Source organism: Monodelphis domestica, chromosome 2, assembly GCF_027887165.1.
Source record: "Monodelphis domestica isolate mMonDom1 chromosome 2, mMonDom1.pri, whole genome shotgun sequence".
Taxonomy (NCBI): Eukaryota; Metazoa; Chordata; class Mammalia; order Didelphimorphia; family Didelphidae; genus Monodelphis; species Monodelphis domestica.
The window spans coordinates 192,759,959-192,904,137 of record NC_077228.1 but is presented as its reverse complement, the minus strand read 5'-3'; the positions used below and the strand labels follow the sequence as shown (position 1 = coordinate 192,904,137).

Below are 144,179 nucleotides of genomic sequence, written 5' to 3'. Positions count from 1 at the left end.
TGGAAAAAATAATAATATATACTCACCCCCCACATACACATGTGTATATGTGTATTCAGACATTTATAGACATAGATACCAACACACATACGTATCAGGGCATTTTTCTCTTGTTGAAATCTATGGTACCTCCCCTCCTCTCCATGATGGTTCAACATCACCAGCAATCAATGTTTTCGGTATCCTTGGTTAGTTGGGTTATATAGCTCATTTGGGCTGCATAATTTTAAGGGTAGCCGGACCCTCTCTTACTACCTCCCATTTTACCTGGTGTCAGCTTCCTTAGAGCCATTTTTGTTCTGTCCTTTTTCTGTCCAAAGATCATTGTCTGTGGTGGAGAGAGCAAAGGTAGATACCATCTTTGTTCAGATTTTTCCCCAATTCTCTGACATTGAACTTGACTTCTCTTTGGTTCCACCTGAGAGTAATAGATTTGGTGTTAGAGGATCCATGTGACCTTGGACGAGATATTTAATCTCTCTGAGACCCTGTTTCTGCTCTGGGAAATGAGAGAACGGGACACCATGGCCAGTCAGGATTCTTCTAGGTCTAAACTAATGATCCTGTGACCTTCATTTCCGAGTGCTTATATTTGCACCTGGATTTCTCACCATCACCTCAAATTTGACATCCCAAACTGAGCTCTTCATCTTCCCCTCAAATCGACTCTTTCTGACCATCATTTTGGACCACATTTATTAAGAAAATCCTTGCTCACATTCAAACATCTTGCTTGGGAGAGCAGCGTATGTGAAAACCTTAACACCCTCTAGCAGTTGATCATGGATCATCAGACTGTCTCTTGACACATAGTAATGTAGGGAATGAGAGTGAGGGAATGGGACTTCTCTCCATCCTCCCAAAGCTCCAAGTCCTTCAGAGGTGAGGATATTCCCCTGGAAGTGGATAGGACCCAGGCTCAGTGCTACATTGGATATGTTCTACCTAGAACATGCATGAGTTACTTAACTTCTCAGTTGCCTCTATTTCTTCATTTGTAAAATAGGGATAATCATACTTGTAATATTTGTAATATCTGCCCTACAGGGTTATTGTGAGACTCAAATGAGATCATGTTCTTTAGGAAACATTAAAACACAAAGTAATTGTCAGTTGTCAGCCTGCATGTGTGTGTGTGAGATGGATTGCAGAGTAGGTTTAATTTAGAGTTCGTAGGGACCTTAGTGATCATCTCAGGACCACCTCTGTTTTGGGAAGGTCTATAGCAGAGGTGCCAAACAAGGCCAGCTTGCAACACTCCTGAGGGTATCACAAACCACATTAAAAAGTGAGTAGAGTGAGGGACAGCTAGGTGACTCTGGATTGGGAGCCAGGCTCAGAGATGGGAAATTCTGGGTTCAACTCCAGCCTTAGACATTTCCTTCCTCTGTGACCCTGGGCAAGTCACTTAAACCCCATTGCCTAGCTCTTACTGTTCTGCCTTGGAACCAATACACAGTTTTATTGAGTCTAAGATGTAAGGTAAGAGTTTAAAAAAGAGAGAGAGAAAAGAGAAAAAAAGAAATTGAGAAATATTGAACAAAACAAGAACATTAGAATATAGATAATGTTAATATGTATTTTCTGTCAATATGTGGCCAGCAGGGATCCTTATATTTGGTTTAGTGGTCCCCATTACTCTTTGATATAATATCTATACTTCACCTCAATCATGCCAGGACTCTCTCTCCAAACTGTTCTTCCTTGAATTATTCCCTGTGTAGGTATCCCTCCTTTTCCTCCTACCCCATTTTTAATAGCCCTAATATGTTATCTTTTCCTGCTAGAATATGAAGCTTCTTGGGGTCAGGGACTGTTTTACCTGCTTATTATTTGTATCTCCCAGTGCCTGGCACTTAATAAATGTTTCTTCTTTCTACTTATCTTTCCAACCATCCATTCATCCATCCATGATTCTCTCCCACCATCCTTCTCTTCCTGTCTGTCTTTCTGTCTCTCTTCTCCTCCATCTAGTTCCAGCTGTTATTTTAGAGATGTAAATGACTTATTCCAGGTTGCATAGGCAGAAGAATTCAAAAGCAAGTCCTGTGATTTCACACTCATTGCTCTTTCTACTCTATCACACAATCAAATCGCTTGCCCATGGCCACATAACTAATAAATGTCAAAGATGGAATTTGAACCCAGTTCTCTTCTGACTCCAAGCCAACTGTAAAGGTCAGGAGGGGAGAGGGACAAGAGTTCCAGGTCAGAAGAGTGAAAGGGAATCCAAACATCTGTGGCAAGTAACAAGGGTCTTCACATTGGGGCACTTTTCTCTTGCTGTCACTTTCTTTTCAGGTCCACCAAGGAGAGGCGTGGGCTGACAAGGCTGGGGAAGGCTCTCTTTGTGCAGAGCCACCAGGGACCCAACCTTCTGGGCCCAGTGGTTCTTCTGCAGGAATTCTCTGCCTGTGTTTTCCAAACCATTTGCCTGGGAGCCAACAGTGGACCTATTTGGGAAAGTGGCCTAACAAGATAGGACAGGAACTGGCAACCCAGGGATTTATGTGGTGTGGGAATGGCTCACATTTCCGTCACTGTTTACACGGCAGTATTTTTAAAAAAGAAATAAATGCTAGTGAAAACCACAGCTGTGAATTACTTATAAGGGGCTATGAAAGGGGGTGGGGAGGTAGGAGTATTCCCTATAGAGTAGAGTTCCCTTTTCACCAATCTGAATGCCTCCCCTCAAATTCCCCCCTTTGCCCCTTCTGGGTGGCCGCCCCAGATTTTGTCATTGTCAGCCTTTGGTCCTGGGTGGGTGGGTGGGGCATAAAAGGGAAGGGGAGAGAGAGAGTACCTGAGGGCATTGCTTAGGAGGACCAGTATTACGTAAGAGAGGGCAATGAGCCTTTGGGACAATTAGGTGGGACTTAGTGGAGAATAATGGGAGACGAGATATGAGGAACTATGATGACACTAATTTGCCATTGCCTACCATTTGTAAGATTAAAATTAATATTCAATAACTCCAAGTATTATATTTTATAAGATTTATTAATAATCACTTGAAGTAGAAAAAATACAAGAACAAAAGTAAAAACCTGAGTAAAGAAAGCTTTCCCAGCTGTGTTTGTGAGAAAAGAGAGAGCGAGGGCGGACCTACACAAAACTTATACCCTCCCTATGTATCCTCCCTATGTTAGCCCGGAATGTAAGAAGGAACATGGGAAGCTGGGAAAGAAAGTTCTGGGGTTCAAATCCTAATTATACACACTACTAGGTCTACATCCCAAAGAGATTTACAAAAGAAAAGGAAGAAAAGGACCTCTATATACAAAAATATTTATAGTTGTTCTTTTTGTGGTAGGAAAGAATTTAAAATTGAGGGGATGCCCATCAGTCCAGGAATGACTGATCAGGTTGTGGCATAATGTAAACTCCCTGAGGGAAGGGATGGTTTAATGTTTGACTTTGTATCTTCAGAGTCTAGTACAGTGCCTGGAACATAACAGGCACTTATTAAGTCCTTCTTTGATTGATTGCTAGGCATCAAATGGTAGCACATTAAACCTAGAGGAACCTTTAGAGATCACTTAGTTTGCACCTTTCATTTTTTTAGTGGGAGAAACTAAAGCCTTAAGATTAATTTGTTCATTCATTCATTCAAATTCGGCAACTATTTAGTTAAGATATGTAATTTTGGTTCTAGAGTCAGAAGGCCAGGATGCAAATCCTATCTCTCTTACTTATAACTTGTATCATCTAGGACAAATCTCTTTAGCTCCTTGGACTTCAATTTCTTCATCTGTAAAATGGGAGGTTTGGACCAGAATGGTCTGTTAGGTCCCTTATAGCTCTATGATCTAATGATCTGATGTTCCCTCTGAGAGAGTCTGAACTCTCCCGCCTCATTGTTGCATGATGGTAACTCTTTGGAATCATGTTAGTTGAATGTAAGTAGAAGTAAAAAGACCTATGGCTCTGTGGTTCCATAGCTCTCCAGGAGCATCTGCTACATCCGATGAGACATACCTGTAAGAGGCTTCTTAGGAAAGATAGAAAGGGCTATCCTTGACCCCCTAGAGCAGGGTTCTGAACCTTTCTTGAGTCCTGGGCCCTCTTGGCCATTTAGAGAAGCCTATGAATCACTACTTAGAATAATGTTTATTGCTGACATTTGTGATGGAAGGAAATGCTAAATTTCAGCTTGAGGTTAGTGAAAATAAAACAGTAATGCTTTTTCCTATTCAAATTCTTGGACCTCAGATTAAGAACAAATATTTGCATGGGACAGTAAGGTGGTAAGGTGGTTAGGGTGCCAGTCCTGGAGTTGGGAGGACTTGGGTTCAAATGTGACCTCAGACGCTTCCTAGCTCTGTGATTCTGGGCAAATCTGTTAACTCCAATTGCCTAGACCTTGTTCTTCAGTCTTAAAGTTATTACTATAACAGAAAAACAAAATAAATTTAAAAACAGAATAGAACTGACCCTTACTCTAGAGCAGTGTCTCTCAGATTTTTTGGTCTCAGGACTCCTTTTATATTCTCAGAAATTGAGGAACCCTAAGAGAGTTATTGTTTATGTGGATTACATCTATGGAAATTTACTAATTATGAATTAAAATTATATTATTAAATTAATATAATTTATATGATTATCAAATTAAAATATCTTAGTGTTATTATGAAGATAGTTCTGTCCTTGTGGACCACCTCCCCGTCTGAAAGGGTATTAGGGATTTCAAAATTGACAATATAGGTTATGCTTTTGATTTTCAGATATAAAGAATTACTCTCAAATACACAATTTACATAAAATATTTGAAATTCTATCTCCAAAATATTAGGGATCCCCCATAGTTCTGAAGAGCTAACCCTGAGCAGTAGGAACCACATACTGGGAAAGTGCTTGGGGGAGGCAGCTAGGTTGCTCAGTGGTTAGAGAGCCACACTTGGGGAAGGAAAGACCTGGGCTCAGATCTGATCTCAGACACTTCCTACTTGTGAGACCCTAGGCAAGTTCACATAACACCATTTGCCAACCCTTTACTGCTCTTCTGGCTTAGAATCAATACTATTAACTCTTAAAAAATTTTTTTTCTTTATTTTATTTTTATAATGAATTTCCACATAAGTTTTCCAAAGTTATATGATCCATATTGTCTCCCTCCTTTCTTCACTCTTCCCTCCTGGACTTGACAAGCAATTCAATACTATCGATTCTATGACTGAAGGGAAGGTTTAATTTTTCTTTAAATGCTTTGGGGCAGTGACATCATAACTCTCTAGGATCATTTAGCAGACCAGTGACAGGGCCAACTCCTCTGATAAAGAGGCCGGCAGAAAATCTTCCACAGGGACAGTTGGAAGTGGTGTCCGTTAGAGAGAGAGAGAGAGAGAGAGAGAGAGAGAGAGAGAGAGAGAGAGAGAGAGAGAGAGAGAGAGAGAGAGAGGAGAGCCTCAGGGGCAGTTAAAAATGCTGCTGCTACTGCCCTTCCCACTGTGTTTATGACTTTGAAAATGCTGCAGCTTTTTAAAAAGTGTGTTAATTTCTTAGAGTTCTGCCCCAGCAATTCCCAGGGTTTCTTTTTCTTTAATTGAATAAATAAATAATACATGAGGCCTACTGGCCAAGGAGAAAATTCAGGTGCTGAGCTTCCTGTAAAGGCAGCCATTGGGGATGAAGGGAAGATGCCATTCTAACTCCCAGGAAAAGGAGGAAAACTTGAGAAATCAGCTGAGGGTTTACTGGTTACCTAGCTGGGGCATTGTGGCATAGGCACACACAGACACAAAAACTCTTTAAGCCATTGATATGTGAATGAACAACTGGGCACAGATTTAGAGTTGGACAGGGACCATAGAGGTCAGGCAAATGCACACACAGGTCTGGACAGAAAGCCCGGCATCAAGGATATTAATTAGCATGTAGATATACACAGAGATCTGGATGCAAATATCCTCATGCACCAAGGCACATCTTGATCATTCTCAGAGACATCAGTAGTAGGGTGTTCAGTGGACTGGGAGTCAGGAGGACCTGGCTTCAAATCTGGCCTCAGACACTTACTGAGTGACCCTGGATAAGTCACTTAACAGCTCCAGTTGCCTTAATCCCCTGGAAAAGGGAATGGTTTGCCATTCCAGTATCTTTGCCAAGAAAATCCCATGGACAAACATTGGCATGCTATGGTCCACAGGGTTCTAGAGTCAGATGCAATGAATGAGGTCAAATCTCATCTCAGATGCTTAATAGCTGAGTGACCCTGGATGAGTCATTTAACAGCTCTGTTTGCCTTATTCCACTGGAGAAGAAAATGGCAAACCATTCTAGTATATTTGCCAAGAAAATCCCATGGACAAGCATTGGTGTGCTATGGCTCACCGGTTTCCAAAGAATTGGACATGACTGAATGAGTTTGAATCTTGCTTCAGACACTTACTAGCTCGGTGATTCTGGGCAAGTCACTCTCTTTCAACCAGTTTTCCTCATCTATAAAATAGGGACACTAATAGCCCGTACCAAGGATCAGATGTGATAAGCTATATGAAGTGCTTTAGAGCCCTCTATAAATGCCAATGCCTGTCCATGGGATTTTCTTGGCAAAGTCACTGGAATGGCAAACCATTCCCTTTTCCAGTGGATTAAGGGAACCAGAGCTGCTTAGTGACTCCTCCAGGGTCACTCAGCTACTAAGGGTCATGCATATACATCCACTTGGAACTCCCTGCAAGGTTCTCCTCATTCCCAGAGACACCAGTACACACACAGACCCCGGCACCTAGAACTAGATTCAGATAATCAGACACACATCAGTGTGCTGGGCCAATCCAGCTATTCATGTCCACACCTGGACGGCCACACATTCTCAGCGACGAGAGCCCCCCAGACACGTGGAAAAACTTGGAGACACCAAGATCTTGGGGGGCACATTCCCATTCCCACGCAGGACTCCCCCCTTCTATTTTTCTTGGAAAGCTAGACTTGTGGCTAATTTCCCTCGGCAGGATTTTTACAGATTCCGCCAGTGTTGGAGCTGGAAGGGTCCAAAGAGACCGTTGAGTTCAAGCCTCTCATTTTTCAGAGCAGGAGACTGAGGCTCAGGGAGGATTGGCTTGACCAAGGTCGGTCAGTTTAATTAGTGGTAGAGCCAAAGTCTTCCAACTCTGTCAGAGGACCTTTTTGTTACGTGGCGCCTCCCTATGTCTCCCTTCCTTCTCCTTGACACGCAACGGGGATCCAGCATTTTAGCACCCAAAGATAATACTGTAGGACCGCTTGAGGCCCTTTAAGGTGCATCTGGCTGCCTTTCCAAAGGGGTTTGCCCTTGGGGCTCCTGAGTCAGCTCCCTCCTCCACTGAATGGGAACTTGTGGAGGAAGCCAGTTTCCATGTTTGAAGCAAATGCTTTCAGGCAGAAATGACTTTAGCATAAGGGGAGCCAGGAGGGCTCAGCACCAGGAGGCACCAGGAGGGACATCCTGTGGTAGGAAGCGGAATTGCGGGACGGGCTCTCCCGTGGGCCCGTGTGGCCTGGAGTGGGGCCAACAGTGAGCCCTCCACCCAGCCCCTCGCTTAGGCTCTAGAAGCTTCTTTCCTTGGAAAGCGGGGGGTTGGGGGTGGGGTGGGGCACCACATTCCAGAGCATGCTGGGGCTCCCCTAGGAGGCAGAGCAAGGCAGGGCAGCATCTGGGAGTCATCTCTGTGCCTCCATTTCCCCCATTAAAAAAAAAAAACAACCAAAAAACCTTACCTTCTGTCTCAAAATCAATACTAAGTATTGATTCCAAGGCAGAAGAAGGGTAAGGACTGGGCAATGGGGGTTAAGTGACTTGCCCAGGGTCACACAGCTAGGAAGTATCTGAGGTCAGATTTCTTTTAATACTAAGTATTGGTTCCAAGGCAGAAGAACAGTAAAGTCTGGGCAAATTGGGGTTAAGTGGCTTGCTAAGATCTTTATTTGAACCCAGGACCTCTTAGCTCAAGGTCTCTCTCTGTCCAATGAGCCATCCCTCCCCATTCTTAAGACAGATACACTTGAACTTTCTTAGGCCAGGCACTGGACCATGGACCAGGCTTATGATAAGCTCCTTCTAGTAAGAACTTGAACCCTGATAAAACTTGAAAGATCATTTGCCTACCACTCTCTTTTTACAGATGGGGAAACTGAAAGAATAAGAGACATGTCCAAAGTTATAGTCAAGGAATCTAAGAGCTAGAACCTGGATCTCCTGACTCTCATTTTAGTGCTTTCTTTATTATAATACACTTCTTTTTAAAATTAATTTTTCAATTATTATTAATGAATTAATAACAATTATTTTTTTCCTCTCACCTCCCCCTCCCTCAGTGAAAAAAAAAAGAAAGAAAAAGAAGTAACTACCCAAAGAACTAATAACTCATAGACATTTACATCTACTTTTCCCTTTTTGTTCTGTGGAGAAGAATAATAGCTCACATTTATATTGTGCTAAACCCTAACAATATACCTGTGACTGAGAGTTAAAAAGAGGAAAAAGGGGGCAGCTGGGTGACTCAGTGGATTCAGAGCCAGGCATAGAGGCAGGAAGTCTTGGGTTTAAATCTGACCTCAGACACTTCCTCGTTGTGTGACCCTGGGCAAGTCACTTCACTCCCATTGCCTAGCTCATTGATTCTAAGATGGAAGGTAAGTGTTTGGGAAAAAAAAGGGGGGGGGGAGGAACTGCTTAAGAAAACTAGCTGATATAGCAATAGTGTATACAATATTTCACATCCATAGTTCTCCACCTCCGCAATGAAAAGAGGATGATACATTTTCTCAACTCTTCTTCTAGATCAAGCTTGAACATCATAATTATGCCAGCGAGTCTATTTCTTTCTTCTTGTTGTTTTGTTTAATGTAACCCTTTATAGAGTCCTAGTCCAAATTTTTATCTTAACTGAACCAGTAAAGTCCCTCCCAGTGTTAAGACTTAATCATTCATCTTTGATGAGGTGTAAATGGATCAATAAGAAGTACTCAGAGGAGGGGAGAGACCCTACTATCCATTCCCTATCAAGGAGTAATCCGTAGTCTTCCCACTATGATATTATTGTTATGTCCATATCTTTTATAGAGACATGGAATCAACCTCTGTAACAAAACCTCAGTTTTCTGCTTTATTTGCTTCAGCTCACACATTCTATCATTTTATATATTTCTGTCATGTCCCCCCACCCCACCCAATTTGGGATTTTCTTGGCAAAGATACTAGAGTAGATTGTCCTTTCTTCTCTGGTTCATTTGACAGATGAGGAAATGGAGGGAAATAGAATTAAGTGATTTGCTCAGGGTTACATAACTATTAAATGTTTGAGACCAGACTTGAGCCCAGGAAAATGAGTCTTCCAGACTCCAGGCCTGGAGCTCTAGCCACTGTGCCACCTAGCTGTCCACCCATTCTATACCAATGTTTAAACACACTCTATTTTTTTCTACACATTAGTACCAATTCTGTTAAGCTCAGCTGTGAGGATGCAAGTGGCAAGCAGCACTTGGGGCTCAGCGAAATCTACTATAATTTCACCTCTTTTACCTCTTTCTTGTTTATTTTTTGGTTTGATTTATCTAAATTTGATAGTGGTTGGTTCAAGTCTCCCACTAATATGGTTTTACTGTCTATTTCCTCCTTCAATTCTCCTAGTTTCTCTATTAAAAATTTGGATGCTATACCATTTGGTGCATACATGTTGATCAGTGATATTTCCTCATTGTCTATACTCCCTTTTAACAGAATATATTTACCTTCCCTATCCCTTTTGATCAGGTCTATTTTTGCGTTGGCTTTGTCAGATATCATGATCTATCTTCTTTCTATCAGTTGAGGCCCAAAAGGTCTTACTCCAACCTTTAATTCTAACTTTGTGAGTGTCAACCCGCCTCATATGTGTTTCTTGAAGACAACAAATGATAGGGTTTTGGGTTCTAATCCAATCTGCTATTTGTCTACATTTTATGGGTGAATTCATCCCATTCACGTTCAAAGTTATGATTGTCATTTGTGGATTTGCTGGCATTTTGATATCTTCCCCTAGTTCTGACCTTTATTCTTTAGCTATCTCCATTTGAACCAGTGATTTACTTTAGGTCAGTCCCCCTAGTTCCCTCCCTTGAGATGCTTCCCTTTCTAGCCCTTCCCTTTTTATACTCCCTCCCCCCTTCCCCTCCTTAATTTTCCTTTCTTTCTTGCCCTGTTGGATAAGATAGAATTCAGGATCCCACTGGATCTAGATGTTCTTCCCTCTCAGATTTGATTTCACTGAGAGTAAGGTTTAAGTAATTCCACTTCACACTCTCTTCCACTCCTTCTCATATGAGAGTTTTTCCCCTCCCCTTCCCATGTGTATCTTTATATGGGAAAGATTATTCTATTAAGTCCCTCCCTATTTCTTGAAGTAAATCTTAGTGTTATCGACGGTTCCCCCCCCCTCCCCTTTCCTTTCTTTGCCCCCACTTTCCCCAAATCTTCTTAATGCCCCAATCTTTCCCTATGCATGTTTTTCTAACTACTCTTATGATGCTACAATTTTTGAGAGTCACACAAAACATTTTCCCCACATATTAATATATATAATTTTATGTAAATGTAGTCCTTATAGAAGAGAGTTTGACTTAAAGAAAAAGATAAGATTTGTCTCCTTTTCCCTTTCTTTCATATTTACCTTTTCATGTTTCTCTTGCTTTCTGTGCTTGGATATCAAATTTTCCACTAAGTTCTGGTCTTTTCTTAGCAAATGCTTGGAAATCTTCTATTTTGTTGAATGCCCATACTTTCCCCTGGAAGTATATAATCAGTTTTGCTGGGTAGTTGATTCTTGGTTGGAGACCCAGCTCTCTTGCCTTTCTAAATATCGTGCTCCATGCTTTGCAGTCTCTTAGTGTGTTAGCCGCTAAGTCATGTGTGATCCTTATGGGAGCCCCCCTATATCTGAAGCTCCTCTTCTTGGCTTCTTGTAGGATTTTCTCCTTTTCTTGGAAGCTCTTGAATTTGGCAATTACATTCCTAGGGGGTTGTCTTTTGGGGATTTAGTATAGAGGGCATTCTATGAACCCTTTCTATTTCTATTTTGCCCCCTTGCTCCAGAACGTGTGGGCAATTTTCTTTTATAATCTCCTGTAGAATAATATCGAGTTTATTGTTTATCTCTGGTTTTTCTGGGAGACTGATAATTTGGAGGTTGTCTCTTCTCCCTCTGTTTTCCAAATCTGTGACCTTCTCAGTGAGATATTTTATGTTTTCTTCTAATTCATTAATTTTTTGGCTTTGCTTTATTGATTCTTGCTGTTTTATGATCTCACTTTCTTCGAGATGCTTAATTCTGGTCGTTAGGGACTGGTTTTGCTTTTCAGCTTTGTCTGCCCTTCTATCGGATGCTCCCAGCTCTTTTTCCAATTGAGCAGTCTTATCTGTCAGACTGCTGATCTCTTTCTCCCATTTTTCTTTCCAGGTTTCCATCTTTTGGGTAAGTTCCAGTTTGAGATCTTCCAGAGCTTGTTGATAATTTCCATTTTGGGAGGCATGTTCTGATTTTTTTTTTATTTCCTCCTCATTCTCTTCTTTTCCTTGGCTACTTCCACCATAAAAGTTTTCAATAGTCATCTTTTTCCTTTTCTTCCTGGAGGCTTGATTTTGGGCCATGTGAGGCATCCCTTTGGTGGTTTTATTCTCCTTTCCTTTTTGGTCTGGGGTCTGGGTGATATGGGTGATATGATATTCTGTGAATATCTGTGAATTCTGTGAATTTAGGTTGCCTCAGACTAGTTCTTCCCAGCCTCTGAGGTTTCTTAGAGTGCTGGGGCCCTGATCACAGCCAAACTGCCCAGGTGTTCAGCTCCGCCCAGATAATCAGTGCGTGGTCCGCCCCTGGTGTTTAGCTCTGCCCAGATGCTCAGCGCAACCGCCCTGAGTACAGCTCCCTGGGTCCCCTGTGATCAGTGCAGGATTCTCCCATGAAACCGCCCTGAGATGTTTTTTTCTTGGCAGTCCCCAGATCCCAAGGACCCTGGAGTGCCCCTCCCCCCCCCAAGACAGAGACGTTCCCCACTCACTCGCTGTCCCAGTGAGCGCTTCGGTAGCTCACTCTGGTTTGGTGGGGGAGGTGTGTGTGTGTGGGAAGGGCGACTCAGTTCACGTTTCTGTGCAAGCTTTACCTCCTTCTTATTATAGTGTGGAAATGTTCAAACCCCACGTACCTTCACCTCTGTGGGGTACTGGGGAGTACTGGGGAGTCCTTCTGTTCCTCCAAAGGTGATTTTTATGCTCCTTTGATGTAGTCTATTTCATTTGGTGCCGGGGAGAGGAAGCGTGTGGCATCTAGATTGCAGCCATGATTACCCGGAAGTCTGAAACCTACTATAATTTAAAATGATTCTGATGGGGTCTTTGTTCAGTCATTTTTCAGTCATATCTGATTCTTTAAATCTCATTTGGGGTTTTCTTGGCAAAGATACTGGAGTGGTTTGCCATCTTCTTCTCCAGTTCATTTTACAGATGAGGAAACCGAGGCAAACAAGATTAAGTGATTTGTCCAGAGTCAAACAGCTAGGAAGTGCCCAAGGTCAGATTTGAACTCAGGTTACCCAGCATTTAATCTATTGAATCACCTAGGAACTGCAGGTGCGATAGTCAATAATTGACTTAATCACTGTGCAAATGGCAACGAAGGTGGATGCTCTCAGGCACAAGTAGCCATCTGGAGGGGAAGGGCTTCTCTGAGGAATTTATAAGAGATTCTCTGTCCCCTGAGAGCTCCTCAATCCTGAGAGATCAATTATGGGAGTTGTTGCCATCTGGAGTCACTGAATGGGCTTGGGAAGGCTCTATATGTACATTTGTGCTTTAGTAAAAGTAACAACTCCTAATATTCTATTTGTTCCAGATCATATCAAATTTGGGCAAGACAAATTGGTGTAGCGGATAGGATATAGCACAATGACCTTGTAGCTCAGAAAGGGCTGTCGTTCAGTCTTTTGAGTCTTGTCTAACTCTGTGATTCCATTTTGTGGTTTTCTTGGCAGAGATACTGGAATAGTTGGCCATTTTCTTCTCCAGCTTGTTGTTAATGGACTTATCCAGGGTCACACAGCTAGTAAGTATCTGAGGCCAAATGTGAACTTATGAAGATGAGTCTTCCTGATTCCAAACCCAGTGATCTCTCCACTGAGCTCTACCTAGCTGCCTGAAAGAGCAATAGTTAGAAATAAGAATTCCTGCTAAAAAGTTGAAGAATGTCTTTTCCAGTTTTTAACAATTCAAAGTGATTCAAAGGGACAAAGATAATGAAAAATGTGAGACTTGAACATAAAACACTTTTAACTGAATCCCACGTAGACACTATTTACTGAAGGCAAAAAGTGTATCAGTACTTTGTTTCCCATTTACTCCTTTGCACATATTTTGTGATTATTGGAAAAATGTATATTGACCAATTATGGTTTGGCTTACAGATAAGGTTTTAATCAATGTATTGGGCAGCCAAACTGAGCAGGAAAGTGACTACTCAAACACAGATGCCATGTCCATCAGTGAATATATATGGGGATAATCCTTTAGAAAAAGAAAGGATGAATGAGGCAGCTGGGTAGCTCAGTGGCTTGAGTGCCAGGCCCAGAGATGGGAGTTCCTGGGGTCAAATCTGGTCTCCGATACTTCCTAGCTATGTGACCCTGGGCAAGTCACTTCATCCCCATTGCCTAGCCCTTACTTCTCTTCTGCCATGGAACTAATACATAGTATTGATTCTAAGGTGGAAGGTAAGGGTTTAAAAAAAAAGTTACCATGGCCATGTGGCAACAATGTGTATGTGTTCCTTAAATCTGTGTGCTATGCTATTTGAATTTTGCATACACTCTCCCTGACGGATACTCTGTCCATTGGTAGCAGAGTACACTCTAGGTTTATGAGCGGAATGTCGTTCAATGATTGTTTTTGGTTTGCTTTTTATGTCAATTCTTTTGTTAAGACTCAATTAAATCAGCTGGCTAATTTGTTACTGGGTGGCACTAATGGGGGTTTAGGAGCTCCAATAATAAGAGTGTAACCATCTGCCATGGTTCCTTCTAGAACCCTGAGCACAGTAGCAGCCGTCACCCCCTCTGGAGAGCCGTAACCATAGGGAAACAGAGAAAGAGAAGAGGGCTGGGAAGGAGAGAGGGAAGAGGAGGATGTAAGAAGACGAGGTGACTAGTTTTTTAATCAAAGCAGTTAACCCAGAAACTCAGTTAACCTCAGGCATCCATGCCAGCACCAGTGTGGGACGGCAGTACAGGCAGGAGCATCATAGGCTTTTGCTTAATGTAAACTGGATCGGATAAAGAAAGACGTCTCCACTTAAATACCAGCATGCTGTCCTGGGGATAGATAAAGCCAGTGAAATCTGGTGAGAATATTCCAAGGTGGAGGATGGGAGAAGAGGGACTGCGGAGGAACATCTGCTTTGGGGAGGGGAAACTGAACACCAAGGGGGCAGCGATTTCTGGTCATACGGGTGCCGGCTCCCAGAACCTAGCTACCAGGTGTACTGGCCCTCGCCAGGTCACCAGGAATCAGCGTTCAAGGAGTGGAGAGCGTTGAGGGATACCTGACTTAATCACTGTGAAACTGGCAGCCCAGGAGGATGATCTGGGCACAGGTAAATGAGCAACCACCTGGAGGGCAGGAGCTTCTCCGAGGAGCCTCTAGGGAGGGGACGCTCTCATTGCTACTGAGTCCTGACAGAACAACCCTGCAGGATGCCTCCACCTGGCATTAGATGACAGAACCAAACTCAACATGCATTTTTGTCTTCAAAAAGTAACTGATTTAAATCAGAGATAGCTCTGAGTGGTCCACCCGGGATAAAGAAGATTGAACTCAGACCAGTTGAAAAGGAATGGTAGCTTCACTGGGTAGAGAAGGAGAAGGGATATATTATATAACATAGGATATATTATTAATAATAATCTATATTAATATAATAATAAAGATCCTATCTTCTATCTTAGACTCAATACTGTGTATTGGTTCCAAGGTAGAAGAGTGATAAGGGTTAGCAATGGGGGTTAAATGACTTGTTCAGTGTCACACAGTAAGGAAGTGGCTGAGGTCAGATTTGAACCCAGGACCTCCCATATCTTGGTCTGGCTCTCTATCTACTGCACCACCTACCTGCCCCCCTTTTAAATATTATCTGCTCCATAAGAAGACTAGGCAATGAATGTTTTAGCAAAAGCAATTAACCCAGACTCTAACTCCTCAGGCATCCATGTCAGCACCAGTGTGGGACCTGTTAAAGATTGAGGGTATACCCTAGGGTATTTTAAAAATATGATATAAAAACAAAAAGTGCAGGAGGAGTCAGATGATCTTTCAGAAAGAAATCCAGAGAGAATTCATCATAGACCAAATCTTGGTCCCTGGAAGGTGATAAAGCTTGTCCTCTTATAAAGGAATTTTCTGTTCATCCTCACCCTCAACCATTTCTCCCTTAGTCAAGAGCCTCTTGACCTGAGAGATGATGAGAAGAGAAGTCCACGTCCAGTTGGTGAGAACTTCTGAAAGTCCAGCTTTCCACAGGAGTGGTGAGTTTCCAGGCCATCTCAGTGTGGACGCCAATGCCTAGGAATCGACTCTCTCCTTGGCCCCTTCTCTCAGAACCCTTTCAGAGTCATCTCCTTTGCCACCTTCTATGTAAATCCTTTCCTGATATCCCAATTGCTAGTGAATTCCCTTCCTCCAACACTCTGTATTAGTTTTTAATATATAAATATTTATGAATTCCAGTGACAAACATGTTATTTCTGGATTATTTTCTGGATAGGGCCTTTTCCTTTTGTGTTTCGGGAAGCTAAATGGTCCAATGGATAGAGAGGTAGGCTTGCATTCAGGAAAACTCCTTTTCCTGAGTTCAAGGTTGGCCTCAGATACTTACTAGCTGTGTCACCTTACACAAGTCACTTTGATGTGGGTGGCCATGCAGATGGGTTGCCGTGAGGATGTAGGTGGGGAGGTTCTGCAGCAAAAGCCAATCATCATGGACGCAATAAACCAGGGACTTTCCAATTTGGGAGCGAGAGAGCGAACAGGTGCAGTCCCCAGAATTCAGGACATCTGGGTTGCTTGAGACCTGTAATCATGAGAAAACTCCTCACACCAATATTTGGATCTGCTCAACATAACCCAGGTCCCTGGGTAAGGGCCTCTAAACAATAAGTACAAGTGGTTCAAGAATCCCAGCCACATGGGCTAGGCTCAAACAAAGCACAGTTTCCACAATTGCTGTAACCGCTCCAAAAATCAAATCCTCGGATAACCAAGCAAGACAAAAAGCAATCTTGAAATCTCCTGGGTCTTTCCATCACTATAGCCACTCCATCTCCTTGGCCTTTCTGTCTCCATGGCCAGACCAACTCCACCCCTCCCTAAAAACAATAATATTTGCTCAATATGAAGATTGCCCGAGTTAATAATTCTTTGGACAAGAACCTGAACTCTCTGCCCACATCAGCTTCACCCTGTTTGCCTCAGTTTCCTCATCTGTCTAATGAGCTGGAGAAGGAAGTGGTAATCCACTCCAGTATCCTTGCCAAGAAAATCCTAAAAAAGGGGGTCACAAAAAGTTGGACACAACTTGACAACAACAAATCTTGTATTTCTGCCACTGAAACTGTCCTTGTTGTCTTTGTTTATACTAGTTTCAGCTACTCTAGTGGATTTTTTCTTCAAATTGGTTAGGTGTTTATGCAGCAAAAGGGATACTTCACTTTTTAAAAAAAGAAAGGAATAATAACAAATTTAGGACAATTAAATTCAATTGTTGATTATCTAAAACAACTATAACTATTCTCTAGTTAGACCTATTTATAAAAAATTGGCATTGTTTCTGGAACCCAGCTTACATGTTCTGTTGTGCTTCCAAAATGAGCAATAATGATGAATATGAGAGATATTGTGGTACCTTTAACTTCCTTGAAAAAATTGTACAACTTTGAGTTTGCATAGTCTGTATTCAGAAGCATCAAATATGGAGTTATGAACTGATCCAGCCATTCTGGAGAACAATTTGGAACTATGTCCAAAGGGCTATAAAACTGTGTATATTCTTTGACGTAGAAATACCACTATAAGTTCTGGATTCCAGAGAAATTTTTTTAAAAAAGGAAAAGGACATATATGTACAAAAATATTTATAGCTTCTCTTTTGGTGGCAAAGAATTAGAAATTGAGGAGATTTCCAGCAATTGGGGAATGGCTGAACAAGTTGTGTTTTATTATTTTGATGGAATACTATTGTTCTCTAAGAAATGATAAGCAGGATGATTTCAGAAAAGCCTGGGAAGACTTACATGAATTAAGGAGAAGGGAAGTGAATAGAATCAGGAGAATATTATACATGGTAACAGCAATAATGTACAATGCTCGACTGGGAATGATTTGGCTATTCTCAGCAATACAATGATCCAAGACAATTCTGAAGGACTCATATGAAAAATGCTTTCCATTTTCAGAGAAAGAGTTAATGGAGTCTGAATGCGGATTGAAGCATACTTTTTTTTAACTTTGCATATTTTGCTTTTTTTTTTTTTGGTTTGTGTCTTCTTTCAAAACATGACTAATATGGAAATATGTTTGCATGACTGCACATGGGTAACCTTTATCAAATTGTTTGCTTTCTTAATGAGGGGAGAGAGAAGGGAGAGTGGGAGAAAATTTGGAACTCAAAATAGTAAAAATCAGAGATGAAAATTGTTTTTACATGTATTTGGAAAAAATAAAATTTAAATTTAAAGAAGCATCAAGTAGAAATAAAACCCACAATTCATCACTGTCAGGAGCCTACAACAACAGTGATGGTGGCAGATGGCTCCTCCATGGAGATCTGTTGTTCCATGACTAAAATTTGACCTCTTTTGCCGATATCATGTTAAGTAATCCTGCACCATATTCACTGTCAATTGGCTTGAATTCATTGTGTTAATCTCATTTTTGTCATCTGATTCACACTTTGTTTTTGCCACAAAAAAAAAGAGGATTGCATTTGAAAATATTCTGACCATTGCTTTTGTTTCTCTTGTGTCAGTTTAAAATTAAAAGGTGGCACTAGGTGATACCTAAAATCCCTTCAATCACTAAAAGACAGTTTCAAGAATTCTATTTCTAGGTAGAATTAAGACATTGAAATTTAGCAGAGAAATTTAGATTTAATTCTAAGGATGGAGGTGAACCAATGGAAGATTTTGAGCAAGGGAGTGTTGTCCTGAAAGAGTAACCTGAGAGGGTTAGGTAACCCAGTGGATAGAGAACCAGGTCTGGAGTTAGGAGAACCTGGGTTCAAATCTAGTCTCAGATCCTTTCTAGCTATGTGACCCCAGGCAAATCACTTAACCTCTGTTGCCAACTCTTACCACTCTTCTATCTTGGAATTAATACTTAGTATCAATTGGAAGAGAGAAACAAAGGGAAAAGGAAGCAAGCAAGCAAGGAAGGAGTAGAGGGGAGGGAGGGAGGGAAGGAGGAGAGAGAGAGAGAGAGAGAGAGAGAGAGAGAGAGAGAGAGAGAGAGAGAGAGAGAGAGAGAGAGAGAGTGAGAGAAAGCAAGCAAGCAAGCAAGCTGGAGGATGGCTTATTTCATGATAATGATGTGAGCCCCCAGACTTGGTCATGATTTTTTCCCTTGGATAGTGATGAGGCAATCTCTTAGGGGCAGGAGAAAAGTTGAGTGAGTTTCAAACACATGCAGGGAGAATATTTGTATAAAAAGATTTTCCTGGAATGGAAATTTTGGGAATTTGAGTAAGTGGGAAGGAGGAGATTGACTGATTGAGCTTCCGAGTCAGCCAGATGGAGTATGCCTTCAATGCCAGGGAAAGGAGGAATGAGAAATGAGTCAGTGTTGGATGAATTTGGGCCACAGAAGAGAAAAACTTGGAGAAAACCTTTTTTAAAAAGGGAATCAAGTCCCTCAAAGGGAAAAAAAAACATCGATGAGGACAAAAGAAAGAGCACTGAAAGAGATAAATTCACAGGTCAGGAGCGGGATCTATAATCCCCTGTCTTTCTGTCCTCCAGAAATATTAGAATGCTAAAAGCATAGGCTTGGGATTATTTTTCTTGAAAAGCTGAATGATCTTTCAGACAGCTAAGTGAAAGCCAGTGTGGTTAAAGAGTGAAAGGCATTAGATATTGGGCAAAGTGTCAGGAAACATGAACTCACTTTCTGCTGTAATCCCAGGGGGAGAGCAACCTCTGTTCTAAAGCCTTATATTTACAGCAGAACAACAGGGCAAATGAGATTTTGATGAGTCTGGGATGGAGAAGAGATAAATGTGTATAAAAGATTATAGTCTAGAATCCCCTTTATCCCTCCCATTGCCACAAATATCCTAGAGCCCAAGACTTTAATTCTGTTGTCCTGATGCTCAGGTGAAGCATATCTTAGAGGTACCACAAAAATCCACATGTATCATATGAGAAACCCCCATAGGGTTCCCAAAGCTTAAAATATGGGAACCAGAATGCTAAGGGGACTTAGAGATCATGAAGTCCTACCCCGTCTTTTTATAGATGAGTAAAATGAGGCCCAATGAGGGGAAATGATGCATTAGAAGTTAAAGTATTTGGGTTTATATCCCAGCTCTGTCACTCAGTGTCTGTGTGACCTTGGAATCATGCCATTTCTCTAGATCTCAGAAGCCTCATCTGTAAAATGAAGTATTTATAACCATCAACCCCTTCCAGCTCCAAATCCATGATCCTAAGTGACTTTTGTATATTTTCTCCCTTCATTAGCTCATAAGCTCCTTGAAGTCAGGGACTGAATTTATTTTTCTTATTTGTATCTTCAGTGTTTAGCCCAACGTTTGGCACATAGTAGGTACCTAGTAACTGTTTATTGACGTGCCCAAGATCACATCAATAATGAGGGGGCAAAGTCATGATTCAAACTCAGAATATCTGACTCCAGAGCTAGCATTTGAGGAATGACTTGACATTGCCCCTTCCCGCCTGATCTAGTCATCCCTGGTGATACTTTCAAGTCTTCAGAGGGCAGATGTGTGTTTCATGCAGGAAAAGAAAGACAGAAGATTGTTGAGATTGAGGTTGTAAAGTCTCATTTTCTCTTGGTATGCTTTGGTCAAGCCAAATTTGGTTAGCAAGAAGCCCACTGTATACCTTACCATGGATGGGAGTAACTTCTTTTGACTGACTGCTTTTGGCTTTAAAACTGGAGGGACTGAATAGCACTGCTGAGTCTGTACCCCAAAGAGATAATGGACAAAAAGACTTGTACAAAAATATTCATAGCTGCGCTCTTTGTGGTGGCCAAAAACTGGAAAACGAGGGGATGCCCATCAATTGGGGAATGGCTGAGCAAATTGTGGTATATGTTGGTGATGGAATACTATTTTGCTAAAAGGAATGATAAAGTGGAGGAGTTCCATGGAGACTGGAACAACCTCCAGGAAGTGATGCAGAGCGAGAGGAGCAGAACCAGGAGAACATTGTACACAGAGACTAATACACTGTGGTATAATCGAACGTAATGGACTTCTCCATTGGTGGTGGTGTAATGTCCCTGAACAACTTGCAGGGATCCAGGAGAAAAAAACAGTATTCATAAGCAAAGGATAAACTATGGGAGTGGAAACACCGAGGAAAAGCAACTGCCTGAATACAGCGGTTGAGGGGACATGACAGAGGAGAGACTCTAAATGAACACTCTAATGCAAATATTATCAACAAAGCAATGGGTTCAAATCAAGAAAACATGTAATGCCCAGTGGATTTACACGTCGGCTATGGGGGGTTGGGGGGAGGAAAAGAAAATGATGTATGTCCTTAATGAATAATGCTTGGAAATGATCAAATAAAATATATATAAAAAAAAACTGAAGGGACTGAGCCATTCTATCTCTCTCTTTCCATCATCTTTTGGGCTGTTCTCTCTTCAGTGATTCTTATTTGCTATGCTTAACATAGACACTATGAACTAAAACAGTGAGAGGCAAAAGACTCATTTTCCCCTGCTTGTCTTTACCTGAGCTCTGAGAAATGGGTCTCATGCTATTTGTGTCTGTTCTGTGTTGTTTGTTCCCTTAGTTTCAGGTGTGGGAGATGATCCTTCTGTTTGAGAATTGATCATTTTGAGCCATGATAATCCTGGAGCCAAGAATGCAAGTGAGGTGATGTAACCAGACAGCTCAGCAGGGAAGTCTTGAACCATTAGGATGCCTCACACTGGAGCATGAGGGAAAGGTATGGGGTTTGGAACTGGGACTGTGCTCTATGTCTGAGCAAAGCCATGAACCTAACTCCCCTTCCCCTCCCCAGACACTGAGGTGGGATGTAAGGAGCATTCAAAGGACTTTAAGAAAGAAGTCTTTGTTTCTGGGACACCATTATTTGTCATAGTTCTCTCTTTCCTGAGAATCTAGGGACTATTTCTCTTTACCCAGTAGCTGTTCTAGAAAGGAGAATATATGAAACTGGGAGGGATAATGGAGGTAATGACTGGGAGTTAGGAGATATTTAGTACTGACTCTAATGAAAGATCTGTGTGACCTTGAGCAAATTGCTTCTGTTCTCTGGACCTCAGCTTCCTCTTTGACAAAATGAGGGAGGAGGTTGATTTAGATCAGCGGTTCTTAACATGGAGGTCATTGATAGAATGGGTCCCTGAACTAGGATGGGGAAAAATGACATCTTCATTTTAATATAATTAGTTTCCTTTGTAATCATGTGTACTTATTTTATGCATTTAAAAACATTCTTTTGAGAAGGGTTTCATAGGCTTACCTGGACATTCAAAGGGATGTAAGGTACAAAACATTTTTGAAACTCTTGGTCAAGAGAAACTCTAAGGACTCTCTCCAGTTCTACTATATCCTGGTTCAAGTAAAATGCTTGATGTGAGAGGCAGCAATTATAGTAAATAGAGGATTGGCTTTCTGATCAGAAAGACTGAGGTTCAAATTCTTCCAATGTCCAGCACATTGTTCTCTACACCAGAGGTGTCAAACTCATCTTAGTGGGTCAGAAGGGGACTGCAAAACTCTCTAGTGCAGCCCGAATCAGAGGAAAATGTAATTGAAAAATATTTAGCAAATGAAATAAAATATAACATAGATAACATTGTGGTTTTCCCAAGTCAATAAAGAACCTGTAGATATCCATTTCTATTTGAATTTGGCAACCACTGCTGACTGGGTACATACTACATAGGCTATTTTCAGGGACTTCACTTAACTTCTCAGTGCTCCAAGCAACTCCCCAAGACACCAGATTGTAAATGAGCTGCTGACCTGCATCAACTGAGGAAGTTTCTAAGCCAGGGAGCTAGTGCAGAAGAGGTTTCTGGGTTGTACAGGTTCTGATAAACTCTCTGTTGATCAGCTTGGTTTCCACCTGCTTGATTGACTTTATAAGCTCTGAATACTGAGGACGCTGTCCTCAGTGCTGATGCCACATTAGGTAGTCAGGCAGCTAGTTGGCTCATGGGATAGGGTGCCTAGCCTGGAGTCAGGAAGACACCCTCCTGAGTTCAAATATGACTGCAGACACTTACTAGCCATGTGATCCAGGGCAAGTCACTTACCCATGTTTGCCTCAGTTTCCTTATCTGTCAAATGAGTTAGAGAAGGAAATGGTAAACATTCCAGTATCTTGGCCAAGGAAATCCCAGATGAGATCATGAAGAGTTGGATATAACAGAAATGACTGAACAACAACAAACCTGATAGTTCCTCTGAGCATCTGAGTCAATCTAGTGGGGTCTACATCCCAGAGCCAGAGGGCCGAAGTATTTGCCTTAGGTTCAATAAATAGAAGCACAAAGAAGTATAAAACCTATGAGTCTACTCTACTAAGAATACTTAGCAGTGGTTGCCACACTCAGAAAGAAATGGATCCCTACAGGCAGTATAATGACTTAGGAAAACCACAATATTATCTATGTCGTATTTTTACTTAGTTTGCTAAACATTTTCCAGTTACATTTTAATCTTATTCAGGCTGCACTAGAGAGTTTCACAGTCCCCTTCTGGCCTACTAAGATGAGTTTGACACCTCTGGGGTAGAGAATAGAATGCTGGACTTGGAGTAAGGAAAACCTGGTTCAAATTTTGCATTTATCAGTTTCTATCTATATGATGTTGAGTCATTTTTCAGTTGTGTGAGATGAGGAAACTGAGGCAAGCAAGGTTAAGTGACTTGCCCAGAGTCATATAGCTAGTAAGTGTCTGAGGCCAGATTTGAACTCTGGGAGATGAGTCTTCCTGACTTTAGGCCAGGCACTCTATCCACTACTTTTTCAGTCATGATCAATTCTTCATGACCCCATTTGAGGTTTTCTTGGCAAAGATAGTGAAGTTATTTGCCATTTCCTTCTCCAACTCATTTGGCAGATAAGGAAATTGAGGCAAACAGGGTTAAGTGACTTACCCAGGGTTACATGGCCAATGTCTGAGGCTGGATTTGAGCTCATGAAGATGAGTCTATCTGATTCCAAGCCTAATGCTCTAAGCACTGTTCCATCTAGCTGCGCCATCCCCCTCCCACCTCCACACCTGTGTACCTATGAGCAAATTGCTTCAATTCTTCAATCTACTCCAAGTGAGGTCACAAAGAGTTGGACGTGACTGAACAGCAACCACAGCATGAGAACAAACAGGTACATAAGAGACGCATGCCAAGGATGGAAGGTAACCTTAAGAGGGCAAGGCTAGAACGACAGGGAAAACCCTCCTGGAGAAGGTGGCATTTGAGTAAAGAAACAGAGATTCTGAGGGCCAGAGGTGAGGAGAGTGAACAGCATTCTAGGGATGGGAGGGGCAGCTGGTGCAAATGTACTGAGATAGGAAATGGAGGGTTTTGTTTAAGAAATAAGCAATTAGATCAGTTTTGTTGGGTTGGAGAATGCAGGGAAGGGAGCAGGGAGTAAGAAAACTGGAAAACTAGGAAGGAGGCAACTGGGAAGCTCCTTAAATGCCAAACAACACACTTTATTTTTGATCCTGAAGGCAATAGGGAGCTATTGCATTTCATTGCATTAAATTTCTTTTATAGGCTATACAACTCTAGTTCCTTCAACTGATCCTCATATAACGTGTTTGATTCAGGACTCATTAACTTCTGGTTGCCTTCCTCTGGAAACTGGTTTATCAAAATCCTTTTAAATTGTGGTGCTCTGAAATGAACATAATACTCTGGGTATGGTCTGACCAAAGCAGTATATGAAAGGACTCTGATAGTAATCCTTGCAAGCTGTGACTCTCTTAAAGAAGCTAAAGATCAAATTAGTTGTTTGTTTTATTGGTTGCTCCATTGCATAATTGACTGAATTTATCTTGCAGTTGACTAACCCTCAGATCTTTCTCAGACGAGTCATTTTTAGTTTTTAAATCCCTCGCTTTCTGTCTTAGTAACAACTCTAAGACAGAAGGACAAGGGGCCAAGTAACTTGCCCATGTGCACATGGCTAGGAAGTGTCTGGGGCCAGATTTGAATCTAGGTCCTACTGACTTCAGGCTCTTTATCCACTATGCCCTCAGACAAGCCCTGTATAAAGTCTTTCTTGGTCATTCAGTAAGCATCCCCAAAGCAAGAGACTCATCCCCATTATCTCTGAACCCTAGTTCCCTAATAAATGAACAACTACAGAGGCTGCAGACCTCAACATCCAATCATCCAATGATACTCCAGTTTGCCAGTATTCATGAATTCCTCAAATAAAGCTTTCCATGTTTGTTAAGTGGTTCTAATTGGTATAAACTTCTGTCATTATATATATATATATATATATATATATATATATATATATATATACATATATATATACATAAGTATATATATATATTAAGATCTTCAGAGGCAGCTAATAACTCCATAGATAAGAATGATGGGCCTGGAGTCAAGAATGACTCATGCATCCTTAGATAATTACTGGCTGTGTGACCCTAGGCAAGTCACATAATAGCTCTGTTTGCCTCAATCCATTAGAGAAGGAAATGGTAAACAGCTCCCGTGTCAAGAAAACCCCATGGCTAAGCATCCGTGTGCTATGTCCATGGGGTCATGAAGAGCTGGACACTACTAAAAGACTGAACAACAAATTAAGACCTTCTGCATTTCCCTACTAGTGTAAAACTTCTTAGGATAAACATTTATACTTCAGAATCTCAGGAGTTCCTAAATAAATTTCCACAATTATGACCTACATTTAACTCATCTTTGGATTCACATGTATTGGGGCTGAAATCACAGGGGGAAGGGATATTTTCAATGCTAATTTTACCTCACCTAGCTCATTTCCCCTCCAACCCCATTGAAAATGTGAACTTCTAGAGTTTCTTAGGTCTAGATGTTAAGTTCTCCACCATACTGGACAAAACCCAACACTGAATCAGGAAAACATTTAATTAGAGCCAAAACAAATAGTTAAATAACAGGGAAAAAACCATCATACATTATTCATGAGTACCATTTCCTCCCTACTTTCTCCTAGAGTCATTTTGGAAACAATCTTTTAAGACTTACAGCTTTTTTATGGGGGAAGAGTTTGCATAACAGCCTGCTGATAAATGATTAATAACCAGCTCTCTGAAACATATGCACACACACACACACACACACACACACACACACACACACACACACATGCATTTTTTAAAACTCTTACCTTCTGTCTTAGAATCCATACTCTGCATTGGTTCCAAGGCAGAAGAGTGGTAAGGGCTAGGTAATGGGGGTTAAGTGACTTGCCCAGGATCACACAGCCAGGAAGTATCTGAGGCCAGATTTGAACCCAGGATGACCTGTCTCTAGCCTTGCTCTCAATCTACTGAGCCACCCAGCTGCCCCCACACATGTATTAAAAACAAACAAATCCTTACCTTCTACCTTAGTATCAATTCTTTTTTAAAATTTTAAAAATTTTAAACATTATTTTATTTGGTCATCTCCAAACATTATTCACTGGAAACAAAGATCATTTTCTTTTCCTCCCCACCCCCTCTCCCACCACCTTTCCCTCTCTCATAGCCGATGCACGATTCCACTGGTTATCACATGTGTTCTTGACTCGAACCCATTTCCCTGTTGTTGGTATTTGCATTAGAGTGTTCATTTAGAGTCTCTCCTCAGTCATATCCCCTCAACCCCTGTAGTCAAGCAGTTGCTTTTCATTGGTGTTTTTACTCCCACAGTTTATCCTCTGCTTGTGGATAGTATTTTTTAGATCCCTGCAGATTGTTCAGGGACATTGCATTGCCACTAATGGAGAAGTCCATCACCTTCTATTGTACCACAATATATCAGTCTCTGTGTACAATGTTTTCCTGGTTCTGCTCCTTTCGCTCTGCATCACTTCCTGGAGGTTGTTCCAGTCTCCATGGAATTCCTCCAGTTTATTATTCCTTTATGCACAGCAATATTCCATCAGCAACATATACCACAATTTGTTCAGCCATTCCCCAATTGATGGGCATCCCCTCGTTTTCCAATTTTTGGCCACCACAAAGAGTGCAGCTATGAATATTCTTGTACAAGTCTTTTTCCTTATTATCTCTTTGGGGTACATGTGCTATGTACAGTGCTATGACTGGATCAAAGGGCAGACAGTCTTTTATCACTCTTTGGGCATAGTTCCAAATTGCCCTCCAGAATGGCTGGATCAATTCACAATTCACACCAGCAATGAATTAATGTCCCTACTTTGCCACATCCCCTCCAGCATTCATTACTTTCCATAGCTGTCATGTTAGCCAATCTGCTAGGTGTGAGGTGATACCTCAGAGTTGTTTTGATTTGCATCTCTCTGATTATAAGAGATGTAGAGCACTTTTTCATGTGCTTATTAATAGTTTTGATTTCTTTGGCTGAGAACTGCCTGTTCATGTCCCTTGCCCATTTGTCAATTGGAGAATGGCTTGATTTTTTGTACAATTGATTTAGTTCTTTGTAAATTTGAGTAATTAAACCTTTGTCAGAGGTTTTTATGAAGATTGTTTCCCAATTTGTTGCTACCCTTCTGATTTTGGTTACATTGGTTTTGTTTGTACAAAAACTTTTTAATTTGATGTATTCCAGATTATTTATTTTGCATTTTGTAACTCTTTCTAATTCTTGCTTGGTTTTGAAGTCTTTCCCTTCCCAAAGGTCTGACATATATACTATTCTGTGTTCGCCTAATTTTCTTATAGTTTCCTTCTTTATGTTCAAGTCATTCACCCATTTTGAATTTATCTTGGTGTAGGGTGTGAGGTGTTGATCTAAACCTAATCTTTCCCACACTGTCCTCCAATTTTCCCAGCAGTTTTTATGAAATAGTGGATTTTTGTCCCAAAAGCTGGGATCTTTGGGTTTGTCATATACTGTCTTGCTGAGCTTGCTTGCCCCCAGTCTATTCCATTGATCCTCCTTTCTGTCTCTTAGCCAGTACCAAATTGTTTTGATGACCACTGCTTTATAATATAGTCTGAGATCTGGGACTGCAAGACCCCCTTCCTTTGTATTTTTTTTCATTATTTCCCTGGATATCCTTGATCTTTTGTTTTTCCAAATGAACTTTGTTATGGTTTTAAATCAGTAAAAAATTTTTTTGGAAGTTCCATGGGTATGGCACTAGATAGATGAGTTTGGGTAGGATGTTCATTTTTATTATATTGGCTCGTCCTACCCATGAGCAGTTAATGTTCTTCCAATTGTTCAAGTCTAGTTTTAGTTGTGTGGAAAGTGTTTTGTAGTTGTGTTCATATAGATCCTGTGTTTCTCTCGGGAGATAGATTCCTAAGTATTTTATTTTGTCTAAGGTAATTTTGAATGGGATTTCTCTTTCTAGTTCTTGCTGCTGAGCTGTGTTGGAATTATATAGAAATGCTGATGACTTATGTGGGTTTATTTTGTATCCTGCAACTTTGCTAAAGTTGTTGATTATTTCGATTAGCTTTTTGGTTGAATCTCTAGGATTCTTTAAGTAGACCATCATGTCATCTGCAAAGAGTGATAATTTGGTCTCCTCCTTGCCTATTTTAATGCCTTCAATTTCTTTTTCTTCTCTAATTGCTACTGCTAGTGTTTCTAATACAATGTCAAATAATAGAGGTGATAATGGGCATCCTTGTTTCACTCCTGATCTTAATGGGAATGGATTTAGTTTATCCCCATTGCAGATGATATTAGTTGATGGTTTTAGATATATACTGTTTATTATTTTTAGGAACGACCCTTCTATTCCTATGCTTTCTAGTGTTTTTAGTAGGAATGGGTGTTGTATTTTATCAAAGGCTTTTTCTGCATCTATTGAGATAATCATGTGGTTCTTGTTGGTTTGCTTGTTGATGTGGTCAATTATGTGGGTGGTTTTCCTAATATTGAACCAGCCCTGCATCCCTGGTATAAATCCTACTTGATCATGGTGGATGACCCTTCTGATCACTTGCTGGAGTCTTTTTGCTAGTATCCTATTTAAGATTTTTGCATCTATATTCATTAGGGAGATTGGTCTATAATTTTCTTTCTCTGTTTTTGTCTTGCCTGGCTTTGGAATTAGTACCATGTTTGTGTCATAAAAGGAGTTTGGTAGAACTCCCTCTTTGCTTATTATGTCAAATAGTTTGTATAGTATTGGAGTTAGCTGTTCTTTGAATGTTTGATAGAATTCACTGGTGAATCCATCAGGCCCTGGGGATTTTTTCTTAGGAAGTTCTTTGATGGCCTGTTGGATTTCTTTTTCTGATATGGGATTATTTAAGAAATCTATTTCTTCTTCTGTTAGTCTAGGCAATTTATATTTTTGTAAATATTCATCCATATCACCTAGGTTGGTATATTTATTGCCATATAGTTGGGCAAAGTAGTTTTTAATGATTGCCTTAATTTCCTCTTCATTGGAGGTGAGATCCCCCTTTTCATCCTTGATGCTGTTAATTTGCCTTTCTTCTTTCCTTTTTTTAATTAGATTAACCAGTACTTTGTCTATTTTGTCTGTTTTTTCAAAGTACCAGCTTCTAGTCTTGTTTATTAGCTCAATAGTTCTGTCACTTTCGATTTTATTAATTTCTCCCTTAATTTTTAGGATCTCTAGTTTGGTTTTCTTCTGTGGGTTTTTAATTTGTTCGTTCTCAAGTTTTTTGATTTGCATTTCCAATTCCTTGATCTCTGTCCTCCCTAACTTGTTAATATATGCACTCAGGGATATGAATTTTCCTCTAAGTACTGCCTTGGCTGCATCCCATAAGGTTTGAAAGGATGTTTCGTCGTTGTCATTTTCTTCAACAAAATTATTAATTGTTTCTATGGTTTCTTCTCTAACTATACGATTTTGGAGTATCATATTATTTCATTTCCAATTAATTTTTGATTTTGCTCTCCATGTACCCTTACCGATCAATATTTTTATTGCCTTGTGATCTGAAAAGGCTGCATTTATTATTTCTGCTTTTCTGCATTTGAGTGCCATGTTTCTGTGAACTAGTGTATGATCTATTTTTGTGAATGTGCCATGTGGTGCTGAAAAGAAGTGTATTCCTTTTTGTCCCTATTTATTTTTCCCCATATGTCTATTAACTCTATTTTTTCTAAGATTTCATTCACCTCTTTTACCTCTTTCTTGTTTATTTTTTGGTTTGATTTATCTAAATTTGATAGTGGTTGGTTCAAGTCTCCCACTAATATGGTTTTACTGTCTATTTCCTCCTTCAATTCTCCTAGTTTCTCCATTAAAAATTTGGATGCTATACCATTTGGTGCATACATGTTGATCAGTGATATTTCCTCATTGTCTATACTCCCTTTTAACAGAATATATTTACCTTCCCTATCCCTTTTGATCAGATCTATTTTTGCTTTGGCTTTGTCAGATATCATGATTGCAACTCCTACCTTCTTTCTATCAGCTGAGGCCCAAAAGGTCTTACTCCAACCTTTAATTCTAACCTTGTGAGTGTCAACCCACCTCATATGTGTTGCCTCAGACTAGTTCTTCCCAGCCTCTGAGGTTTCTTAGAGTGCTGGGGCCCTGATCACAGCCAAACTGCCCAGGTGTTCAGCTCCGCCCAGATAATCTGCCTGTGTTCTGCCCCTGGTGTTTAGCTCCGCCCAGATGTTCAGTGCAACCGCCCCAAGTACAGCTCTGTGGACCCCCGTGCTCAGCGCAGGATTCTCCCGTGAAACTGCCCTGAGACGTTTTTTCCTGGCAGTCCCCAGATCCCAAGGACCCTGGAGTGCCCCCCCCCCCCCCCAGACAGATATATTCCCCACTCACTCGCTGTCCCAGTGAGCGCTCCGGTAGCTCACTCTGTTTTGGTGGGGGAGGTGGGGTGGGGGAAGGGCGACTCAGTTCACGTTTCTGTGCAAGCTTTACCTCCTTCTTATTAGAGTGTGGAAATGCTCAAACCCCACGTACCTTCGCCTCTGTGGGGTACTGGCGAGTACTGGGGTGTTCTTCTGTTCCTCCAAAGGTGATTTTTATGCTCCTTTGATGTAGTCTATTTCATTCGGTGCCAGGGAGAGGAAGCTTGTGGTGTCTAGATTGCAGCCATGATTACCCGGAAGTCCTTAGTATCAATTCTAATACAGAAGAACAAAGAAGGGTAGACAATTGGGGCTTAATGACTTGCCATAGCTAGGAAGTGTCTGAGGTGAAACTTGGAACTCAGGTCCTCTCAACTCCCGATCTGACTCTCTATTCACTCTGCTGATCTTTTAAGTTTAATCTGCATTATTAATATTTTTCTTCATCATTATCTTAAGTTTAGACAATCAACAAAACAATAAATCAAGCCCCCAACTTCCAGTGTTTTCCAATTTCCAAATACTGACTCAAGCTGGCTTCTGCACATCCTTGGGTTTGAGTCTTTAGTACACATAGCCTTGTTATCATTGCTCAGAAATGGCTGTCACCAATATCTACAAAGCCTTCTCTTTTTGTGGGTCTCCACACAATTCCCAATATGACTGGTCTCAGACACTACTCTGAGCTCTGGTTATGGTCATCTCTGTGCTGTCCCAGCTCATTTCACTCTTCTCATGGTCGTGAACCTTCAGTAGTGGCCACCATATTTCCTCCTTCTAGATGTTGTTCCCATGACACAATTACCCAATACCATGGATGCATAGCCTCTTGGGAAATGCAGTTCTTTGAAACTGACCTTACCACTTACCCCTCTTCTGCCTTAGAACCAATACAATAGTATTGATTTTAAGATGGAAGGTGAGGGTTTAAAAAAAATCCACCAGGGAAATACAGATGTTGAGATCCTCCTTTGAAGCCTTTCACATTATGACTCAGGGTCAGCTCAATGATCAATTAAAAGGCTTTCCTTTATTATTTTGTAAGTGGACAGAAAACAGTTATAGAACATCTATGCATGCACATGTATGGCAGAGCCCTCCATTAAGCAGAAGCAGGCTGATAGGTAGCACATGTTGTGAAAGCTTAGAAGACTTGATCAGTCTTGTTATATCTTCTACAGTAGTAGTAGAAAAGGAGGGAGAGATCACTGTGGGCTGAGGTGTTAGAGGTGGGGGAGAAACTTAGCATCACAGACCAAGAGCAAGAAGGGACTCCTGAGGTCTTGTAGTCCAGCCCACTCATTTTACAGAAGAGTTAATTGAGACTATAGGGCTACTAGGCGGCACAGTGGATAGTGCACGGAGCTTGGAATCAGGAAGTCTCATCTTCATGAGTTCAAACCTGACTTCAGATATTTACTAGCTGTATGACCCCAGGCAAGTCCTTTAACCCTCTTTGCCTCAGTTTCCTCATCTGTCAAATGAGTTAGAGATGAAAATGACAAACCACTCCAGTATCTTTGCCAAGAAACCCCTAAAAGGGGTCACGAAGAGAAAGACACAATTAAAATGGCTGAAAAACAAAGACTGAGGCCAAGATAGGTCAACTGACTTGACCAACATGACTCAGGAAGGAAGTGGTAGAGCTAAGATTTAAACCCTGTTATGAGCCAGGACATGGGTGGAATTAAGGAGATGTGAGTTAACTCCCTACACTCCTATATACCAGATAGGACTACTTTATGTTATTCAATCATTTCTGTTGTATCTAACTGTGATTCTACTTGGGGTTTTCTTGGCAAAGCTATTGGAGTGGTTTTCTATTTTCTTTTCCAAGTCAATTTATAGATGAGGAAACTGAGGCAGTTACATGATTTGCCCAAGGCTACACAGCTAGTAAGTGTCTGAAGCCAGTTTTGAACTTAGGAAGATGAGTCTTCCTGACTTCAGACCTGACTTTCTATCTGCCACCTACTTGCTACCTGATAGGATTAATGGGGGCAAGGATATTGTGGCTAAACCTGTAACAGTCTAAGTTAAGTTTGCCCCATGGATAGGCTGATTTTGGACAAACTATGGAATAATAACAGTGACAAGCATTTATTAAGTGCCTACTATGTACCAGACTGTGATATGCACAGAGAACTGCCTCCATCTTGTATAGACTCTTACCTTTCTGAATGACTTAAAAACCCCCCCAACCCTTATATTCCATCTTGAAGCTTGTAAGGCAGAAGAGCAATGAGGGCTAGGCAATGGGGGTTAGGTGTCTTTCCCAGGGTCATAGAACTAGGAAGTATCTGAGACCAAATTTGAATCCAGGACCTTCCATCTCTAGCCTCGGCTTTTAATCCGCTGACCCATCCAACTGCCCCTTCTGACCTGCTTTTAACTTTTTAATTTTTAATTTAATTTTTTAAATTAAATTTAATTTAATTTAATTTTAACTTTTTAACTTTTTAATTTCTACCTGGAGGCACCGGAGGATGTTTTTTAGTGAAAGGACCGCTTGTTTGAACTTTTGTGATACATTGTACAGGTCTGGAATCACTAGGAATATAAACCTAAACCTTTCACTATAAATCCTTGCTGGTTAATTAGACATTGTAGTCTAGAGCAGAGGAATTGACTTGCCCAAAGTCATGAAGTGATGGGAACCAAGGACCTCTGATTCTAGACTTGGTGCTTTTTCAACCTGGCACCACATATCCTTCCCCAAGAGTTTTTTTTTTTTAAGAATTCTATGGTTTTATCAATGTACTCTCTCCATAGACCTCTCCATAGACCTCAGCCCTCTACAATTAAGTGGATGATGTTTACCAGTTGTTGTAAGGGAAGTAGTAAACACTCTCTGGATAGTTTGGTGATGAGCCTCTCTGAACCTAGGCTGGTCCTCAAATGATAGATACACAGCCTATTAGTAATCTCCTACTCAGAGCTCTTCCAAAATGGCAGAATCTAAGGGCAGCTGGGTAGCTCAGTGGATTGAGAGCCAGGCCTAGAGATTGGAGATCCTGGTTCAAATCTGAACTCAGACACTTCCCAGCTGTGTGACCCTGGGCAAGTCACTTAACTCCCACTGCCTTGCCTTTACTGCTCTTCTGCCTTGAAACTAGCACACAGTATTGATTCTAAGACGGAAGGTAAGGGTTTTTTAAAAATGGCAGAATCTTCTGGACCTCATGTTTTTTCATAGTTATCACCTTTGAGACTCATGTCAAGCCATCTTGGGACATTGGTGTAGGACTCCAATGGAGGACGAGGTCTCCAGTACTGGTGTACTTGGTCCAGAGAGAGTATCATCTATGCTTTCTAAGCCAATCTTTAACTCAAGTTTTCCAAGCCCAGTTTGGCCCATCATAGTTTCAGCTAGGCAACAACAACCTCTCTAGGTTATGATTTACAGATGAGAACATTTTCTGTCCTAGAACACCCTCTTCAGGAGAAACCAGACCCTGCTTCCATGACCTTACTTTCTAGCCTTATTTCTCATTCCTTTTTTCCAGAAAAACCCTCTGCTCTGGTCAGTCTGCTTTGCCCACTAGTCCCTTGAACATGCTATGGCTCACTTCTTCATGCCAAGAGGGACAGGAGTCACTCATATAGGAGGACTCTGGCTAGGTCTTGGAGGATACATAGAGGATCCAGATAATTAGAGAAGAAGGAGGCAGTGGAAAGAGTTTTGGATTTGGAATGACCTGGATGACCTACAACAGGTTCTTTCGTCTCTCTGACCCTCAGTTTACTCTTACATACAAAGAAGTGGGGAGACAAGGTGGAAAAGGTTTAAAAACTGGCTCTCTGGGGAAAAATACTTATGACACAATTTTTAATTTGATCCACATTCTTGGCAATTTTCTCAATCACTTTCTTAAGTTTCTCTTTTCTTTTGTAATTATGATAAGGGTCTTTAATCAAGGCACAGATTATAATCTGGGAAGCCACACGGAACCCCAGTATGGAACTTCCACTCACCTTCTTAAATTTAGAAGTCAACAAAACAAATCAAGCCCTGATTTGTAGCCACAGCTGAGGTGTGAGTGTTTGTACCAGAAATTTAACAACCAATGAAACAGGCTCCAGGAGTACACACCTCAAAAAATCCATTCCCATAAAGGTCTAAGCCTGAGATCCTATAAGGAGAGCATTCCAAGGAGAAGAAAGTTAGGCAGCTAGGTGGCTAAGTGTATAGAGAGAGAGGCCTGCGGATGGAAGGTCCTAGGTTCAAATCTGACCTCAGACACATCCTAGCTGTGGGACGCTGGGCAAGTCCCTTAATCTCCATTGCCTAGCCCTTGCCACTCTTCTGCTTTGGAAATGATATTTAGTATAGATTCTAAAACAGAAGGTAAAGGTTTAAAGGAATAAAAAATAAATGGAAAGTAGTGAGTCAAAGCTTGAAGAAGGGAGCCATAACATGTTCAGAGACCCTATGAGTAAATCAGGCTGACCAGAGCAAAGGGTCCTTGTGGTTCAGGAGTGAGAGAGAAAGCTGGGAAGGGTTGTTGTGGCAGCAGGACTTTGAATGGCCAGTTAAGGATTGTGGACTTTATTTCAGGCAGTCAATCAACATTTATTAAATGCCTATTATATACTAGTACTGTCCTAATTTGATAAAAGGAAGCCAAAAGACAGTCCCTGCTCTCAAGGAGCACACAGTTTAATGGAGAGTGATTCCATATTAGGAGGATTTATTTTTCATAGACCGCATCAGGGTCCTGGATTATAAAGGCCCCAGATCAGTTTCTATGTGTTAAGGGGAATTCCTGAGCCACCTTTCAGATCTGGCTCCATTCAATCAATAGATTTTTGCATTCTCTTCGTCCTGAGGAATGTGGTCCTTTCACAGACTCAGGCTAACTTGAGAATTCTGCAGCAATACTTTTGAGGTGTATGTGACTTGTCCACTTTCAGGAATGGGGCAGGGTAGAGAGGTTGATGGACCACCTCTTTATTAGCTATCACCAATTAAAAATGTCTTGGGTGGTCAAAGAAGGGGCTGAATAAAGGCACTCCTAAAAACCTATTTATTGGGGGCAACTAGGCAGCTCAGTGGAGTTAGGAGGACCTGGATTCAAATCTAATCTTGGATACATCCTAGCTGTGTGGCCCTGGGAAAGTGGCTTAACCCCCATTGCCTAGCCCTTACCACTCTTCTGCCCTGAAACCAATAATGTTGATTTCAAGATAGAAGGGAAGGGTTTTTAAAAAAATCTCTTTATTAAGTTGCCTGACACAGCTCAGGTCATCTCTGGTCCCGAGAGAGCCATGAAGATCTATATCACTTTATCAGTTATGATGCTGGCCTAACCAATAAATCTGATATAATCGATAAACTTGTATTATTACCCCCAAATCAGTCCCTTGAAATGATTTTATTTATAACAGTACAACCAAATGATATTTAGGATAAATTGGAGATAATAACAGAGAGAACACACTGGAATTGGGGGAGATTAGGAAAGATTTCTTTCTTTCTTTTTTAAACCCTTGCCTTCTGTCTTAGAATGAGTACTGTGTATTGGTTCCAAGGCAGAAGAGCAGTAAAGATTAGGCAGTGGGGGTCAAGTGACTTGCCCAGGGTCACACAGCTGGGAAGTGTCTGAGGTCAAATTTGAACCCAGGACCTCCTGTCTCTAGGTCTGCTCTCAATTCACTGAGCCACCCAGCTGCCCCCAGGAAAGGTTTCTTATGGAAGACAGGCTTTTATCTGGGTTCTGAATGAAGCCAGGGAAGCCAAGAGAAAGAAATGAGGAGGCAGAGCATTCCAGGCATGGGGAAAGAGCCAGTGAAAATGTCCAGAGGTTGAAGATAGAGTATTTTGTTCGAAGAATGGCAGGAAGGCCAGTGTCAATGGATCACAGAATTCTTTGGGTGGTATAAGGAGTAAGAAGACTAGAAAAGCAGGAGGGAGCAAGGTTGTGAAGGGATGTCAATGCCACAAAGATGGTTTTATATTTGATCCTGGAGGTGAGAGGGAGCCACTGTAGTGAACATTTTTAAAAAAGGATTAAAGGAAGATTAATATGGCAGTATTGTATAGAAGAGCTTGGGTAGGAAGAGCATGGAAGCAAGGAGAGCCCTTAGGAGGCTCCTTGCTCTGCCATTTACCACTTGTGGTACTTGACTATGGTCAAGTCAATTCATTCATGTCTAGCTTTCTCATCTGTAAAATGGGAGAGGTACTAGATGCCTCTCAGGTTCCTTCCAGTTACAAATCTATGGTTTTATTATACTTTTGATCCTTTAATCCTGGCATATGGGAACACAAGAAATTAAGGAGAAAAAGTCAATAGAACTTGGCAATTAATTGGTGATGAAAAGTGGGACATGGAGAGAAACCCATAAGCAAAGAATTGTCCCTAATTTCATTTTGGGGTTGGAGAGGCATATTCCATGTCACCAGGATCACAGGAAAAGATCATAGATTTCAAGTATAGAAGGCTTTAAAGCTCATTTATTTCAGTGAAGGAACTCATGGAACTAAAGGCTGGAGTGGGAAAGTGATTTACCTATGATCACACAGGCGGTTAGTTGTTAGGCAGAACCAGGGCTCAGCACTAGATAGAAACAAAAAGGTTGGCCGCTGCCCTTGGAGTTTCCCTTACTGTATTTTCACAAGTCACTGAACAGGCAAATAAAGAGTGCTGTCCTCAGGAGGGCCCCTACTTTTAGGGACTTTCAGTTTTTTCCTTGTGCTGCCAGTCTGGACCAGTGTGCTTGGAGGAGCCTTGAGTACTCACAACACAAGAAGATAGGAAAGAAACATTGCAGTTTCCTGTTAGCCCACTGTCTATGGGTTTCTAATTCAGGCCAGCTTCCTTATTTGTTAGTTTTAGAAATCTTTCTTTTCTCTTGCCCCCCCCCCCCCCATTTCTTCCCCCTTACTCATAGCATTTTTTCTTGCTTTTCTCCTCTTCCTCTCGTCTTTCTGCCTCCTTTCCTCCCTTCTACCAGCCTTCTCCATTTCTTTTCTCCTTCCCTATATCCTCTCTTTTTCTCTTTTCTTTCCTCTTCCAGTCTCTGTCTCTTTGTTTCTCCTGTCTCCTCCCATCATCTCCCTTTGTCTCTTCCTGCTTCCTCCCACCCTCTCTCAGATTCTTCTTTTGTCAATTTCTCCATCTCTCTCTTTCTCATTTCCCTCTTTCTCTCTCTTCCTCTCTTTCTTCTCCCCCTCTGCTTTTCCTCTTTATTCTCTCTCTGCCTCTCTCCCTGTGTGTCTCTTACTGTCCTTCCCTCCTTCCTCTCTCCTGCTTCTTTTCTCTCTCCCCCTCTTTTCTCTCCATGGTTTCTCTCTCTCTCTCTCTCTCTCTCTCTCTCTCTCTCTCTCTCTCTCTCTCTCTCTCTCTCTCTCTCTCTCTCTCTCTCTCTCTCTCTCTCTCTCTCTCTGTCTCTCCTTCCCTCTGCTACTCTTCTCTCTTCCTCTCTTGCTTTGTTTTCTGTTGTCTATCTGTCTGTCTTTTTCTCTTGCATATGGCTCTCTTTCCCTTTCCTTTCTTATATTTGCCTCTTTGCTCCAGTAACTAAGTCACAGAGAGGATGCATCCCAGGAAAGTGGGAGGCTGAGGAGTAGGGGTGGAATTATGGTGGAAAGGAACTGTGGGAGAAGGGGGAGTTTCCAATCTCTAGCTATGAAACAATGAAACTTTAAGAGCATTTTTTCTTACTTTGCCAGAATTTGCTGGGTGGACCCCAAGATGCTTTCCAGAGAGCATCCAGGGATAGGATACTCAGGACAGACAGGTTTGGGCCTGAACTTTCAATGAAAAGGTGCAAATAAAATTATATTCTAATTGTTTTGGGGTGAGGATAGGCATGGTAAGGACTCAGGGGCTTTGTATTCCTCCAGCCATAAAACCTACCTGCTCCTCCTCTCTCTTCCCTGACTCATTCGCTCCATTCTGCAGGTTTGAGCCATGAATTCCCAAAGCAGCCAGTGGAAGTCATTAATGTTCATGGGAGCCTGGCACGTAAATCCTTACATGCAACCCTGAAAGCCCTACACTGTCTTCCTTCCAAAGGCCCACTGGGGACTTCCTGGAGGCGGCATGTGCCTCCCTCTGCTTGCTTCTGCAGCCAGCTCTGAGTCTGGGAGCTCACAGCTCCATTGCAGTCTCTCTTAATGGTTATGTTGCTCTTAGCACACAGTCACTGCTTCCGGTCTTAATTACGCTCTATGGCTTTTGTGGCAGGCAACAAACAAAAACAGTGTAGGCTCTGGGAACTCCCCAACGTGGCAAGCTATCTTTAGGGAAGGAAGAAAAAAGGAGAAACCAGAGAATGAGGAGATGGGATTGTTTTAGATCTGAAAGAAGGGATCATTTGGTCTGATCTTGTTTTAACAAAGGGGAAACAGAGAGGAGGCAATTTCCATAATTATAGGATTTAGAATTGGAAGAGATCTTTAGACAGAACTTTGTCCTCTTTCATTTAATGGAAGAGGGAATTGAGGTCCAGAGAAGAGTAAATTAAATTAAATTAAATGGAGTAAATTACGGAGGCAGAACTGGAACTCAGCTCCCCTAAATCCAGTGCCCCACCAAGCCTGGGTAAGAACCCAAATATCCTTGACTCTTATGGTAGCAGCCTGTGCACTATACTATGCTATTTTTAATTGGATTTATTTTGAAGGGAGCACACATGTATCTCCAGTCATTTCACACCCTCCTATTTTGTGAAATTCAGTATAAAATGGGTCTATTTAGTAACCCCTGGCAGAGAGATTTTTAGTAGAGTGAACATCAGCAGGATGTTGTTATAGCATCAACTATGGTGTCAGACTCATAGCATGATAGAACCCTGGGTATGGAATCAAGAAAACCTGAGTTTGAATTTGACTTCACTCACTTCCCAGCTGTGTGAGCTGGGCAAGTCACTTTATCTGGGTCTGCCTTCATTTGTGGCTCCATTCTATCTATTAGTGACCGACCCCATCTGGAGTTTTCTTAGCAGAGATTCTGGAGTGGTTTGCCATTTCCTTCTCCAGCTCATTTGACAGATGAGGAAACTGAGGCAAACAGAGTTAAATGACCTGCCCAGAGCACCTTCTCATCCTCTGTGATTCTCATTCATGTTCTTTCTTAGCTTAATCCCTGATCACAAGAATACATTAAATTGTACAAAAGTACATAGTAGGGGCAGTTAGGTGGCACAGTGGATAGAGAGCCAGACCTGGAGTCAGGAAGGCTTGGGTTCAAATTTGATGTGTTCTAGCTGTATGACTGTGGGCAAGTCACTTAATCCTATTCCCCTTGCCCTTTTGTCCTAGAGGAAGTAAAGATTTTTAAAAGAGTATCTATATAGTAGGGCTTCCCTCAAAATGACTCTATCTGATAAAAATGTGAATATTATTATTCCTATTAATAATACCACTATTAATATTAATGATATAATTAATATTGCATGAGCATATAAATAATTAATTATTAATAGAACAATGATTAATTTATTATTATTCGAGATGAAGAAACCAAGGCTCAGCAAGGCTAGTGAGCTGCCCAAAGTTCTGTAGCTAATTTAATGGCAGAGCTGAGACTTGGGACTTAGCTGTTGTTTTTCTGCTTCCTCCTTTTTGGTGCTGGAAGAGAAAAGCTCTGCTAGTATTTGCCTCTTGCATTTGCAAAATCACTTCCATCTGGCCCGTCTCTCACGTGCTCAGATGTTTTGCCAGTGTTTGGGGGCCTTAAAGCAATAGCTAGGGTGAAGGCCTTTTATAGAGGTCACTCACTGGCAGTGACCTCCGAAAACCCCGGCACTGCTCCGCTCGGGGCCAGGGTCCCGGACCTCTCCGAGCCTCAGAGAGCCGGCAGCCAGGGACAGCTCCCCATTATAGTGTCACTGTCGCTCTCTGCTGGCCAACCTACAAAAACGCAGCCGGACCAGCCAGAAGATTCAGGGCATAAACCCGGTGTCAGGAGAACAAGAATTCAGGGCTTCAGCTCGTCCCTTTGTTCTTCCTCCAGAAATGGCGCTTCCTTCCCTTTCCCTCTTTCCCCCTTCTCCTAATCCCTCGAGTTCAAGGTCTGAGATAATCTTCCTCTGGAGCTGGTCCTCGGCAAAGCAGATGAAGTCTGTCATCCATGCCTGAACTTTACTTTATTTACCTTTCCCCTTCCAATTTATAGATAACTCAACCATAGAGCTAAGGAGGGTCTTAGAGACCCTCCATTGCAGGAGTTCTTCATCTGCGGTCCCCCTATCCCTACCCGGTCTTAGGGTCCCAGGGTAGGATTCTGGGGATCTGTGCAATTGGATGGGAGTCAGCATGTCTGAATTTCTAGTGTGAGCTCCTCTTCACTTTCTAGCTGTGTGACCTTAGACAAGTCCCCTCATCTCTGTGGATCTTAGTGCCCTACTCTAGAATGTGAAATATTATACATATAATATAGAAATAATCATTTCTACTTAGTCCTTTTTTGCTAAATTTCTGTTTCTCAATACTTCCCATAAAGGCTTGTTTGTAAATTTTTGTTAAGACCAAATAAATGAAATTTTGCTACAGTTTGGAATGGAGTTTTTGACAGGGCTCCCATATCCTCTCTGGAGGATTCATTTTATTCTTCTAAGGACACACAATCTCCTCCCTCCCTCCCTCCCTCCCTCCCTCCCTTCCTTCCTTCCTTCCTTCCTTCCTTCCTTCCTTCCTTCCTCCCTCCCTTCCTTCCTTCCTTCCTTCCTTCCTTCCTTCCTTCCTTCCTTCCTTCCTTCCTTCCTTCCTTCCTTCCTTCCTTCCTTTCTTCCTCCCTTCCTTCCTTCCTTCCTTCCTTCCTTCCTTCCTTCCTTCCTTCCTTCCTTCCTTCCTTCCTTCCTTCCTTCCTTCCTTCCTTCCTTCCTTCCTTCCTTCCTTCCTTCCTTCCTTCCTTCCTTCCTTCCTTCCTTTTCTTGTATTTCAGATCCTTTCCCTTCCACCTTAGAATCAATGCTAAGTATTGGTTCCAAGGCAGCAGATTGGTTAAGAGCTAGGCATTTGGGGTTAAGCAACTTGTTCAGAGTCACATGGCTAGGAAATATCTCAGGTCAAATTTGAACCCAGGACTTCCCATCTCCAGACCTGGCTCTCTATCTACGGAACCACCTAGCTATATTGCTTTATTTGCCTTTCCCCCTTTCAATGTATAGATAACAGAGCTAAGTAGGGTCTGAGAGATCATCCAGTGCAGGAGTTCTTAATCTGAGGTTCCCCCCTCCCATCTTTACCCTCTCTTGAAGTCTATGGGTAGATTTCCAGGGATCCATGAACTTGGATGGGAGTTGCCCTTACAGGCTTCCTTTACAAACTATCTTTGCAGACTGATTTCATGTCATTCCTATTCATACATTCAACTTTCCAGCCCAAATGGCATTTATGCTCTTCCCCTCCATACATCTTCCATCTCTATGCCTCCAGACAGACCGTCCCCTGTGCCTAGGATGCTCCCCCTTTTGTCTCTGATGTTTGCAATCTCCAGCTTCCTTCAAGGCTCAGCTCAAATGTTAACTTCCCACAGGAGGTCATTTCCAATCCATCCCCTTCAAGAATTCATAAAATTCCTTTGCCTGGCATCACTATATATTTCCATAGTCTATACAGCTGAACACATCAGCCCCTGACTCCGACATCATGATGGCATTGATCTCTGAAAACGAAGGATGAGCAATAATCTTTTTGTATTTACTCATCTGTAGAACTATTGTGTCCTCCCCCTAAAGTGTAAGCTCCCTGTTTCTTTTGTGTGTTTCTATCCTTAGCACCTATTACGGTGTCTGGCACATAGTAGGCTCTTAATAAAACACTTATTAAATTAAAATTCTTGAGAAGATAAGCTGTTGGAAGAAGGAGAAAGAAGTCTATAGAATGAAGAAAGATACTAGGTGCCGCATATGGTATTAATATGATTTAAGAGATGTGCAGGTCACTTACATTAAGGCTGTAAGTCATTCTGAAATGAAGATTCAATGTTATTTCTAGGCAAAACAGTCAGATGGGATGAAATACCGAAAGGCAGACCATAAAGACACGGAGGCCACCTCGACGATAAATCACAGTCTCCTTGGCCCTTGCTGCCCCTGGGAAAGGCATTATCCAGCCAGCATCCTGAGCCCTTAGTATATTGGAAAGCTGGCTGACAATCGGCTCCGGGGACTAAACTGGCTTTGGCATCTGTGGCCGAGTGTGGGTATTTGAGGGCTGCATGAACGTTTCCAGGACAAGAGCATCCTTGGCGGCTTATTGTTTCTCTCCATAAGTCGTGATACCTGCCTGCCTGGGATATGGGGGAATCTGGTTATTGCCCAGCAAATTCCCCCGGACAGATGCTCATTTTGTTTAGCCATAATCTAGCTTGATTCAAATGAATTATGATCCTTGTCTGTGGGACTTTGAAATGAAACAGAACATGTGCTCAGCCTCTGGCGGTGTATTGCCAAATGGAAAGAAGCACGTTGATAGGCAAAGTGGGATAGTGGACTATAAGCTGCGGAATAAAAAAACAAACAAACAAAATCCTTACTTCTGTCTTAGGATCAATATTAAGTACCCATTCCAAGGCAGAAGAAGGCTAAGATATAGGTAATTGGGGTTAAATGACTTATCCAGGGTCACACAGCTAGGAAGTATCAGAGACCAGATTTGAACCTTCTAACACCAGCCCTGGTGCTCTATCTACTGTGCCACCTAGTTATCCCTCAGAACAATTGCTAATCTGCATTGGTAGAGGGGTGTTCTTTAATCAATAAAACAACAGGTTTGAGGGGGAAAAAAGAAAAAAAAAGATTTTTGAAACTGGGAGGGCATAAGGAGAGGCTATCAGTATGTAAATTGCCAGATATTTTTATGTAGGAAAACATGGTTTGGGAATTTAGTGGGAATTTCATTCATTCATGCATGCATGCATTCATTCATTGACGTGTTATTGAGTACCTACTACTTTTGTAATGCAACATAGGGAACCTAATAGGATCATAAAAGCACAGAATCTCAGAGTTGGAAGGAGACTCAAAAGTGTTCTACTTTCACCTGAATAAGAACTCCATTTACAATCGCCTCAAAAAGTGGTTATCCACCAGGATAGTGAGTCAGGAGAACCTGGGTTCAAATCTGGTCTCAGATGGTTCCTTGCTCTGTGACCCTGGGCAAGTCACTTACCCCCAATTTCCTAACCCTAAATCTCTTTTGCCTTAATTTCTATATGTATCAGTTCTAGGGTTGCTTTTTTTTTTTTAATGGGTTATCCAGAATCTATTAGAATGTACTCTGCTCTGAGATAGCACACTTTGGAGATCCTCTAACTAGTTAGGAGATTTTTCCTTACAATGGTATAAATTTGCCTTTCTGTAGCTGCTCACTAGGGCCCAATAATAATAACAACAATAATAATTATTATCATTTATACTGTACTTCAAAAATAAAGATTTCTATCTTTCTTATCTATCTTCTATCATCTTATCTTCCCAACAGCCCTGGGAAGTAGGTATTAATATTATCTCCATTTTATAAATGAAGAAACTGAAATCATCAGAAGTTAAGTGACTTGCCTAAGGTCACATAACTAGTAAGTGTTTGAGGCTGGATTTGATCTTAGATCTTCCAGACTCAGCACTCAGCATTCTATCCATTGTACTATCAAAGCAGGAAAAATAGTCTACATCCACTTCCATGTGGGAGTTTTCAAATACTTCAAGATGATCAAAATGACCTACCTCTTCTCCAGGCTAAACTTTCCTACTTCTGCAATTAGTCCTTGGATGACTTAAGTGGTTTTTTTTCCCCTCTTTCATCACCTAAATATCCTTCCTCTAGAGGAAAGCCCTCCAGCTTGTCAGTGCCCTTTCCCTCCTTCCCTTCCTCCCTCCCTCCCTCCCTCTCTCCCTCCCTCCCTCTCTCCCTTCCTTCCTTCCTTCCTTCCTTCCTTCCTTCCTTCCTTCCTTCCTTCCTTCCTTCCTTCCTTCCTTCCTTCCATTCCTCCCTCCCTCCTTCCTCCTTCTCTTTCTTTCTTTCTTTCTTTCTTTCTTTCTTTCTTTCTTTCTTTCTTTCTTTCTTTCTTTCTTTCTTTCTTTCTTTCTTTCTTTCTTTCTTTCTTTCTTTCTTTCTTTCTTTCTTTCTTTCTTTCTTTCTTTCTTTCTTTCTTCTTCCTTCCTTCCTTCCTTCCTTCCTTCTTTCTTTTTCTTTCTTTCTTTCTTTCTTTCTTTCTTTCTTTCTTTCTTTCTTTCTTTCTTTCTTTCTTTCTTTCTTTCTTTCTTTCTTTCTTTCTTTCTTTCTTTCTTTCTTTCTTTCTTTCTTTCTCTTTCTTTCTTTCTTTCTTTCTTTCTTTCTTTCTTTCTTTCTTTCTTTCTTTCTTTCTTTCTTTCTTTCTTTCTTTCTTTCTTTCTTTCTTTCTTTCTTTCTTTCTTTCTTTCTTTCCCAAATATTGGCTTGCCCAGGGGCACATAGCTAGGATATAAATAATGACAGATTTGAACCCAGGAGGCCTGTCTCCAGGCCTAACTCTCTACCCACTGAGTTACCTAGCTGACCCCAATTAATATCCTTTCTAAAATATAATGCCCAGAACAATATACAATACTCTAGATGTGTTCTGACTAGGTCAGATTCAGGAGTCCTGTCACTTCCTCTGCTCTGGAAATCCTACATGTATAAATAAGTTTATAATGATTTTTTTGACTATCATATGGCAATGTTATCTCTTATTAAACTCATAGCAATCTAATTCCCCCATGTTTTTCACTCAAATTTTATTGAGTTAAACCTTCCCCATCCTGGATTTGTGAAGGATTCTTTGAAGCCAAATGGATTTGGACTTGTTCTGTGAGAATTATAATCTAGTTGGAGATTCAAGGCATATAGATGGAAGAGTAGAGTAATAATAATCATAATAAGAGCTTGAGGGATAGTCTTCAAAGTGGAGATGAAGGCTTGACCAGAAGATACTGTGTAACCAACCAATCATCTAGGAAGGTGGGCAAAATCTCCCACTTCCCCTTTTCTTATAGCCAATCATGAGTTGGCATCCAAGATAACTATTCTACTCCCTCCAACATTGCTTAATCCTGTTGTCTCCTTCCTCCTACTACTGTGGTTGCTCTGGGGATACTCATCCCCATCTCTTGGGGGCCTTTCAATCTAACTTGACCTAGGCACTCATAGCAATATACAGGCAATATACAGGCATCCTCGCCCCATCAGCCAAGTGCCCTTGTTCACACCCTGTCCCTTAGTTACCACAGTGATGGGCTCTATACACTGTGACAGCGGCTGTTGAGTAAGCCTTTACCACCATTTCTCTCTCTCTCTCTCTTTTTTAAAATAGAAATGAGTAGGTGGCAATGGAAAACAGAGCTGATTGTTAAATGATCAATGTGGGCCTTTACACCTCAAAAATAAGCAAACATTACAAATCAAGGACTTAAGAAAGTAATGAAGAATGTAATAATATTGCAATTCAAACTAAGAGTATATCCAGGGGCAGTGAGGTAGGCCAGTGGGTAGGGCTCCAGGTCTGGAGTCAAGAGTTCAAATCTAGTCTTAGACACTTCCTAGATGTGTGGCTCTGGGCAAGTCATTTACCCCTCATTGTCTAGTTCTTGCCACCCTTCTGTGTTAGAAATGATTTGGACAGAAGGTAAAGGCTATTTTTTTAAGTGTGTCTAGGGAATGCCCAGAGAGCTGGTTGCTAATCATTTACTAGTAGACACCTGGATACAGCCTACATGAACAGAAACTCTTGGAGGAGGTCCTCGAGAATTTTAGTCCTGAGACTAAAAATGTTGGGAATCATTGTTCTATGCCACACTTCCTCCTGAAGTCCTTGATGTAGGCAATTGATGATTGATATGGGGGATGATGACTGTACTTAATACAGCCAATACTGCCTTTTCCATAAAAATATAACTTTTAACTACTATAAACATTAACTAAGCTATATTTGGTAAGAAATAGATAATAACATGACAGGGTTTTAAATGTGGAATTGGAAGGACCCTTGTAATCTCTTAAATCCAAGCCTCTCATTTAAGAGATGAAGAAACAAAAAGATTAAGTGCCTATCCAGAATAGGTGGTGCAGTGCATAGAATGCAGCACCTGAAGTCAGGAAGACTCATCCAGCTTCCTGAGTTCAAATCTGGCCTCAGAGACTTATTAGCTATGTGGCCTTGAAGAAGTCACTTAACCCTGCTGGCCTCAGTTTCCTCAACTGTAAAATGAGCTGGAGAAGGAAATGGCAAACCACTCCAGAATATTTGCCAAGAAAACCCCAAAATAGGGTCATGAAGAGATGGAAATGAGTCAACAACAACAAAGACATAAGAAACAAAATCACCAACCGATGTTAATCTCAACTATTTCAATTATTGCTCAACTAAATCTAGCTTATTTCTGTTTAAAAAGAGAAAGTTGAGCTAGTTTTATTTTTAGCATTTTAACCAAGATATATCTAGGAATTAAAAGGGTCATTTGACTTGTCTGTCTGATCGCTAAGGTCAGTTGCTTAGTTGAGGCAGCTAGGTAGCTCAGTGTGTTTAGAAGCAGGAGGTCCTAGGGTTCAAATGTGACCTCAGATACTTCCTAGCTGTGTGACCCTGGACAAGTCACTTACCCCATTGCCGAGCACTTATCACTCTTCTCCCTTGGAACCAAGTTGCTTAATTCTGTTGGCTTCATCAGTTTCTATTTGAAGAATCCAACTGCCTCCCTCTATAAATTATTGTTCATCTGTTAATGAAAAACTTGTTTCAGGTAAGATTCTTCACACCCCTCCAGTTTCTTGCTCTTTCTTTTCCTGGGTCAGAAAAAGGGGAAAAAAGATATTGCTCTACTCCTCTCTCGGGATGCTGGCAGAAGCTTTCATTCAATCCTGTGACTGTCTTCTTTCCATTTGAGTAATTTTATCTGGCCTCATCCCTGCTTTCAGCTCTTAGAGGATCAGAGCAAGTCTGAGAGATTTCTTTGCTAACTAAACCCCTTGATTTTCCATTGCTAAAGACTATGCTTACAGCAGATTCTTCAAATTTGCCAAGTTTTATTATTGGGCTTTCTGGTTACATGATACGATTCCAAAGGCAGACAATCTTTCCCCTCCCTTTTCTCTCTTTTTTTCTCACTCTCTCCAAATACTCCCAAACATTTGGAACTGTTTAAAAACAAAATAACAAGATTCCACAGTAGCATTACCACCAAGGGCAACTGCTGCTACATGGCCAGACAAAAGAATTTTTCTTTTACACCCTTGTCTTCTGTCTTAGAATCCACACTAAGTATTGATTCCAAGGCAAAAGAGTGGTGAGGGTTAGGCAATGGGGGGTTAGTGCAGACAAAAGAATTTTGAGGATCCCAGACAAAGCAAGTGACAAAATGAAGAAGGTAGTAAATTATAGTTGTCACTACATTGACAAAGTACTATCTGTGACTATAAGTCATCTGCCGCCTACTATAAGAAGCCAGTGGACAGGGGCAATTAGGTAGCACAGAGGATAGAATGCCAGGGCTGGAGACTGGTGGTCCTGGGTTCAAATGTAACCTCAGACACTTACTAGTTGTGTCACTCCTGTTTGCCTCTTCTGTCTAGGAACCGATGCTTAGTATTGATTCTAAGACAGAAGATAAGGATTTCTGGCTCAGAATTGATACAAAGGTAGAAAGTAGGGGGTTGTTTATTGATTGATTGATTTTTATTTTTTAAAAGAAGTCAGTGGACAGAGTGCTGGGCCTTGAGTCAGGAAGACCCAAATTCAAATCTGACCTCAGATCCTCACTTACTGGCTATGTAACTCTAGGGAAATCATTTAACCTCTATTAACCTCAGTTTCCTCAACTGTAATATGGGGATAATAATAGCATCTACCTTGTAGGGTTTTGGTGAAGATCAAATGAGATATTTGTCAAGAGCTTAGCACAGTTTCTGGACCATAGTGAATGCTATATAAATGTATATTCCCTTTTCTCCCTCTTTATTTCCAACAAACCCTTCCTACATCTTATTTGTAAATAGTTATTTGTACGTCATCTTTTCCATTAGACTGTATGCTTCTTGAAAGGAAAGACTTCTTTTTTTGTTTGGTTGGGTTTTTTTGGATGTGGGGTTGCCTTTTTTTTTTTGAAAAAAGGCTTCCTTCTAGAGGCATTTTGGTGGTGTACTGGATAGAATGCTAGTCTTAGAGCCAGGGGTTCAAATCTAGCCTCATTTATTAGTTGACCTAGGACAGTTCACTTAACTTCAGTTTCTTCTACTGTAAAATGGGCACAATAACAGCATTTATTGAGCAGGGAGCAAGCCATAGACTAAGGATCCTTGTGATTCAGGAGGGATGAGAGTTCTCTGTCCTCCTTGTGGACCACCACCCTGTGTCCTCCCCTTCCTGCTAGTGTCTGTGTGTGTACATGGACCACCCAGTCATTCCCACCCTTGTAACTTCCCATGCAAGGCTAATAAGCAGCTTTGGTGATCAGTATCCCAGATACCTCTCCTTCCTTGCAGAATCCAAACCCTCTGGCTGCTTCAGCCAGTTCCCCCACCTCCCAGGGCTGCTGTGAGGATCAAAGAAGATAATATCTGTAAAGTGTTTAGCACTGAGCCTGGGACATAGTATGTGTTTTTAAAATGCTTATCAAGTGATGGGCGACTTCTTTCACAACATGTTAGATATGGAAACATGCTGCCTCATACAGGGGGAAAAGAGAGAGAGAACATGGATCACAAAATGTCAGGAAATGATGATTAAAAATTGTGTCTATTATATTGTAGGTGAGATATGTGTCTTCTATCATGACATGAATAATATGGAAACATACCGTACATGAAAGTACAGGTATAACCTGCATCAGACTAATCACTGCCTTGGGGAAGGGAGTCAGAGGGGAGAGGTGGGAGAGAAAATCTGAATTCTAAAATGTCAAAAAGCAATTGTCAAACATTGTTTCTACATGTAACTGAAAAAAAAATTAAGTATTGAGAAAAATCGTACACGTGTAATTGGGAAAAACATAATTTAAAAAATGCGTATTGACTGACTGCCTGAGTATGAATTTAATTTCATTCCACAGGACATTGCTTTATAAAGTGTATATCTATCCCTTGGACTTTAGGTCAAAGCTCTGTCCATAATAGACGTGGGATTGTTGTTAGAACCAGAGAATGTCAAAAGTATGTCATCTAAGAGATCTTCTAATACCACCTTCTCATTTTACAGATGTAGAAATTGAGGCACCCAAGGGGAGGAGTTACTTGACCAAGTAAACACAGAAAATTAATGATAGAACTGGGTGTAGGCACTGGATGTTGGATCTTAAGTTCCTTGCACTCAGTGTTTTTTCCACCTTGTTTCTCCAAAGTGATAGTATTGGACTATCTTAGTGTAGCAGTTTCTTTAGACCCATATCACAGAATGACAGAATTTAGAGATAAAAGGGGTTTCCGGGGCTATCTGGTCAGTCAACCAGACAAAAAATATTATGTAAACACCTGCAATGTGCTAAGCACTGAGGGGATACAAAGACAATAAAAGAAAATTTCTTCTATCAAGGAGAGTACATTTTATCTATCATCTATCTATCTATCTATCTATCTATCTATCTATCTATCTATCTATCTATCTATCTATCTATCTATCTATCTATCTCTATCTGTCTGTCTGTCTGTCTGTCTGTCTATCATCTATCAAATATTTATAAAAGAAATCTCTCTATAATATTAAAGAATGGTTATTTACCTTTCCTTAAAGATTGAGAAGAGAAGCTCATTGAGGTAGTTTATTACCGTTTTGGACAGTTCAAATTGATGGTCATTGGTGTTCTTTTTTAGATCATTGTTGAAGCAAAAGTGAGAGAGGAGGGCTTCTGTGTGAGTTTTTGTTTTTTAATACTTGCCTTCTGTTCTAGAATGGATACTAAGTGTTGTTTTTAAGGCAGGAGAACAGTAAGGGTTAGGCAATAGGGGGTAAGTGACTGATCCAAAGTCGCACAGCTAGGAAATGTTTAAGGTCAAACTTAAATCTGGGTCTTCTTTGTGATCTTTCTTGTGGACATCTTAACCAGAAGTTATAATTCCTGTATATTTTGATTAACTTCCAAATAAAACATTTCATATTTCAATCCTTGTGAAACTGTGTATTTATAAAGAGAGTGGATGCTCCCCCTGGGAATACCAGATACCAGCACTGACAGCTCTTCTGGAAAAGAGCAAGAAGCAAAAGGAGTGAAAAGACTCAAAGTCTTTTCAAGGAGAGGAGCTAGAACTATAAGGAAAGTTGAATGCCACAGGTTGAAATCTTTCAAATTGAGGTCCTGGAGAAGACTTCTGAGAATCCCTTGGACAACAAGGAGATCAAATGTCAATACTAAAATGAATTGATTCAGATTATTCACTAGAAGGTCAAATACTAAAACTGAAGATGAAATACTTTGTCCACAATAAAGAGAAGACACTGAAAAGACCCTAATATTGGCAAAGATTGAAGGCAAGGGAAAAGGGATGGACAGAAGGACCTGGTGTGTTATGATCCATAGGAATACAGAGAGCTGGACCTGACTGAACCACTGAACAACATACCTAGGTCTTTCTGTCAGGGAAGAGCTTCAGTCTACAAGGGTAGGAGGTAGTTAAGGTAACCAGTCCTCTCCTGAGGGTTATGATTGAGATACAAAAACTACCTTAAGGCTGTTGGGTAGAGAATTAGAGGAGGAAGGAAAAAGACAATCATTATCTTCGTTAATAAGGGACTTGCTTCTCACACAGTATCTTTATTTCCTTAGATGCAATAAAAATAAATCCTAAATTCTACTTCTTCAATCACCACTTGCTCTAACCTCCCCTCCCACAGTTCTCTGTCTGCAAACCCCATTTCCCACTTTCTATATTTCCTCTAAAGCCTTCCTTCAATCAGCTCCATCTTTCTTAACCTCACCTCTCTTAACTCTCTCATCTGCTACCTCCTACCTCCTTTGAAGATCTCTTCTCCTAATTCCCATTTTGTTTAATTGCCTCACTCACCTCCCCAATCCTTCTCAAATCCCATTTCCCCTTTCTAAATTCTTATCTCCAAAGCAAACACTACTGCAAAGCCCCCAGGGGACATGTCTAAATCTAGCCCTAGTCATCCCCCTGCCTCAGCTGTCTCAGGACCTGACTGAATGAATCCTCACTCCCAGGGGCATTTAAGTCACCTCCCAGAGAAAGTTCTATGATTTCATCTTCTATTTAATCTTTATTTCACCTCATACTTTTTAGAACTTCAAATAATTTCTCGTTTGTAGTAACTAGGAAGCCATAAATCACATCTTTATGTCTGGAGAAAATCAATTGTTATTTGACATTTTACCTTAATATTACCGACTTCCTTCAACTGTAATAAAGCTTCCATCTGCCTTTTATTTTACAGGCAATTAGTAAGTCACCTTTTTAGAATTTCTCCACATTTTCTATCAAATGAAGGCTCGAATGGAAAGGAGAGAGCTGTTTTATGGGATTGAACTCACTGAGTAGAACGGATTTATCTGTAGCCTTCGAGGTACCAACACTCATTAATGGGTTTTATTGATTCGTGAGCTTTCTAACCCTTAGCAATAATACAGGTGTCACATGTCTGAAAATGGGATGGGGGGATTTTTTTGGTGGGGGGAGGCCAGCACACTTCTGAGAACCTAGATAGAGGTGAAAACTTACTAACCAGCTTTGTCTACACTAGCTCAAGAAAAATGGAGATCTGAGGTTTTATCAAGAGAGTCTGATCCTTGTACAGTTATTCTGGGGAATTCAGACCCAAGACCTTTTTTCCTGGAGAACAAGTTTGGTTTTTTTCCTTTCTTCCCTTTATCATGAATTTGTCAGGAAAATGCTGGTGTGAATATCAGTATGGAAGAAGCACAGAAAAGTGGCTAAGGGACTAGATTTGGAGAAACACCTTTGTTTGAATCTGCCTTCTGACATTTATAAACTGGATGATTGTGGGAAAGTCACTTCCCTTTCCAAGACTCTGTTTCCTCATCTGTAAAAATGAGAATAATTATACATATACTACCTATCCCAGGAGTCTTTTAAATTCAAATGAGATCACTAAGGTAAAGAGCTTTGCAAAGTTTAAAAGCACTACTCAGTGACAATCATGATTCTTATATACACTTGTACTCACACCCCCTTTTTTTTTGGTCAGCATAAAAATACAGGGTGCAGGAGCTAGAAGGGACTTTGGGGAAGATCATCTCATTCTTTAGCTGGTGAATATCCAGGCTCAGGAATGGATTAAGGGTGGCCTCAATGCTGTGCTGAGTGGCTTCTGAAGTCATTGTTAGTGGCCTTTGGGGAATATTCATTTTCTAAGTTTTTCTTTTTTCTCCCCCTCCTTTTTTCTCTTCCTTTTTTCCCCTTCCTCCCTTCTTTCACTCCTTTCTTTTTCTCTCCCTTCTCCTTCTTTTTTCACTACCCATACCTTAGGCTTGTCTGTGATATCCAGAGCATTCTCTCTGTTCTGTTGAGCCCAGAATGACTCTGGTGGTCTACACTCTTCTTTAAGATCTATAGCCGTGATGGCGAACCTATGACAGGTGTAGCCATTTTCAATAACAGGCTGCCACATGCAGGCTCAGCACTCCTTAGGACCTGGGAGCCACCTGGGGAACTGCCTGCCTGCAGCTGTAGCTGTGGCCATGGCCCCGCCTGGTGTGGGGGTGGGGGAAGGGCTGCTCCATGCATTGGCCATGCTGGTCAGGCAGCTGGGGTGTGTGTGGCTCCTGCAGGGACAGGGAGGAGGTGCATACACTGGCAAGCAGGCTGGAGTGGGGTGGGGCAAGGCCAGGCCTGTGGAAGACTGGGAGGGGCTCCGGCCCACTTGCAACAGAGGAATGCCTGCAAGTGATTACCAGACACTTTTAGCACCCTGAAAAATATAGCAATGACTTTACTCACAATTTTTCCCTCTATGTACTTTTGTGAGACCTTATTCTCAGTATTAAATAATATCAAAACCAATAAAAGAAACAGATTGACAGATGAAGTTAGTAGTACTTGCTTGGACTTAAAGTGTACAAAATACCAATCTTCATTTAGCCAATGAAATTTAGCAACAAAAAAGTCACCAATAGGCAGGGTTAGTTAAAGAATCCAGCCCCCCCAACCCCCACTTATCTTAGTTCATAGCATCCCACACAAGTTAAAATAATATCAAGACCAACAAAAGAAACCAACTGACAGATGAATTGTCAGATGAAAGAAGTCACCAAACAGGTAAGTTAAATAATTAGTTTTTGGTTTATTAAATACAACTATATGTTACAATTATACATTTTTGTTATTTAAACTAGAAATATCATGAAATTATAGGGTTTTTTTTCTTAAAGTGATACACCACCCAAGGTATGCTCGTTTTTTTTGGGCGAATTTTGACACACCAAGCTCAAAATGTTGCCCATCACTGATCTATAGCAATTTTACTACCTCTGCCAGTTTCCCACATCTCATTTGGAATAGTGCCCTCCATCATCCCCTGTGTGGGTGTCCTGGGCACATCAGAGCAAATATGTTGGGATGTACACAATCCTTTGTTACTCAGGAGAGCATGCTAAAAGAAAATGGCCAGGACAGAATCATCTGCACAACACCAACTCCTTGAGTAGAATTTGGACTGTTTCCACTGTGAAAAGGAAATTTACCCTTCCCCCTTTCCACTACATGTACTTGGGGTGAAGTTGAAACTCAGCCAGGAATCGAGGACTTTGTATGGGAAATCATTGGGTAAATTTAGTCATGAGGGTAGAACAGCAGCCAGAAAAATGGAGCAATGGAATCAAGAATATCGCAAGACAGGGAGTATGGTGATCTTCCCTGCAACACCCCCTGGACTGACCCCCTGGGTGGTTCAGACAAAATAGAGAGCCATGGTTGGCTGTTGAGACATCACGTGTGAGAGTTAGTGGATGGAGAATAGGTTTGATAAACTGAGGCAAGAGTGAATTTTGGTCTCTTGGTTTCCAAGTTTGTTGTCGACTGGACTGCTTTGTGAGTGTGGCTTGGGAGGCCCTCATGGTAGCCATAGATTTAGCAAGCTAAATGTAGCAATAAGGAAAGTATCTTATATATTTCTCTCCTATTTTTCCATTTTTCCCGTACTAATTTTGATTAGTAAAGTGATTAATTTACTGCCAGTCTCATAATTTTAGCTCTCACACACTCAAAAGGAACAAATTGCCCATTGGAAAACTCCAACTCCAACACTGATTACTTCTCGTCTCTTTCAACAGGACAGGTAGGATGGCTTCCTGGAGAGTGTGTAAAATGATTATCACTAACGATAGAGTCAAGACAGAACTTTTCAGTTTTTATTTTGCTTCTCTTATTTCTGCTAAGGAAAATGGCCTTTGCACTGAAACAACAAAATAAAAATGCCAACACAGGGTTGATCTTGAAGATAATGAAGGAAAAAGTAAGAAAATACTTATAATGCATGCAAATCACTTGACCCAGATGAACTGTTGCCTCGTGGAACCAAAGAACTGATGGAAAAGATCATGGAAAATGGGAGAGGAACCCTAGGATTTGACTTGAACTCTGAGGAAGGAAATGGCAAAGCACTCCAATATCTTTGCCAAGCAAATGCTATACAGGGTCATAAAGAGTCAGACATGACTGAAAAATGACACAACAAGAATGGCTTAATCAAGAGATGATCAAGTTAGACTAAATAACCTTATTTCTTTTCTTAACAGAGTTACTAAACTGCTATGATGAATACTCTTTGTTTTCTGGCAATAGGGGTGTTCTAGGGTTCTACTGAGAGAACTGAGATATTCCTTCTAAACTGATAACAGTTTGAGCCCCGACTCAGGATGTGTTCTTCCCATAGTTAGCCACCACCAATTAACTATCAGTTGACATCAGTTGTCCAATTCACATCAATTAGCTTTTACAAAAGAATATTTATGTTAAATCTAGAAAGAATAAGAGTGTAAACATTTCTCCCCTTCCCCCCAATACTTCATGAGCATATTCTGTTCTATATGACTTCAGTCTTTAAGGAAAATGGGCTCGGACTTAATGCAATTTCCAGAATCCTTAAAAACTCACAAGGTCATATTCTCCAAATTTACCTTCTTCACCTAAAACAAAGGAACAAATACCAGGGCAAAGAAGAACCATGCTCATGGATCCACGTGTTGGTTTTAGAGAGGGAGGCCCTGAGGTGTCTTTCGTTACAACATTATTGCTTAGAGAATGAGTCAAGTCAATTGAGTTAGGAGAGCTTTTGAAGGGTCTCTCAGCAAAGCAAAAATACTCTCTCTTACTACATGGTTAATACATGGGAACCAGTTATAGATTTCTATCTTGGGTTCAGTGGCTCTGTTATACTATATACATAGGTATATATGTATATGTATATGTGTATGTATGTTCCAGAAATAAAATGTAAGAAAATAAATAACTTAGAACAGAAAGTAGAAAATAGTATCCAAATAACTGATCCTCTGGAAATCAGAATTAACCAACCAACTTGATTCCAGGAGACAATGAGAAATATTCAAATAAAGTAAAAAGACTGAAAGAAAAGAAAGAAGGAGGTTTTTAATATAAAAAACAACAAACAAGAAATACAAGTCGAGGAGACATAAATTAAGAATAATTGTGTTCCCTAAAAGCCATGAACCCTCCAACAAGCTAGATACCATATTTCAAGAAATCACAATGAAAACTGCTTGGATATATTAGACTAAAGAGCAAAGTGAAAATAGAAAGAAGTCACTAGTCATCTCCTAAAAAAAAAACTTAAAAAATGAAAATTCCTAGAAATGTTGTAGCCAAAATCCAGAGCTACTACGACAAAGGATACACTGAAAAGGGACAGCTAGGTGGCACAGTAGATAGAGAGCCAGGCCTGAAGTCGGGAGAAACTGGGTTCAAATCTGGCCTTAGATACTTTCTAGCTGTGTTAACCCCACTTGCCTTTACCCTTCTGTCTTATTTAGAGTTGTTACTAAGGTAAAAGGTAAGGTTTAAAACGACATAGACAACGACACGACGATGACGACGATGACAACAACAAACCACTGCAAGAATCCAGAATGAAAGAGTTCAAGTATCAAGGAACTACAGTCAGAATCATGCAACATTAGTACAAGTACTATTACAAAGGAGACAATATATAGGATTTTCATCTGAGCCTATAGAAAATAACAATACCTCTCCCATCCTCCCAGCTCTTCCATAGAGAATGATACAGTTTCTTGAGACTTATAGTACTGTCCCAGGTAAGGGTCCATCTATGTTGGTAAGAATTTGTTTCCCCATTAGTGTTCTGCTCAATGGTACAACTGTTTGTACTATTTGCCTCCTGCAGCTTTCTTTCAATTCTAGAAGGAATCATCAATTGCCATTTCCTGTCGATTCCCATCTGCTATGCTCCACTGCTCAGTTTTAATTATTCTCTGATCCAAGCAATCCTTTTCTTATTCCTAAGTCTTCTTAGGAAGACTCCCCAGTCCTAAGCCACACATGGTAAGTTTATAGTGTATAGAGGTGTAGGGAGAACTTTTCTTTCTGTATCTCCAAGAAGGTATGTCTCCCATGCCCTTAGTGACTTAAGATGAGCTGCTGATAACTGCCTTCTCTCTCTCCCACAGTCCAATATGTGTATCTTCCAATCTCATTAAATCACTCTTATTCTCACCTGGGATATCCTTCCATCCCCCATCTTTTCTGAGGGCAACTAGGCTGGGCAATTTAAATTACCTTGAGGTTACATCTTTCTAAACTCTTACCTTCCATCTTAGAATCAATACTGTATATTGGTTATAAGGCAGAAGAGTGGTAAGGGCTAGGCAATGGGGGTCAAGTGACTTGCTCAGGCTTAGACAGCTGGCAAGTGTCTGAGACCAGATTTGAACCCAGGAACTCCCTTCTCCAGGTCTGGCTCTCAATCCACTGAGCAATCCAGCTGCCTACCTTGAGGCTACTTCTTCAAGGATGGTGCCTCTCAACTCTGGTCCTAAGACAGGTAGGTGATTCTTATCATATCCTGTCTAGGTAGATTTGGAAGGCACAGCACCACTCAATAATATTTCCAGCACACATGGCCTTTGGCAAATTATTTAATCTCAGTGAGCTACATAGTCTGATCCAGGGGTCAGTCCTTTGTAGCTGTAACCAAAGAACCCAATTCCCTTTAGCTCCCAGGTTCTTTCTGCCTACCTCTAAATTCCCTCTGCCAGCATCTGTTTTGGTATTCTCTTCTCCAGCCTCATGCAACTCTTTGAGTCCCTCCCTTGACCTGTCCTGTCCTGCCTTTGCAGTTACTAGTTTCTGAAAGTTGATTGTGTCACAGCCCAATTCCCTGCTTTGGGAAGGAGGGAGGAAGGGGATCAATAGGGTGGTAGCTAAGGAGAGATGTGAGAATGATGATAGTTCACATTTTTATACTGATTTTTTAAGGTTTACAAAATGTTCCACAAATAAATCAGGACCTCAATTTATGTGTCCAATGCCTTCAGGACCCTTTGCATGAGTCAAAAATTGGACACAATAACAAGCCTCATTACTGAAGCAATATTTCTTATATGAACATACCTGGGTACTTTATGACTTTTCTGAGACTTATCAGGGCTACCAACATCACTACTCTTGCACACTGGGGCCATTGTTAATAATTAAATAGCATTAATGAAAGAAAGAGAAACACTTCTCTGACAGGGACACAGCTTGTAACAAGTGAGAACTCAGGACAAAGTAGGAGCTAATATTTGATATACACCAATGTAATACTGGCACTTCTCAGAGTGAGAATGGTGTGATTGGGCCAGCCACAATGTGGCTTTACACTGCTTGGGAAAATGGTACAAATTTAGCACATAATCCAACTTTGATTTATGTATTTTTCTGTCTTTAAGTTTTCGATCGCTAATTGCATATACTTGAATTCACATGTGTTGGGTTCAAGCAAAATGTGGTCCTACCAATTTATCTCATTTGAGTCTCATGAGGTGCATGGCATAGAGGACTTGGAGTTAGGATGACCAGGATTCAAATCTTGCCTCAGGTACTTTACTAGCTGTAGGATTCCTAGGCAAGTTTTTTAAAGTCTTTTCTCCTTAATTTCCTCATTGGTAAAATGATGGAGTTGGATAAGATATCTTCTGTCTCTAAATCTATGATCCTATGAACTGAGAGGTAGGTACTATTATTACCCTCATTTTATTTTATTTTTTAAAATTAATTTATTTAGTCAATTTAGAACATTATTCCTTGGTCACAATAATCACATTATTTCCCTTCTTCCCCACCACCCACCCTTCCTGCAGCCAACACACAATTTCATTGGGTATTACTTGTGTCCTTGATCAGAACCTATTTCCATGCTGTTGGTGTTTGCAGCATTAGGATGTTCATTTAGAGTCCACATCCCCAGCCATATCCCCTGGACCCATGGATTCAAGCAGTTGTTTTTCTTCTGTGTTTCTATTACCCTCATTTTATAGATGAGAAAATGGTATGTATTTGGCTTCCCTTCAGTTCTTTTTTACAAGTTGGTACAATTTTTATAATCATTTTCTGCCATTTTGCAATCCATGTTCTCTCCTCCTACCCTCCCTTCCTCCTCCCTCCCTAAGAGGGCAGGTAATAGAATATAATTGTACACATGTTTTCATACAATATAGATTTCATGTTCATCATGTGAAACAAGACACATATTCCTTACACTAGGGAAAAATTCACAGAGAAAATAAAGCAAAGAATGGTTTGTTTCGGTCTGCATTTGATGTCTGTCTATTCGTTCTTTCCTTTCATTTCTGTAAAAATAAAAACCCGTTTCTATGAAACCAGTGCTCTGCTTCATCTCCCCCTAAGGAAGGTTGGATGGGAGATCATTGGGAGGTTTGATTATCCCAGAGAAATGGCTATTTCACTGACCTCAATGGAGATAGTTAAGGAAACTGCTAAGGTGGCAGTGGGTGAAAGCCAAGATAGTCTGCTTGTCGAGTCCAACATTGCTATTGAAATGCCCATTTGTTGTTCTGTTCTTTCAGTCATGTCTGACTCTTCATGACCTCATTTGGGCTTAAAAAAAATAAAACCCTTACCTTCTGACTTGGAGTCAATACTGTGTATTGGTTCCAAGGCAGAAGAATAGTAAGGGCTAGGCAATGGGGGTCAAGTGACTTGCCCAGGGTCACACAGCTGGGAAGTGTCTGAGGCCAGATTTGAACCCAGGACCTCCCGTCTCCAGGCCTGGCTCTCAATCCACTGAGCTACCCAGCTTCCCCCTTCCATTTGGGCTTTTCTTGGCAAAGACACAGGAATGATTTGCCATTTCCTTCTCCAACACATTTTACAGATGAGAAAACTGAGGCAGTGTTGAGTGACTTGCCCAGGGTCATCCAGTTGGTAAATGTCTGAGGCCAGATTTGAGCTTGGGTTTTCTTGACTCAAGAACCAGTGCTCTCTCCATTGTGTCACCTAGCCACCAGTTAGGTAGAGTCAGAGAAGTCAAAAGATGGCAGTTTAGTGGCTGCCAAGGGACAAATTAGGGCATCCAGAATGATGGTGGTTCTAGAATTGGCTAAGACTGTTTGGACCACTAAGCAGAGGTATATTTAGGAATGCTTAAGCTTGGGGTATGCACCACAAGCATGCATTAAGCATTCCCTATGTTGAAGGGGAAGGACCAAGATCCTATCCATGGTCAAGATTCAGACACACCACCAGGGACACTAGTGGTGGGCCGCTACTAGGAAAAAGGATAGGATGATGACAAGAGGAACTTACATCGATCTGGCACGTGGTATCTTTTATTTTAACTAATTATTCAGAGCAGACACAAATCTATGTTATTTTTTTTCTTTTCTTTTCTTTTTTTGCTGCTGTAGGATTGGAACTGTGGCCAGCGCCCACTAAATTTGTCTCCTTAAGACAAAACCCTACTTGTCCTGTCTTAGTTACAGTTCCATCACAAAGGAGAAGTTAGGACAAGCAGTAAGACGGTGGTTCTTGTGGCCACTAAGATGACAGCTGGGTAGCCACTAATGGAAAGTAAAGGTGGCCATTAAGGGGTGATTAATTAGGGAGGTTACCATGAGCAGTTAACACGGTTGGACCTTATTTTATCCTGGATCTCCAGAGGCTGGGATGGCTTCAAACATGGTGCAAAGAGAATCTCCCCTTACATCATGTTCCAGAGAACCTGAATTCATTCTAGTTCCCCCCAAATCTGCAAATCTAGATGGGCTGTGCCTATTTGGGGGTTGATGTCTCCAGAGGTATCTCCCCTTCAATGTGATGGTAGAACGGCCCATTTGGGAGCCTACTGGGTACTATAAAATACGACAGCTGGGAGAGGTTTTTTCCTTTTCCTTTTTTTTCCCTTCTATTTGGATGGGATCCTAATCCAATAAATGCTTTGGAGATTTCTATGGAATAGATTAATTTTTACTAGAAAAAAACATAATTGGTAGATGTTAAGGCTATTGCCCTGACAAATCTGCCTCGGCTATATTTTTGAAAAAGTAAAAGACCTGATAAACTTCCCCATAAATATGCCATCTGTTCAGCGAGACCTGGGCGAGGAGCTCCCAGGAGGTTTCCCTGGGTGATTTATTCTTCATTAATAAGCTCTATTCTATATTAGTATCAGATTTATGGTTCTGCCTTTCGAAGATTTGGGGGCATTTTATCTGAGTAGAATTTCAAATGAGTGCTTGAAACTTCGCAGCTTTTCTCTCCGCAGGCAGGAAGAAGCAGCCTTTTGTCCTGAATGTGCAGAAACGGAAAGGATGGAACATCTTACTCCCCAAAGGGTGAGGAAACAAAGGCATTGCTCTGTTGGAAAAACAAACAAACCAGCGAATGGAACAGCAAGCTCAATAAAGCTTTATTCACTTGTTCCTATTAGTTCACACAGCTGGCCAGCCCACTTGTCAGGATCGCTTAGCAGCTGAAAAGGGAGCTTGGCTCGGGAGGCAGATCTGGTGACCCAGCTGATCACTGGACCAAGGGGTCCGACGTGCCAAATCAATGGAGTTGCTTCAAGAGTTCGCCAAGCTTTCAGATAGCTCAAGTGGATGACAAGGCAGCCCACTTTGGAAGGCAGTGTGGTGTGGCTGCTCCGATGCTGGACTTGGCATCAGGAGGTCAAGTGTTTAAATCTTACCCCTGACACTGTGTGACTTTTGGCAAATCATTTAGTCTCTCTAAGCCTCAATCTTCTCATCTGCCAACTGAGACACTTCGTCTCTGGAGTCTTGGGAGGCTCCAATGAGATAATGTATGCAAAGTGCTTTGGAAATCTTAAAGCAGATGGTACTTTGCAAACCATAAAGGCCACGAAGCTGGATCCTCTAGAGAGCCAATTGTTAAATTTTTACTGTGAGCACTTACACTTCAGCAATAGTCAAGTGCTACAAATCAGGGCTTGATTTATTGTTTTGCTGATTGTCTAGGCTTAGGAAAGTTATGGAGAAAGTATTAATAATATAGTTTAAATTTTGGAGGCAGCTGGGTGGCTCAGTAGATTGAGAGCTAGGTCTGGAGAGGAAAGGTCCTAGATTCAAATCTGGCCTCAGATACTTCCTAATTAAATGTATGACTCTGGGCAAGTCACTAGGCAATGGTGTATTACCTAGTCCTTATCTCTCTTCTACCTTGGAACTTTGTATTGATTCTAAAACAGAGGTTTGAAAAAATGAGAGTTTGACTAGATGGTCTCTGAGGTCTCTTTCAGCTCTCAATCTATGGATCCCTTATTTATTTTCATAATTTTTCTTTTTGTATTTTTCAAATGTAGTATTGCCTTTGAGCTACCTCCTCAATTTGGCACTCATGGATTTATATACTCAGTCCCCAGGGAGGAAACTACTTTCAGAGGCTCCAAGTTTACCTTGTAGATCTATACTCCTAAAAAAAACCCCTACCAGTGAGATTGCCTTTAATAATCGATCCATAGTCACAAGTAGCTCAAAGTAAAAACATTTACTAAGGTTATATAGTATGAACAATAGTTACAAAATACTCCCTAACTAAACTTGGGGAATATTTTCTAGCAAATACACATTGTATCAGAGGGAAGAGTGGGTACAAACTTAGTATAGTGGTAGTGGGGCACATGTAGAAGGAATATGTGGCTTAGACAACTCATATTGTTATACTACAGGGTCCCAAAGTTTTTTTCTTCTTGAGGAGTCCTCATCTGCTGAGTACAAGATCTTTTGCTGGGTGGGTTGTACATTTGGGTTCACTGGGTCCTCTCCTCTTAAAGCTTGACTCAAAAGTTTTTGTTAACTCACTTCTCTACTACCAAAGGTAGTACTGTGTACTGGTTCTAAGGCAGAAGAGTGGTAAGGGTTAGGCAATGGGGGTTAAGTGACTTGCCCAGGATCCACACAGTTAGGAAGTGTCTGAGATCAAATCTGAACCCAGGACCTGGGCCTGACTCTCAATCCATTGAACCATTGAACCATCTAGCTGTCCCTGCAATATATATTTAAATATTTGGATTCTAACTATGACATTTCTAGATATGCTCAATTTTAGGTTTCTTTCATGAGGTGATCAGTGGATTTCCCTCCCTAATTTTGTCCTTTGGTTCGCATACTTCTGGCAGTGTTCTTTTATGACCTGAAATATTGTATCTGAGATTTTGGTTGGTCATGGTTTTCAAGCAGTTCAAAGACTCTTAAAATCTTTCTCTTTGCTCTATTTTCCTTGCATTCCTGCAGTGCTGAGGGCAGGTGACTGAGAATTCTTGATGAGCACAGATAGGTACCTCCAAGTTTGCTGCTTCTGATAAGCATGTTTATATCACAAATATCTGATTATCTCCTAAACTGAATGGTTCACTCCCTTTTGACTTTGAGGCATAGGACATAACTACATGATCCATCTCAGGTTCCAGAGACCCAGTCTCTAGTCACATAGACCCTGTTGTCTAAAGGGTATAAATATTCCAAACTCCATCTTCTCTGGGAGGCAGCATTCCACCAGCTCTGCCTCTCTCAGCCTTTCCATTTGACTTAACCATTTGACTTACATTTAAATTAATAAATCTCTTATTTTTAAGCTAATTGTTGGAGTTGTCATTCTTGACAAAGAATACTCATCCCAAATCTAGGGCTCCACCTCAAAGCTCTCCCACAACAAATTTCTGCTTGTGCTTTTTTTTTTTAGGTTATTTCTTTCCTCTAAAATTTTTTTCTTGAGATTCTTTAACTTATATTATTTATTTATTATAATAGGAGGGCTTTCCCCCTTTTTTGTTTGTTCATGAAGTTGTAGAGCTTCTTTGATTTGTCAGCTCTTTGATTAGGATTTTATAAGAGACCTAGGCTCTACCCTCTCCTTCAGTGTTAGATTTGGGTAGCCAGGCTCAGACACTACCTTCCGTTATAACCCCAAAGTTGTATAGTTCTGTTACTGGGGTTAGCTCTTGCTTCTGCTATAGTATGGAAGTCATGTCTCTATTGTCTCAGAGTGGGTGGCTGCCTGGGGCCAAGACTTGCTTTCTTCCATAGACCTGACCTCAGATTTCAGTCCTGACCTGAACGGGGGCCTGAACCAGGGCCCAGTGAAGGGGCTGAGCCCAACCCACAGCTGCAGAAACCAATTTCCATTTTTCTCCTAGGACTTCCCTAGCTCAGTCTTCTCAGTTTCTTTCTGAAGCCTATAAGAGGCCCCAGTCTTTAGCCTCTAGAGCAGCCAGACCCAGAGTAAACTTTCTTCACTCTTCTCTGCTAGGGCATCTTTAGACCTCTGGAAGAACTGGCCCTGTCCATTTCCCTTTGCCCTCATCTATCTAACCCTAGGTGCATGAGCACTCTTCTGACTCAGAACCAATATATAGTATTGATTCTAAGATGGAAGGTAAGGATTTATTTTTAAAATCTTCCAATGGGCAGCTTGGTGCATCAGTGGATAGAGAGCCAGGCTTAGAGATGGAAGGCCCTGGGTTCAAATTTGGCCTCTTTCTAGCTGTGTGACTCAGCAACCCAGTTGCCTAGCCCTTTATTACTCTTCTGCCTTGGAAGTGATACTTATTTGAGATTCTAAGACAGAAGGTAAGAGTTTTTTTTTTTTAATCACCAAGGATATCAAACATCTGAATGCAGCAGATTCTGGCCAAGTCTATAATAGAGAATTAAAGAGGAGGTAAGAAAATATTTGCCAAGGAAGCAGTGATTACAAAGAGCCAGCATTGGCCTTATTGAGGACAAGTCTTGCCAAATGGATCTTATTTCCTTTTGGACAGTCTTCATAAACTGGTTCATCAGGGAGAAACATTAAAGATATAATTTACTTAGATTAAAACAACAACAACCTTTATCTCATGTCTTAGCATCAATACGTAGCATCATTTCTAAGACACAAGGGAAGGGTGTTGGTTTTTTTAAGAGCCTACTATGTTGCAAATACTGTGCTAACCACTGAGATTGCAAAGAAAGACAAAAAGCAGACTCTGCTCTCAAGTTGCTCACAGTTGAATGGGGGGAGGCAATATGTAAACAGCTACTACAAACAAAGTATATTCCAGGATAAATTGGAAACCATTCATGGAGGGAAGGCACTCGAGTATTGAGGGATGGGAAAAGGCTTCCTCTAGGTATTCTGCCAAGTTCTGGGGACCATAGGCTAAGAAGAACATTGATAAGAGGACTAGAGTTCATGCCCAAAGGGTGCTAAAGAACTGTCTGCCCTTTGATCCAGCCATAGCACTGCTGGGTTTGTACTCCAAAGAGATAATAAGGAAAAAGACTTGTACAAGAATATTCATAGCTGTGCTCTTTGTGGTGGCCAAAAATTGGAAAATGAGGGGATGCCCTTCAATTGGAGAATGGCTGAACAAATTGTGGAATATGTTGGTGATGGAATACTATTGTGCTAAAAGGAATAATAACCTGGAGGAATTCCATGGAGACTGGAACAACCTCCAAGAAGTGATGCAGAGCGAGAGGAGCAGAACCAGGAAAACATTGTACACAGACTGATACACTGTGGTACAATAGAATGTAATGGACTTCTCCACTAGTGGCAATGCAGTGATCCTGAACAATCCAGAGGGATCTACAAGAAAGAACACTATCCACATTCAGAGGAAAATCTGTGGGAGTAGAAACACTGAAGAAAAACAACTGCTTGATTACATGGGTTCAGGGGATATGGTTGGGGATATAGACCCTAAATGAACATCCTAGTGCAAACATCAACAACATGGAAATAGGTTCTAATCAAGGACACATGTAATACCCAGTGGAAGGGTGGAGGGAAGGGAGGGGGGAAAGAATATGATTCTTGTAGCCAAGGAATAATGTTCTAAATTGACTAAATAAAATTAGTAAAAAAAGAGGGCTAGAGTTCAAAGAAAAACAACTCTAATGGTGAAGGGATTTGAGTTCAAATCATTTGACGATTGGTCAAAAGAATGAAGGATGGTTAACCTGGAGGAGGAGGAGACAGTGTGGAGTGGGGAACATGCTAGTTGATTTCATGTGCTTCAAGGGTTTCGTTCAGAAGAGGGATTAGGCTTGTTTTGTTTGTCCCCAGAGAGCAGAACCAGGAGTGGAACCTAGCAGTGGTAAGAGATCAATTTGGGTTTGATGTCAGGAACCCCTGCCTACCTTTTTTTCTTTTAAAAAATGTTCCAGATTACATGTAGATACATGTAATTTTTAAAAAAAAAAATTTAAACTCTTGCTTTCCATCTTAGAATCAATGCTGGGTATTGGTTCCAAGGCAGAAGAATGGTAAGGGCTAGGCAATGGGGGTTAAGTGACTTTTCCCCAGGGTCACACAGCTGGGAAGTGTCTGAGGCTAGATTTGAACCCAGGACTTCCCATCTCTAAACCTGGCTCTCAATTCACTGAGCCACCCAGCTGCCCCCTAAATACATATTTTTAAAACCTCTACTTTCTGTCCTCGTAACAGCTCTTAAACTAGAAGGGCAAGGGCTTGGCAAATGAATTTAAGTGACTTGGCCAGGATTGCACAGAAAACAAATTTAAAAAGCTAGAATTTCTACCAAAGTATTCTTTGTGTAGGTAGGTAGGTGGAGCAGTGGAGAGAGTGCCAAGCCTAGAGCAAGTAAGACCTGAGTTCAAGTTTGGCCTTGGACATTTACTAACTCTGCAACTGGACAAATCCTGTTTGCCTCAGTTTCCTCATCTGTCAAATGAGCTGGAGAAGGAAATGGCAAACCACTCTGGTGTCTCTGCCCAAAATCCCCCAAATGGGGTCACAAAGAGTCAGACCTGACTGAATAATGGCAACCAAAAACTGAGTGTACATCTAGAGCCCTTTTTAGTACTCAGAGCTGTTCTCTATAGCACACAAGGACAGTTTAAAAGAGAGGGGTGTGTATGTGTGTGTTGTGTGTGTGTGTGTGTTTGGAGGTCCTACCCACTCTGCCTTGGGAGATAGTAAAGGTGTTTGTGGTTTAATTATGCATATATTATAATTATATCATATATAATTATATCCATAACATTATATCATATATAATTATATGTATATAATTATATGACTATTAGAGCTTAAAACTACACTAAGACTTTTGGGGCATGCTGTATTTATACTATATTATACTCATATACTATATTTGTATTATTATATTTATACTTATACATTTTATTATTAAAATTAATCAAAATATAATATATACACAGAGTATCCCCAAATATGTGTATTTATTTGTAAGTATGTGTGTGTGTATAAAATATCTAATACTATACACACAGAGAGGTAGCTGGCACAGTGGATAGAGTGCAAGACTTCAAGCCTGGAAGATTTGAGTTCAAATTCTGCCTCAGACACTTCCTAGCTGTGTGACTTAGGCAAGTCAGTCTCCTCATCTGTAAAATGTGGATAATATCACCTACCTCCCAGGATTATTGTGAGGATTAAATGAACTAATATTTGTCAAGTGCTTCCCAAACCTTAAAACAGGATATAGGGGGCAGCTGGGTGGCTCAGTGCATTGAGAGCCAGGCCTAGAGACAGGAGGTCCTGGGTTCAAATCTGACCCCAGACACTTCCCAGCTGTGTGATCCTGGGCAAGTCACTTAACCCCTATTGCCTAGCCCTTACCACTCTTTTGCCTTGGAATCAATGCACAGTACTGATTCTAAGATGGAAGGTAAGGGTTGACACCCCCCCCCCCATATAAATGTAAGCAATTATTCGCTATCTCGTGGCTTTTTTAGTGCAGGGTGCTATACTTCCCTTCATCCCTGATCCCTTTCTCAGTAGCTGCCTCCCTGTGTCACAGTCCAGCCAAAACAGCAGCAGGGTGGGCAATGTGCAGGATGCTAGGGCAGCCTTCTTCACCCCTGTATTCCAAGGGGATGCTGGGAAACAGGATGAATAAAAACAGGAAGGAAAGAATGAGCATGGAGATCAGACAATGAAGAGATGAATCAGTTTGGCTAGAGTGGGGATTACAAAAATGGTGAGAAATAATACTGGAAAGTTAGGGTGTAGCTAGATCCCAGAATGCCTTGAAAGTAAAGCTGCAGATTGCCGATTTGAGTGGGCAGTGGGGAAGTGACATGATGAAATTAGTGCTTTTAGGCAGCTTATCCTCCCATTGCTTAACAAGATCAATAGGGGTTGAGGGTGATGGATATACAATGGGATCGGAAGGAGGGATGAATATGAAGATGGATATAAAGTGGAGGGAGTGGATTTCCAGATGGGACAAACCAGAAACAGGGGGCTCTGAGCAAGGATGCTGTCACACAAGTGACTTGCCCAAGATCACCCAGTTGGTAAGCTCCCACACACAGCAATGGGAATGGGGAGGAAAGGGTGAATCCAAGAGACATTTTAGAACATCTGTCTTGGTGACAGATTTTATGTAGAGATGAATGAAGGAGATCCATTGATCCAGCTGTTTTAACATGTTTCATTATTGAGTGGATTTTAATATAACACGGGCCAGATTGAGTCCCTGGAGCTCTGCAACGACATGTAGATAAATCCTGAGAACTAGACTGTAACACAGCTGTTTGCTCTCCCCCAATACTAGAGTTACAAAGGGCTTCCAGTGCGTTTAGAAACACTGAATTCAATAATAGAAGCTTTCACCATGGTAGAAGGAGCACAGAGTTGATCTTGGAGTTGGAAGGATCTGTGTTCAAGTCCCTCTCTGATGTCTCCTGGCTGTATGACCCTGGGCAAGTCTTTTCAGCTTCCTGGTGTTCCAGACTGCACACTGCAGAGAAGGCACCTACCTGCACCAGCAGAGGGACTTTCCTCATATGGGAGGTCTTTATATCAATGAAAGCGTCACATCCCGACCTGGATATCAGGCGTCACCCACATCTGGCCAGACCACTAGGGGACACGTGTTCCAGATGTGTTTTCAGATTTACCTTTTCCCTGCCAAACCCCCGGTTGATTCGGGTTCTTTGGTTTCCACTCCATTCTGGACTTGTGTGCAATCTCCATGTGGCCACAAGATGTCGCCTTCCTGCAACAATTCTCCGTGAGCAGGCTGGCGGCAGTGGGCGGCTCTAGGTCTACGCATCAAAAAAGAGAGCGCCAGGGTGTACTTTTTGTTTTTAAGTAAATGTAAGTCCAAATTTAAGCAACCTGGAAATATAGCTCTCAGGCAAGAGACGATGGAAAGAAACGCCAGATGGCACAATTCCCCCCTTAGTATTTGCTGTCATTTGTTTTTCTCTGTTTTTAAAAAACCCTTACTATGTAATCAATACTATGTACTGGTTCCAAGGCAGAAGAGAGGTAAGGGCTAGAAAATGGAGGTTAAGTGACTTGTCCAGGGTCACACAGCTAGGAAGTGGCTGAGGTCAAATTTGAACCCAGGACCTTCCATCTCCAGGTCTGGCTCTCAATCCACAGAGCCACCCAGCTGTCCCCAGTTTGTGACTCTCTTAAATAAATGGCTTGTAAGATGCAGAGCTGGGAAGAGTCTGAGATAGATCAGCAAAACATTGGAAAAGTGAGGTTTTGGTACCTTCAGTTTGAAATCCAGTAGTTATTGTGCACAGAAATGGTAGCTTTTAATTGCATTGTAAAAAATACCAAAATGTGTTTAGTGTCTTCTTCCACAGGAATATGAAAGCTAAAGAATGATGAATAGCATGGTATAAGAGAGAATACTTGACTACCCAAAGAGAAATTACCAAAAGAGCTTGATTACCAAAAGCTCTGGATTCAAATCCCAGCTCAGCCACTTACTTGCTATGTCATCTTGGGCAAGTCACTGAATTTCCTTAGCTGCGCAAAGATGGAAGGTATTACGTACCCACTGAATGCCAAGCAATGTGTTAAGCAGTTTCACAATGATTATCTCATTTGACCCATGGAGATAAAGACTATTATTATCCTTATTTTACAGTGAGGAAACTGAGGCAGGAAGAAGTTAAGAGATTTCTCTGGAGTCACACAGCTATGAAGTATCTGAGGCTAGATTTGTACTTTCTGATCAGCTCTCTGTCCACTATATCGCCTAAATGGTTCTTACTTTCTTAGTATCAGTTCTAAGGCAGAAGAACACTAAGGGATAGGCAAAGGGGTTAAGTGACTTGCCCAGGGTCACACAGCTAAGAAGTATCTGAGGTCAAATTTGAACTCAGGACCTCCCATCTCTAGCCCTGACACTCTCCACTGTGCTATCTAGCTGCCCTCTCCTATTTGGTTCCAATGAGCATGTTATCTTCCTGTACTGCCTACCTTACAAAATTATGAGGACCAGCAGGTGAACTAGATAGAGGACTAACCTTGGAATCAGGAAGATTCAGTTTCAAGTCTTGACTCTAAAATATATTATATATGTGACAATGGATAAGTCACACTGAACCTTTCAGGCCTTCCTTAGGCAACTTTCTAAGTTTGGGATAGAGAAAAATTGCTGATTTTCATCAGCAAGGAGACTTTCTACAATAATGAGATCACAAATATAGAAGGGAGAAGGCGTATAAATTCCTCATTTCACAATTAACTCCATAGCTTCAAGTCCCAGCAATCCTCAGACTTATTCGTTTCACTGGTATTTATCCACAGTCCTCTAGAAAATCAACAGGAGGTGGAACAAAGAAAGAATAGCCAGATGGGTTGTTGGGAAAGAAGAGACAATGATCATGAAATCACAAACAGAAGGAAGAACAATTCCATTTTTATTTGGCTTCTGGTCCCCGTCTCCCCCCTCCCCCCCCCCCCCGCCCCAGCCAATTCAATTGGAATTTAATGGTAACAGCAAAAGTTTGAGGAAATAATATTTTGCTACCAAGGAGAATGCTCTTTGGACTGGAAAGACTAGAACAAGAATGATTAACAGGGATTCAATGAAGAGGTGGCATTTTAACATCTAAATGTTAATGTTATTAACATTTATTAATAATCTGAACCTAAATGCCCTCAAGAAACCCAAGTCACCAGGTCTAAGAGACGATATCCCGGTGGGCTAAAAGAATGAGCCACTACAGGAGAACTCTAAAAAATCATAGGGACAATGAGAGGTGGCATAGGACGTAGGCACTTAACAAGTGCTTATTGGCTGACTAGAGACAGACAAAAGCCTTGATTTATAAAACAACTGAGGAGGTCACTTCTTCAAACAATAAGTAGGTGAGCAAAATTTCAATTCTTGGCAAAAGTCAGAGCATATCATTAAAGGGGTAGTTGGAAAATCATTAGAAAAGGAACCAGGAGGCAGTGAGTTGGCTCAGTGGATAGAAAGCAATGAGGTCCTGGGTTCAAATCAGACCTCAGACACTTCCTAGTTGTGTGTTCCTGGACAAGTCATTTAACCCCAATTGCCTATCCCATAGCACTCATCTGCCTTGGAAATGATTCTTAGCATGGATTCTAAGACAAAAGGTTAAGGGATTAAAAAAAAGGAAAAGGAATGAGAGGTCACAGTCAGCACAGATTCTTGAAAAACAGATCATTTCAAACTAACATAATTTCTTTCTTCTTTCCTACCTTTTTAATGGGGCAACTAGACTGGTAGATCAGAAAGATGCCATAGACTCAGGATACATACATCTCTGCAAAGCATTTGGCACCATCCTCAAGATGTCCTCATGGACAGGAGGGAAATATGTTGGGGACAGGGTGGTACTCCAGTTATCTGGGTTTGAAATTGCTTGAACTGAAGGAGTGATTAAGGAATCTTTGTCAACTTGGAAAGAAGTCACCAACAGAGAACATTTCCAGCTCTAAATCTATGATCCTTTGTGTATTCCAGGGATCTTTGGCCCCTTACTGTCATTTTGACTTGGATGACTTGGATGAAGGTGGAGACGGCATGCTTGTAATGTGGTATGTGACACAAAACTAGGAGAGCTGTCTAACACACTGGATGATGCATCCAAAAAACCCCAGTTGTCTAGAGATCACTCTAGACTAATCTCCTATCTAGATATCATTCTAGATGAGTCTAAAAATCGATTAGGTTGACATTTAAGGTCAAATATAAAGTCATGTCCTTGAGTTAAAAAAAACAACAACCTTGTACAGAGAGACGGCAACTAGGTGGTTCAGTGCTTTGAGAACTAGGCTCAAAGATGGGAGGTCCTGGGTTCAAATCTGGCCTCAGACACTTCCTAGCTATGTGACCTTGGGCAAGTCACTTAACCACCATTGCCTAACCCTTATGGTTCTTTTGCCATGAAACCAATACACAGTATTGATTTTAAATCAGAAGGTAAGGGTTAAAAAAAATACAAATAGAAGATATGATAGGTATGCCTAAATCAAGGTTACAATGAAAAATGCTTGTCATTAAAAATTTAAGATTCAAAAGAGGTCAACAATGTGAGATGACAGCTCAAAAATTTAATATAATTTTAGGTTATGCTCATTGAAATATATTCAGAATGAAGGAGGCATTAATCCCACTGCATTCTGCCTAATCAAACCCAACTGGAGTATTGTGTTCATTTATGAGTATAACATCTTAGGAACATATTGATAATCAAGATTGCCTCCAGGCAGCCAGGTGGTGCAGTGAATAGAGCAATGGGTCAGGAAGACCTGAGTTCAAATCCTGCCTTAGTTACTACTAGTTATATACTAGTTGTATGACCCTAGGCAAACCACTTAACCTTTCTTTGCCTCAGTTTCCTGAAAAATAAGATAATATTGCTCAACTATAAGATAATAATAGCACCTATCTGCTAGGGTTATTGTGAGGATCAAATGAAATAATATTTTAGCGCAGTGCCTGGCACATAGTGCTTACTACATGCTCCATTCCTCCTTGTCTCTTCCTTTCCTTTCTCCCCTCCCTCCCTTCCTCTCTTCCTTCCTTCTTTCCTCCCCTCCCTCCTTCCTTGCTTCCTTGCTTCCTTGCTTAACCTCTTTCAGTCTTAATTATAATAATTAGCATTTACATGGTGTTTTAAGGTTTTTCAAAGCACATTATGAATACTATCTAATTTTATCTTTGCAACAACCCTTGTAGGTCCTTTTTATTATCCCCATGTTTACATATGGGAAAACTGAGGCAGACAGAATTGGCCAGAGTAAAGGTCTGAGGCCAGAGTTGAACTCAGGTCTTCCTGACTCCAGGTCCAGCTACCTAGCTGCTACTGTTAGCTCATTGGCAAAACAGGGGGGTTGGATTTGATGGCCCTTGAAGTCCTGTCTTGCTCTAAATCTATGATTCTTTGAAACTATATTCTTATTTAAAGGGGAAGATATTATGGTATAGTAGAAAAAGAAATATTTAGGAAGCTTGAGTTCTAGTGCCATCTCTGTCTGTTCCTAATTGCATATTCTGGGGATAATCCATTCTAACCAGCTTGCTTCACAGGGGCATAGCAAGGAACAAATGGAAAATTTATTTTAAAAAATCAATATGGGGGCAGCTAGGTAGTTTTGGAGAGCCAGGACTGGAGATGGGAGTTCCTAGGTTCAAATCTGACCTCAGTCACTTCCTAACTATGTAACTCTGGGTAGAGTCACTTAACTCTTACTGTTCTTCTGCTTTGGAATCAATATTCGGTATCAATTCTAAGACAGAAAGTAAGGGTTTAAAAAATCAACACAAAAGTAAGGTGTTATTCAAAAGTTCATTTATATTCTGGTAGAATATAAGTTCCTTGAAGGCAGAAACTGTCTTGCTTTTATATTTTTATGTTTTGCATTTGGTTCATAGTAGGTGCTTAATAAATGTTTATTGGTTGATGACCGTATATCTGGAATATAAGCATATTAGAAGACTATTCTTGTAGAAGGGTAACATGATATAGAGGAACCTTGAATAAATTACCTGTCCTCTCCTGGTCTCAGTTTCCTCATCAGTCAAATAAGACGACTGTCTTATTATCTTAGATTTAAACTTTCTATGAGTTGGTAGATGCTCTTGGTAAGCCTTTTCAGGCTAGTTAAGACAGCTATACTCCCCAAGAAAGGGTTAAGGAGGGTTATTACTCAAATCCTTTCCCAGCTGTGGCCAGCTCCATTCTTCCTTTGTACAAGGAGGTCAAAGGTGAGGCCAATACAAGGGCTGACCATCGACAAATAAAATGATCGTGTTTGTTTTCTAAGCCAACTGGTTCTTTCTCCCCAGGTTGCTCTCTAATGTCCTCCTGGGGGCCCTTTAAAACTTTGGAGAGTAAGAACAAGACCATTTCAATCGGTCTCTGAAATGGATAGGCTGGTCTCACCGTCTCTGGGGCTGTCTTTTCATTTGCTTTTTTCATTTTTAGACACATTCCAAACTTTCAGCAAATTACAGTGTTTGCCAACTGGCTGTCTGGGGCCAAGGAGTGGAGTTATTTATACTCTTCATTGGGATGTTGCCATCCTAGAGAAGCTTTACTTAAAATTTGGTCAGACACTGACAGCAAGAGGCATCTGTTGGTCCAACTGACAGCTGATGCTACTCTGTGATGAAGATGCTAAAGACAACTGGGTTGAGGATAGCAAAGCTTCTCCCAACTACAAGCCTAAAGAGTCTCTCAACAGTGATCAAAGAGGTAGACCAGCATTGTCCTCCAGAATTCTAAAGCGTAGAGAGGAGTCCTGATACTAAAACTGGTGGCTGATAGAGTCTAAAGGCCAGAGAAGGACATTAGTTACTCATTCATTCACTCATTCATTCAATAAAGATATATAAAAGCTAGTTGTTCAATGGATAGAACACAGAGCCTGGAGTCAGGAAGACATCTTCCTGAGTTCAGATCCAGTCTCTGGCTATCTGACCCTGGGCAAATCACTTCACCCTGTTTGCCTTGGTTTCCTTATCTGTCAAATGAGCTGGGGAAGGAAATGACAAACTGCTCCAATATCTTTGCCAAGAAAACCCCAAATGGGGTCACAGAGAGTCAGATACAACTGAAAAACAACTACACAACTGTGAGCGCCTACCACATTCTAGGAAGTGTCCAAGGCATAGTATTTTAAGATATATATATATGAGATTTATAAAATATATTATATATTTAAGAGATTTATATTATATATATATGTGTGTATATATATATATGCCTTCAGGAGCTAACAGTCTAGTTGGGAATTCAAGATACACAAATGTGAAAAGTTAATTCTTAATATATAGTAGTAGGATGACCTCAATGGAAAAAAAGATAAATGACAGAAGTAAATGTTGTGTTTGGGTCCCCATCTTCTCTCCTCGAGTCTTTTTCTCTTCTTTACCTTATTTGAGGAGCTCAGCTTACTCTCTTCCATTCCTTCCACATTAAATTTTGCTCTTAGGAAAGAGTCATTTATATGTTAATATGAAGTCCCATGAGAGTGAGAAGTGTCTCAATTACTTTTAGATTGCTTTGAGTGCACCTAAACCAATGCTCTGAAAATTGTGGGTGCTTGATAAGTGGGTGTGATATGAATGAATGGATTTAAGTCTCTGGCTTACCTCTCCCATGAGTACTGGTAATACTCCCTCTACGTTTCCCTCAATTTTGCTCCAAAGGACTTTCAGCCATGAGTGAGCAGGTGGATTTTTGTAGAGAAGTGAGGTCTCTGAGTTCATGATGCAAAGGTGACCAGGAAGTTTATTTACCTAATGTTTAAGACAAGCTCAGCAGGCAGGATACTGAACAAAATAAAACGTCAAATGAAGGGTTCAAACAATATGTACTGTAGGATGCCTGAGAAGAGATGGAAAAAGAGAGATGGGGAAGGGAAGAGGGAGAAGGAAAGGGAAAGGAGAAGGAAAGGAAGAAGAAGAGGGAGGGAGAGAGACATAGAGAAAGAGAGAGAGGGAGAGAGAGTCAGAAAGAGACTGAGACAGAGCTAGACAGAAACAATGCACTCATGCCTAGAACATGCTTCCTCCTTATTTTAGGCTTCATTAAGAAGAATATCTTATACATGGGTCAAGGAAATTTGTTTGGGGATGTAGACTCTAAATGATCATCCCAGCGCAAACATCAACAACATGGAAATAGACAAAGAGAGACTGAGAGGGAGAGGGAGGAAAGAGGAGTCCCATGGAGACTGAGAAAAGTCACGAGGACCTAAAATGCTTTGGAAATATTTCAATTTCATCATTGTAGCTTAGCTTTATCAAACACTTCATAGTTATGCATATATGTATTTATACATGCATTTATATATTCTCCTTTGAGACCCCAGATTTGAGAGAGGAAGGGGCAGGCATTCCAGGTGAATTGCATTTGAACAATGGCAGGAAACGGGCAAGCACAGGATGCATTGGGAGATAGCAGAGAAAAATGGCTGGAGAGGAGGAAGTAGCAAGAGAGATAAGGTTCGAAAAATAGGTTGGGATCAGATTGTGTGGGGCGTTGAATGCCAAGCTAAGAAAATTGGAATTTGTTCTTTAGACAATGGGGAGCCACCAAATGACATTGGATGTGATGAAAGCAGTATTTTGAGAAGAGTGATTCTGGTAGGGGTCTGCAGGTTGGATTAGGAAAGGGGAACTAGGAGGCACAGAACTGAGTTATCAGGTTATTGCAATAACCGGCAATGCAGAAAGAAGGACCTGAGCTAGAGGCCAGGTGGTTCGAGAGCTGCTTTTTGAGTAGACAGACCTCGTTTCAATACAAGCTGTGCAATTTTGGGCAGGCTACTTTAGCCCCTCTGCCTCTCAGTGTTCCTCATGTACAGAATGAGGGGAAAGGATTGATTCATCGGCCTTTAAGGTTTCTTCCAGCTCTAAGTCTCTAGTCCTTTGGGGGCTTAAGTAGCTACTAGATAATAAGCTCAATGAGAACAGGGTCTACATAGCATCTATTTTTATATTCCTGTTACTCAGCACGATGCCTTGAAAACAAAAGGTGTTTAATAAATGCTGAATTTTTAGTGGTTAATTTGACAGAAATATAGAAGTCAGCAGTGGGAGCTGGTTTTGGAGAAAGCAACAACTTTTGTTTTCACCATGTTGAGCCTGGGGTGAGAGTAGATCAACCAAGAGGGAAAATAGGAAGCCCTTTGCTTGGCATTTAAATTCCTTCGCAGGCCAATTTCCTATCCCCTGTCCTTGTGAACAAGGTTCCCATCAAAGTGGCCTATTTGTAATTCCCCATATATGACATTCCATGCCTTTGATCTGACTGCACTCATGCCTAGAACATGCTTCCTCCTTGATTTTAGGCTTCATTAAGAAGAATATCTTATACATGGGTCAAGGAAATTTGTTTGGGGATGTAGACTCTAAATGATCACCAGCGCAAACATCAACAACATGGAAATAGGTTCTGATCAAGGACACACGTAATACCCAGTGGAATTGCCCGTCGGCTACAGGAAGGGTGGGTGGAGGGGAGGGAGGGAAATAAAGTGATTCTTGTAACCAAGGAATAATGTCCTAGATTGACTAAATAAACTAATTAAAATTAAAAAAGAAGAGTAGAGGAGGGGAAATATATGAGAGAAGTTATGAAGATAAAATCAAAAGGATTTGGCAAAGAGAATGGAGATAAGAGAGTGAGGAGTTGAGGAAGTCATCTAGGTTGTGATCCTGGGATTGCAAGGCTGGTGGTATCCTTCAAGTCCTAGGGAAATTATTAAGTGGGGAGGATATTAGGGAAAAGCTAATGGGTTCTGCTTTGGGCAGAGAGTCCTGGGGGACTGCTCTATGGTTAATGGGGATGACCTGGCTGAAGATACAGCAAAAGAGCCTAAGGAGAGGTCAGAGAACAAAGTTAGAGCAGTGTCATGAAAACCTTGAGAAAAGAGTACTATGGAGAAGGGGGTGTTGGTTAAAGTTGCAGAAGTCAAAGAAGAAGAGGACTAACTAAAGGGTATTTGATTTGGCAATTGCTAAATCATTGACAACTTTGGAGAGAGTCGTCTCAATTGAATGATAAGTGTCAAAGCCAGAAAGATAGTAAGATAATTAAAGGAAAAGAAGTAGAAACAATCAAGTAGAAAAAGTAGGCTGTATCTACCAACATCTACCCACTTTAGTCTTATATATTACAACTTGCAAGAATTATAGATAAGATAGAAGACACGCTTGCTCCAGTTGATGAAATGTTAAAACTGTTGTAATCTCAGTCAATAGCCAATAAAAATGTATTAAGTGCTTAAAAAAAAAAGAAGAATATCTTGCCCAGAGCAAGAGAAGCTATGGTCTCACTAGTTGACACAGTTGATATAGTACTGTCTTAAGGCCAGGAAGATCTGAATTAAAATCCTGTCTTAGATATCTATCTGCAAGGTGACTCTAGTCAGCCTCAGTTTCCCCATCTGTAAAATGGGGATTATAATGTTACCTAATTAATAGGATTTCTGAGGATCAAAAGAGATGGAATATGTAGAGGGTTTTATAAACCTCAAGGTACTATATAAATGCTAGCTATGATGATAATGGAACAAGACAAAAGAGGAGAAAAGGAGGAGGAAAGAAAAGGAGAAGGAAGAAAAAGGAGAAGGAAGGGGAGAGGAAGAAGAAGAATGGGAGGGGAAGGAGAAGAAGGAGGAAGTGGAGGAAGAAGAGGTAAGAGAAGGAGAGAAGAGGAAGAGGAGAATAAGAAATATTCTTGGTTACACCACAATTGGAGCATTGTGCCCACAACTTATGGGTGCCATGTTTTATAAAGGAATTTGACAAGCTGGATTAGATCCAATTAGGAAGAGAGTCTGTCACTTAGAATATATAACTTCCTTCAAGGTCTAGAGCAGGGGCCACCCACCTATAGGAAGCTGACTTTCCTTCTTCTCCACTATTGTTGATATTCTCCTCCCCCTGCTCCAGATATTATTTTGTATTTGCATTCAGGATAGTTTGTATTTGTTCATCCACTGAATCTAGGAGAATGTCTTCTTGACATCAGGGACTATTTTATTTTTGTCTTAGTGGCAACAATGTCTCACACTATACAGAGCATGTAGTTGAGATTTAATAAATGTTTTATGTTCACTAGATGAGATCAGAACTCAGAAGAGAGGTCAAGATTCAATCAACTCGATGGGGCAGCTAGGAAGGCACAGTGAGTCACACTCACACAGTGAGACACAGAGTGTCAGGTCTGGAATTAGGAGGTCCTGGGTTCAAATTTGGACTCAGGCACTTTCTAGCTGTGTGATCCTGGGCAAGTCACTCAACCCCAGTTGCCTAGTCCTTACCACTGTTCTGCCTTAGAATTCCAAGACAGAAGGTAAGAATTAAAGAAAAAACACCTTAGTCTGGGAATGATTCATAATGCTGAAATTGTCTGGGGGAGGGAGTAGATAAGTCTCTGAAAAGAAGAATTAGAGAAGAAAGCAAAGCCAAGGGCTAAATCTTGTTATAGTGCCTACAACTGAGCTCAGGAAGAAGAAAAGTAATCACAGAATGGGGAAGATGAGTGTGGGGGGACAGGCCATAAGGGCACGCAGACAAACTTTTATGAGCTGGCAACATGGGCACAAACTCTAATCAGGCTTTTTAAAAGATAAAAGGAGACTAGGTCTAGCAAAGCAATACAAGAACATTATGTACCTTCTAAGCTGGATCCTGGCAGGATGTTGTCTACAGAATGTTCTTTTCACCCTTTGGTAGGATGTCTTGGTCTTTGATCAGCTAAACTCCTGCTCTTTGGGGACCTTCTATGCAGTTACAACAATGCTTAGGCAAATGTAGAAAGGGAAGAAAGTGAGCCTGCAATATACCTAGATATTGAAATGATTTTATATTCATAGGGCCTATGAAGAAGGGACAGAAAAAAGAGTAAGTGCAAAGAGACACATAAGCAAGAACGAACTTAACACATCACAACTGGGGGACTTTTTCCCCACCTTTTAAAATCATGACCTAATGCCTTAGAATCATTACTAAGTATCAGTTTGAAGCCAGAAGAGAAATAAAGGTTAAGCAGTTGGGGGAAAGTGACTTGCCCAGGGTAATAAAGCTAGGAAGTATCTGAGGTCAGATTTGAACCCCAGGACTTCCTGTTTCCAGGTCCAGCTCTCTATCCATCAAGCCACCTACCTAGTTGCCCTGACCTTTTTAAAATAAGATATAACATCTCTGCATATTGTAGTTTTTAAAGCATTTAAATTAATAATAATGATGCTAGCTAATATTTATATAATAATTTAAAATATTCAAAGCCCTTTACATGTATTATCACCTTTAATTTGGTCCTCACAATAATCTTAGGAAGTAGGAATTATTTTTTATCTCTGTTTAATAGAAGAGGAAAGTGATGCTGATAGAGGTGTAAATGATTCTCCCAGAGTTCCATTGCTATATGTGCTGAAAACCAAACTTGAACTTAGGTGTCTTTAATTCCATGTCTGATGTTCTATCCACTATGCAACCTAGCTGCCTTCATCAATCAATTCACCAGTTTATTCATTCAACAAACATTTATTAAGTGCTTGCTGCCTGTAGAGAATTGCATTAGGCACTAGGAAATATTAAAAATCTCGATATGATACTGTTCCTTCCCCTGTGATCCTAACAATAGTGTGGATGGATGGCACATACAGATATATGATAGAAATCTTGACATGGCAAGTACATTAGAAACATGCTTTGTAAAATCTGAGAGAGGAGGGTATCATCAATTTGGAATTTCAGGGAAGGCTTCATGGAAAAGGTGGAAGGTTGATTTGGGCTTTAAAGGATGGGCAGAAATTCAGTCATGAGATAAAGTGAGGGAGAACACTTAAGGGATAGAGAACAGTGTTGTAGAGGTGGGAAAACATAGGGTATATTTTTGTTCTCTCTGAAAAAAGCTCTGCGGTTTTTTAGTGGACTCCAAGCTCAATATGAGAAAATAGTGTGACATGGTTTAAAAAATACATGTGATTTGGGGCTAGCTACATCGAAGGGCAGAATATCCAGGACTAGGGAGACTGTCCCACCATGTTCTGTTCACCTGAAGCATTATGTTCAATTCTAGGCATCATGTTTAGGAAAGTTTGTTGTGGTTGTTGAGTTGTTTCAGTTATATCCAACTCTTCATGATCCTACTTGTGGTTTTCTTGGCAAAGATACCAATGTGGTTGCCATTTCCTTCTCCAGCTCATTTTACAGATGAGGAAACGGAGGCAAACAGGGTAAAGCAACTTGCCCGGGGTCACACAGTAAGTGTCTGAGGCTAGATTTGAATTTAGGTCCTCCTAATCCTAGGGCCAACACTCTCTCCACTGTACTACCAAACTTCCCCCTCTTTGTACTATGGCATGCTGATAACTGGCTATGAGAAGTGAAGAGTTGAAAATTACACGAGAGAAAGGAAAAGAAGGAAAGAACCAAGAATTTAGTAAATGCCTACTATGTACAAGGTACCATCTGTCCCAAGTGCTCTACAAATATTATTTCATTTGATGCTCACAACAACTTTGGGAAGCAGGTAATATTATTATCCCTATTTTATAGAGAAGGAAACTGAGGCAAACAGAAGTTAAGTGACTTATTTAGGATCATACAACTGTAATGTCTGAGGCTGGATTTAAATTCAAGTCTTCCACAGGGCAGCTAGGTAGTACAATGGATAGTTAAAGGGATTAGCCCTAGTGAGGAATGAGGGAAGAAACAGACTTTGGGTGATAAATGATGCAGAGAAGTTTTTATGGATGGAGGAAAGAATAAGTGGCAATCATGTTGTATTACCTAAAGTAGGAGGCTAAATTATCTAATGTTAGAATGAGTGTCCAGTTGAAGTTGGAAGAAAAGAGGGGAAGATTTGGAAAAGTCACTGCAAGGAATGAGATAAGAAGTCTGTACTTTAACTTTTGCTCCCTTGGGTTTCTTTTTATTTTATTATTTTAATTTTTTAAGCAACAAATATTTTTAAATCGAATTAAAATTTTTACCCAATCACATGTAAAAAGTTTCTGACATTTTAAAAAGAATTTTGAATCTCAAATTCTTTCCCTCCTTTTCTTCCCTCCTGACCCTCTACTGAGATGGGTAGAATCTGATATAAATTTTACATGTGCAATTATGTAAAATATTTTTCTATACTAATCCTTTTGTGGAAGGAAATTTGAATTTAAAAATTAAGAAAGAAAGTGAAAAAAGTTTGCTGTGGTCTGGACTTAGACTCCATTAGTTCTTTCTCTGGAGGCAGATGACATTTTTTTTCATGAATCCTTTGGGATTGTTTTGGATCATTGTAATGCTGAGAATAGCTAAGTTATTCACAGTTGTTCATTCTATAGTATTACTGTCACTGTGTATAGTGTTCTTCTGGTTCTACTTATTTCACTGTACTTGAGTTTGTGAGCTCCTGCTTATCAATTTTTACAGCACAATAGTATTCCATTACAATTGTATACCATAACTTATTCAGCCATCCCCCAATTGATGAGTATCCCCTCACTTTCCAATTCTTCACACCCACAAAAAGAGCTACGTAAAATATTTGTGTACGTATGAGTCCTTTCCATTTTTGTTTTTATCTTTTTGGGATACAGACCCTTTCTGGGTCAAGGATTATGTACTATTTTATAAACCTTTGGGCATAGGTCTAAATTACTCTCTAGAGCAGCTGAATCAATTCACAACTCCCCCAATAGTGCATTAGTGCCTCAATTTTCCCATATTCTCTCCAAATTCTGTCATTTTCCTTTTCTGTCAGAATAGTCAATCTGATAGGTGCGGGATGGTACCACAGAGTTGTTTTAGTTTGCATTTCTCTAGTTAATAGTGATTTAGAACATGTTTTCACATGACTATTGAGAGTTTTAATTACTTTGAGAATTACCTGTTCATATGCTTTGATCATTTATCAAATGGAGAATTACTTGTCATATACATTCAACTCATTTCTCGATGTATTTGGGAAATGAAGCTTTTAGGAGAGAGAATTGTTGTAAAAATTGTTTTTCACTATTAAAATATTTACACATTACTCTTCATCCTATTTCTTCCCCTGTTTATTCTTTTCTTTTTCCTTTCATTCTGTCCAACCTAAAAACTATTTAGCTTCCAACCATCACATCCTCCAATTTGCCCTCTTTTCTATCAGTCCTTTCTCCTTCTCTTATCCCCTTCTCCTTCACTTTCCTAAAGGGCAAGACAGATTTCATGGCCAACTGCTTGTGTATGTTCTCTCTTTGAACCAATTTCTATAAGAGTAAATTTCAAGTTCTCCATTCTCCACCTCCCCCATCTTCCCCTCTATTATAAAAGCTCTTTCATGCCTCTTTTATGTTATATAATTTACCTTATTCTATTTCTCCTTTCCTCCTTCTCCCAAATGCATTCCTCTTTCTCACCACTTAATTTTATTTTTTTAGATATAATCCCACCATATTCAACTCACACCCCTTGCCCTCTGTCTATGTTTACTACTTCTAACTGCCCTAAAATGGATAAAGTTCTTAGGAGTTAAAAAAAATCAGCTTCCCATGTGAGTGTGTAAATAGTTTAACCTTATTGAATATTTTTTGATTTCATTTTCCTGTTTACCTCTTTATGCTTCTCTTGAATTTTGTATGTGAGAATCAAATTTTCCATTGAGCTCTGGTCTTTTCATCACAAATGTTTGAAATTCTTCTATTTTATTGAATATCCATCCCCCCCTCCCCAAAGATTATGTTCAGTTTTGCTCAGTAAATGTTGCTTGGTTGAAGTCCTAGCTCCTTTTCCTCTTGAATATCATATTCCAGGTCTTCTGATCCTTTAATGTAGAATATGCTAAATCTTATGTTATTCTGATTGTGGCTTCATGATATTTATATTGTTTCTTTTTTTTTGGCTGCTTGCAATATTTTCTGATCTGATAATTCTGAATTTGGCTTTAATATTTCTCTAGTTTTTTTTTTATCACTTTCAGAAGGTGGATTCTTTCAATTTCTATTTTACCCTCTGGTTCTAGAATACAGGGCACTTTTCCTTGATAATTTCTTGAAAGATGATATCTAACTCTTTTTTTTATCATGGCCTTCAGTTAGTCTAATAACTTTTAGATTATCTCCAAGTTTTTTTTCTAGGTCAGTTGTTTTCCCAGTAATATATTTCACATTTTCTTCTATTTTTTCATTCTTTTGACTTTGTTTCTTAATGTCTCTGGGAGTCATTAGCTTCCACTTGTCTAATTCCAATTTTTTTAAAACTTTACCTTTCATCTTAGAATGAATACTGTGTATTGGTTCCAAGGCAGAAGAGTAATAAGGACTGGGCAATGGGGGTTAAGTGACTTGCCCAAGGTCACACAGCTAGGAAGTGTCTGAGGTCAGATTTGAACCTAGAATCTCCCATCTCTAGGCTTGGCTCTTAATCCACTGAGCTACCCAGTTGCCCCCTTCCAAATCTAATTTTTTATTCAGTGAGCTTTCATGTTTACTTTTTTAATTGTCCAATTCTACTTTTTAAGGAGTTCTTCTCTTCAGTGGGCTTGTGTGCTTTTTATTTTTTTTTAAATAAATTGGCCAATTCTGTTTTTAAAAATACTTTCTTCATTATTTTTGTGACTCCTTTAGCAAGCTTGTGACTCTTGTTTCATAATTTTTCTGTATTGTTCTCATTTCTTTCCCCAATTTTTCTTCTACCTTTCTTATTTGATTTTTTAAAATCCTTTTTGAGCATCTCCATGAATTCTTTTTGGGCTCGAAACCAATTCATATTTTTCTTGGAGGTTTTTGATGCAGCAGTATTGACTTTGTTGCTTTCTGAGTTTGTGTTTTGGTCTTTCCTGACTCCAAAATCATCTTCAATGCTAAGTTTCTTTTTCTATTGTTTGCTCATTTTCCAGCCTTTTCCTTTTTTTTTTAGCTTAAAAAAACTATTAAAAATTGGGTTCTGTTCATATATTAAAGGAACTCTGTTCCAAGCTTCAGATTCTTTATGTAGCTGCCTTCAGAGATAGTCAGCTCTGGGATATATAAGCTTTCAGTTTTCCAAGATGGTGTCATATAAGGAGAGATGCATTTAATGCTAACCTGGCCTTTGATCTGGTCTATAAGCAACCACAAGCACTCTTTTCCACCTTGGAACAGTGACTGGGTCCCCTTCTCTCAGGATCCCCTTAGGCTGTAAGCATTGGTGTGTTAGTGCTCCTCCTTACCCTCTCAGATCATGACCCAGGACTCTGACCTGGATCTGTGTATGGACAATACAACAAGAATCTTTCACTTGGAGTAAGCAAAGGAACCCTTGTAAAGCAGTTGTCTAATCCTCCTTATCATCTGTGGCTAGGAGCTCTGAAGCCTTTGCTGATGATTCAACTGTGCCCAAGGCCTGTAGCCATGATGAGGCTTGCCTGGATGCCCTACTTTGTGCTCCACTACCACCCTGGTCTAATAGATCTTTCTTGCCAGGCTTCTGAGTTGTTTTGGACTGAAAAATTATTTCACTCCATCTTTTTTAAGGTTCTGCTGCTCCAGAATTTGTTTTTAGGTATTATATCTTATTTTATTATTTATTATATTAAGATTATATTATTTTATTTTTATACATTTGATATAAATATATTTTATATAATACATTTGATATAAAATATATTTACATATTTGATATAAATATACATTTATATCAAATATATAAAAATAAAATATATTTTATAATATATCTTAATTGTTGGAAGGGTGATTTGGTAGTAATCAAGTAGGCCTGTACTTTTCTGCCATCTTTGTAATAAATATTTAAAAAAATTAATCTTTTCCTCCTAATTAATATTTCCTATGAAAATAACAACAATAAATCTCCATATATTTATAAAGTCTAGTAAAATAAGTTCCTATTTTAGATATGCTGAAAATGTCTCCTGGATTTTATCAGAGAGGTAAAGGATGTGTTTCATCTTCATTATGCAGATATACATGTAGTATAAATGTGTGCGGGTCAGGGAGAAGGTTCTGGAAAATATTTCTTTCATCACAGTAAGAAAAATTAACTTCTATTAGACAATCAGACTGGCTCTTATCCCAATAGGAAGTATACAAAACAATTCTTGAATGACTTCAGATTGAATTGGTGTCTGTCCAAGCATCTTTGTCACTGGGGTCTTAGATTTAATGTTCTTTCTCCTTTCTTGGCTTGGCTGCCTCATCCTGACCTCCAGTGTCGGAGTGTTCCTGGTTTCTGATGGCTTCTAACCCCAGATTACTGAGCTGATAGTTTCTAGGCATTCACTCCCTGGATCTGGCCTGGTCCTCACCTTTCATTCCTAGCTTCAACCTTGGTTCTCTCAGACTTTTTATCCCATATAGTAATCCATCATGGCCTGTGATCTCGGCATGACCACAAAATTCTAACTCATTTCCCGAAGGCAGGACCCGCTCTTTTGTGTCACGGGCGATGATTCAATAAGACATTATTAGCTCTTTAAACACTTTTCAGGGGTGGGGACATCTTGTGCAGTATCTCAGAAAACGTGGAGTTCTTCCTTCCCCCAGCTTCCTGTCCTAAGCTGTCTTCTCTCCTGGAGAGGTCCAAGTTTTTGTTTACCAAACTCAAAGATGCACTTTCTCTTCCTGATTTCATCAATTATAAATGTGCTTGCTACTCACCACTGTGCAATTTGTGAAGACCTGTGGCTTGTGGTAAGAGTGGCTACATCCAGCCTTACCACAGCGGTGAAGAGATGGGGTGTTGGGGCCAGACAAATGGAGGTGGTGGTGGCTGACGGGGCATGCACGCGTCCACCTCCCTGTTTTGTCAGCCGAGCATGTCAAGAAAGGGCATTGCACATGTGGGTCAAGGAATGAGTCTGAGTGGCACTTGGGCTTCTGTGAGGCAAATGATAAGTCCAGGCAGGGCCCAGGAAACCAGCCCAGGCCCACAAGCTCCCAGCCTCACACTGTGTTCTCCAGGGTTTTTCAGAGACTAAAGAATGTGCCCACAAACTCCCTCCTCCATATAAATATATGATGGCAAAGTTGTCTGTATTCATAAACAACATTATAAAAGTCAGTGCTCAGAAAGGGATCGGTGACAACAAGTCTAAACACTATTCTAGAAATAACCAGATTTAGGTAATGTGGTATAGTGGATATAACATTTATTTTGGAGTCAGGGAAACCTGGATTTGCATACCACCTCTAGCATTTACTAGCTGGGTAAACACGAGAAAGTCACACTTCTACTGAGCCTCAGTTTCCCCTCTTCTGTAAAGTGCAGAGAATAATAATGATGTTACCTAAGTCACAGAGTTGTTGAAATTACAAGATATGTAAAACCTTTGCAAACTTCAACGATTTTAACCATTTGCTCCATAAATTTAAGTTATTACTGTTATCTGTTCTCATTTTCTTTCTAATGGAGTTATCCTGAGACAAGTCAATATGTTGCTATTCTTTTTATATTTAAAGTTTCATGGACTCTTGCAGTCTGATGAAATAACTGCGTTTTATAGTTGAATAAAACTATTGGGATGTAAGTTCCTCCTCTGTAGGCTTACTCAAAGTACCCTCAGTTACAAGGAAGAGAAGAAGTAAACAGTATTTATAAGTGCTTACTATATGACTAGCACTGGGCTAAGTGCTGGGGATAGAAAAACAAGCAAAAAGGAAGACAATCTCTGCCCTCAAGGGCGCTTATATTCTAATGGGTGAAGACAACAAATAAAATGGAGTTGAGAAGTGGGGTATGGAGAAGGAGGAGGTGAAAATACTTAGCTTTAGGGAAATGGTTTTGAAGTCTGCAAAATCAGGAGTAGAGACAGGAGGGGGAAAAAAGCTGGTCATCTTGGGACCCTTCACAAAATGGTGGCCCAGGAGAATCTCATCAATGTGAGAAGGGGAAGGGTCTGGCAGAGGGATAGTCCAGGATGAGAAGACCAAGAGATGGTTGGATGTATCAGGATGAGGAGGACCTAGGCACTTAAGGGAGTTCCAGAATGGGACTGCAGCAGAAATATAGTTTTGAAGTAATCTCCACAGCAGACAGTATAACAGAAATGTTATATATTTTATGTTCTTCTCTCTATTTCAACCTCTTCTGGCAAGTGTATAACTGACTGGCCTCCAGAGATGTCTACCCCAAGCATGTGAAGACTTCCTCCAGAAAAATGGTCAGATGAGAACAACTTGTTTCAATGGCCATGAAAATGGCTGAAGCAGATGCTATAGAGAGCTTGGAACTTGGTTAGATATCAAAGATGCCAAGGTCATTGCAAGATGTCTTGACTTGCCTTTTGCCTGGACTTTGGTAACTCTGGAAGAGAGAGTGGGGCTGAAGACTCTGGATAATTCTGTCTCACTTAAATCCAACTCATTCATAAGTCAAAACCATCCCATGATGTCATTGGTTTGATCAACAACAATATTTTAATAACTTTTCATTCTCCAGCACTTGGAGATTTTAAGTATTTGCAATGGCAATATCTATTGCTCTTAAGTTTTATGCATCAGTATTATGTCTGGGTGATTTCAGGCTGTAACAATCCAGTCTGTGATAATGATCAGCCTGTGATAAACACTACTTATTGGTTGAGTTCTCCAGGAGATTTTAAGACCTGTATTTGTAGTTGGGGATTTGTCTATCATTATCTGAAAAATGATGAACTTCTGCTGTATAATTCTAAATATATTCTAGCCAACATTATAATATTGTCTTGCTAAATATTTGGTAGGCATTATTCATTTTAAAATGTGGTGATATATTGCAGAGTTCTTATTGTTTCCATGAATAATCTATATTGACCACTAAGTCTGGACTTTTTAAGGATAGTTCTTCTGTTGTTTCTGGTGCCAAGGACCTGATCTTGAAATGCTGTCTTAAACTCTTATGTTTCCACAAGCAAATATATGTGACTTAGCCCTTCATTTAGCATGTCTCTGTCAACATATTGTTAGCTAAGTTCATGTGGATGTCACCCATGGATTTTAGCCTTTTCATAAACTTCATCTGGAAGTAAAACTTCTTTTTTAAGTTACATACAATATATACAATTGCATGTACCCATAACCAGCTTTTCCTATTGCTCAGTGAAGTGACATTTGCTTATTCCAAATCTATTTTTCAGTCAACCAATAAGCAGTCAATAAACACATATTAAGTATAATCTTGCTTTGTATTTTTGTAATCTCTTCCATACAGTCTTGAAGAAAGAGCTTCTCCCTTCTTGAAGCCCATTTCTCTTTTCAACGTTCCAAAAGACTTTCATGTTACCCTCAACTCGGTTTAAGTCTAGCCAGAAATCACTTGCGCAATGAACTTTGATGGGAACAATGATAAACTTTGTGATCTGTTCTATAGAAATCTGAATCCTAAAATAATCCATTTAGTGAATTCTCTTACTATCATCTACAATAAAATGCCATGTTGCCATTTTTACTGGTCATTGATACCATTAGAGTTTAGTTTTGAATATGTTATGAAAAGTATTTGGGATGTTATATAGGAATATGACCCTAGGCTTCAAGCTTTTAGTGAGTTTTATGGTCACAAAAGATAAATATGTACTAAATTATTTCTGTAATTTTTGACCTGTTTATCATGTACTCTAAAAATGTCTATTCTCTCTCTTTGTTGAAGAACTGTTGATTTCTCTATACTCATCTTAGGGGTAGAGAATATGCTTTATATATTTATTTATTTTTGGTTAGGATATTTTCTCAATCAACTACAGTCTGTTTTATGGATCCAAAAATTTAATTCCCCAAACTTGTATTGTGTGTATATTAATTGTTTCAATTAGTCTTCTCATTAGTTTTGATTTCAGGATTCCAGTTAGTTTGTTACCATATTTAACCAGAGCATTCTTTTTGATTGCTTTATTATCCTCAATATGTTTTGCTCAGAGAATACCAAGGTGTTTGTAAGAACTGTGTTTTTGTCTATTGATTCAACTTGACCTGCAAATTCAAGCTCAAAGCCTTCACTCTCTATCTTTCCTTTGCATAAGGTTAGGAATTTTAAAGTTACTGAGTCTAAATGATTGGAATAAAATTCAACAAAATGAAGGAACATATGTTTATTCTTTTGGCGGAGTTCTTTGTTTGGCCATTCTTTCTATGTTACCTGCTATTGGATGTTCCAATATTCCAAGTTTTCTATTGCACAAACCAGCTAGATGTAAGCTGACATTCCCTTACTACACTTGATCTTAGAAACAATCGATATTTCCTTTCTACAGAACGTCAATAGATTTCTCAAGTTGGTATTGCCATGGCAGTATGTCATGGATGTCTGACCTGAGGGATATCCTTTGATAGTTCTTTCTATGAATCTTATTGAGGCCAACACTGCCTCACATATTGTACACTAGCCCTAAAATGTTTTTATGTTTTCTGTCAAATATTGTGGGAAAATACATTTGTTTCTGGTGGTAATAGTCAAAGGTGTTTTAGTAAATGTTGTAATAGCTGACTCTCCAAAAAAAAGAATGTATAACACTCTATTAAATTTAATCTGCATTATTAATATTTTCTTTAATTTCTTATGCCTAGATAGTTAACAAGACCTGATTTGTGGTGTTTGATGACTTCAGTCATAGATGTTCACCCTGAAAATGTAACAACTGGCTCTTCCAAGCTGGCTCTAGCTATATTATTGCTTATAACAAATCCTAGCTTTTAAAAAAATGACTCTTTTGGGGTATAATTGATCTATGAGTTGGATTCATGCTATAGAACTTTAAAAGGGCTATTTAAAATTCAAATCTAAGTATATCCATCTCCCTCTCAAAAATCATTTGAGACATCAGACTCCATTAGAGACCAGCAACAATGATTTGGATCACTTGGGATATACTATAGGGGAGAAGGGCAGGAAACAGATTTGTGGTTGTTATTATTCAGTTGTTTTGACTATATTTGATTCTTTGTGATACCATTTGAGGTTTTCTTAGTAAATATACTAGAAGATGAGTATAAGAAGGAATAGTATAAAGGATACTAAAGCAGTGAATGACCTGAGGTTGTTAATGGATTCAAAAGACAACAAAAGAAACTTTTGTAGAATTTTTGGGAATCAGGGAAAAATGAAGGAAGCCATAGAACCTACTCTGGTGTGGATGGAATGATGATAACAAGTGACAGGGAAAGAATAGGCCTATTTGATTCCTCTTTTGCTTCTGCTTTTTTTTTTTGTCAACCAAGGAGAATGATTTTTGGATGGGGGACAAATTCCCAAATGGGTGACATAGAATCCAAAAAGATGTTGACAAGCTAGAATGATGCTTCAAACCTAATAAAATGAAATTTAATGGGGATAGATCTAATGATGTAAGATATAATGTTTGGGGCCAAAAAAAACAAAACCACACAAGCACAGGATGGGGGGAATGCAGCTATTTTAGTAGATCTCAAGTTCAATGTGAATCAACACTAGGGCAAGGCAGCCAAAAAACTAATGCAACCTTTGGCAAAATTTAGAGGTACTGTGTCCAGGATACAGGATATAATAGTTTCATGTATTCTGTCCTGATCAAACCACATCTGGATTATTAGGTTCAAATATTGCCTCAGACACTTACTAGCTATGTGACCTTTGGCAAGTCACTTACTCATACTAACTCTATTTCAGTTTTCTCATCTGTAAAATGGTAATAATAATATATTCCTCCCAATGTTATTTTGATGATCAAGTGAGATATTTGCAAAGTGCTTTGCAAACCTTAAAGTGCTTCATAAATGCTAGCTATTATGATGATGATGATGATGATGATTATTATTATTACAGTTAGTCAAGGAGATCTGAGTTCAAATCTAGCCTTAGACACTTATAAACTGTGTGACACAGGGTAAGTCACTTAACCCCTATTTGCCTCAGTTCCTCTTCTGTAAAATGGGGACTCATTGCAGAAAGAAATGGCAAAACATTCCAGTATTTTGCCAAAAAAAAAAAACCCCAACAACCCATGGGTAAAAGTCCATGAAGTCATGTAGAGTCAGACATGACCAAAGCACAACAATTATTCTTATTATTTGCTTTTCTAAGCTTCACATGTTAGAAACTATTTACAGAGGAAAGTGGCTAAGATGATGAAAGGACTGGATATCATGCCATGTGAGGAATGATCGAAGGAACTGTGAATGTTTAGCTTGTAGAAGAGGCAATATGTATCTTCAGTTATTTGAAAGGCAGTAATATACAAGAGGGGTCAAATTTGTTTTGCTTGATCCCAAAAAGTTGAACTAGGAACAATGGGTAGAAGTGAAGAAGAAGTGAATTTAGTCTTTAGATATAAGGAAACAACAGAGGTACTTAGGTGGTGTGGTGGATAGGGTGCTGGGACTGGAATCAGGAAGACCCGAGTTTAATCTGACCTCAGATACTTACTAGTTTTGTGACCCTGGTGAAGTCACCTAACCCTGTTTGACTCAGTTTTCTCATCTGTCAAATAAGCTGGAGAAAGAAATGGCAAACCAGTACAGTATCTCTGCCAATAAAACTCCAGATGGGGTCATGAAGAGTTGGATGCAATAGAAAACTCAACGGTTCATTGGAGAGAACTATTTACATTTGGACAGGAGGGCCTTAATCACACCCATACTTAGAGAATTTATTTTCTATCATAATATATCTGGAAGTCTTTAAAAAAAAACACCTTACTTTCAGGCTTAGTAGAAATTCTAAGAGAAAAGAATGGCAAGAGCTAGGCAATCAGGATTAAGTGATTAAGTGGCACATAGCTAGGAAGTTTCTGAGGCCAGATTTGAACCTGGAACCTCCTAACTCCAGGGCTAGTGCTCTAACTACTTAGTTGCCCCAAATCCTTTTCCACGGTAATAATAACAACCATAACAGTACTTATATAATAGCTAACACACACACACACACACACACACACATATAGTGCTTTACAATTTGCAAAGTGCTTTACAAATATTGCCTAGTTACATTTATTGTTGTTTGGTAGTTTCATTTATGACTGATGCCTTGGGACCTCATTGGGGGGTTTTCTTTTTTTCTTTTTTTTTAATCCTTATCTTCTGTCTTAGAATCAATATATGGGTTCCAAGGCAGAAGAGTGGTAAGGGATAGGCAATGGAGGTCAAGTGACTTGCCCAGGGTCACACAGCTAGGAAGTATCTGAGGTCTCCCATCTCTGAACCTGGCTCTCAATCCACTGAGCCATCCAGCTGCCCCCTCATTGGGGGTTTTCCTGGCAAATACATTGGAGTGGTTTCCCATTTCCTTTTCCAGTTCATTTAGCAGTTGAGGAAACCAAGGCAAACAGTTAAGTGCTTTTTCCCAATAAGTATCTGAGGGTGGATTTTAATTTTAATTCACCATCCAACTGCCCATTTACAAACTTATTTACAATGTCCTTTCCTTATAAGATACCCAGTGAGAAGCAGCATATGTACTATTATAATACATTTAGATACAAAGAAATTGAGGCTTAGAGTGATGTCTTTTTTGGCTCAAGGTCAGACAGCTAGTATATGTTGAAGCCAAGTCAAGAGCAGCATCAGGGCTGTGGGAGGTCACTGACACGGCCTCTTCCCTCTACTCAAAAGTCAGAGTTGGGTCTAAGAATTTGCCTGACTGTCCCTAAAGCTTCCAGATGTGCTGCTGTGGGGCCTTGATGTTCCCCCTGCCTATAGCTGGGACTCCTAAAATTTTTCCTCCACCGTGAGAAGGGAAGCCCCTTGGACAGCAGGTCATGAGTCATTTCCCAGCATTCTGGTGGTCCCAGCAATTACAGAGCAAGTGAGTAATTAAGCCCAAAGATCGAGGCAAGGGGAACCCCGCATGAGGCATGAATGAAAACTCCGAGCTGGTAAACTGGTGTGTCAGCAGCCACCCCTCACCCCTTACTGTGTTCCCAGGGCCCTTGAGCTGTCTACTTCAATGATGCACTTGCCCTGTAACCAGTGGGTGATCAGATTTTTAATCTCATAGATCTCTAATAACCCAGTGAAGGGGGGAGAGGCAGGCAGGTTTTGTCAAATAGGAGAAGAGGAAGGAGTCCTGGTTGTTGGTCTTGAGGAATGTGGGAAGGTTTCATTGTGAAAAAGTAGATAAATGTGTGAGATTTCTCTCAGCCCCCACCCCACCCCCCAGAAGGAGGGAAACGACTTTTAGAATGGATCTGCTCAAGGCCAGGTATCTGGATTAAAAACTAAGGGATGACAATAACTACCATTTTTTTAACATTATTTTATTTGGTCATTTCCAAACATCATTCATTGGAGACAAAGATTGCCTTCCCTTCCTTCCCCCCCCCCCCCCCTCCCTCCACCTCCACCATAGCGGACGGGCGACTCCACTGGGCATCACATGTGTTCTTGACTCGAACCCATTTCCATGCTGTTGGTATTTGCATCAGGGTGTTCATTTAGAGTCTCTCCTCAGTCACATCCCCTCAACCCCTGCAGTCAAGCAGTTGCTTTTCCTCATTGTTTTTACTCCCCCATTTTGTCCTCTGCTTGTGGATAGTGTTTTTTCTCCTAGATCCCTGCAGATTGTTCAGGGACAGTACACCACCACTAATGGAGAAGTCCATTGCATTCAATTGTACCACAGTGTGTTAGTCTCTGTGTACAGTGTTCTCCTGGTTCTGCTCCTCTCACTCTGCATCACTTCCTGGAGGTTGTTCTAGTCTCCATGGAATTCCTCCATTTTATTATTCCTTTTAGCACAATAGTATTCCATCACCAACATATACCACAATTTGTTCAGCCATTCCCCAATTGATGGGCATCCCCTCACCCTCCAATCCTTGGCCACCACAAAGAGTGCAGCTATCAATATTCTTGTACGAGTCTTTTTCCTTATTATCTCCTTGGGACACAAACCCAGCAGTGCTATGGCTGGATCAAAGGGCAGACAGTCTTTTAGTGCCCTTTGGGCATAGTTCCAAATTGCCCTCCAGAATGGCTGGACCAATTCACAAGCCCACTAGCAATGAATTAATAACTACCATTTAATAAACTGCTCTAAGGTTTGTAAGTGCTGTCCAGTTGTGTCCAACTCTTCATGGCTCCTTTTGGGGTTTTCTTGGCAAAGGTACTGGAGTGATTTGCCATTTCCTTCTCTAGTTCATTTGACAAATGAGGAAACCTAGGTCACAAAAATGAGGTCACGTAGTCAGACCCAACTGAAGAAAAGGTTTAACTGATTCCAAGATCAAATTTTACCTTCCCACTCCTTTTCCCCTGTGGTCTTCTCTATTCTCGTAATTTAAACATTTTTCTTACTTTCAGTGAGATCCTTGGAACTGTATTCAGTTCTCAGCTTCAGTAACTTTGTAACCCTGGTCAAGTCTCTCTGAATCTTAGTTTCCTGGTTTGTATAACAGAGACAATCTAAGTTTTGTCCCTGTTAAAACAAATTAAATACACTGCTATAACCTTCTTTATGAATTATTATTCTTGCTTCACTGAAGCCCTAGTCTGATGCCTTACTGGGTTCTTGAAGGCAGTAACAATGGAACAGATGTTCTGGAAGGTGTTACCATGGGCAAGCCTTGGAACAGACTGGCTGCCTGTTATTTGAAGACTAGCTAGGTTGAGAAAAGCTTATCACCAGATTGGTTTCAGGGTGTGATGTTTTTAGCATCAGCAATTTTCTAAGGCAATCTGTTATTGTTGTTCAGTTGCTTTTCAGTTGTGTCTGACTCTGTGACACCATCTGAGATTTTCTTGGCAGATCCTAAACTGGTTTGGCATTTCCTTCTGTAACTCATTTGACAGTTGAAGAAACTGAGGCAACAGTGTTAAGTGACTTGTGCAGGGTTACACAGCTATTAAGCATCTGAGGCCAGATTTGAATTCATGAAGACAAAACTTCCTGATTCCGGCCTTGGTCCTCTATCCATTGCACCACCTAGCTGCCTAAATTCTTTTTTTTTTTATTTTATTTGGTCATTTTCAAACATTATTAATTGGAAACAAAGATCATTTTCTTTTCCTCCCCACCCCCTCACCCCTCCCCTAGCTGACACGCGATTCCACAGGGTATCACATGTGTCCTTGATTCAAACCCATTTCCATGTTTTTGGTATTTGCATCAGGGTGTTCATTTAGAGTCTCTCCTCAATCATGTCCCCTCAACCCCTGTAGTCAAGCAGTTGCTTTTCCTCATTGTTTTTACTCCTACAGTTTGTCCTCTGCTTGTGGATAGTGTTTTTTCTCCTAGATCCCTGCACAATGTTCAGGGACATTGCATTGACACTAATGGAGAAGTCCATTACGTTCTCTTGTACCACAATGTGTCAGTCTCTGTGTACAATGTTTTCCTGGTTCTGCTCCTTTCGCTCTGCATCACTTCCTGGAGGTTGTTCCAGACTCCATGGAATTCCTCCACTTTATTATTCCTTTTAGCACAATAGTATTCCATCACCAACATATACCACAATTTGTTCAGCTATTCCCCAATTGAAGGGCATCCCCTCATTTTCCAATTTTTGGCCACTACAAAGAGCGCAGCTATGAATATTTTTGTACAAGTCTTTTTACTTATTGTCTCTTTGGGGTACAAACCCACTAGCTGCCTAAATTCTAAGAGGCTTGTTATCGGTTTATGTAAAAGGAGAACATAGGGGCATAGACTTAGAATTGGAAGGGATCCTAAAGATGAACTGATTGAAGGCAAACTCATTCTTATTTTACAGATGGGGAAACTGAGGACAAGTAAAATGGCTTGCTGATAGTCACAAAGGTTGTAAATGGAAAAGCTGGAATTCCAACCCAAATTCTTTGACTCTTTCTACTATGCTGAGTCACACAGATGAAAAATCCTGGAAGGACTGAAGCATTATTACTACCATTATTTTCTTCTAGTGGTTACTTAACCTTTCTCCAAAGTCCTTCCTTCCTTCCTTCCTTCCTTCCTTCCTTCCTTCCTTCCTTCCTTCCTTCCTTCCTTCCTTCCTTCCTTCCTTCCTTCCTTCCTTCCTTCCTTCCTTCCTTTCTTCCTTCCTTCCTCCCTTCCTTCCTCCCTCCCTCCCTCCCTCCCTCCCTCCTTCCCTCCCTCCCTCCCTCCCTACCCCCTTCTCTCCCTCCCTCCCTCCCTCCCTCCCTCCCTTCCTTCCTTCCTTCCTTCCTTCCTTCCTTCCTTCCTTCCTTCCTTCCTTCCTTCCTTCCTTCCTTCCTTCCTTCCTTCCTTCCTTCCTTCCTTCCTTCCTTCCTTCCTTCCTTCCTTCCTTCCTTCCTTCCTTCCTGTTTTATTTCTAACCTAAACCTGTTTGCCTTCTCTTAGTCACCATGAACAGGCCTCCTGTTCCCTGGAGCTTCACCATATTGCTCCTGGATAGTTCAGACCCTGAATAAGCCTTGGCCCCACTAGAGTTCAGATCTCCACAGCTGCAGATATCCACAGCCTCGGCCCCTTCAGCAACAGGGGTTACAGTTATGCACCAATATGTTTGGCCTCTTTTAAAAAAATAATCTCTTAATAAATATTTATCTGATTTAATTGAGTTGAATTTGCCAATACCTCAGGCTTATGGGAGAAGAACCTGGAGATGCACAAAGAGAGAGATGTAGAAAAGGCCCAGCTCCCTTTACTCTCATGAGCACTGGTCAGAAATTTAAAATAAACAGTTAAAAAACTCTGATATTAAAAAAGTTCCTTCCTTAAAATATTGCAAGGGGAATAGGGATAATTAGCAATTATCCTGCACTTTATTATGAGAAGACAGAATTCTAATTAGACTGATTTGAATTCCACACACCTCCACAGATTGTTTTGGGAATTAAGGTATCAGTTGTATGGGTAATTATGGTCTACCGTTAAATTGCCGCCCCCCCAAAAAAACTGTTAAATTGTCTGTGACGGGCTTAAATTTAGCCCAGACTCATGTCCAATGAAGGCTGGGCAAGTCAATCTAAACAGCCAGGAAACCACTCTAGAACCTGGTGCCAAGCAGTAATTAGGGCCTGAGGTGAAGAAAGTTTTACCTGAAACAGCAGTAATCAGCTCACTGGGGAGGGAGTTGGAGTGAGCTCACTCACCCCCAGGAATTCTGACCACTTCTTGCAGAAAGCCCCTGCCTCCCAGCCAATGGTAGTCTGCCCATCCAAACCAATTATCTGCCTTGTAATTGGACTTCTTGCAGAAATTCTTGGCCAGGAAGGTGGTTTTTCAGCTGACAGGTTGACAGAGCCTTGAAAGTGTACAATAAGGAGACACTCTCCAGCTGAGCTGATGCTTAAGCAGCAGGAATATAGATGAGAACTTAAAAGATGCAGTCCCCAAACATATTTTTCAAGCATCCAGATTATTCATCTCTGGTTATCTGCATTTGAGGACTGGATTTTCAACTCTCATTTAAGTGCTTCCTATCATGGCAGCTAGGTGACATAGTAGATAAGAGTCCTAGACGTGGAGACAAGAAGACTGCCTCAAATATCTACTAGCTGGGTGCAGCTAGGTGGCTCAGTGGATAGAGAGTCAGGCCTAGAGATGAGAGAATCTGAGTTCAAATCTGATCTCAGACACTTCCTAATTGTGCGACACTAGGCAAATCATTTAACCCCAGTTGCCTAGCCTTTCCTCTTCTGCCTTAGTTAGAGGCAGAAAGTCAAGAGTTTAAGAAAAAATAAATAAGTGCCCTCTAATAAATTCACAAAAAGTTACAGCTACCTAACTCTTAATAGAAATGAACTAGAAACTTCCCAGACTATACAACCATTGCAAAAAAGCTGAGTAAAGGATGATATATGAACACTATGGAATAAGACTATGCCATGGAAAATGATGACAATGGAGGGCAGCTGGGTAGCTCAGTGGATGGAGTTCAAATCTGGCTCCAGAAACTTCCTAGCTGTGTGACCCTGGACAAGTCATGTAACCTCCATTGCCTAGCCCTTACCACTCTTCTGCCTTGGAACCAACACATAGTATTGATTCCAAGGTGGAAGATAAGAGTTTTAAAAAAAAGAAAGAAAATGACAAAGATGAAAAAATACAAAGGAATATGGGAAGACTAACACATGTGACAGAATGAAGGAGATAGGATTAAAATAAATTAATCAGTTAACATTTACAAGGGATAAATAAGCTTACACAAATTGAAATAGATGATTCTGATTAAGTGGAATTTTGCATGAACAAAATTAATGTAACTAGAAGGAGTAGAAAAAGTAGTAGATGGGGGAAATCTTTGCATTAAATATCTTTGAAGAATTAGAAAGTGTTAATGTCCATGTGAAAGAATGTTCCAAATAACTTTATGTAATAAGAGATATGTCATAACAACTGTGAGGTTTTACCTCATACCTAGCAAATTGCTAAAGATAATAAAATATAGGAAGAGTCACTGTTGGAGGATTTGCAAAGCACTATATGTACATTACCTCATTGGATCCTCTTCACAATTGCCTTATGAAGTAGATGTTATTGTTATCTCCATTTTACAGATGAAGAAACTGAAGCTTGAGAAACATTAAATGACTTGCCCAGAGCCACATAGCTGGTGTCTAAAACTAGATTCAGACTCAGATCTTTCTGATTGCAAGTTCAGGACTCTTATTCACTATACTATCAAGTTGCCTTACACTTACATTTTTATATTTATGCATTATTGGAAGAGCTATGAATTGATACAACCATTCTGGAAATCAATTTAGAATTTTGTGAAGAGAATGATGAAAATGTCCATACTCTTTAACCCAGAGAATAGTCCAATTCTAGACATGTACCCCAAAGAAGTCAGCAACAAAAAAAGAAAGGTCTTGTATATTCCAAAATATTTCTAGTATCACCTTTTATGGTGACAAAGAATTGTAAGCAATGTGGAGATGCCCATCAACTAGGGAATGGCTAAACAGATTGTGATATATGAATAGAATAGCCAAGTTGAAAGAAATGAGGACTCTAAAGAAGCATGGAAAAACTCCTGATGTAAGGGGAGGAAATAGAATCAGGAAAAATAAAACACAGCAACTACAAAAAATATAAAAATTTTAAAATGACAAAATAATTTTTTTAGAATGAAATATTGTGAAATTTGTAATGGCTGGGTTTGGCCTCAAAGAAGAGATATGAGAAGAGGCCTCCTTTGACTTGTCAGTCATCATAATCATAAAGCATTTATTAAGCACCTACTACATATTAAGCCCTGGGAATGCAATGAAAGACAGAAAACAATAGAAGATATTGTTTGTGCAGAATTTTGGCAAAAATAAAGTATTCTAAGAGACAGAGGTGAGGTGGGGGAGTGCATTCCAGGCTGGAGGAGAAGCAGTGTGAAGCCACAAATATGAGAATTGAGTGTCCTGAGTGAGTAATAGCTAGTAGGTCAGTTGGGTTAGATCCTAGAGTGTGGGAAGGGGAGTAATATATAACAAGACTGAAAAGGTAAATTGGGGACAGTTTGTGAAGGGCTTTAACCGCTAGACAGGAGTTTAGTTATGATTAGAAAGGCAATAGTAAACCACTGGAGTTTGCTGAGAAGGGAATGACATAGTCAGACCCACACTTTGGGAAAATCACTTTGGCAGCTGTATGGTAGATGGGATGGAGTAGGAAGACACTAAAGGCAGGAAAATCAGTCAGAAGGCTATTGTATTAGTCTAGAGGAGAGGTGATGAGAGGCTGAACCAGGATGGTGGCCATCTGAGTAGAAAGAATGTGGTAGAAGAGAGAACTATTATGGCAGCTGAAATGAGAAGATCTGGTCATTGATTAGAGATGTGGGTTGAAAGAGAATGAGAAGTCAAGAATAATGCTAAGGCTGAGAAATTACCTGATTGCTAAAGCACCTGAAAGGTGAGGAGTGCCCTGAACAGAAAGTTTCAGAAGGGAATTGGGTTTCAGGGGGTAGCAATTTACACATGGGTGATCTGTAAATAATTATAATCTTTAACAAATATTTGAGAAACCTCTAAGTACTCTCCCAGGTCATCACTGGCTTTTTTATTTCCCTGCATTCCCAGTCTTGATTCTATGGTTAAACAGTCCAACATTACACGATCCTCTATTAATATGTAGCAGGTCACTGGAGACAAAGTCCATGGGCAGATATAAAATCTTCAACGCCTGTCCGGGAGAGACTCTGGGGAGTTATGAATATGTATGAAAAGACAGGGCAAGGCTGAAATCTCATGAGAGGTGAGAAGTGAGAAATATCTTTAGTGTAGAATTTGTGTTTTTTCCTGTTGCCAAGTTAACTGGAAGGAGGGAGAGAGACAGACAGAAAGATAGAGAGACAGATACAGACAGAGAAAGAGAGGCAGAGACAGAGAGACAAAGTAGAGATTATAGTTGCTCCCAGTAGGACCACAGTGGAGAAACTTCAAAGCTTCACCCCTTCTACTTCACTCTCACTGACCCTATTTTACTTTATTTATTTTTTAAAACTAAGTATCAGCTTTAAGACAGAAGAGCAATAAGGGCTAGGCATAAGTTATTGAAGTTGTGTGGTGCCTCTTGTGTCCATCTTTCCATTTGTTTTGTGCTTGTTTGTGGAAGAATGAATCCCAGGGTTATGGGGTAGAGATTTTGTATTGCTATGGTTCTCACTCTAATATTTTAGCAGATGTCTTTACCTTGAGCTAATTAGGTCCTCAGCTTGAGGAGAATAAAGGTAAATTAATCAGTAGAAGCTTGTGAGCTAGCATGTTAGAAGTATGGACCCAGAGAATACCTTGATTCTGAAGTAATCATCCCCAAGGGACTCAGCTTGGAGTTCAAGTCAGGGGGAATGGCCCAGAATGGAAGTGTAATGATGTGATGGTGATGATGATGATGATGATGATGATGTAGGGAGTGAAAGCAGTGAGTCCTATGCAGAGAGAAGCCTACATGTTTTAAGGTCTCGCCATTATGTAGCTCAAAGGGAGGCAGGCAGAAGAGTCATCTGTAGCTTCTCCACTCATGCTTCTTCCCAAGGGAGACTTTCATTCCTGCCAGGAGGGGAAGCAGAAGATAGGGGCCAGAGGCTAGCCACTCTGTTTTCCTCAGAGAGATGGAGTGTGGGCTGGAAGTAGCTCCACCTGCTTCCTTAAATATTGTTCATCTGGGGGATATGATCAGGTTCTCTCTAATTTCTGATTATTTTCTCATTTCTAGGGAGAAGGGGACCCCAAACTCTATATCCAAGACGACTTCTTTTCCACCTAATACCAGTGTCACAATGAACACATATAGAGAAAAGCAAAGAAGGCCAACTATCCAAATGATAGCAAAACAGGAATCAGAGAAGGTATACACAGAGGAGAAGAGCAGACAATACAGAGTAAAGAGTTTTCCCTTTGGGTTGAGATAACTCAGCTAAAGCAAGAGCAAGCATTCTGGATCTCACCCAAGGGGAAACTCCCTGAAGTCTCTAGAGTAGCAAGCTTGAGGCAGAGATTGTCTGGGATGAAGAATGCCAGATGCTTTTATGTCTTTTCCTTCATCAATCTGAAGTGGGGTTGGCCTCTTCCATCTTTTCTCTGAAGCTGGAAGCCAGGAGTGCCTGAAGACACTTGATGATTTGAAGCTTGACCAATCCCAAAGGATTCTGACCAAGCCCTTGAGAGTCCTGAGGGAGGATTCAAAGGGGACTCTGACCTGGAGAGTCCCCAAAGAGCCTGGCAAAGGCTAGAGCTCTTTCATACCAATTCTGCCCCTCCCCTAACACAGGCCAGGTTCATTCATCTCTTCCCATAGGAGATAGTCCCATACTAATGGACTTTGAGTCAGAGGTTACACTAATAACAACTACAATTGCTTTCAAGTATATATGCATTATCTTATAAGAACCTACCTCACAGTCCCCTTGTGAGAAGTCCTATTTCTATCTTAATTTTACAGATGAGAAAACTGAGACTCAAAGGTAGTAAGTTCATGGTAATTGAGCTAGTAGGTGTCAGAGGTAGAATTAGAACTGAGATCTTTTTGATCCCAAGTCTAAAATTAAGTCTTGCTACCTTTCCAATGTATCTCAGTATTATATTCTGATAAAATGCAGTGTGAGATTAGGTAGGACAAATAATCAAATAGCAAGACTAGTATAAATTATGTGCTTTAGCTAAGTACAATATGAATTAGAACAGTGGAGAAATTGATGTGAGATGGAATCACCAGGGAAATATTCCTGGAGAAATGGTTTTAGATGGACCAGGAAAAAAAGAAGGAAGGAAAAAAGAGAGGGTGAAAAGTAAGAAAGGAAAGGAGGGAAAGGGAAAGAATGGAAAGAAGGAAAGAAAAGGAGGAAGGAAGATGGAAGAAAGGAAGGGAAGGAGGGAGAAAGGAAGGAAGGAAGGAAAGAGAGAGGGAGGAAGAGAGGGAAAGAAAGAGGAAGGAAGCAGGGAAGGAAGGAAGGAAAGATTTATCAGGTACTTACTATGTACTATGCACTGTGCTAAATGCTTTACAATTTTATCCTTCTTTGAGGGGAATAGGTGCTATTATCATCCCCATTTTGAAGTTGAAGAAACTGAAACAAACAGGTTAAGTGATTTTCCCAGGGTCAAAATTAATAAGAATCTAGGGCAGGATTTGAATTTGAGTCTTCTTGACTCCAGGTCTGCTGCACTATATACTCTGCCATTCTCTCAGTGTGTTATGAGATTGGCTTAACAAGAGTAGAGTCTCAAAGAAGCAAAAAAAAAAATCATGGAATGCTAGTGTTGAAAGGGATTATATTATCCACTTCTTTCTCATTTGACAGGGTAAGAAAAGAAATTGTTCCTCCGACTGGCTGTCACCTGAGAGAGATTTATCCCTGCCCCCCCAAAGACCTGCCCAGAAGCAGAAGTCTGCCAGTTAGACCATCTAATATTAAATCACAATACTCTGCATGCATGTGGGGCCCATGAAAATTGGACGTTGGTCTAAGCTTCTGAAGTTGGAAGCAAATGTTTGAACACTTGGATGAAATTTCCAGACTTGGCATTTTGTGGAAAGAGAGTCTTCCAGATTCCAGTGCAGAATTGCATGAATGTGGACATACTGAGGTTAAGGTTTGGCCTTTTGATGCCTACCAGGAATTGGTTCAAAAAACTCACTTCCAGAAGATGTCCTAGATTAATAGCGATGTAACCTGATTTTCTACATTGTCCATAGTTATAGGATTAAGATTAAACTCCTAATGATTCCCCAGAGGTGCCATAATATCCACAACCACCATAGAAAGAGCCATTTTCTAACTCAGGGCTATGTTGGAGCCAGTTTGAACCAGCTCTTAAGAGAGTCATTTGTTAAATTTTCAGCATGAGCATTTATGGCTCTGGAAGTCAGCAAGCATTACAAATCATGACTTGAATGTTTTGCTGATTGTCTAGATTTAAGGAAATGATGAAGAGAATGTTTAAAATGTTAATTAAATTTTAAAAGGTGTTGTGAACAATATTTTTTTTAGGAGAGCTGGTTATTAAACATTTACCAGCACACTCCTGGTTAGCTTCTTTATTTTACTCTCCTTATTAAGACACGGAAGTTTCAGCAAGAGTTGAAGCAAAAGGAATTTTCTTCCAAATCCTCACTTAACTAGAAAATTTGATTATCTAGGACTCTACATTTTTCACGTGAAAAACAAACAAACATCTGAAGGGTTCTAGTGTACATCAAACCCTGTAGGAGTTGGCATTGTGACATAGTAGCCAGAAAAGTCAGTGTAATAATAGGCAGTTTTATGAGAGGTATAGTTTCCAGAGTTATAGAATATTATTGTGCTCTCTTCTCGTTGTATCATATTTGGAGTATTGTGTTCAGCACTAGCTGCTGCATTTCTAGACTTTGGCAAGCATTGCTAAGAGGGTAAGGGGACTGGAGTCCATGAGATGGAGTATAGAAATTGGGGATGCTTAGTCCTAGAGAAGAAAATACATGAGAGGGGGGGATATCCTAATTGTCTTATACTATAATGACCTTCCAGTATATTTCTAGCATATTCATACTTACATTACAATTTGGCCACTTCCCAATAGGAAGATACACTTCTTATTTTCTTGGTTTTGGCCACCCCAAAAAGAGCTACTTCAAATATTTCTATACATATGGGTCCTTTTCCTCTTTCTTTGATCAGTTTGAAGAACAGGCAGGGATATACAGGTAAATGCTTAACAACTGGCTCTCTGAAATAAAAAAAAATTATTCCCAAGTCTTTTTAATTTAACCTGTATTATTAATTTAATTAGTTGAATCTGCATTATTCTCCATCACTTTCTCTCAGACTGAGTTCCTTATCTGTGAAATGAAGAATTTATTAAGCACAATTATTTATGTAAAACTGTGTTAAGCTCTGAGATACAAATAGAAAAGTAAGACCCACAAGAAGCTTACATTCTAATGGGGGAGACAACAGATGGAAAAACAAGACACCACCTAGCTGCCCTTTCAATATGTCGAAAGCAGAACTCATTTTTTTCCTAAAACCCTCCTCCGAACAGAAATTCTCTAATGCTATCAGGAACAACCATATCCCACTTCCTTAATCTGAGACATCTTCTCTTTCTCCACTCCATATTAACAAAGAAACACCATATTTTAGTTATTCTATTCCCTCTTTTTAAAAATTTAATAATTTATTTTCCCAGTTACATGTAATAATCTTCTACATACATTTTCTGAAATTATAATATCCAGATTGTTTCTCTTCCTTCCCCTCTTCCTGATATGGCAAGCAATTTGATCTGGGTTATACATGCATAATCTTGCAAAATATATTTCCATATGGGTCATGCTGTGAGAATACTCATATGAACCCCAAATAAAAACACAGAAAAATAAAGTGAAAAATAGTATCTTTGACCTGCATTCAGTCTCCACCAGTTCTTTATTTGAAGGTGAAAAGCATTCTTTGTTATAAGTCCTTCAGAATTGTCTTCGATCACTATATTGCTCAGAATAGCAACATTTTTTTCACATTTGATCATCATACAATATTGCTGTTACTGTATACAATATTCTCCTGGTTCTGCTCACTTCACTCTGCATCAGTTCATGCAGGTCTTTCCAGGTTTTTCTGAGAGCATCCTGTTCATGATTTCTTAAAGCACAATTGCATTCCATCCCAATCATATACCACAACTTGTCCTGCCATTCCTCAACTTGGTATCGCTTCTATCCATCACCTTTTCTCTACTCCATTGGCTACCCTCCTATTCCTGCCTTTAACATCTTTCTCTTGGACTTATTGCAAAAGTCTCTTAATTGGACTCTTGGCTTTCAGTTTCTCTCTTCTCTCATTGCCTCTTTGGCTGAAACATGTTCCTTTATTACTGCCACCTCTTAGAATTCCTTCAAACCTGAGCTCAAGTGCCATTTTTTAATATGAAGTCTTTCATCATTTCCCTAGTTGCTGGTGCCCCCCCATTCCCTAATAAACATGTGCACTACATACATAAAATATATACATGCATAATCTACATATAGCTAATATTTATAGAGAACTTATGATGTGCCAAGCACTGCACTAAGTACTTTACAGTTATTATCTCATTCAATCCTTACAATAAACCTGGGAGGTAGGTGCTAATATAATTCTCATTTTACAAATAAGGAAACTCAGTCAAACAAAGTCTGACTTGTAGTGTTTGAGTCCACATTTGAACTCAGGTCTACTTGACGCCACGCCCAGTACGCTAACCACTATACTACCTAGCTGCTTGTATAAATGAGTATGTATGTCGGTGTGTATTTATATACATATGTATGCATATAGATACACACATATATGTATATATGCATAGATAAACTTATTTATGGAGTCATGTACATTCTCTAGATATATACACATGTGTATATTATGATATACACATATGTATGTATGTTTAATTGATTAAATTAATACATGTGTCTACATGTCTGCATATTTAATATTTAATGTAATATGGTAGGATAGTGATGGAAAATTTTCAGTGGCTCTTATTTTCCTTCCTCCCAACTATTGACTCATTGACTAGATATATTTCCTATTAAAAGCCATTCTCTCTGTGCTCTGGGAAAGCATAACAAAAGAGTCTATCATGCTTTATATTTTTTTAGCTCTAAGCCCCCAGTTGGAAGCAGCTGTGGACCCAGATGGATGATGAGATCTCAGCAGTGAAGTGCTTGGGGCATTCTCAGAGTGGAGAATAGCAGAGCTTAGAGCTCTTAAGTGTTTGGGAGATACAAATGAGGTGGCATTAGACAGAGGCAAGGTTCCTGAAAGACCAAAAAGCCTTTACTTTCAGGAAATAATAATATTTGCATTAGCACAATGTCACGGTGTGCTACTTCCTGCTTCAACCAGAAAGTCTTCCTTGATTGAGATTCCCTTGGTGGGAATAACACTTTGTTCTCTTGTCCAAAGTTTTTCTTATATAGTTATCTGTACTTGTGTCTTATCCCTTAATTAGAGTTTAAGCCCTATGGGGGTAGATATCATATCTGATCTAAACTTTTTACTTCCTCTACAATCCAGCATAGTACCTTTACAAACAATGGGCACTTAACAAATGTTTGAATGTTTGTTGAAATGAAACAAAACCATGGAGCTGGGTTTAGGGGTTGGGGGAAGCTCAAGACCCTAAGAGGTGGAGACAAAAATGGCGTGTGTTCCAGGCCTGGGAAAGAATCTATGAAAAGATGTGTAAGAAGAAGATGGAATGCTATCCTTCCCATTAGAATGCCTCCTCCCTCCCCAAATCTGGCCTCAGACACTTGCTAGTTGTATGACTCTGGGCAAGTCACTTAAGCTCTATTCCCTAGCCTGCTCTCTTGCCTTGGAACCAATGCACAGTATTGATTCTAAAATGGAAGGTAAGGATTATTATTTTTTTTAATGTCTTCCCCATTAAAATATAAGCTCCTTGAGGGCAGAGATTCTCTGAGAACAAAAAGTAGTCCAGTTGATCTGGTATGTAGAGTTCATAAAGAGGAATAATATGAAATAAATCTGAAAGGATAGGTTGGAAAATAACTGAAAGGGCATTGATATGAAGCCAAGGACTTTGTATTTGATCCCAGAAGCAATAGGGAGCCACTGATAATTCTTGAATAACATGAGTGAACATTTCTTCTCTTCCTCCCCATGATGCTAGTAGATCTAAGTATGAAGAATGCTTGAGCCCATACTAGGCTAAAATTATCTTTTTCAAATATTATTTCTGGGGGTAGCTGGGTAGCTCAGTGGGTTGAGAACCTGGCCTAGAGATGGGAGGTCCTAGGCTCAAATCTGACCTCAGAAACTTCCTAGCTGTGTGACTGTGGACAAGCCACTTAATTCACATTGCCTAGTCTGATTTGGAAAATAGAGAGAGAGAGAAAAGAGAGAGAGAGAGAGAGAGAGAGAGAGAGAGAGAGAGAGAGAGAGAGAGAGAGAGAGAGAGAGAGAGAGAGAGAGAGAGAGAGAGAGGAAGGATGGAAAGAAGGAAGGAAGGAAGGAAGAAGGAAGGGAGAGAAAGAGAGAGAATGAAAGGAAGGAAGGAAGATAAAGAGAGAAAAGAAAGGAAAGGAGGTAGGGAGAGAAAAAGAAAAGAAAGTAAGGAAAAAAGAAAGAAAAAGGAAGGAAGGAAGAGGGAGGGAAAATAAGAAAGAGAGAAAAAGAGAGAAAGAATGAAAGGAAAGAAAGAAGGAAGAGAAAGAAAGAAAAAGAAAAGAAAGGAAGGAAGGGAGAGAAAAAGAAAAGAGAAAAGAAGGAAGGAAAAGAGAAAGAAGAAGGAAGGAAGGAAGGAAGGATTATTTTTCATTTATTTTTCTGAATCTCATTATTTTTATGGGATCGTTGAAGAAAATGTCTTGAAGAGGGAATCACTACTCCTAAATTTTCAGGCAAGGCCACCCCAAAGGAAATGCTCCAGAGAATGACCTCCTCCTTTCCCCGTGGTCCAGCTCTTCCTCCTGCTCGTCTCTGAATTTTCTGTCTTAAGGAATCCAAGTCGCAGACAGCGCAGAATAGCACTTTTTCATTATCATAATTCAAATTACCTGTTTAAGTCGGTCAAATGAAAAAATAGCCGTTCAGCCCCCGCCTGTGGCCTGGCAGAGGGAACCTTGCGAAGCGTGTCCTGATTCGGAGCTGAAGCGGTCCGGCCCTTCCCTCCCGCCTGGGCTCACAGACTTCAGGCTCCACGTGCCATGAGCTCATTTCCTGGGGGGGTGTGAGTGTGTGTGTATGTGAATGTGAGCTTCTATTTCAGCCTGGCTCCGTGCAAACAGGGCAATTTACTGTGACCAAAAGGGGCCCAAATTACATTCGTAACATAGAAAAATATTCTCCTTGCCAGGCCACCCATGTGACCGGCGGTGGTGGGCGAGAAACATTCATTCACCAGAGAGCCCCAACGGAGCAGGTTCAAGTACGTTCAGAGGGAGGATAGCGTGGGCCCCGGGAAGGGGGGATACCTGGGGTGCCTGGAGACCCCCGAAGCAGTCGTGCTCCGCCTTTGCCGTTCTGTACTCGAGTCAAACCTTGGCTCGGCAGGAAAAGGTCTGTGGCTTCCTTCGAGGGAATGATAAAGAGGCTGGCTATGTAGGACAAGGGCATCGTGCCTGCCACCCACTCATGAATGCTTACAGTCACATTCACAAGCAGTTATCTATCCTAGCATGGCGATCTGGATGGGAATGGAGGAACCGGCTAGTCCCCTCTCCAACCCCATTTTAAAGAGGAAGAAACTGAAGCAGCAAAAAAGTAGAGGCAGGAAGCATCGTGATTTAGTCAGTGTAAAAAAACTCTGGCTCTGGCGATAGGGGAGCCAAGTTCAAATTTGAACTACAACGATCACTACCTCTGGAACCCTGAAGGAGTCCTTCCATCTTCCCTGGCCTCCATTTCTTCCTCTGTAAATCGGGGGCTTAAATTTAATAGACTCTGATGTCCTGCGTTCCAGGATCCTGGGGTTTGGCTACAGCATCTCGAACTCCAGACTCAGTGGATTTTGGGTTGAATCACGTTAGGATTTACACAAAAGTAATAATGGGAAGAGACATTAATGGCTCACTATTCTAACCCCTTGAGGCAGCAAGGTGGATAGAGTGCAAGCCCTGGAGTCAGGCGGAGTCAGTCGGGTTCAAATCTGACCTAAGACACTTCCTACCTTGGTGGCCCTGGGCAAGTCACTGAACCCTGTTTGACTCAGTTTCTTCCTCTGTCAAATGGGAGAAAGAAATGGCAAACCATTCCAGTATCTTTGTCAAGAAAACCTCAAATGGAGTCATAAAGAATTGGATACAACTGACCAACCACAAAGTCCAACCCATTCGTTTTACAAAGAAGGAAGCAGAAAGCCAGAAAAGATGAAAGAACTTGCCCAAGATACAAGAAGTAGCTTTGTTAAACAAACAAACAAACAAACAAAACCTTTCATCTTCCATCTTTGGTTTAATCCTGTGTATTGGTTCCAAGGCAGGAAAGCTGTAAGGGCTAAGCAGTTGGGGTTAAGTGACTGGCTGGTCACCTTGGCTGGTCCCAGTACCTTTTTTAAGCATCAGAGGCAGAATTTGAATGGAGGTCCTTTGATTTCATGCCAGCTCAGCACTAACAAATTGGAGCCAGTTCTCTGGAGAAAGCCTGTTAGTTCTTCTATCTCACCTCCTTCTGAGTCTGGCCTCTCAAAGTCATTTTGTGATAAACTCCACTTGACTCCCATCCCTCCTTAATATCCACTAATCCAGAGGTCACATTTCTAGCAAAAATAATGCTTCAGAAAAGAGCCCTAAACCTAAAAATGAGTGGAGGAGGAAAAAGGGTCTCAGGCCAACAGAAAGTCCAGCCATCAAGTCTCTGTATCAAAGCCACACACCTCACTTCTTAAGTCTACATCCCTAGTCTGAATGACTCATCAAGCACAGAATTTTTTCTTTAAACCCTTATCTTCTGTCTTAGAGTCAATACTTTGTGTTGGTTCCAAGGCAGAAGAACAGTAAGGACTGGGCAGTGGGGGGTCGTGACTTGCCCAGAGTCACACATTTTTTTGTTTCTTTTTGAAAACCCTTATCTTCTGTCTTAGAATTAATATTATGGATTGGTTCCAAGGTAGAAGAGTGGTAAGGGCTGGGCAATGGGTGTTAAGTGTCTGAGGTCAGCTTTGAACCCAGGACCTCCCCATCTCTAGGCCTGGCTCTCAATTCACTGAATCACCCAGTTGTCCCAAGCATAGCATTTTTAATAAGTTCAGTTATTTAGCTTCCTAGCTTCAAGAAAATTAAAATTAGCAAAAGGGAGGCCTTTAATAGGGGAGAGGAGAATCCAACTAGCTTCTATTATACCAGACATTAAAGAGATTTGAAAAATTAAAAAAGCAATGCTACTCTTCAAAATTTTTATTCAGTAAAATATAATTATTTTCATAAAAATAGGTTATTTATGTTAGCAATTATGATAGGTTTGTTGTTGTTTTAAATTAAGAAATATTTTTAAATGTTTTCTCTTTAAATTTCAAATGTGGTTCTTTAATTATTGATAGCTATGGCCCATATAAACAAAAGCTGATTGAGGTCTTCCATAATTTTTAAGAGTATAAAGGGGATAAAAGTTTGAGAATCTCTGATCTTACTTAAAACATTTGAAATCTTCTAGCTCTTCCTTTTCTTCTTTCCCTTTAATTGAACCTAGAGGATATACTGTATATTCAGAAGTTCAGTCAAACAATTCTTAACTCTCTTCTCTTAACATTCTGCTCAGCTGTCTATTAGATTTTGCTTCTGTTTGTCTGAAAACTCAGATCTTAGGAAAGACATGGGCAGGCTTGGTCTTTGAACCTTCCTGCAATGATTCCTAGATTTTCTTTTCTACAATTTTTTTCTCTCCTTCTATAGCTTCCTACCCAAGCTCTTTCAGTCATGGAGTAGACCCATTCTTTTACACTTCTCCCAAAGAAATCCATCTAATGATGAGATATTGGTCAATCATTTAGCACAGAGCCTAGTATGTATAATTATTATTTTTTAAGTCTTACCTTCTTAGTACATAAATGGAATCAGTTTTAGCAAGGGCTAGGCAAATGGGTTTAGGTGACTTAACCCAGGGTCACACAGCTAGCAAGTATCTGAGGCCAGATTTAAACCTAGGATCTCCATGGCTCTCTGTCCACTGAGCCACTTAGCTGCCCTCTCAACATAGTATTATTAATACATGCTTGCTTTCTTCCTTCAATAACACCTCTGTCAAGTTTTTAGTGCAAATATTATTATCTTCTTTTTAAAGATGACAAAACCAAGACTCAAGGAGTTTAATTGACTTGCCAATGCTCTTACAAATGCTCTATGTTAAAGCCAGGATCCAGACCAAATATCCTAGCCTCCCAAGTCCAATATATTTTCCATTGAACCACAAGGTTTTTTTTCCCCCACAAGGTCTGAATTTCTTTTTTTTTTTTCAAAGAAATTCTAAAACCCTTACCTTCTGTCTTAGAATCAATACTGTATGTTGGTTCCAAGGGCTAGACAATGGGAATTAAGTCACTCAGAATCACACAGTATCTGAGGACAAATTTGAATCCAGTACCTCCTATCTCTAGGTCTGGCTCTCAATTTACTAAGCCACCTAGCTGCTCCCAGGGTCTGAATTTCTTGACACAAATGGCCAGCTCTTTTCCCATTTATCAAGCTAGCCCTGCTACTACTGTTTTCTAGTGGGAATTTTCAGAAAAGTCTGGCCAAGCTGGAATATTGCCAAGGTCTCATTCTACTGTAGCTACGAAAGCGAAATATGGAAGTCTGTCATTTCTAAAACATTCAAGCATCCACTTCGAGGAGTTTAAAGGGCCAATGCAGCTATAAACTCCAAATGTTTTTCGAAATGGGGAAATCACCTCCTCTTTCTTCTGAGTTCCCTTAGGACTCAGTTTGGATCTCTCAAATACACTTACCACAGGTACCAGGTTCAACCAGGTCATCAAGACCTGGGGTGACCAGTGGTGTGAGGATTTATTTAGATATAATCTGCTCTTCTCCAAGCAACACTGCTATTTCAGCCTTTAGGGAGCATAGGAACATGGCCATGACTTTGGAAATTATAGCTGTTATTTGTTGTTGTTCGGTCATTACAGTTATGTCTGAGTCTTCCTGACCTCATTTGGAGTTTTCTAGGCAAAGATACTGGAGTGGTTTGCCATTTCTTTCATCAGTTCATTTGACAGATGAGGAAACTGAGGCAAACAGAGTAAAATGACTTGCCCACAGTTACATAGTTAGTAAGTGCCTGAGGCCAGATTTAAACTGGGGAAGATGAGACTTTCTGACTCCAGTATTCCATCCACTGTGTCATCTAGCGGCCCATAGCTATCTAGAATATATGAGGTATTTGAAGTCTAGAAATGGGATGCTTTTTTGGAGTTCAAGATAAATTTTCCATGATTACTCCAAATGGGAATTTGTCCCATCCCAGGCTAGGAGGTTAACAGCTGGCTTAATATCAGCCAATTTAGGTCTCTTCGCACCAGATATTTATTACACAAAAGATAAACATAGATAGCAAGTAAACATTGATCTAAACAAGCCTTCAAACAATAATTGAGGAAGTTATAGAGATTAGGTTGGGCAATAGGATACACCAGACTGTCATGGAGAACAATCTCATTGGAGATGACCATTCTTTGCAGTCTCTGGTCCAGCTCTATCCACTGTGCTACCCAGTTAGCTTTCTCAAAGAAAGGCAAAAAATGGTCCCTGTCTGCCTTCAAGGAGCCTGTACTTATATGGGAAAGTAATGTGCAGTTGTATACATTTGAGATATATACTGTGTATATAAACATACCTATAAACATATATTCATCTGTATGTACATATAAAGGCAGCTAAGGGGTGCCATGGATAGAACACAGGACCTACAGTCAGGAAGATTCATCTTCCTGAGTTCCAATCTGGCCTCAGCCACTTACTAGCTGTGTGACCCTGGACAAGTCACTTCACCCTTTTTGCCTCAATTTCCTTAGCTGTGCAGTGCTGGACAAGTCACTTTAATCTTCTTTGCCTCAGTTTCCTCACTTGTCAAATGAGCTGGAGGAGGAAATAGCAAACTAGTATCTTTGCCACAAAAACCCCAAATAAGATCATGAAGAATTGGACACAACTGAAATGACCAAACAAAGATACCTATACACATGTGCACATACACACACACATATGAGTGCAGATAAATAGATACACACATATATGTTCATACATATACACATATATTTTGTGGAGGAATATATGTTTTCAGTACAAATGAAAGGCAATCCTAGAGGGAAGGATAATATATCTTTACTTAACATTTCTCTTACCTCCTTGACAAGCTTTTTATATTCCCATTTTGGAACATCTTTGATTGAGTATAAGATCCTTTAGAGCAAGACTGTTCTGTCTTTTTTCCCCCAGTTACATGTAGAAACAATTTTTGATGATTGTTTTCTGACATTCTAGGATTCTGATTTTTTCTCTCCATCCCTTTCCCATTCCAGGTGGCAAATAGTCTGATTTAGGTCATTCATGTAATGCCTATTTCCATATTTCTCATGTCGTGATGGAAGACACATATCACACATATAATAAAAAACTTATGAAGGAAATAAAGTGGAAGCTGACATGCTTTGATCTTCACTCAGACTCCAACAGTCCCTTCTTTGGCTGTGGAGAGCTTTTTCATCATGATTCCCTTGTGGTTGTCCTGGAGACTTGCTTTGCTGATAATGGTTTAGTCCTTCACAGTTGCCCATCATTTATCACTTCTGTTCCTGTATACACTGTTGTGGTTCTGCTTACTTCACTTTGCATCAGTTCATATAAGTCCAGCTTTTTCTGAACTCAATCTGTTCATCATTTCTTATGACAAACTAGTAGTTTGTTACAACCATGTGCTGCTACTTGTTTATCCATTACCCAAATGATGAACAGCTCTTCAGTTTCCACTTCTTTGCCACCATAAAAGGAGCTGCTGAAAATATTTTGGCACAGGTAGGTTCTTTCTCCTTATTTCTGATGTCTTTGGGATACAGACCCAGGAGTGGCATTGCTGGGTCAAAGGGTTTGTGTAGTATTATGACCCTTTGATGCCGTCTTTGTATGCTAGCATCTAGTATAATACCTGGTACTTTTGTAGGCATTAATAATTGCTCATTGGGCTGGACTAGACTGCTTTCTTCCCTATGCAGCTAGGTGGCACAGAGGATAGAGTGGTAGAGGTCTGAAGACAAGAAATTTTGTTGCTGAGTCATTTTCAGCCCCATCCAACTCTTCATGGCCCCATTTGGAGTTTCCTTGGCAAAGATACTAGAATCATTCATCATTTCCTTTTCCAACTCATTTGACAGATAAGGAAACTGAGGCAAACAGTTTAGTGACTTGCCACAGGACACATAGTAAATATATGAGATCAGATGTGAACTCAGGTCTTCCTAACTCTAGGCCTAGCACTCTATCCACTGCACCACCTTGATGCCTCTGTCTCCATCAGTCAAGAAGAGTTGAGCTCAAATCCTATCTCAGACACTTACTTATGTGACCCTGGGAAAATCACTTAACCTCTGAACCTCACTGACCTTTTCTGTAAAATGAATGAATTGGATTCATTCAGTGGCTCCTTCTAGATTGAAATCTATGGTTGTCTGACACTAGGCTATAAATTCATTGAGGGCAGGCACTCTGTCTTATCATTCTCAGTTATAAATATATGTCTGATGAAGAAAGGAAGCTGAAATAGTTGCCTGTTTCATTAATTGAGTTGGGATAATGCCTCCTGCATTCAAAGCAATGCATAGTTATTATATTTATGAATAACTTTAAGCTCTGGAAAGACCCCCTGCTTCAGTATTCTCTCCCAAGGCTAAAAAATCCCCTTTGGGAACAGGCTAATTGACAGAGCAAACAGCTTCATTTTGAGGGTTCATTATGCACCCCTTTCCTGCTGATCCTTCACTTCCATCCCCAAAACAAAAGAAAAACTCTAACAGCCACACTTTTCTTCCCTGAAACTTAAGAGGTGGAGACACCCCTCTTACACACTGCTTCTGCTGAAGCTCAGGAAGGGAGATAAGACTGATCTTTGAACTCTAGAAAAAACAATCTGGGACTGACTGACATCTGTTGTCTAGTAAGATTGATGGGTAAAATTTTAATTTCTTTGGGCGGTTTGTATTTGGAGGGTCTCCCTGACTCCGGCCCCTATCCCTTACCCCCACCAGACCCCAACCTCTGATTTTGCTAATGATAAATGACAAGATGTGGACAGTTATTAATTAAACTGTCCATAGCGATAAGGTCTGAGAATGTTATCCAGCAGAAGAAATGTGTGGCATTCCTTCCCACCCACTCCCTCCTCCCTTCACTTCCTCCCCATACCATCCCATGAGCAGGAGGCCCCTTTCAGATCCCTGGCCCAGCAGAGGCCGGACTCACCCAGCAATATCCTCCAACACCTTGGCTACCTAATAACGGTCTGATTCAAGGGCTGAGAAATGGAAATCTCTCCTGGGGCCTGCACAGTAATTAACCTCAGAGCATTCTTGAGGCAGGGAAATGTTTCTCTTGGGACATTCCCACAGGCCATGTGTAATACCAGGCTTAGCCCCATGAGGCTAGGCTGATTATGAAGGGATTTTCACAGTTGGCTCTAACTGTGGATCATGAAGATGGAGGAGAAAACATTTTTACTTACCATTTGGGATCCCTGACATGAAGCACATACTTTATTCCTGAGGGTACCCAGAGTAAAAATAAGAGCAAAACAAACCAACCTATAGGTGCTGATGAAACTTCTGGGTCCCCACTGCTCACTCTTAATACTCCAAGTTGAAGGTACTTTTTGGGTACCACATTTGCAAAAAATGAAGGCTCTTGGGCCCTCATTGATTTATCATTCCTTTAATCAACCAGAACAGACAATTAGTAGAAAGTAAAAAATATCAAGGTAATAAGAACATTTAAAGTAGATATTTTTCATGAACTTCATGAACTCAACTCTTCAGAGCCACACAAGCCATCTTAACCCTAGTCTGCTAAGTTATAGTGTCTAGAATCTCTCTCTGGAAAGGGCAGACTAACACCTCCTTAGCCACCACCACATATCCAGCTAACAAAAGCTAGGCAATGTACCCAGACTCAAATTAAGTTTTTGTGATTGCTGTGCATGGATTGGAGGGTCTCCAATTGGAGGGCAGAGAGAAAATCATCTAATTAACTTAGAGTTAGATATTATTACCAAGATCTTCTTTATTGTAGCATGGAAATTAATATGAGCCAGAACAAAAAGATAACTAAAGAGCCACTCACCTTGCCTTCATTCTTGTCTGTATTATGTATATCTGCCAGCAACAAAGTCTGATTGTCTCCATGGTGCCATTTTGGTCATTATTAAAATTTCAGTCTCCTTATGTAAATTATGGTAAATAACTTGAGTTTAACAATTTGATAGATTATAATTTCATCACTATGGGTAGCTCTTCCCTCAATATATCCACAAACCCTTCTTTTTCCTCACGGGTCATCTTGACTCTGCTTTCCCCAATCACCATCTTGGCCCAACCCCCTAGAATCATTCATTCATTCTATAAGCATTTCATTCTATAAGCATTTGGGGATACCCAATTAAATATTTACTCTCTAAGGACTAGCCTAGCTAAATAATTAGAGACTCATGAAGTGCCTCATTGCCTAGACTAGTACCTGACACAAAATAGGAAATCAAGAGGAGGAGACACCCTGCCAATTTATACTCAATAGGCACAGTCTGAGAACCCATGGATCACTTCCACTGAATAGATGAGGGGCTTGGGGAAGATGAGTTCCTTTTTGGATAAATTGAGAACGAGATATCTATGGGACATCCAGAAAGAGATTGCTGTCCAGCAGGCATGAAGTGAGGGATGGCTCTATAGTTATAAGAAAGAGATTGTACTTGAAACCATGAAAACAGTTGAGTACCAAAAGAAAGAGTGCACATCATGGGGTTCTTTTTTGTATCTTGGTTTCCTTTGAAAATCTGTTGAAGGGGACAGCTGGGTGACTCAGTGGATTGCGAGTCAGGCCTCAATTGAGATCCAATACACAGAATTGATTCTAAGGCAGAAGGTAAGGGTTTAAAACAATAAAATAAAATGCAACTCTCCATGGTAAGAATAATACATTAAATTTCTGACACTTTAGTGTGATGAATTAAAGTAAAAAGCCTTTCTGACAAAAAAAAAAGAGGTATCAGAGATGTTAGAAGAATACAGTAAAGGGTAGGCTAGGTGACTCAGTGGATAGAGAACCAGGTCTAGAGACAGAGGTCCTAGGTTCAAATCTGGCCTCAGACACTTCCTAACTGTGTGATTCTAGGCAAGTCACTTAACCCCCATTATCTAGTCCTTACTGCTCTTCCATCTTGGAACCAATAGACAGATGGAAGTTAAGGGTTAAAAAAAAAAAGACTGTTGATATCCTTGGACAAAACAGTTTCAGTTGAGTGTTGAGGGAGCCAGATTGCAAAGGCCTGAGAAATGAGTCGATGGTTATACAGGTCAGTTGAGACCCATTCAGGGGAATTTTTCGTATGTTGGGTACAGTTGATATCCCCTCTAGCTTACCGACGAGTCTGAGGCATGTTGGCTACCCTTATCCTGGTTTAGTCTGTCTGATGAGGAGCTTTTACCAGCTTGTGGCTTCTGCACATGCTACAGCTTCTTGGTGAGAGTTGGGTAAATGGCAGATATCAATGGCAGATGAGCAACCCTGAGAAGGGCTCAATAAGCCCTCACAGCAAAGGTGCCAGTCCTTCATGAATACTCCACACACCACGGACCCTCAGAGAAGTAATAAAGGAAGAGAGGATTAGTATGCAGAGAGAACTGTGAAGAGAGATGCAGGGTGGAGGTGACAGCCCTTCAAGCAAATGGTCTCTATTTTCTCCCTAAAATAAGAGGCAAGGTCCTCTGTGGGGAGGGGAAAGAGGGAAGAGGGGAGAATGAAGCACAAAAGGGTTTGAGTAGTGACTGGAAGTTTAGAAAAGTCTCTGAGAACAGATGGATGGAAACTTAATCAAAGAAAGATTAAAGGATTACTGGGTAGCAATGAGAAGTTGAGATTAGATAACCATGAATTTGTTGTGGACTCAATACTGTGGCATTATCTCCTCCAGCTGCATTTACCCAGCACTCAGCAGCTCCTGAGTACAAGCAGAGAAGATAAATAGTGCAATAGATCCAGTGATGACTATTAATTGACAAAATGTGAATGGTAACAGGATGGAGGACAAGGGATTCAGGAAGGATAAAGGGACTTGGAATTACAATGAAGACTAAGATTAGGTTTGGGATGAAGGAGGAAAAAGGAGAGATAGTAGGAGAGGATAGGAAGGGGAGAATTTCTGAGTTCAGAATAATAAAGATTGCATGGTGACAAGTGCTGCTGTCGCACTCCTTCCTTAAAAAAAAAAAAAAAACCTTACCTTCATTCTTAAAATCAATATTGTGCCAAGACAAAATAAAAGGAAGGACTAGGCAAAGGGGGTTACATGACTTGCCCAGGGTCACACAGCTAGGAAGTATCTAAACCTATTTCTAATCATTATGATTCTTATATATTGTAAAGTTACTGCCTCCTTGTAGTTGTTCAGTTCAATTCTCCAACCTCCAGCCAGTCAGAATTTTTTGGCCTAGTGGCTTCTGGCCTGGAAGTCGAGTCTGGCCTCCTCCACTCTGTAACCACAGAGGAACAAAAGGCCAGATTTCTTCTTCTAACTGTTGATCTTCCTTTCACAGCTCTTCCCCAAATATCTAGCTTTCTCTATTTTTCCAAAACTGTCACTCCGGTTCCAGGAATTCCCAAGAGCCAAAGTTTTGGCCTTCTCTCTGGACAGGGAACACCAGCAGAGAGAGTGACTGCTGAGCTTAACAGAACTTCCCACTCCTCAGATCTCTCAGATTTTCTAAGCAAGACCTTACTTAGGTTCCACCCGGAAGTAGTCTGACAGTCTGACAGGATTCACACTCCTGTTACTAACTTACCAAAACCCAATATCTATTTTACCCCTAATAATAGTCAGTGAGGTGGTGCAGTGGAGAGAGTGCCCGACCTAAATTCAGTTTCCTGAGTTCAAATCCCGTCTAAGACATTTACTATCTATATGAATCTGGGTAGGTCACTTCACCCTTTTTGCCTCCGTTTTCTCACCTGTAAAATGAGCTGAAGAAGGAAATGAGAAATCACTCCAGTATCTCTGCCAAGAAAACGACAAATGGAGTCCCAAAGAGTTGTCTATACCTGAAAAATGACCACCACCATGCATGGTCATACAATGACAATATCTAACATATCTGAGCATTTTAGAAGGAAGACTTCTGGGCAAAGATTTTAGTAGCTGTTGCCTATCCACCTCTAAGATACTTTTTTTTTTTAAAACCCTTACCTCCCATCTTTGAATCACTACTGTGTATTGGTTCCAAGGCAGAAGAGTGGTAAGGGCTAGGCAATGGAGGGTTAGGTGATTTGCCCAGGGTCATACAGCTGGGAAGTGTCTGAGGTCAGATTTGAACCCAGGACCTCCTGTCTCTAGGCCTGACTCTCAAATCACTGAGCTACCCAGTTGGCCCCTCTAAGGCACTCTTTTTTGCTCATGACTTCAGGACCTGCTTTCCTCCTCAACTTCTGCCCTCAAAGGAGGTAGCGTCAATAGGCACTGTATATTGAGATTCTCTTAAACATCCTAATTTCTCACCTTCAGTTATTCATTTCCCGGGATACTCCTTAACCAAACAAAGAGATTGTTACTGTCTTAATCTTTTTTTCTTTTCCAAAACCTTTATTTTTGGTCTTAGTAACAACTCTTAAGATCAAAGAACAAAGGTTTGGCAAAGGGGGTTAAATGACTTGCCCAGTGGCACACAGCCAAGAAACATCTGAGGTCAAATCTGAACCCAGGTGCTCTATCTACTGTGCCATTGTTAGGATGGAGCAAAGGAGGTTTTTGGAATTCTACAGCTAATAGACAGGACCTGAATAGCAGTTGGAAGAAAAAAAAAACACAACACAACCTTCTCTGCTCCATCCTAACACCACCTAGCTACCCCTACATTTTAAATTAATTTTTAAATTTTAATTATTTTTTTAAACCCTTACCTTCTGTCTTGGAGTTAATACTGTGTATTGGCTCCAAGGCAGAAGAGTGGTAAGGGCTAGGCAATGGGGGTCAAGTGACTTGCCCAGGGCCACACAGCTAGGAAGTGGCTGAGGTCACATTTGAACCCAGGACCTCCCATCTCTAGGCCTGGCTCTCAATCCACTGAGCTACCCAGCTGCCCCCTGCCCCTACATTTTTAATCTTGACATTACCCACAAGTATTCCAATTCCAAATTCATGAACTTTGAAATTCTTTTCTTTTTATCATAATCTGTTTTATTCCACATAACCTGATCACCATGCAGGTAACTTAAGCCTTGACTGACAGACAGCACTTCCTTTTCTGATTGGAGAGCTAGAGGATGGGAAACCAAATTCCACCCAAAACCATTTTTTAATAAACTTTATGAACTTTTTGGCATACTCGACTCTGGTTTTGCTTCTTGGCCTGGTTTTTACTCTACAGGACAAGATGACCCTCATCCCAGGTCTGTTTTCTCACACACACACACACACACACACCCTGCTGCCTCCTTTTGTCTTTTCTGCCCTCATTTGAGGACAGGGATTGGCTGTCTTTTTAAAATTGTATCCCTAGTGCGTAACCCAGTGCCTCACATAGTAAGTACCTAATAAATGTTTATTGGATCAGAACTTCAAAATGTGTCTTCACTGCTTCAAGATAATTTTTTTTTTACACATCTCTAACTCACTATCTCATACACATCAGTTTTTCCAAACATTTTCTCCTTTCTCAAACTTCCCGTGGCTTCCCTCCCCCTATTCTCTGCTCTAAGAACCTTGCCTCAGCTTTAATAAAAAATGAAGGCTATTTACTTATCCCTTCTTCCTCGCCTCATCCTGCAGATGCTCTCAGCCGTCATTTTTAAAGAATAGAGAGGGCTCCTTTTTCCAAGACTCCAGGCCTTGCTTAGGTAACAGTTATGCCTATGTGGTCTCTGAGGTAGCCCACGCTTTTGCCATTTGGATCCTGTTCATCCTCCCTTTTTAAGAGGACCAATGACATCACAGGGTGATGTCTTGACTTTGCCTCCAAATTGGATTTATTTTTTTCTTTTTAATTTTTTTTTAATTTAGTAAATTTCAAACATTATTCCTTGGTTACAATAATCACATTATTTCTCCCCCTCCCCTCCCCCTGTCCTTCCCATTGCCAATGTGCAATTCCACTGGGTATTACATATGTCCCTGATCAGAACCCATTTCCATGTTGTTGGTGTTTGCACTAGGATGTTCCTTTAGAGTCTACATCCCCAATCATATCCCCTTTAACCCATTTCATTAAGTTTTTCTTCTGTGTTTCTACTCCCACAGTTGTTCCTCTGAATGCATAGTTTTCTTTCTCATAGATTCCTCTGAGTTGTTCAGGATCACTGCGTTGCCACTAATGGAGAAGTCCATTACGTTCGATTGTACTACAGTGTATTAGTCTCTGTGTACAATGTTTTCCTGGTTCTGCTCCTTTTGCTCTGCATCACTTCCTGGAGGTTGTTCCAGTCTCCATGGAATTCCTCCACTTTATTATTCCTTTGAGCACAATAGTATCCCATCACCAACATATACCACAATTTGTTCAGCCATTCCCCAATTGAAGGGCATTCCTTCATTTTCCAACTTTTTTGCCACCACAAAGAGCGCAGCTATGAATATTCTTGTACAGGTCTTTTTCCTTATTATCTCTTTGGGGTACAAACCCAGCAGGGCTATAGCTGAATCAAAAGTCAGACAGTCTTTTAGCACCCTTTGGGCATAGTTCCAAATTGCCCTCCAGAAGGGTTGGATCAATTAACAACTCCACCAGCAATGTATTAATGTTATTAATATATTAATATTAATTCTTACATATTATTAACAATAATTTAGTTATGAATATATAATATATACTTATAGATATTTATAAATATATAATTTATTTCTAAATATTTGTGAATATATAATATATTTATAAATATTTATAATTAAATATTATTTGTAATTATTAAATATTATTAATTAATATTAATGATATATTAATAAACTTGGCCACATTCCCTCCAGCATTCATTACTTTCCATTGCTGTCATGTTAGCCAATCTGCTAGGTGTGAGGTGATACCTCAGAGTTGTTCTGATTTGCATCTCTCTGATTATAAGAGATTTAGAACACTTTTTCATGTTTTAAAAATGGAGACTTGAATCCAGGACTCCATTCCCCAGAAGTCCTTGCTCAACTCCCAAAATGCCTTGTAACCTCACCTGGGCCGAGAGCAAGATGAGGTATTTAACCTGGTTGTAAAGGCTTTGGAGTGCTCTTTTCCTACTTCCGCTTCGGAGCAGACAGATCTTTTCATGATGTAGGTGAGATTGTCTAGGCCTCTCTCTGGCCTAGACACGTGCTTTTCTTACTTGTATATTCTTAAGTTCTTAATCTTAAATAAACCTCTAAAAATATAATACTCCTTGCAGAGAGAAACTAATTTCTAATGCCTCAGTTTCCCCTAAATTTTAACTGTTACAATGTGCTTATTAATACTTTTGATTTCTTTGACTGAAAATTGCCTACTCATGTCCCTTGCCCATTTATCAATTGGAGAATGGCTTGATTTTTTTGTACAATTGATTTAGGTCTTGTAAATTTAAGTAATTAGACCTTTGCCAGAGTTTTTTGTTATGAAGATTGTTTCCTAATTTGTTACTTCCCTTCTAATTTTGGTTACATTGGTTTTGTTTGTATAAAAACTTTTTAATTTGATGTAATCAAAATTATTTATTTTACATTTTGTGACTTTTTCTAAGTCTTGCTTGGTTTTAAAATCTTTCCTTTCCCAAATATCTGACAAGTATACTATTCTGTGTTCACATAATTTATGTATAGTTTTCTTCTTTATGTTCAAGTCATTCACCCATTCTGAGTTTATCTTGGTGTAGGGTGTGAGATGTTGATCCAAACCTAATCTCTTCCACACTGTCACAATTTTCCCAGCAGTTTTTATCAAATAGTGGATTTTTTCCCCAAAAGTGGGATCTTTGGACTTGTCATAGAATGCCTTGCTGAGGTCACTTATCCCAAATCTATTCCACTGACCTTCCTTTATGTCTCTTAGCCAGTACCATATTGTTTTGATGACCACTGCTTTATAGTATAGTTTGAGATCTGGTACTGCAAGGCCACCTTCCTTCACATTTTTTTTTCATTATTTCCCTGGGTATCCTTGATCTTTTGTTCTTCCAAATAAGCTTTGTTATAATTTTTTCTAATTCAGTAAAAAAGTTTCTTGGTAGTTCGATGGGAATGGCATTTAATAAGTAAATAAGTTCAGGTAGGATGGTCATTTTTATTATGTTAGCTCATCCTACCCATGAGCAGTTAATGTTTTTCCAATTGTTTAGATCTAGTTTTAATTGTGTGGAAAGTGTTTTGTAGTTGTGTTCATATAGTTCCTATGCTTGTCTTGGCAGATTCCTAAGTATTTTATATTGTTTAGGGTGATTTTAAATGGAATTTCTCTTTCTAATTCTTACTGCTGAGATGTGTTGGAGATATATAGAAATGCTGATGACTTATGTGGGTTTATTTTGTATCCTGCAACTTTACTAAAGTTGTTGATTATTTCGACTAGCTTTTTGGTTGATTCTCTAGGATTCTTTAAGTAGACCATCATATCATCCTCAAAGAGTTATAGCTTGCTCTTCTCATTGCCAATTGTAATACCTTCAATTTCTTTTTCTTCTCTAATTGCTACTGCTAGTGTTTCTAGTACAATGTTAAATAATAGAGGTGATAATGGGCATCCTTGTTTCACTCCTAATCTTATTGGGAAGGCTTCTAGTTTATCCCCATTGTAGATGATGTTGGCAAATGGTTTTAGATACTGTTTATTGTTTTTAGGAAAGATCCTTCTATTCCTATACTGTCTAGTGTTTTCAATAGGAATGAGTGTTGTATCTTGTCAAAGACTTTTTCTGTGTCTATGGAGATAATCATGTGATTTTTGTTGGTTTGCTTGTTGATATGGTCAATTATGTGGATGGTTTTCCTAATATTGAACCATCCTTGCATTCCTGGTATAAATCCTACTTGGTCATAGTGAATATCCCTTGTGATGACTAGCTGGAGTCTTTTTGCTAGTATCCTGCTTAAGATTTTTGCATTTATATTCATTAAGGTGATTGATCTATAGTTTTATTTCTCTGTTTTTGACCTGCCTGGCTTTGGAATCAGTACCATATTTGTGTCATAGAAGGAATTTGGTAGAACTCCTTCTTCGCTTATTATGCCAAATAGTTTGTATGGTATTGGGACTAGCTGTTCTTTGAATGTTTGATAGAATTCACTTGTAAATCCATCTGGTCCTGGGGATTTTTTCTTAGGGAGTTTTTTAATGGCTTGTTCAATTTCTTTTTCTGATACAGGGTTATTTAAGAATTCTATTTCTTCTTCTGTTAATCTAGGCAATTCATATTTTTGTAAATATTCATCCATATCACCTAGATTGGCATATTTATTGCCATATAATTGGGCAAAATATTTTTTAATGATTGCCTTGATTTACTCTTCATTGGAGGTGAGGTCTCCCTTTTCATGTATGATACTGTTAATTTGGTTTTCTTCTTTCCTTTTTTTACTAGATTGACCAGTATTTTGTCTATTTTGTTTGTTTTTCCAAAATACCAGCTTCTAGTCTTATTGATTTGTTCAATAGTTCTTTCACTTTTGATTTTATTAATTTCTCCCTTAATTTTTAGGATCTCTAATTTAGTTTTCTTCTGGGGATTTTTAATTTGTTTGCTTTCAAGTTTTTTGATTTGTATGTCCAATTCATTGACCTCTGCCCTCCCTAATTTTTTAATATATGAACTCAAGGATATAGATTTCCCCCTGAGTACTGCTTTAGCTGCATCCCATAGATTTTGAAGGGATGTCTCATCATTGTCATTTTCTTCAATTAAATTATTAATTGTTTATATGATTTGTTCTTTAACTAACTGATTTTGGAGAATCATATTATTTAATTTCCAATTAATTTTTGATTTGGCTCTCCATGCAACCTTACTGATCATTATTTTTATTGCATTATGATCTAAAAAGGTTGCATTTATTATTTCTGCTTTTCGGCATTTGTTTACCATGTTTTTATGACCTAGTACCTGGTCAGTCTTTGTGAATGTACCATGTGCTGCTGAAAAGATGTATTCCTTTTTGTCCCTATTTATTCTTCTCCATATATCTATTAACTCTAATTTTTCTAAGACTTCATTCACATCTTTTACCTCTTTCTTATTTATTTTTTGATTTGATTTATCTAAATTTGATAGTGGTAGGTTCAGGTCTCTCAATAGTATAGTTTTACTATCTATTTCCTCCTTCAATTCCACTAGTTTCTCCTTTAGAAATTTGGATGCTATACCATTTGGTGCATACATGTTGATTACTGATATTTTCTCATTGCCTATACTGCCTTTTATCAGGATGTAATTACCTTCCCTATCCCTTTTAATGAGATCTATTTTTACTTTGGCTTTGTCAGATATCATGATTGCAACTCCTGCCTTTTTTCTATCAGTTGAGGCCCAATAGGTTTTGCTCCCACCTTTAATTATAACCTTGTGAGTATTTACCTGCCTCAGGTGTGTTTCATGTAGACAACATATGGTAGGATTTTGGATTCCAATCCACTCTCCTATTTGTTTTCATTTTATGGGTGACTTCATCCCATTCATGTTCAAAGTTATGATTATCACTTGTGTATTCCCCAGCATTTTGATATCCTCTCCTAGTTCTGTCCTTTCTTCTTTTGCTATATACTTTTAAACCAGTGGTTTACTTTTAATCAATTTCCCTAATTGCCTCCCTTAATATGCTTCCCTTTATGGCCCCTCCCTTTTTATTCCCTTCTTGTTTTTTTTAAGGTCTGTTAAGTTCCCTCCCCCCTCTCTTTCCCTCTGTTTTTGTACTCCCTCCCCCTTAGTTTTCCCTTCTGGCTTTCTCTGTAGGATAAGATAGAATTCAAGACCCCAATGGATCTACATGCTCTTCCCTCTCAGAATTGATTTCTCTGAGAGTAAGGTTTAAGTATTACCTATTAGCACTCTCTTCCTTTCCTTCTTATAAGAGTATTCGTCCCCCTCCCCTTGCCATCTATATCTTTGTGTGATAAATATTATCCTATTTATTTTATTTCTTCAAGTATCTCTTGGTGCTATCTTAGATTCCCCCCTCCCTTTTTCTTTTTTTGCATATCATCTTATAGCACTTATTACCCCAATTTCTTCCTGTGAATGATTCTTCTAATTACTATAATAGTGAATATAATTTTTGAGAGTTACAAATAACATTTCCCCATATATGAATATATATACATACATATATATATAATTTGACCTAATTATAGCCCTTAAAGAGGAAAGTTTGAATAAAAAAACATTTTCCACCCTCCTTTTCCCTCTCTTTCTTATTTACCTCCTCATATTTCTCTTGATCTTTGTGTTTGGATATTAAACTTTCCACTTAGTTCTGGTCTTTTCTTTACAAATACTTGGAAATCTTCTATTTTGTTGAATGCCCATACTTTCCCCTGGAAGTATATAGTCAGGTTTGATGGATAGGTGATCCTTGGTTGAAGACCCAATTCTCTTGCCTTTCTGAATATCATTCCAGCCTTGTGGTCCTTTAGTGTGGAAGCTGTCAGGTCTTATGTGATCCTGATTGGTGCCCTTTAGTATCTGAACTGTCTCTTTTGGGCTTCTTGTAGAATTTTCTCTTTAGCTTGAAAGCTTTTGAATTTGGCGATTACATTCCTGGGAGTTGTCTTTTGAGGATTTAGTGTAGTGGGTGTTCTATGAACTCTTTCAATGTCTATTTTGCCTCTTTGTTCAAGAACATCAGGGCAATTTTCTTGGATGATTTCTTGTAGTATGATGTCAATATTTCTGTTTATTTCTGGCTTTTCAGGTAGACCAATGATTCTCAAATTTTCTCTCCTTGCTCTGTTTTCCTGATCTGTCATCATCTCAGTGAGATATTTTGTTTTCTTCTATTTTGTCAGTCTTTTGACTTTGCTTTATTAATTCTTGTTGTTTTGCAAGATCATTGGCTTCTAGTTGCCTAATTCTGGTCTTTAAATACTGGTTTTCCTTTTCAGTTTGGTCTATCCTGCTTTTCATGGCTTCCAGCTGTTTCTCCAATTAAGAGTTCTTGTCCTTTAAACTGCTATTTTCTCTTTGAACTATTTCCCACTTTTCTTGCTAGAAGGCTTCCATCTTTTTGATAAGGTCCAATTTAAATTCTTCAAGAGTTTGTGGACAATTTCCATTTTGGGGGGAAGATTTTGGTGCATTTATTTGAATTTCTTCCTCTATTTCCTCTGTAGCCTGGATATTTTCCTCTGTAAAAAATTTTCAGGGTCAATTCCTTCTTGTTTTTCTTGGAGGGAGGTTGTTGATCCTGGGCACAATTTGCCATCACTGTGGAGGTTTTTCCTTCCCTTTTTAGTCAGAAATCTGAGTGAAATGGGCAGGTTCTCTGTGTATTGAGTTAAGGATGTGCATTTCAAAACTACTCTACCCTGTTCAGACCATTCTTTGGAGGATAGGATTTAGCTATTTCCTGATCAATGACAATGAAGATACTTGGAGTAAAAGAGTCAGGTCTTGGAAACTGCAGTCTCCACCCTACTCAGGTAGAGATTAGGAAGTACTGCAGCAAAACTCAAGATTTAATTATTTGAGAATATAACCCTCAACAGACATGTGCAAAAAAGGAAAGACCTCTGGGCAGTCCTAGGTCAAGCTAGAGCCACCATTGGGACTTGTGAGGCACAGGAAGTGAGGTAGGGAACAGCCTCTGAAATTCGCTCACTTCCTGGGGAGAGAGTGAGAGGGGAGGTCCTGCTAGGAGCTTGAGCAAGGTGGAGGCCCACAGACAGCTTCCCTTCAGATTGGTCACGTGAGCCAAGGACTGATTCCTTCTTTACCTTGGCCCTTTGTGCCTAAACTTCCTCTGGCTCTCTGCCAGAGGTTGAGTAACCCCTTTCCCTTTTTCTCCTCTCTCCTCTCCCTCTCCCTTTTCTTACTCCCATTGTGATTAAACCACCATAAATTCCATTCTGACTTGAGTGTTTCATTTTAGGAATTTCATAAGTAAATTCCTTGGCGGCCACAGTTTTAATATTATAACAACCTTCAAAGGTGATTTTCACCTTTACAAGGAGCAAGGATTTTGCCTGAGGTAAGCTCTTGAATCTCTGCAGCTTCTGTTGTTTGCTGCCCTTCTCTGTGCTATCTTCCCACAATCGCCCACAGTCTGTGCTCTTCAGCCTGCTGGGGTTTCAGGTGTAGCTGCTCTCAGGGGTAGGTCTTTGGTGGTCTTAGTCAGCTCCCAAGGACATAGAGGTGCCTCTTACTCTCTCTCTAGAGGTGCCCCTTGCTCACTCGCTGATTCTGGCGTGAGTTGGCTCTGACTCTGGCTCCGTAGGTGGGGTGGGGGAGATTATATCAGCTCGCGTTTTTGGTGGGAGCTTTTTCACCCAGTTATAGTGTGGAAATGCCCAAATCCCACGTACCTTCAATGCTGCACCCTACTGTAGAGCCCACTTGATATTATGAATTTGGTTTTTTTTGTCTTTTGAGGTAGTCTATATTGGTGGGTGCTGAGAAGAAGATGAGTCTTGTGTCTAGACTGCTGCCATGTTCACCCAGAAGTATCTGCGAATTGGATTTAAATGAGGCAGAGGTCACTGAAGTCCAGTGACAAGAAAAAAGTCAAGATGATTGGTAATGACCCTGGATGCAGAGGATAGCTGTGGCCTCTTTAATGTCAGACCAAACTCTAGCCCCTCCACGGAGCCTTCTTCAGCCACATTTATGACTAGTGGAACAAATTATTCTCCTACACCTATTCTGCTAGGGGAAGTCTTCACAGGCTTGGGGTAGGTACTCACCTAACTCATCAACAGGTTTGAAGCCCATTGGTTACTCTCAAACTAGTTTAGCTCATCTGCCAAGACATTTTACAGGCACATGGCCATTGTGCATGCTATAGCTTCTTGGAACCACAGGTGAGAGTTGGGTGAAAGGAGTGGATGAGGTGTATTTTGGGGGTGTATGGAGTGTTCCCGGAGGACTAGCACCTCTGGTATGAGGGCTTACAAAGCTCTTTTCAGGGCTATTCATCCATGTTTGCCATTTAGATATATGACAGTGGGACATGCTGTTTCCCTTAGTTATCTGTAAGCTTCTTGAGGACTCAGACTATCTTACTTTTGTCTTTGTATGCCCATTGTTGAGCCCATTGCTCCCCCACTTTTTTTTAAAACCCATACCTTCTACCTTAGAATCAAGATTGGGTATTGGTTCCAAGGCAGAAGAGCAGTAAGTTCTAGGCAATGGTTAAGTGATTTTCCCAGGGCCACACAGCTAGGAAGTATATGAAGTCAAATTTGAACTCAGCACTTCCCAACTCCAGGCGTGACTATCAATCCACTGAGCCCCCTGGCTCTGTCCCACTTCTTTGCTTTTTTAAAATAGAATTGTTAGAAGCAACTATTCCAGCAGAGATGGTCCTAAATTTTTTGTTTCTCTGTACTTCTCCTCTTCTCCAGGGAGCAGGTGGGGAGGCTAATGGCCTGGCATTCAGGCTTTGTATTCCAGCTCTAAATTCCAGCCAAAGAAGTTAATTCTGTATTTTTTTTCAGTAATTCTGAGGAAATCCTTTCACCCCTTTTGGGTTTGTTAGGACCACACAGAAGGCATACTTTGCTTCTGGTTTTGGTTTTAAAGGGCCTGTGGTCATCCCAGAGGATATCACACTGAAAGTTCATGCATTTTAAATTGATGTGAAACTTCATATTTTCTAGTGCAAACTATATGTTGAGTCTAATTTTAACCTCAGAGAGCTTTATTATTCTTTTCCTTTTAGTGAAAGCTATAATATAAGTAGGAAAAAAAACTTGACTTGTTCTCTCCATTTCCTGAATATACAATTTTACAATTTTCTGAGATATTATTTAGACTTATTTTTACTTTTCAGCCTTTCCATCTCCACATTTTTTTCCCTTTAAGTTCCGGGTGGGATTTGCAAAAAGCCCATGGACATGAAATGGGAAATAGGATGATTATTTTTAATTCACTAAGTGCTTTTGATTGGGGAATTTTAAAGAATAAATTAGGAAACTATATTTCTAGGGCCACAAAGTTTCCCAATTCTATTTGAAACATCAGGGAACAGGGACTGGGCTCAGACCAAGCTTAATTCCCATTTCCCCGTGGCTTTGACAATGGAGCCTCTATCTGGTTTTCCCTCTGCTCATTGAGTTAGAACAACTCAGGACCAGGCTACTCATGATGATACTAGGGCATTCTAGAATCAAGGCTTAGGCAAGAGTGAAAACTGTTGATGGGGTAAGAACCCCATGCCTGAACCCATGAGAAATTTGGCTCTCGTGGGATTTCAGTGGACTCAACGTGAATCAACAATGCATCATGGAAGGAAAAAAAATTTAATATAAGCTAAAGCTGCAATAATTGCTCTATGTCCAAGATGAGGGAGAATTGTATCGATTCTCTCTCTCAGTTGACTCCCATAGTCCCACCCTTGGAAGATAAACAGATTTGAGAGTTGCTACTAAGACAACTAGATACATCTTGGAACATCCACTTTTGCACCAAGGATCTACATGGATATCTTCCCTCATGGTACTATCCTAAGGACTTAGAGTGTCATCAGAAGAAAAATTATTTTGGAATTGCCAAGCGGCCACCCTTTTCCTCATTGGACTTAGATTGTACAAATCAGATTGTACAAATCACCTGCTCAACCAAGGGTTCTTAAATTGGCATTCATGGACCACTCCCAGGAATCTACAGATAGTTTTCAGGGGATCCATGAACTTGGATTGGGAAAAAAATTACATCTCTATTTTCACTGACCTATAACTGAAATTTTGCCTCTCCTTCAATTATGAATGTAGACAACAAATTATTTTTTCTGAGAAGGGATCCATAGTTTTTACTAAAAGAAGTGACATGGTACACCTTTACTAATGAAGATACCCATGATACAAAAATAGTTTCAGAATGCCTGTGCTAGACAAATAGCTCACAGCTGTAATGGGATTTGTTGTTCAGTCATATCGGATTCTTTGTTACCTCATTTGGAGATTTCTTGGCAAAGATAACTAGGGTCATTTACCATGTCCTTCTCCAGCTCATTTTGCAGATGAGGTTACTCAGGCTAACAATATTAAATGACTTGACCAGGATCACACAGCTAGTAAGTAAGTGCCTGAGGCCAGACTGGAACTCAGGAAGAGGAGTCTTCCTGACTCCAGACCCAAGTACTCTACACACTGTGCCACCTATCTGCTCTATATGTAATTCTAGATTTCTGCTCATTTGTGGGGTTGGGGGTGGGGAAAGGGAGACTGTAGACTTGGACCATACCTAAACATAGTTTAGAGATTTTCCCCCCCTGAAGTTCTTGTCTGAGGTCAGAGCACAATAAGCTAGAGAGAGAAAGAACATCCTGATTCCTTCCCCTTGGGCTCAGGAGGCCCCGGGTTGAATCTAGAACAGGAGATCCTTGCAGGAAAGAGCCTCTTGAGCCTCTAGTGATACCAAAAACCCAGTTCTATGGCTATTTGATAAATGACAGGCATCTGAGGTCATCTTCAAACAAGGTCCTTATCCTCACTAGTTAGTTTCTTGGTAACAGTGACAGAGTCCTCAATAACTCAAATTGAAGTGCTACCCAAGGGCCACTGAACCAATCCTTAGTTCTAGCCACATGAACCAAGCCACAGAGTTCAAATGGATTTTGCAGAAAGAAAACACAAATCTATTTTATAGCTGTTGATACTTTATCCGGACTTTACCACATCCTTAGTAATTCCAACCACAAATACAAAAAGGTGCTATAAATTCTTTCCTGTGGCCTACATACCACACAGGTATTGAATAGTTTGGGATTTTATTCATTTTTGTTGTCTTAATAGTGAAAAGCATATCCAAGTAGCTGATTCAGTGCTATCATTGATGTACGCTGCCCCATTGTGGTATCCCTTGCCTAACATTCTCAATGGAGCACCACCCCCAACTTCTGCTGAAAAACAAATTTCTGTTCATTGAACCTTTTCTTTTCTCATAATAAAATCAGTGATGTACTCCCTTACTGAAAATGTTAGCCCCTGGAGATATCAGAGACACAGCATTTGCTTTGCATCAGAGGGGAAGAGAAAGGCTTAGCTATTTCCTACTTGTGTGTGGCTTAAGAGGGATTATTCTCCCCACCCCAACTCAGCCTCAGTTTTCTCAACTACAAAATGAAGAGGTTATAACATACATATTATAGTATAGTACAATATGTTCAGTACGTTCAGTATAGTCTATCTATCTATCTATCTATCTATCTATCTATCTATCTATCCATCCATCTATCCATCTGTTCATCCATCCATCCATCCATCCATCTATCCCTCCATCTATCATCTATCTGTCTGTCCAGTGGTCCATCCATCCATCCATCCATCCACCTGTCTATCCACCTATCCATCCATCCATCTATCTATCTATCTATCTATCTATCTATCTATCTATCTATCTATCTACACCCTTACCTTCCATCTTAGAATCAATACTGTGTATTGGTTCCAAGGCATAAAAGTGGTAAGGGCTAGGCAATAGGGATTGAGTTGTCCAGAGTCACACAACTAGGAAGCATCTGAGGCTATATTTGAACCCTCCCATCTCAAGCCTGGCTCTCAATCCACCAAGTCTCCTGGCTTCCCCCCTACCACTAGCTCAACACCTCACATTCTGAACTAGGAAATTAGTTAATCAACACATAAGTCATCTCTCTGAAATTTAATGAATTGGGGGAATCTGTTGTCAGTATTTTCAAGTCATGTAGATGACACAGTGAATGGAGTGCTGGGCTTGGAATCAGGAAGATGCAAGTTCAGATCTTGCCTTAGACACCAGCCATAAGTGACATGATGCCAGGGAAGTCATTCAAACTCTCTCAGTCTCACCCTCACTGGCAAAATTAGGATAGTAATTGCATCTATCCTACAGGACTGTTGCAAGGATAAAGTGGATATAAGATAGAGGAAGGGCTTTGCAAAGCTTAGTGAATTTTGTGCTAATAAATTCTAGCTATTATTTATGATTGTTGTTGTTGTTGTTGTTATTATTATTATTTCTTATCCCCCTAATCATTGACTCCAAGCAGACTCCCTTGCTTTCCCTTCTTTTACCTTCTGGCCAATCTCCTCCAACTTAGATAATAAATGATGGGTACTTTGTCCAGGTCCACAAACCCCTTTGTTGTGTGAAAACTCTGATGTGTGAAAAATTCTAAATGAAGGGAGCAACCATCTGTCAAAAAAGCCCCCTCTTGATAGGAACAGTCTAGACATTGGCTTGTTGTTGGACTTTAGTTGGCTGTGTGCATGGCTCGCTGGCATCCCCTTGGTGACTTATCCATTTTTGTTGATATCAGGGAAGCATTGTGGCATGGTGGGCACAGGGTGGGTGTTGGCTTTCCCAAGACACAAGGACAGAATCCCCCTGATTCTGTTTCCTCATCTACGATATAGGGATTAACAACAGCACCTTGCTGCCCAGAGCTGTTGTGAGGTGGAAATAAATAATATCTGTAAAGAACTTGGCAAATCTCAAAGGATCAGATGTTAGCTGTTATTAGCTACATGCAAGGTCTAGTTGTAGTCTTTGTGGAATAAACAAAGATGAATTTGAAAACATTACCTCCTTATATATTGTGTTATATGTGTTTATACACATATATCATTAAAATATATTATGTGTAATAGTCTAATAAGTGCTATTTATATTTAATATGCATAAATACACAAACCTATATGCTTATATACACATATACGTGTATATACCTACAACCAAACATGCCTACACATGCAAATGCATATATACAAACATGTATACATGTATATATTCTTATTTTTATGTATAAAGGGAAGCTAGTTGGCACAGTAAACAGAGTGCTGGGTCTGAAGTCAGGAAGACTCATCTTTCTGAATTCTAATCTGGCCTCAGACAATTCCTAGCTGTGTGACCCTGGGCAAGTCACTGAACCCTGTTTGCTCAGTTCCTCATCTATAAAATGAGCTGGAGAAGGAAATGGCGATCAATTCCAGTATCTTTGCCCAGAAAAAAATCCCAAATGGGATCACAAAGTGTTGGATACAATTGAAATGGCTGAACAACATCAACAAAACTATATAAGTATTATATGTTTTATATGCTCTATAATAGATCTCATTTAGTAATTATAATATATTATACTATATATAGTATATTTCTTGAATCAGCCACTTGGATATGTCTTTCACTATTAAGAAAACTATTATATAATATTATATAAACTATTATTGTACATTATTCTAATTGTGTATTATAATATAATATATTAATATTATAACATGTTGTATAATATATAATCTTAAAATACTATTTATAAGAGAATATTAAATATAAAAAACATAGAAACCTCCATATACTGGAATATTATATAATGTTATATGCATATGCATAACATTTGCAGATTGATTGACTGTCTCTGGGAGTAGAGGCAATTTAGGGTACAGTGAAACAGATGAATTCAAAGTCAGAACGATCTGTGTTCAAGTCTAGCTTCTGACACATACTGGTTGTATGAACCTGGGCAAATAACTTTACCTTTCAGCACTCTCATAATTTTTATTAAGTATTTAGTATGTTACAGACACTGTACTAAATGCTGGGGATACAAATAGAAACAAAAATAAAAACATTCCTGCCCTCAAGAAGAATGCATTCTAAAGCATAAAGACAACACATAAAAGGCAGCTGAAAAGGAGGAGAGGTACCCAGAAAGGGGTGAAGAAGTGAAATCCTGAGAGGCAGAAGCAGGGCCAAGAGAAGAATGATGGGTGGTAGACCTGGACCTTTCCTTGAAATGGAAGTTCTGGGAGAATTTCCCAAAGGGGAGAAAAGGACAGCAAGGTGGAGGGATGTTTCCAGAGAGTCAGAATCAGAGCTAGGAAAGGAGCCAGGCAACTTTCTTTCTTCATATTTTTTTAAATCCTTACGTTCTGTCTTAGTATCAGTCCTAAATGAGAAGAGTGGTAAGGGCTAGGCAATGGGGGTTAAGTGACTTGCCTAGGGTCATACAGCTAGGAAGTATCTGAGGCTACATTTGAAACCAGGTCCTCCTGCCTCCAGGTCGGGTGTTCTATCCTCTGCGCCACCTAGCTGCATCTGAACTAGGCAATTTTTTAAGACTTAAGTTACTGGTCTGCATTGCTGAGAGAGTTTCCTCATCTAGGAAATCTCCAAATCAATGAAACCATAGGCTAGACCCTCTCGATCCTCTATAATAGATGTTAGTGTGCCAGAATACAGTCATCTGCATGGTTCTCTCTTTGATTATGCTTATCATGAGATGATCAAGAATTCTGCTAAATGATGTTTCTTATTGCCTTCAGGAGCCCAATAAAACCAACTCAGCCAACTCTTTTGTTTTCCTCTCCAAAGGGAGCTTGTGAGTCAACCCAGATTTAAATCTGTGATCATGACAATGAGCAGCAATCCCTTTTGTTTTCCAGTTCTGCTAATTTTGAGGACACCAGAATCAATGGGGTTCAGATCGCAAGATAACATCTTGATCTATGTGGTATCACTGGACATAGATCTCACCTTAAGAGTCCCCTTAATTATATTAATCTTCATAAGATGGCATTAAAACTATGTGATTTATGACACTATCCTAGCCCTTTTCCCACCATTCCATCACTCTTACTGTAGAAGTGGAAGGTGGCTAAAGTTGATCTTTGCTTCTTGGATTTCCATGACCAAGAAATTCATCGCCTAATAGCTATCTTACCCATGATTGTTCCAAGGTAGAAGAGCTCTAAGGCTTAGATAATAGGGGTTAATAGTCTTGCCCAGGGTCACTTAAGGTAGGAAGTGTCTGAGGTCAAATCTGAACCCAGGACCTCTTGTCTCTAGGCCTGGTTCTCAATCTATTGAGCCACATAGCTGCCATTATAACCAGCTTTTTTTATACTTTAGCTGTGTTAGTCCTTTGACTATTCAGTCTTTGGCTAGGTACACATTTGAAAAAACTTTTTTCAGCACAAGAGAATTTCTATTCTGCTAGAATTTCTCTTCTTTCAGCATTGTTCCCAAGAGACCAAGGTTACCTCCATGCAGATAATAGAATTGTAAGGTCATAGATGTAGAGCTGGAGAGAACCTTTGCTTAGAAGTCATCAAGTCCAATCCTCTCATTTTACAGAAAAAGAAACTGAAGCACAAAAGGATAAGTGATTTGCTCAGTGTCACATTACTAGTAAGTATCTGAGGACTCAGATCTTCCTGATTCCAAGCTCAGTGCTTTTATTCATTGTTCTATCCATCTTTTTAGGGCAGTTAAGGGGTCATAATGATTAGAGCAGTGGTATTGGAATCAGGAAGACCTGAGTCCAAATCTGACCTCAGACACTTATTAGGTGGACACTTAATTCTGTTTGCCTCAGTTTCCTCATCTTTAAAATGAACAGGAGAAGGAAATGATAAACCACGCCAGTATCTTTGCAAAGAAAACCCTAAATGGGAACACAAAGAGTTGGACATGACTAAAACAACTGAACTACAACATAAATCCAGCTTCTGGCCAATCCTTTGGTGATAAAGCCCTTTGACTTTAATGGCCTGATCTTCAGCTGAAAGACATAAAGGCTGTCATCAAGTCCAAAACAGACTTTGCATCCCATATTGGCACAGCATTTGAGAACCCAACACCAACTGTGCCACAATGAAGTAATTTTTAATTAATTAAATGTTTTCAACTAGCAAACATTTATTTTCTCCTCCTATCTCCCGGCCCACTGGAAAGAGAAAACCCTTCTAACAAATATGCATCATTAATCAAAACACATTCCCACTTTGGCCATGCCCAAAAATATCCTTCACATTCTACATATGCAGTCCATTACTTCCCTATCAGGAGATATGGCAGCTCTTCATGGTGGCAAAGAGCTGGAAAATAAGGGAATATCACAATGAAGTACCAAAGGATGAACTTCTAGGAGGTCATTAGTTAACACTTGTTGAATTAATTAACTAGCATAGACAGCTATAGCATAATCCCTCCAGAAGGAAGCCCAGCATTCTGTGGGGGTCTTCCTGTGTTCTCACTTCAAGTCTAGGTCCACGTCCAAGAAAGAAGAACTAGCGTTTCTGCCACAGTGATGGACAGAATGACAGAGAGCCAAGTCAAGACAGGATCTGTTGCCTGCTCAGATGATCAACAGTAAGGATACAGATGTTGGCAGAAGGAATGCATTATCTCCATGGAGAGATTTACCATTTAGTTTAGGGGAGCTTCCAGCTCTCCACTCTTTGCATCTATCTCCCAGACTGTTTCTAGGAAGTGTTTTCTTTGGGTTGATCCTTCTCTAGCCTCATTTTCCCAACTAATTTGGCCGAAGCAGCTGCCTGGACACCATCTTCCTTTCACTTATGTACTTTGGAAAGAATCTGTTTCCTGCACCAGCTCCTCTGGAGACCCACGTGGGAGGTCCTCTGGGCCTCCTTGGAGAGACTCAGTTCTAACTGAGTGTGGAAGACCTCATTGTAATTCTCAGGGTCATCCCCCACCTCACTCACGAGGCCACCCACAATCAGGCAGACACTGGCCCCCATCTGTAAGCATATCAGAGTCAGGTGCAGACCCCTCAACAGCTACAGCAGCAGAGTGTCATCGCCAAAACACAGTCTGATGCTTTCCATGTGGGAGCCCAGATTTTCTGAGCTTCATGAGGGAACTATTGGAGTCCCTGTGGCTCAGGCTGAGCTATTAGCAAGCTTCTATGCTGTAGGGGGCTCATTATAAGTATTACCTGGAGCCATAACTAACATTGTTTACACCTGGGGCACACTGGGTGGTAGTAGGTGGTTTGCTTGGGTCATAGCCTGGAGAAATAGGAGATTAAGCACACTCCCTAACACTACAAGGTCCAACTAATGAAGAACTGCTTCCTGCTGGAGAGAGGATGGGGTAGGGAAGCACTGAGGGTGTGAAAAAATGTGTCCCAAGCAACTTAGCAGTTTCTAAACTACTGCAGGGGACAGAGAATGCCCATAAGACAAGACCACCATTAAGGAAAATGCTAAAAAGAAGGAGTAATACCTTCCAGGATGATGCTATTGGTGACCTCTCAATATTATACTCCAGTAAAAGTCCCATGGCCCTACTCTAGTTACACCCAGGAACACTTCATGTTATAGAGCAGAACTTCTCAAATCGTGGTCCAGGGATCTCTGGGAATCTTTGAAATGCTTTCAAAGAGTTTTTGAGGTAAAAACTACTTCTATAATAATCTTAATGTAATAATATTTCTATAATAATTTTAACTGCTAACATGGAAAATGTCAATAGCTATTATCCATATAAAAAGTTTTTTTGAGTGATTATCAATACTTTTAGGAGCCTAAAGGGGACCGCAAATCAGAAAATTTGAGAATTGATGATCTAGAATAATATGCAGAATAAAAGTCCAGAGATCTATCTGCCTGTGAGCTCCTTAACAGTAAAAACTGTTCCCCCACCCTTTTTTGTATCCCTAAGCACTTAGCACAGTGTATTATACTTAATAGGTACTTAATAAATGCAAATTTATTAACTATACTCAGATCTGATACCAATTACCTGGTTAAAACACTTTAATTCCTTGGATATTCCCATCTGTGAAATGGGGGCAGGTTGGCAGTTATACTTGTCCTAATGATTCCTAGGGTCGTTGTTAGATTGAAATATGTTGATTCAACCAGGACATATTCTTTGTGTATCCTTGTATTTTTCATATTACTCTTTCCCACATATCCTTTCATTGTTTAATCATTTCAGTCATGTCCAACTCTTTGTGACCCCTTTTAGGTTTTTTTTGACAGAGATAGTGGAACAGTTTGCCATTTTCTTCTTCAGCTTATTTGTCAGGTGAAGAAACTGAGGCAAACAGGGTAAAGTGACTTGCCCAGGGTCACACAGCTAGGAAGTGTCTGAGGCTACATTTGAACTTGGGTTTTTCTGAGTCCACTCCTGGTTCTCTGCTCTATCCACTGTACAACCTGGCTGCCCTAACTCATTCTATATAATATTATATATATATATATATATATATATATATATATACATACTATATACTATAATTCTGCTTCCAAACATTTCTCAGGTCTGAATCATAAGTTTACCTTCTTCAGTTCCAGAAGCTTCTGGAGACAAGTAAGAACTCTATTAGCTTAATTTTAAAACTTCTGCCTCCATACACCATAGGGGTTGAGTATTAATATTAATTCACTCTAGTTAACTCACAAGTCTTCTTTCACTATCTCTAAGCAAGATGGTATTCCTAATCCCTGCCTCCAGGTCATGGTCTAATGGGACCTCCATCTTCCATTGGTCAACTCACAACTGTAAATCTTAGGAGGCTGGTATGCCAGTGAGCTACCCAGCCTGACACTGCAAACTCAGAAATAAGAGGAGACAGTCTCCAATAATGCTGTATCATTATATCCATCTGTGTTGTTAAAACAAATCTTCACACACTTCGACTTTAATGGTACCCTAAAAAATCATTTTCAGGACCTAGGTAATGTTTTTCCCAAGGTTTCTAGGAAATGGAGTCCAGTGGGAAAGTCTCTGCCTACCCAGACACAGGTTGTGACCCCAAAATCCTCAGCATAATTCCTCAGTTGCTATGGTTGTCCTGTGGGCATTGCTCCAAAGACTTGATAAGAACAGTTGAAGAGGCCCTAAGGACCATGATTGCAGAAAGTAAAAGCAGCTGTCTTAACCACCATTTGGGAGCTGGAACACTAGCAGGGCAAGGCAATAAATTAGGATGGGGAAAGTTCTCGAAACCCTCCTTGTTGTTCATCCTTCGTTTTCGGAAGAGGACAAATGACAAGACCAAAGGTCTTGTCCAAAGTAAGGACTACTGGCCAGAAGGCATTGGATGACTTTGGACTCTTCAGAGGCTGAACAAACTCTAAGTATTCCATAAAGCCTATTTCAGCCACCTTCGTGGCTACAAATTGTTCTCATCTGCCCATTCTGCCAGGGGAAGCCCCCCCTCCCCACTCCTGTGGGTTACTCTCAATCTGGAAACCCTTCTACAGGAAGAGTGCAAGTCCATTGGAGGTCACAAGATTTTTGAGGAGGAGAGAGGAGATTGGGGAGGAAGGGGAAGAGGGATACCATAGCCATCTTTAAGACTGCATTGAATAATGCTTTTGGTGGAACTGGAGGACCTAGCTGTCATTTACCACATGTGTGACCTTAGTCAATCACTCAATCAGCATTTATTAAGAATTTACTATGGCTCCAGCACGGTGCTAAATGTTGGAGTTACAAAGACAAAAAAAAATCATTCCCTGCCCTCAAGGATCTTACATTCTTTTTTAAAAATTTAATTGATTAATTTAGAATATTTTCCATGGTTATGTGATTCATGTTCTTTCCCTCCCCTCCCCCCAACACCCTTCCATAGCTGGTGAGAAATTCCACTGGGTTTTACGTGTGTCATTGATCAATACCTATTTCCTATTTCCATATTATTAATATTTGCACTAGAATGATCGTTTAGAGTCTACATCCCCTCATATCTCCATCAACCCATGTGATCAAGCAGTTGTTTTTCTTCTGTGTTTCCGCTCCCACAGTTCTTTCTCTGGAAAGGATCTTACATTCTAACGGGGAGTTAATATGTACTTAAGTAAGGGTATACAGAATATATGCAAAATATATAAGGTAGTTGGGGGCGGGAGGTGATAGCAGCTCCAGAGCTCCAGAGAGATGATACTTGAGGAGAGTTCTGAAGGAAAAGAGGGGTTCTTAAAGGTTGAGAGCAGGCAGTGAGGTGGCTCAGTGGCTCAGTGGACTGAATCAGACCTAGAAATAGAGAAGGTCCCAAGTTCAAATCTGGTCTCAGACACTTCCTACCTATGTGACCCTGGGCAAGTCACCTAACCCCTATTGCCAAACCCTTACCGCTCTTCTGCCTTGGAACCAATTCAAAGTACTGATTCTAAGACAGTAGGTAAACGTTTAAAAAAATTTGAGGAGAGGAGGGAGAACATTCCTTGAACAAGGGACAGCATATTTAAAGTGCAGAGGCTGGATTGTCCTATGTAAGGAACAGCAAATAGGTCAGTATAGGTGAAACACAGAATATGAGAAGATAACTAGGTGGTAGATCAGACAGAGATAGATTGAACCTGGAGATGGAAACTGACTCATCTTCCTGAATTTAAATTTGGCTTCAAATACTCACTAGCTGTGAAGTCACTTAACCCTATTTGCCTCAGTTTCCTGAATGAGCTGGAGAAGGAAATGGCAAACCACTCCAGCATCTCTACCTAGAAAATCCCCAACAAGGTCACAGAATGGTCAGACACAACTGAAAGGACTGACCAATAAGAATATGAGTAGGAGGCTCATGTGTAAGAAGACCAGAAAGGTAGGAAAGGGTCAGACTGTGAAGAGTTCTATGCCAGACTTAAAACTTTAGTTTTGATTCTAAAGATCATGGAGAGACACTGGGGTCGGGTCTTCCCTTTAGGGACATCACTTTGGCAGCTGGGTGGGGAATAGATTGGAATGGGGAGAGATGAGGCAGGGTGAACAAATAGGAGACTATTCCGATAGTCTAGACCAGTGGTTCTCAACCTTTCTAATGCTGTGACCCCGCAATACAGTTCCTCATGTTGTGGTGACCCCAAACCAAAAAATTATTTTGGTGGCTACTTCACAACTGTAATTTTGCTACAGTTGTGATTTGGAATGTAAATACCTGATATGCATTACGTATTCTCATGGCTACAAATTGAGAGATTGAGAACCGCTGGTCTAGACAAAACCCTGAGACAGAGTATGTCTGTGTAAGTAGAGATCAAGACACTGAGATGCTGATAACAGTAGAAACAATGAAATTTGACAACTGACCAGGTACATGGCATCAGTGAAAAGGAAGCACCTACTTTGCTTCAAGTTCTTTGCTACCATAAAAATATTAGTATAAATGCTTTTTTGCCTATGGATCTTTTTTTTTCTCTTTCTTGGATACTTAGGGATATATGTCTAGTTGTGGTATTGTTGAACATTGATAGTTTAGTACTTTTTTTAACCCACTCATTTTTCAGATGAAGAAACTGAGGCTCAGAGAGGCAGAGGTTTGTGCCCAGTGTTACACAGTTAGGAAGAAGAGTTGGGATTTGAATTCCAGTCTTCTGATCCCTTTTTTCAGTGCTCTTTCTACAATATCCTATTGCCTCTTGGAAGTATTCAGGAAGTGGTAGGATGACCACCCATCAAATGCAGTAAAGATGGGGTAGACTTTGAGGAGCCTTTGAATTTAAAAGTTCTTTAATTCTCTAGGGAGAAAATTGGGGAGGGAAAGCACTGGATGAAAGAATGACAAGTATTTCCAGGTGTGAGACCAGGACTTGCATAAGGTACTGATACGAGTAAGAAGCCAAGGATTTGAAGACCCAGAGAAAAAAATTAAAAACAATAGGCTTGAATCTCACTATTAGAGACGAGCAAACAACAACAACAAAAGTTTCATTATTATTGTTGTTCAGTTATGTCCGACTCTTTCTGACCCACTTGGGGGTTTTCTTGGCAAAGATTCTGGAGCGGTTTGCCATTTCCTTTTCCAGCTCATTTTACAGATGAGGAGACTGAGGCAAACGGGGTTAAGTGACTTGCCCAGGGTCACACAACTAATACGTGTCTGATGCCAGAATTGAACTCATGAAAACGGGTCCTGACTCCAAGCCCAGTGCTCTATCTACTGTGCCACCTGGCTCCCCACAAAGACTTACTAAACATCTACTGGGCAATGTCACCCCCTGAATAGAGTGCTAGACTAGGAGTTGGGAAGACCAGTTGAGTTCAATTCTCTGTGTCTCTGTTTCTCTCTTTGTTTCTGTCTATCTCATACTTACTATAGTGTCTATAGAAGACTACTGTATGAACCTTAGTAAATTACTTAACCTATAAGGCTGTTTCCTCATCTATGTGGAATAGGGGTCTGAGCCTGGCCAATGGGAAATCTGGAGCCTGGGTTCTCATTACCTGATCTCCCCTCTTCTCCATCTACAAGTAAAATGAGGATAATAATAAAATACACCTTACAGGTTTGTATTAAAGATCAAACATAAACATTTTGCAAACCTTAAAGTTCTTCACAAATGTGAATTAATATTTTTTAAACCCTTATCTTCTGCCTTAGAATCAATACTTGGTATTGGTTCTAGAGTAGAAGAGTGATAAGGGCTAGGCAATGGGAGTTAAGTGACTTGCCCAGGGTCACACAGCTAGGAAGTGCCTGACGTCAAATTTGAACCTAGGACCTCCTATCTCTAGGCCTGGCTCTCAATCCAGCTGCTGCCAATTAACATTATTAATAGAGAAAGAGGCAAAGTTGAAAATTGGCTTAGGCTCTGCCCTCGTGGAGCTTACAGTCTTGGGGAAAGGACACATTTGGGTGCCATATTGGAAGACCATTTCATTCTTCACAGTCAAAGCCCCAGAAAACCCTCCTTTCTCTCCAACTTGTCCAGGTTTGCTAGCAACATTTTTAGCAAACTTTCACTTGTAGATGCAACTACTCCCAGCCAAATTGACTAGGGGGAAAAATAAGTCCCTACAAATAGCAATCACTTTGGAATGAGGAGAGTAATTATCTTAAATTGAGGCTGGTTTCTGAGGGGAAAAAAACACCACCACCAACACCCAGCGATCGGGTGTGCCCCAGAGATGCATTAGGCAGGCAGGACTGGA

The 144,179-nt window shown here is 40.2% G+C and overlaps 1 long non-coding RNA gene across 2 annotated transcripts; it reads left to right on the top strand.

Annotated features, from left to right (window-relative positions):
• The first annotated feature begins 23,633 nt into the window (after positions 1 to 23,633).
• Positions 23,634 to 106,211, top strand: LOC130457215 (uncharacterized). Of its 2 annotated transcripts, none has more exons than XR_008916351.1 (4): positions 23,634 to 23,735; positions 71,373 to 71,446; positions 101,409 to 101,541; positions 102,994 to 106,211. It is a non-coding gene; the product is annotated as an uncharacterized LOC130457215 (long non-coding RNA). The 2 variants fall into 2 exon arrangements; XR_008916352.1 differs by lacking the exon at positions 23,634 to 23,735 and adding an exon at positions 70,582 to 70,750.
• The last annotated feature ends 37,968 nt before the right edge of the window (positions 106,212 to 144,179 follow it).